Source organism: Mytilus trossulus, chromosome 2, assembly GCF_036588685.1.
Source record: "Mytilus trossulus isolate FHL-02 chromosome 2, PNRI_Mtr1.1.1.hap1, whole genome shotgun sequence".
Taxonomy (NCBI): Eukaryota; Metazoa; Mollusca; class Bivalvia; order Mytilida; family Mytilidae; genus Mytilus; species Mytilus trossulus.
Window position 1 is genome coordinate 47,555,439 of NC_086374.1, and position 116,282 is coordinate 47,671,720.

Below are 116,282 nucleotides of genomic sequence, written 5' to 3' on the forward strand. Positions count from 1 at the left end.
AAGTATCTATTAGGTCAAGGTCTACCTGTCCTGAAATTTACAGCCGAATTGGGTAACTGATTTTTCAGGTATAATGCCCCTGAATTGATGATTTTAAAGAAATTTTCAGTTTTTGGTTATTATCTTAAATATTATTATAGATACAGATAAACTGTTAATAGTAAAAATGTTTACGCAAAGTAAGATCTACAAATAGGTCAATTTGACCAAAATTGTCAATTGACCCCTTAAGGAGTTATTGCCCTTTAAAGACTTGTTTTCACAATTTGTTCATCATGTTGACTTACTTTTAAAAATCTTCTCCTTTGAAACTGATGTATCAATTTCAGCCAAACTTAGGCTAAATGAGTTTCAGAGTATCTAGTATAAATTTTATATTTTATTTCCTTGTATGTCAAGAAACATAGCTCCTATGGCTAAAATAGAACATAGGAGAAATGATTTTTTTTTGCTTTTGAAGAAAATAAGACGATTCAAAGAACATTTAAATAAATTGAAAAGCCAAAATAATCATTGATGAGAGATTTAACCAAAAAAATTAAGGTGTGCGATTCAGGCTCGTGAGAGCCTCTTGTTAATGAGAGTCATTGCAGGATAGGCGATTGCTTATTAAAACAAAACCAATTTACAAACACAATTCATTATCTCCACAGTCATTCACATAAAGCGTCTGCGTTGAAAAACATGTGTAAAGGATTTTGAAACGCAGATAGTATGCACAAAAAATATTGTAAATGGTTAATTTTACATTGTATATACTCAATACTTGTATCTATGTGATGATCCTGGTATATCTTTTTATATTTTAAGGTCAATACCACGACGCTTTTGGTGTGGGCAATCCAATGTATAATGACGAGGTTGAGATGACTATGGTTACAATTGACAGCATTTTAGATTCTAAATACTGGTTTTACCTGTCGTACTACATTTCACAAGGTGTTTGTGGAAATGATGTAAGAATAGTTAAATTTTAGAAGACTGGTACCTGTGATAACTATTTACACGACTGGGTTGATGCCGCTGCAGGTGGACGTTTCGTCCCAGAGAGTATCACAAGCCCAGTAGTCAGCACTTCTGTGTTGACTTGAATATTATTTATATAGTCATTTTTATAATTTCCTGTTTGCAAAAGTATGAATTTTTCGAAAACTGGCATTTTTTCCCCAGGCATAGATTACCTTTGCCGTATTTGTCACATTTTTTTTGGTAATTTTGGGTCTTCATTGCTCTTCAAGTTTGTAAATGTTTGGCTTTATAACTATTTTGATCTGAGCGACGCTGTGTAGACAAAACGCGCGTTTGGCGTATTAAATTATTAGCGTGGGACCTTTTCACAACTATATAGCGTTAGGAGAAACCACATCCTAGCTGACACAAAACGTGTTTTTTTTTAATAAAGTAAAAAATCTAATAAACTGTCTATACCTCGTTTTGGCGATGAAGTTGTTTGTTTAAATTTCTTTCTGATTAACATAGTGTGCAATGTTACCAAATTGTGATTATAAATCTATACTATTAAACGAGAAGACCTCATGTTGGGTGTCGCTTCTCTTCTTTCCACAATAAATTAATCATCATGCATCTGTGTCCTATGGGTACAGTGCATAATCGTATTTGTCATCTATTCATATGATTATTCAGATTGAGTTAAAAACGAAAAACGAGAAATAAGACGTCCGGATATGTTTCCGTCATTGGGCGAAATTTTAAGTCGGATCTGACTTCCGGTTTGCGTTTTTCTGTATACTTTGAACATACATTAATACTACGAATACAGTGTATTTTCTGTTTTATATCCGTCATTGGACGAAATTTGAGTCAGATTAGACCTCCGGTTTGCGTTTTTCTTTTTACTTTGAAACAAATACATAGACTACGAATAAAGTGTATTTTCTGTCTGATATCATTTTCAAGTTTACTATCCACGGCAGGCAGAGGGTTTTTTAATAGAGAGGGTCTGAATAATATATCAATGACCGCTGTAGATCAATTATTAAACTGAGAATTGACTGTAAAAAGAAAATACACTTTCGGGACGTCTGAAATGGGTGTTTTTAAGATCGAAATTTCAGGATTGACCATTTCGGGATCCGGGATTTCTTAATTCCAATTTCGGGATGTCGAGATATTTAATTTGTATAATAAATGCAGAACCTCGGGATTTCATGATTTTAAGCCCGGGATATTGGGATCAGGGCCCGTCCGCAGTGGCGGAAATTTTCATACGCAGGGGCCCGTTGACTGCCGAAGAAGGGTCCGCTCCGGTCATTCTTCAGTGATTCCCTATATAAGCAACCAATTATTTTCCAGAAAAGGGAGGCGGGCCCCCTAAATCCACCTCTGCCCCGACCCCCCTTTAATGAATGTTCATATTATACAGATAAGCGCTAAAATTATTCATGTGTCATTAAAAATAATAGAGAACAAACAAACAAAAAAGGGCTTTTATGTGGGAAAAGGAGGAGCCGGGCTAGAAAAACAATTATCCTGTCCCAAATTACCTATGACTTTTGATACCTTTTCTGAAATTCTCAAGTCACTAAAAGTTTTACAAAACAAAGAAGATGTGGTATGAATGCCAATGAGACAGCTCTCCACATGAGACCAAAATGACACCGAAATTAACATTTAAAGGTCACCTTACGGCCTTCAACAATAAGCAAAAGCCGATACTGCATAGTCTGATATAAAAGGCCCCGAAATTACAATGTAAACAATTCAAACGAGAAAACTAACAGCCTTATTTATGTACAAAAAAAGAACGAAAAACATATATCACTGAACCACTGAATTACAGGCTCCTGACTGGAATGTTCATTATACATGTACACTAAATGTATGTTCATAATGAAATTAATAGAAAACAAAAAATGGGAATTTTGGAAATAAAGGAGGAGGGTTAAAAAAAACATTTTCCTGTCCCCAAGTACCTATGACTTTTGATACTTTTCCTGATATTCTCAAGTCATTAAATCTTTTACAAAATTCTTCCTACAACACTTTACATCCTTTCAAATACGCTCTGAATGCCCGCGATTTCGCGGGTGTGTTCTAGTGTAATTAATAGTAGATAAATCAATATGAACCAACGAATAAAGTTTTTTTAAATAAAGGCAACAGACGGCTTCAAAAGTCTTAAATCGATTGAGAGAAAACAAATCCTGTTTACAAACCAAAACTGTAGGAAACACATCAAATATAAGATGAAAACAAAGGAACAACAGAAACACCGAAGTGCAACAAAAACGAACACCAACACACATGGAAAATAACTAATCTATGATAACTGCCATGTTCCTGACATTGTACAGGACATGTTACGGAAACAATCGTGGGTTGAGTCTGGTTTAATGGTTAGCTGGACCTACTGATTAATGACAATCTTCCAAAAAAATATCGCTAAAATTACAACAATACGTTACAGAAACACACACAAGAACATTCATAACAGAGAAAAGCACCAAAAAAAAATATAATCGTCGATTTTAAAAGTGAGCAAGTATTAGCAAACTATCAAAATTTGTTTTTACTTACAAAAAAGTATTTGTAATTTTGAACAAACTTTTTGTAGGCTACGTCGACGTTGCCAAAATGGCAGGCAAATATGGTCCAAGCTTTGAAATTTTATCCTTACCGTAAAAGTGCAAAGCATCCTGTTGGTATGTATGCTAATATTTGTTTTCGTTATTATATCACTATTTTGTCTCATACGTGATCTTAGTTAGAGATTCGATACTATTTTTTCCTGTCACTGGTGCTCGTCTGTTCCTAGTCAAGTGAGATCTTGAAGTACAAGTTATCTTACTTGATAAAAATATCATTTTATAATCTTAGATTCAGCCATGAAAAGTGGCCTAATGATCTTTTTCTTATTAAGTACGAGATGAACTATGTGGACATAACTAATTACACAATTGACTTATTTTGATAACGATAGTGTTCACCCTTTTAGCGTCTATAAATTTTCCGATATTGTGTTTTATTTTAAGAATGAATTAATGATAAAAAAAAGTTGGCTTCACTACAACTAAAGGAGTTCCCAGTATTGCATATTTCCATGAAACCCTTTGTAATAGATGGCTGTTCTACATATTATGATAACATTGTTGTTCACACATTCAGATAGCAAGTTAGAGATACCTCTTCAGTGGCCAAAAGGAACGTACTCACTTCAAAAACCAACCGCAGGATGTCCGGGAACTTTCAAATGGTCAGAAGGTCGAATCATGGTAAATATGACGGGTGCACAGATGTCAGCAATGAACTCGTTTGAAGGTTTGTATATATTATGTTGTTTGTGCTGTTTTTAGACCCTTCTACAACGAAATTTGTTGACATGCACACGTATAAAAAATGCGGTTTTTATCAAACGCAATCATAGGTTTGAACGTAGTTTTCAATTTAGACTCGTTTTAATATATATATATATATATATGATAAAAATACAATAAGGTTATCAGATAGTTGAACATTTTTTTCTCAACGTATTGACAGTGAAAATGTAAAACAGAATTAATCTTTAAGTGGAGTCATAAAGAAGTATGTTAATTATCGTATCATATAATTCTTTTAAATGTAATTAGTCAGTTAGTCTTTTGTTTTAGGATTGTTGAGTAGATTCATTATTTTAGTGTTATGGATTTTTGCAGATTTTTACTTTAGGAACGTTTGTACAAACGTATGTTGTAAGAAGATTAAAAAATAAAAATATGTTTAGCATAAATGTTTGAATCTAATAATCATTCATTCAGGCGACGTTGAACACTCATCTTTTACGCTGAATTACTGTGCGAAGGAACGAGCTGAATCAAAAGATGAGTTAATTTGGAGTAAGGGAGACTATTGTTTATTTCAGCAAGATTCTGATTGTCCCATTGGTAAGTTAAGATAGGCATTTACCAATAATTAAAAACAGTTCACTACAATACAAAAGATACTTTGAATAATTCACAGTCATACAAACAGCATATACGATTTTTAAAACGGTAATCTGGAACGTTAAACAAGCAGTAAAAGGGACTATAGTGAAGAAATATGTCCATCAAACATGTGATTAAACAACTGGAGGTTATGGAAAACAAAAAAATAACTGAAACGAGGAACAAAAGCCTAATGGTTGTTTTTTTTGCATTGTATGGTGGAGATATCTGATTAGAGGTTTAGGAGGAAAGCAGAATATAAATTTGTACGGTAGCGTAAACATAATTTTCTTATGGCAAACACAACAGGAGGTGCACACCAACTGTATATTAGGAAAAATTAAAATATGGTTTTAATAAAAAAACATTAACGGTACCAATTTTCCTGCACCAGATGCGCATTTCGACAAAACATGTCTCTTCAGTGATGCTCGTGGACAAAATATTTGAAATCCAAAGCTTGTATAAAAGATGAAGAGCTATAATCCAAAAGGTTCAAAAGGTATAGCCAAATCTGTGAAAGGAGTCAGAGCTTTGAATGAGGGAGATACATTCCTTAAATTATATTAATTTCTAACATTTTGTAACAGCAAAGTTTAATAACTCAAAAAAAATCCGTATTTTCATGTCAGTACCGAAGTACAGGCTACTGGGCTGGTGCAGGCATGACATGTCAACCTTAAGAGTCTAAATGGCGATAAACTACTTGTTTGTCATGTCTCTGTCAACATCATAGAAAAGCCTTGCAGCTATTGTTGTATTTATCCAGTGGATAATAAGTAAGCCGGGTAATTTTGATCGCTTTAGTATATAGAGTAGTTAACGAAATTTATTCAATGGTTAGAGGGATTTTGAGCAATCAACATTAATCATAGATCAAAACTTAACCTCGGATTAAGATGTTTGTCAATTGGATAACTTTATCTAAAGTTTGACTATCTCAGTCCAGAACTTTGCAAACGGCTACTTGACCAATAAACAACTTGGTTCTGTTTTTGCTGTGGTGTGTTCTTTTAATTTTGATACATCAGACATCGATTCATTTTAATAGCGTTTTGCATTATACAGACATTAAAATCTCTTCTCAGGTAAAAAAGAAAGCACTTCGCAAAAGTCGCCTAAATATGAAAACAATAAAATCACAAAAATACTGAACTCCGAGGAAAATTTCAAACGGAAAGTCCCTCATCAAATGATAAGGCAAAGGATAAATCACATCAAACGAATGGACAACTGTCATATTCCTGACTTTTAAAGGCATTTTCAAATGAAGAAAATGATGGATTGAATCTGGTATTATAGCGCTGAACTTCTCACTTGTATGACAGTCGCATCAAATGCCTTTATTTTTACAACGATGCGTGAACTGAACAGACATAATAGGTAAATTAGTCAAAATATCTTTACAGCAGTCATCACTGTGTTACAATCTCAAGACAAACAATTATATACAAAAAACACAAAAAGCATCAGAATTCTACATGTATCAAATTAAAAAACACATTCCGTGTTTTGCGTGTTGGGCGTCAGAAAATGCAAACGTAACAAAAAAGAAATTTTGTCGTTCAATGTCTATTCAAAACAATTATAATTTCACATGGAGAATGGGGGTTATGCAGGGTTATAAAATCAAATAGCGTTATTTGTTCCATAAATAAACACACTTATCGGAAAGAATCAAAAATCATCCTAAACAATTGTTCCAGTAGTACTTTGGCTATGTGAACTTTCCCTATATCACGCTAGCGTGTTAGTGGAGCGGCGAATGTTGAAAAAGTCGCTTAGTTAACGTTTTTAAATTACCTAAATACCTCATGGAATTTTAAGGTCTTAAAATGTCTATCGATTATTCAGCTTTAGAAAAATATTTGTCGTCAATATCAAATGTGGTACAAATGACGTTAAAAATAGCCTTTACTGACGTTACCCAACTTGCATCGAATACCCCACTGCCGTTTCGGTAGTCAAATTTCACAACAAACCCGTTCTAAAAAATATTTTTTGAATGAAATTGGTAAATATAGTGTTTCGTGAACTTCATACAATGTAAGGGCATTTCCAAATAGCCCTAAATTTAATGCTTAATGCATCTGAAAATGGTTGAAAATAACGCTGTAAAAATCATCGTTTTTCATCTAGCATTAATTGCACGTGCAGTATATGTGTATTTTAAAGGCAGTGAAGCCGCCGTATAATACTTTAATCGACCCGATTTACTTTTTGAAGTAAATTCCTAATAATATAAATATTTGACTAAATATCTGCTTTTTATCCAGATTTCAGGTCCGAATATTTGTCACAGATTTACCGACATTGTTGTGGTTTCTAGTTATAGTCACACATTCATCGATTTAGCGAAGGTCATTTGTAGTCATTTTTAAGCATATTTCTTGTTCATTTTATAATTTCCAAAGCCTTGTGATTAATTTATGTTGTTTGGTATTGTTGTATACTCGTTTTTGTTGAATTGAACTGGGAAAGTAAATTTGATTTTAGGGTTCGTTTGGTTTTCAGGTGTGTTTGATTTGTTTTTTTATTCAATCACATGGACAATTTAACAATCTCGTTAAAACTGGTCCCGCTAGATGCCCCCAAAAAAGGAAAGTGGAAGTTTGTGTTGACAAATGCATTATCTGCGATTTTGTTGTTGATGAAATATATATAACATCAACAGAATCTGGAAGAAAAAGTCTGATTACTGCTGCAGCAAATAGACGTGATGATTTGTTTAGTTATTTGAACGAATTCTGTAATGAAACAGAATGTAAATTACCGTGTTTAGGTATCATAGGTTATGTTATAAAAGCTACACAAGTAAGCAGAATTTAAAATCTGTATCAGCTGAAAAGGAATCACCAGATATAGGTTCCGATTTATCTATAATGAATTGTTTGGTGCCTGAAAAAAAAAATGATCACAATACATAAAAGTGTATTATTTGCAAAAAAAAATCTCAAAAAAGGGTGAAAACATTACATACAATTTCATCTGCTGAAAGGTTAGTCAATCTTATAGATGCTGCTTTTAGAGCATGCAACGGTGAAATGATTAATCGAATTTAGCAAGATAATTTGCTCAATAATGCAGTGTATCACGCAGCATGTCTGACCACAAACTTGGCATGTAGACCAAAATCCACTGATCAATCTGCGTACGATATGGCATTTAGCATTGTTTTAATTATAGACAGAGATCTTATTCTTGACAAAAAGTCTCTTGTTTTATCATAACTTTTGACAAGGTTTCAGTCATTTTTACCTGATAAAATAAGTAAGACATACTGTAATTCCTCTAAACATAAGGCTAAACTTGAGAGGTACTACAGGGATGCCATTGCCTTTTTTGCTCAACAAGGACAATATAAATCTAGCATTGTATTTGCTAGCGATATTTCCAGTGGAGAAGTTGTTAAGACAGCGAATAACATCAAAGCATAATTTAAAATGGTTGAGATAAAAGCCGACTTAAGTACATGTAGCTCCACCAAAACCAACGAACAAATCGGTATGCAAGTACTTTATGAAGCAGCCTCAATTTTATGACAAAAAATGGAAAAATTTTATATATCTAGGGATTATTATCGTGCAAATAACCAAGTACAAATGCATATCATTGGAAATATCAGAAGAAATGTTGTCAACCTGTTTGATAAGTTTTGTTACTTGTCACTTGAAAAAGTCTTTTGAAACATTTTCTTCAGTATCTATGAATATTTCGCATGACATTCGGAGAAAATGTGCTACTCTCGCAGAGTGCCTGGTGTCAAATTGTAATAACATAATTACTCCATTTAAAGTCTTATTATGCCGGTCGTTCATGCTCTGGGTGGGTGTGACTTCACTTCAAGTTTTTTTTGGAATCGGTTAAAAGTCGGTATTTAACCTCTTTAGGACAAAACCAAACCGTTTCGGTAATCTTGTAGCATTAGGTCACCTTATGGCCTTCAACAATGAGCAAAACCCAAATGGCCATACCGCAGTCAGCTATAAAAGGACCCGATAAGACAGTGTAAAAAAATTCAAATGAAAAGCTTTCGGCATGTGAATTCGTATTTAAGCATCACGTACTACGTACAATGTGGCAAAGCCAAGTTTGGTTGTCGGCAAATCTAGCCAACCGAAGTAATGGCTCCCCATGTGCCTTTGTTGGAAAACTGCTCAACATGACAAGTTAGAGCCAGTTTTCTTTGAGGGACAAATGGTATCGGACTTTCTACAAGATAAAATTAGTTCATGTAAGGGGAAAACATACTAGGCAGCACGTGTTTGCAAGTAGCAGGGTCTTGAATCATGTATATTTTGATTTTATTGATTAAATAACCAGTACATTTAATATTTTGTACATAAAATTTTGCAGCTAAAACGCTGAAAACATTTTTCCGCCCTGAACCCCCTACCAGGGCTCTGCCCCTGACCTACTGGAGGCCTTAAGCGGTCCCAGACCCCCTGCCGATTGGTGCCTACAGTTGACCAATATCCTAGCTACGCCCCTGTCTTCCTTGCACTGATTTATGTTTTTGTCAAAATGTAGGTAGTTGTAATGAAATATCATGAAAATAGTTCTTGTAATATTTGGTAACTTTATTTTAATTTGCTCCATGTTTTCGACGTTTCATTTTGTATGAAAATAAACTCATCATAGATACCATAACGGTCATGTCTCAATTTTAGGAATTTGTTCTACAACACGCTTGCACTAATTGAGTAACATATCAAACTCCAATAACTATATTATATAAAATGGTATCTTGTATTGAGATAGTTTGAATTCATTTTCAGAAAAGTCAGTATCACGTCGAATCCTTGAAAACTGAAACGAATTTTTTCATGGCGGCATATTTGATTTGATTTATTAACTATGCATTTCAGATACTCTTTGAAAACTTTTTAACTATTAAAGTATTCAAGAAATGCTATTTGTCGATGTCAATTATCAATGTTTATATTATTATGTTCCTATTTTCCATTAGACATTAAAATTTGTATGTACCATGGACTACCTTCAAAAAAGTTAAATAAAACGTTTTTCTGACGTCATGTGCAATATGAAAAAGATTTTGTATGAACTAACGTTTTTCTACATAATACTACTCTTATAAGTTATTGAAAAGATTATTAATTTTGAAAAATATCAATGGCATTGTGTCTCTAGATGAAAGTAGGATTTTTTTAAGTGATGACCTTTGACCTTGATTTTCGATATTATTGTACCAGATTTGATATTGACGACACATATTTTCAAAAAGTAAAGGATTTCAGCTTTCCAATGAGCTATTAAAATCCCATGAGGTATTTGGGTAATTTAAATTTCTAAAATTGTCCTCTCCGCCGCTCCACTATGTGTGCATGAACCATTTACAGGTTTAAAAAGAGAAGTAGCGCAACTTCTTTGATCTGCCTGCCCTTCTTCAGAAATCCACAGTGTGTTTCTAGTTTATTATCAGAAATTAACACTTATTTGGTTTAAAGTTAACAAATAAACCTTAAATATTTGAATTTCCCATAAAGCTTCAAACAGACCTATTAATATATGACTATGCACTGTGTATGTGAAAAGTTTTTAGCGTTGGTCTCCAATTTTTTGCCTAAACATCTCTGGTTCGAATATTTTGTGGATTAAAAACAATTTTTGTATTTGAATAGGTTTTACATCATCTTCCATCAGATATCAGGACAGAGTACATCCTATAACAGTTGGTGTTACTCCGCATGTAGAATATAAAACGGGTGCCCAATACAAGTATTGTTGCAGGTATTTATAAGTTTTGTATTTGATAAATGTTTATATAAAAATTTAAAGACATGCTCGAGACCAAAATTTAAAGTATGGGAAGATTTATGTAACAAAATTGTGAGGCATCCAAAGATTAAAAAAAAAGCATGAAATGAACAGGGCAGTTCATGGAAAAGATCAACTCATTTGTTCAAAAAGCAGCATTATACATTTATTTTCGCGGATGTTCCCTTCAAACATTCAACACCATTTTTTTCAACATTGGATTTCAATATTCAGCATTCTAATTTATTCATATGATAAAGAAATAATACTTCAATCAGGTTATTGAAATCTGCAGCTGGCATGTCAGTACCTTTTATTAGCCCTTTATTAATTTATGTATTGTAGTCAATTTGCTTAGTTTCTTTTGTTACCTATTTTGACATTAGACTCGAATTTTTGTTTTACTGAGTTTAAATGTGCGTATTGCTGTTTGTTTGTTTATTCTACATTGGCTAGATGTACAGGGGGAGGATTAATATCTCATTAAATATGATTGACTCCGACGCACGTTTGCTCCTGTTCTACTTCAGGAGCATCTGACCTTTTTAAGGTTTTTTGATTGAGTTAAGCCTTCCAATTGATATTTCATCGTGTGTTGTTCTATATTGTGATGTTATACTATTGTTTTGGAACAAAGGGAGAAGGTTTGGTACCATTTAAACGTTTAATCCCGCTGCAAATGTTTGCACCTGTCCTACGTCAGGAATCTAAAGCACAAAAAATGTCGTTTGTTTATGCAATTTATTAGGGTTTCTCTTTTCTCGTTTTTTTTATATAGATTATTCCATTGGTTTTCCCGTTTGAATGGTTTTACACTAGTAAGCTTGGGGCCCTTTATAGCTTGTTATTCTGTGTGAGCCAAGACTCTGTGTTAAAGGCCGTACCTTGACCTTAATGGTTTATTTTTATATATTGTTATTTGGATGGAGAGTTGTCTCATTGGCACTCATACCACATCTTCCTATATATATTTGTAAATTTTGATTGTTCATTTATATGTTTTAAGTATGTAGTGTGACGTCCATTTTTACTGAACTGGTAAATATTTTTGTTTAGGGTCCCCGCCTTTGGGTGCTGGAAGTTCTTGTTGCGTGTTAGACCCATTGGTGACCTTCGGCTGTTGTTTTCTCTTTAGTAGGGTTGTTGTCTCTTTTACACATTCCCTATTTTCATTCATTTTATTTTTCAAGTTCAACATTATTTTTTTTCTGGGAATATTGTACAGCTTGTACGCAATAAACTTTATGTATGGTAATCATTTTCAGTTTTCGTTTCTTTTCAGATTATAGCTCAAGTTCACCAATTGAAAGTGCACGCCTTATCAGTCTTTACTTAAAATGTTTACAGTACTTGTTTTGATATTTTACAGATCGGACGGTTCCTATTTAGATCGAATTTACTTACCGACATCCAAGCCATTCTATCTTCTGAAATATACACATGGTTGTCAACGTGTAGATGGTATGGAGTTTAAGGAACAACAATTCCTCTACCCAACAAAGCAACATATTTTCATCCATAACTCACCATCACATACTACCATCAGTGGAAAGGGAGTTAATTTAGATTATTGTTACTACACGCCACTCAAAGTAGGCGGGGGTGTAAATATAGGTGTTGGAAAATAAAATAAAATGTGATTCTTATAATTTGTCTATTTTATTATTTCTGAAATCTATTCTAATTTAGATTCAAATTAATACCTAAAAACTGCAATATCTTCTTGCAGATTAACAACAATAGACAACACATAATAAGGAAATCGGATGATCCTTCCAAATAGGTTGAAAATGAGCCGCAACTAATTTTATTGATTATATACCATTCTGTTGTATTTTTTAAATGGCGTTGAATTATCCCTCCTGTATCTTCTTTCTCTATATTTTCAACGAGTCCATAAAAATCCATGCAAAATAAATCTCAACTTTAAAGACAAAAAAGGAGCCTCTGGTCTTTGATAGTCTTGTATTATTTCAATTTTAGTTTCTTGTGTACAATTTGGATATTACTATGGCATTCATTATCACTGAACTAGTATATATTTGTTTAGGGGCCAGCTGTAGGACGCCTCCGGTGCGGGGATTTCTCGTTACATTGAAGACCTGTTGGTGACCTTCTGCTGTTGTTTTTTCTATGGTCGGGTTGTTGTATCTTTGATACATTCCCCATTTCCATTCTCAATTTTAAAAATATGGCTTGCAACGGGTCTGCAGATTTATGTTGATAACACCGAAAGACAAAGCTTCAAGAAACACAATTGTGCGATTTACTTATATAAACTGATAATTTACTTTTAAACTCCACACAACACAATGTCGAACATTTACTTTATGATAAAATATTAGACAATTAAAGTGTAGTTTTAAGTTCCTTCAAAAGTGCATACTCAAATAAAGAATTCGAGTCCTAAATAACCGTGACTTTACTTGCTAAAAACGTTTAATTGCTTGGTCTGCAAAATGCTTTATCGAATCTTAGTTTCGGGTTACAAAAAAAACATGTTATCAATAATCCAAGTATTACTAGGACCATGAATAAAGGCAACAGTAGTATACCGCTGTTCGAATAAATCGATTTAGATAAAAACAAATCCGGGTTAAAAACTGAAAAACATCAAAGAGAAGAGGAGAACAACGACACAACAGATACACTGAAATGCAAGACACACAGAAACGAACTATTAGATAACATAACACTAGCCATTTTCCTGACTTGGTACAGAATATTTCAAGAAAACATGCTGGGTTGAACCTTGTTTAATGGTTAGCCAAACATCCCGCTTTAATGGAAATGTTCAATATAACACTAAATGACATCACATGCCAGGACTACAATACAAATACAGGAAGAATATATAGGACAGAGAAACACCAAATAAACAATACAATAGAACATTGTTTTATTTTGATTTTGTAACACCTCTTTACTTAAGTGTTACTAATTTATAAGTTATCGACAAATTGAAAGAGGTTGAGTTAAACAGAGTCTGAATTATCCTGTTTTAAGACTGGAAAATAATAATTTCCTACATAACAAAAGATCATCAGAAACAAACATCGTGCCTCGTGTCACATTTGAAACGACACCGTGCTTCTATCCTCATCATCGTGCTCTTCTATTTTCTTGAAGATGCTTCCTAAGATATCATTGAGGATAGTATTGTGCATAATTTTCAAGTTTGACTATATAGATATACAAATGTACCTTCAGTGGTAAGTTCACTATAATGAATGTGTGATTGCATCGATAACAAGATGCAATGTGTCACAAGTCTTGGTCATGCTTTACATAAATGAAGGCAACAATAGTATTTTACCGACCGTGCGAGGGCTGAAAAGCCAGTCAAGGTCGTTAAACACTTCCATATATACTGCTGTTCGAAATTCATAAATCGATTGAGAAAAAACAAATCCGGGTTACAGACTAAAACTGATGGAAATACATCAAATATAAGAGAACTGCGACACAACATTTAAATGTAACACGCACAGAAACGAACTATAATATAACAATGACCATTTCCGGACATAACACCTTGATAGAACTTGACAGTAAGTTTCTATTGACAACTTCAATTTTCGATAACGCAAACTTTTAATTTTCGTTTGAACATTTTTTTGTAACAACATTTCAATAACACTTTTATATGATGTTTATATATATTTTATAGACAGAGGTTTATATAAAACGTTTCTTAGACAGAAGATGCCACTGAAATATGTTAATTCTATATAAAATTGGTGCGTCTGAAGTACTTTTTTTTTTAATATGTTCACCAGAAACAATCCCAAATATATATTGATGCCAAAGATGAATAAATTCTTAGGAAAGAGACTTTCAAAGGCAAGATTGGGACTTGAATCCTTCCCAATTAGCTTTTAATTTATTTTACGAGAAGCATTTCACAATCAAGGGTTATTGGTTATTTCATGTTATGATTTGAAAAGTTTATTTTTAGTCTATAACTGTTTATATCTGCCGTTTTGCCTACTCCAAAGTAGCAAGACAGTAATATATGTGTACTCGCTAACAAATGTAGAGATATCAAAGATGTACATACTATCACATAACTTAATGTCTTGAACCACTGAACTATGAACATCATCAAGACCATGTATACGTGTTACTCTATACAATTCGACTGTTAATTACAATAACTCCGATATCTTTGACTTTTCTACTCTTTACACAAGTATTCCACATTCCAAACTAAAAGACAAATTGAAAGAGTTTGTATTGCTTTGCTTCATAAAAAAGAATGGCCAACGTAGATACAAGTATCTTGTCTTAGTGAGGGATACATCCTACTTTGAAAAGGATCACTCTGATTTAAACAAAACATTCTCTGAAACTGATATTATCAAGATGCTTGATTTCATGATTGACAATATATTTGTTACGTTTTGAGGACGTGTTTTTCAACAGACTGTTGGCATTCCAATGGGAAGAAATTGTGTCCCTCTACTTGCCGTCTTGATTCTTTATTATCATGAGGCTAACTTCATGCAGGAACTTCTTAGGAAGAAAGATAAGAAGTTAGTGATAGCCTTTAACTCTACTTTCCGCTATATAGATGATGTTCTTTCAATAAATAATTCAAAACTTGGTGATTATGTGGAACGCATATATCCCATCGAACTAGAGATAAAGAATACTGCAGATTGTTAAGACGGCCTCATATCTTGACTTACATTTAGAAATTCACAATGAGGGTTGGTTGAAAACAAAACTTTACAACAAAAGAGATGATTTCAGCTTTCCATTTCTGAGACTCATCAAAGTGAGAGTGTAAGCGCTTTAAAACCAGGTTTAATTCACCATTTACTACATTTGAAAATGCCTGTACCAAGTCAGGAATATGACAGTTCTTGTCCATTCGTTTTTGACGAGTTTTGTTATTTGATTTTTCCATGTGATTATGGACTTTCCAAATTGATTTTCCTCTAAGTTCAGTATTTTTGTGATTTTACTTTTTTCTAAGTAGCAACATTCCAGCAGCACCTGCATATGGGGTATATATCTCCCAATTGATACGATATTCCCGTGCTTGCATTTTCTATCATGATTTTCATAAATATGTGTGTTTCCTTTAAAAAAAATGAACTTTGATTGTAGTCCAAATCTATACATGGTAATGTTCTTTGAAAACTAAAAGTTGTTAATTCTAAAAAGTATTTATATAAAATAAGCACTTTTTCGACATAAATTTTATAGTTTTACTAACTTTTTATGATAATAAGTTTAAGTAGAAAAACAACAGAGCTAGCAATTTAATTTTCAAAGTATATGAATATAAAAGCAGTCAGACTGACTGAGCAACTGAACTTCAAGACATTTTAAGTTACAAATAAATCAATATAAAATAAATATTTGATAAAATATATAAAAACAAATAACAAATTGAGTTTGAATAAATAAGAAAACAAATGGTCTTGCCAACTGGCAGACTTTCATTTATTGGAAATTTATGAAAAAAGGAATGCTTTCACAATAAAGAAATATAAAATATGTTTGAAATGTATATGGAAATCTTATGTTAACAGCAAGAGCTTTAGAGTTATAGCACAGAAAACTATACTTTTGCTAGTAATACCTGTACATCTGAAAGTTCTAAATCGAATCAATGAAGGAAATGTTCATATTATGACAACCTAAAATCTATTCCTGAAGTGTGAAATGTTGATATTTATAAATAATATCCACACTCAGATTCAGATTTATACATCTACAGTCTTTGAAATATCACAGCTTACATACAATATTTCGCATAATAAAACTGTAAAAACAAAAAGAACTGTCTCACCTGTAAGTAGGTTTTATAATAGTACAATGAATATTTTAAAATCAAAATGACAACACTTTATCATGATGGTCAACTGTTCAAAACTTTCAAATTCATTTAGCCATGATGAATGAGGATGTAAAGCCAAATAATCTTATCTTTTCAGTTCATGATTTCTTACCCTTATTTTAACAGTCTATTTTTATACATATATTTTTAAATTTCAAAATTTATTTTATATTTCTATAAGATCACGAAAACAGTAATAGTCTTCATATACCATAGAGATTCTAAACATCTTTGTATAAAAAAAACAAAATGTCTTTAAATGACTAGAAAATGGTATAAGGAAAGCACACTTAAGTTTTGATTAAAAATATATATAAAAGCTATATGTTTATAACTTACTATGTACAATAATCATTACAATAGCAGGCACAGTGTTTTTTTTATAGATTGTGTTCTTCAATACACTAATATAACACTCATGTTTTGTAAAATTTCAAGAATGTATTTTCATGTCTGAGAGTGGGTAAGTAAAATGTATGTGTTAGGAAAGTAGATAACTCAGGGTCTCCTCTTTTATTATAAAATTAACAAGAAAAAAGATACTTTAAAAGACATAAATATTTCTCCCATGAAAATAGCAGACCTCCATTATTTTTCAAAATAAACATTTAAAATAGTTAAGGCAGTTCCTCTACAATGGTAAAGTATAACCCTTCAGATTTAAAAAAAAAATAAGAATGTCATTTTGGTATTATTATAAAATAAACAGGAAGCATCTTTTCTGAAGTATTACTGAAGTAAAACAATCAATTGTACCCAATGTGAAAATTGTGAAAAAAAATAGTTCCTGAGCATAAACTGTACTAACTAAATCACAGATAATTGCAATAAGTAAAATATCAATATCATAGTTATTTAGAAAAAAACAAGTTTGTTCTTCTCATGATCTTTTCTGTACAATGTTTTTCATCAAAAGCATGAAAAATATATGCTTTCAATAAAGACATATATTGACATTTTAATTTACATCAAGCTTTATTCCTAAATAATATAAGAAATTTAAAAAGCAGCATTTAACTTGTCTGCCACCAGCTTTACAAAATAAGCATGGGCAGCATGTAATGTCATGTTAGCTCTAGCTGTTAACCACGTCACAGCATCTACACTCTCACCAGCCTGAAAATAAAAAAGTTAATAAATTAATGAATGTTCACTAACAATTTTTTTTTTTGGAGACAGAACTTGATGACTAAATAATGAAAAACTTCTATCTTTGTAGAAAAATAATATTTCTATGAAAAGAAAATCATAATAATGCTTAAATCTAAGGCAATTCAAAACATTCATTGCCAAAATTGGGAAAACTTACACCTTACACTACATGTACTAATTCTACTGACTACATGGGCATTTTGCTAACAAGTGTTTCATAGTGCTGCTCTAGTCTCAAATATTTGAAAATTACAAAACCTAATTAAACTTTGAAGAGCTGATATATATATATATATATAACTGCCCAAGATATGAATTTAAGCCTACTAGTTGACAGTTCTCTTACAAATATTCACATGCATTAGAAGTCAGTTACTCCACAACCAAGGAGTTTAAAGTTCCTTGTACAATAATTTGAACGATGAAATGTCATCGATACTCAAGAAAAACATCATACAATAAAAAATTATAGATCTCATTGAATATAAAGGACATAAATTAGTAGATGTGCATGACAGAAGTACAAATAGAGACCATGCTCATACTAACATGTACATTCTACTACTATACAATATTCAATATACAAGAGATTGTAATGAATCTATTTATATGGTTGATATATACACCTTGTAGTATTAATAAGCCTTTTCTTTTTTAACAGCATTAAACATGTCTGCTTATAAATAGCCAAGCATCAAGTGAGCAATTATATGTTCTTTTTTTTTTTTTTTTTTTTTTTTTTAACTTAAATGGATAGAAGAAAAAAAGTTTTTTGGTTGATATTTTATATTGTGGTTTAGCCAAAATTTTCTTAAAATTTTCATAAAAACTGGTATTGAAAATGTATTCTTCATTGAATATGAATTCCTAGTTAATCTATAGCAAAGAATCAATTAAAATTGGTATCCTACAAATAATTGAATCCACAGTAAATGTTATCCTGTTTATGATTAGTGCCTTTTTCCTAATGCTTGCAGATAAAAGACTTTAGTTTGCAAATGTCAATCTTAATTACAATCATTACAATGCTTGGGCAAAAGTTTAAATAAACAAAGAAAGCAAACAAGCTAACCAAAATCTCAAGCTGCGAGCATTAGGAAATATTATTTACAGAAATAAGTAAGACTTTGTTAATAATGGTTTTTATTGAACTAGGCTTCAAGCTACAAGAATATTTTTTTATGTTTTGTTATGACTACAACAATTGTATGTACTTACACGTAATCCTTGATTCTAATAACATATATCATATCAAAATACAATGTCTTAAGAAATACATATCTTAAGCTAACAAGTACAGGCCTTTAAATGATTAGCACAATACAACAAAATTGACATAGCAAGGGCCATTAGAAAATATATCAGTTAAGTAACTTAAAATATTCATCCCTCTTAATTTGGGACAGTAGATCAATGTATTAAATTAAAGAATTAATGTCAACTTGACCAACAAAAAAAAGATATGCGTATAAAAACAAGAGACTGCACAAGCTGAAATGTCACCTTCTTAACTGACCATTGTTTTTATGTTGATGGTCTTTAATATAAACCTTTACAAAATTATCATAGAAACTTAACATGATCCAAGAGAATGAGATCAAGGTAAGATAAACCAGACCCGTCAGAAATGTTCACCTTACCATCATACAATACACTAAATATAGTTGACCTTATAGTTGCTAAGAAACAAACTTATCCATGAACACTTAATATAGACCAATGAACCATGAAAATGAGGTGAAGATCAGATGACACCTGCCAGACATATACACCTTACAATTATTCCATACAAAAAAATATAGCTGACCTATTAGTTATAGTTTAAGGAAAACAGACCAAAATACAAAAACACTGAGCATTAAACTGTGAAAATACGTTCAAGGTCAAATAAAACCTGCCAGACTGACATGTACTTTGTTAAAAATTTCCATACACCAAATATAGTTGACCTATTGCACAAGTTTGACAAAATTCTGAAATCAATTACCTGAATTTGAAATGGATGTAAGACTTCTCCAGTGTTGTCATGGTAATTATACACAAGTGTTTCTAACCAAGCATTATCTGTATTCCTTGGATCATCAGCATAACCTTTAAATATCTAAAATAATAAATTGTATGTGCACTTTATAAGCATGTATATTATTTGTGCAGTAAAAACTGAAATAATAACTGTCATACAAATGAAGAAAGTACTAATTAACTGATAGCATTAAGTGTTGTCAGGAGGCAGACTTGTGCAAAAAAGGCTATAAAAAGATGTGGTATGATTGCCAATGAGACAACTCTCCACAAGAGACCATATGACACAGAAATTAACAACCATAGGTCACTGTACGGCCTTTAACAATGGGCAAAGCCCTTACCACATAGTCGGTTATAAAAGGGATATTACAGCTAAGTTAAGATAAAGCACCTTCATTGCCAAATGTGTTTGTCCCTTTATTGTAGTCAACATTAAAACATTAGTTCTGTTTCTATCATGTCTTAGAATGATTGTCTTTTAGGTGTAGTACCACCAAATCATGGTACGTCACATCTGGTTGTATACGAAAATAGGTCGAAACAAATATTCCCTTGAATTTGACAGTTGAGGTTAATTAATCCTACATTTTATTGCAGTAAAACATTTCTGTTTCATAAACATACTTCTTGGGTATTTCCAATGACTATTATTTTTATTTGGGGTTTCTATAGAATATTTTGTAAACTTAATGTTACATGGTTCCTAAACCTTGTTAACAGGTTAGATAAGGGGAGAAATTTGATTAATTAACTTCCAGTGATTGGTATTTTCTTGTATGCAATGAAATATTATGTGAAACTTTTCTTTAGTACTGGACAGGATAAAACTTTACTCATGCCAAGTTTTTCTTTATTTGAAACAAAGATAACTTCTGAAATTTTTTTGGAAAAGTGCAAAATTAACAAAAACTAATAGAGTAAAATCAATGGTGGTATTACACCTTTTGGTGAGTTGTGGTGTCTTAGAATTTTTTTTATGATACAAGAATAAGGTTAAATTTGCATGTAAAATATTGATGACATTCCCTGATGATATTAATACAGCTTTTTATTGCACATGGGCTATTACAAGATATCTCACTTCAGGTTGAAATTGTTTTACAGCATACAAAGATACTGATAGTTGATGTATTTTGATGTCAACAAAAAACTTAAAATGACATGAAAAAGTAAAAATTATGTTCTGTGTCTTGTTACAATTTGAAGGGAAAATATCCTGTCTTCCAGTGCTATTGTTTAAGCCAAGACCAAGCACCTATTTTAAAAAAAAAATTATTTACCAATTCTCCTTCTTCAAACATGATTTTTAATTGATCTTTAATTTTCTTTTTATGTTCTTCATTGTCCATCAGACCACCAAGAGCCTCTTCTTTAAACTCTGCCTTCAGGCATTCATAAACATTCTGTCCTGGATCTACCATACCCTAATAATAAAGAAAACATATATTGTTGTATGGATATATGCAAGAGGTGCCTGATAATTATCACAATAAAAACACTTTTTTTAGTAAAGTTTTACCCATATATTACAATGTAACAGTAATACTTATAAGGACATTATCTTAAACAGCTTTTTTGGAAAGTAAAAAAAAATACAGTAGACTTGTTACAATTAATCTGGTAATCATAATCAAAATACTTCAACCTTACTACGAAATATTTCTTTAAATGAAAGAGTTTTTACAGAATTTTATCATTCAATACTAATTTGAACATTTTTGTTTACAAACAGCATTAACTTATTCAAGGTAACAATATCCCAACGATATTTACTTTCTTTTCTTTATGATTTTCAAATCAAGAGGACAACAATTTCAATTTATACATTTACCTTTTTCTTTAGTGTCAAATATGAACAAATGAACTTCGAACAAATATGAAACCAACCAGTATGTGTCCATAGTACACAGATGCCCCACTCACCCTATCATTTTCTATGTTCAGTAGAGTGTGAAATTGTGATAAAGCTATAATTTGGCATTAAAATTAGAAAGATCATATCATAGAGAACATGTGTACTTAGTTTTATGTTCATTGGATTTAAACTTCATCAAAAACTACCTTGACCAACAACTTGAACCTGAAGCAGGACAGATGGATGGATGGACTCACAGACTGATTACTATTGTAGGTGGGGCATAAAAAAACATTACTCATTTTGGACATGGCCTACATTTTCTGATACCGACTAACAAAATGACAAACAAAAATTATACTTACTCCAGGTAAACTACACAATTTGTTGTCACTTCGAATTATGGCTATAAATTCAAACACATATTTCCCATTATCTAGTATTTTTTCACCATTGGCATTTCTCTTCCATCTGTAAAAATAATGATAATTCTCGTGAGCTTTCTATTTAATTAAATAGTTTTCAACATAAACGTCTTTTTTTCTTCAAATTTATATCTTACACAAAATATTATTCTAAGTAAATTAATAGTGAAAAAATAGGCAGCATATATCTTAGGAAATAAATCTCTCGAGCATATAAATGACTTCAAACACTTTTCCTGTAATGAATTCCTGTTACATTGTTGTATAAGACAAAATTCAGATGCTAGGTCCTTACGTACTAATTCTATTTATTCATTAAGTGAAAAAATAAAGAAATAAAATAATCCTTTTCTTTAAAGTCATATGAAACAAGTGAGTGCTGAAAAATAATGTTTGTCCAATTCTGGAACCAATGCATTTATATTTCATACACTTAGTCCTCTGTACATGATTTTCTAATTTTTTACGCAAATATATCTTATAATTTTTTTTTTTTTCTCTGTCTGTTATGATTTAACAAATATGGCTTCTCATTAAATGTCACCCTATAGTAAACAAATACCAAAAAGCATGGGTATTGTGCACGTGTTTAACATGTACAATCAGATAATTGCTTATTTAATGACAGATCCATGCATATTGAGATCACCAGATTTTTACGAGGAGGGTTACGCTCAGGTCACAATGAATACGGAAAATATGTTGGCAATTTGCTTCCTGGAAGAAAGCAATTAAAAATAAGTAAACTTTTTCTAAATGTGGACAAATAAAAGAATTTTCCTCAGAAAAAAGTATATGCACATAAGTTGTTTAATGAAAACTATCCATTTAGTTATAAAAAACATATGCATATATTTTTTCAATTTGAGGTTTCTTATGACTTTAAATAATTACCTTGTAACAATAGGATCCCCAGCTTGGTTTGGTCCCCATCTACCAAGCAGACCCCTACCAATCATTCCTGTTCTACCCATTGGGTTTCTGGGTATACCATCTATTATTTGATATTCACCAAGATAACTTGTTCTGTTATATTTACAAGACTCATCATATGCATTGAATTTGATTTTATTCAACCTCTTCTTTGGTGATCTACAATTCATTAATAAATTAATAGAATTTTAATCTTATTATTTTTATTTAAGAATATAACACCTATATTGAGAAAATATCTAATGGGTCTAGTAGTACAAATAAAACAAGACATTAAGTGCCTAAAAAAATACATAAGTTAACCCTTTTTCAACTGATTTTTATAGTTCGCTCTTATTTTGTACTGTTATACCACTGTCCCAGGTTAGGGGAGGGTTGGTATCCCGCTAACATGTTTAACCCCGACACATTATTTATGTATGTGCCTGTCCCAAGTCAGGAGCCTGTAATTCAGTGGTTGTCGTTTGTTTATGTGTTACATATTTGTTTTTCGTTCATTTTTTTACATAAATAAGGCTGTTAGTTTTTTCGTTTGAATTATTTTACATTGCCTTATCAGGGCCTTTTATAGCTGACTATGCGGTATGGGCTTTGCTCATTGTTGAAGGTTGTACAGTGACCTATAGTTGTTAATGATTGTGTCATTTTGGTCTTTTGTGGATAGTTGTCTCAATGGCAATTATACCACATCTTCTTTTTTATATATTTCCATTAATTTCTAATGTATCAGTAGGCAATGTTTAAGTTCCAACTTTCAATTTTCTGCTGTTTTCATAATCTGAACAGGGATTTGAACTCATGCTACTAAGATATCAGGGCACCAAATCGCCTTGCACTATGCCTACATGCTATAGCTGTAGCTAGACCATCTAGGCTGGACAAAAATCAAGCTTTCAGCACTGAATGTTTCATGTTATATATATACATCATAGAATCAGACTTCTACAGGGGTCAGTTAAGCATACATTTACAGAGCAATGAAGTCAAACTTATTTGAAAAAAGTTGAATTGTAAAATGTACTTTGTCTAAGACCTCATAAGGGATAATTTTACTGTATGTATAAGAACTGCCTACTGGTTTCAAATATGTTCAGTAAAATGAACAGCTATTATTTGTATAATTTACAATACGAAAACTTACAGATCTAACAGATCAATATGATCTGCCCAGGTTGGATTGGCTTTAACCTCAGGAGCTTCATAATACACAGGCTTGTACTCTGGCCATGTGATCTACAAGAAAAACCTCATACATTCATGGTGTGTTTGATCAGTTTGTAGCTTGTTATTGGAACATAAAGAAAACATCATTCATTAGTAATATTTCTTAATTGATGAATTATGTTATAAATAATTGTACAGAAGGTTATTCTTATCAGAAGGCACTTGAAATATGTTTTTGGGGTGTTTGTTATGACCCCCAAATTAGACAAAAAGGACATATTAGTTATAATTTTATTCATTGACTGATAAAGTAATAAGTGGCTTTCAAAATGAAAATAAGAAGAGTGGTATGATTGCCAACTCTCCACTAGAGATGCCAATTGTTCAAGGGCTGTATAGCCAGTTAAGGTCGTTAAAAACTGTTTGTCCACTAGAGACCAAATGACATAGAAGTTAACAACTATAGGTCAATGTTCAAAGCTATATTCCTATACATTGCACCTTTTCACAGTATTCATACTGAAAACTGAGAAAGTAATGAAAATCCCAGGTGAACCAATAAGAAATGTTGACAATTGACCGCGGATTTAGATGATGGATGCCAAGTGAGTGCAAAATCTCACAATGGCCTAAATTCCATACAAGTCACATTAAATTTAATTCATCATTTTCTTTCTTAGTCCAGGTCTATTTGCTGTCAATTTAGAGAAATTATTGTATGAGTTTATGAAGGTTGTAAAGGGGTATTGGTAAAGGGTGTCCCTTCATGATGAATAACTGTAAAAATTCTTGCCAAATGACGTTAACAGTAGTTTTTGGTGCATGATGATAATATTAACACTTACTTTAAGACAATAAAATAACTACTGAATTTGACAAATCATGTAAAAAAAATTCAAAAAAAGATAACTGTAACGATAATTATTTGAGACCTCTGACGAAACACTATAAGGATATTCTGACAAATCACGGTAAAAATTTTAAACAATTTGACCCTAACTATAGAAAGCATTCATACCCGCATTTATCTGCAGATTTTTGGAAACCGAGCAAATATGCATGATTAATTTGCGATTTCTGGAAAAACTTCTTACAGATATGTGAATTAGATATCAAAATGAAAGTTCTTGTTATTGCAAAACTCAGCCAATTGCATTAAAAATTTGTGAGGGTCCGCATAACCCAGTGTCACGCCTACTTTTGCTGTTAATTGCAGACTCAACAAAAATGAGGGAAAAAAATAATAAAAAATTCTTCTCAATACTATCTTTTGATTGTAAGAAGCTTCTGTCCATGTTTAAAAAAAATCCAGGATAGTTTATGAATCTAATAAATGTTTTAAAAGCAGACTGTATGTAATGTTAACTGGAAGAAAAACTAAGTCCATTTATAAGTAAAATACAGATAAACGGGTACAAAATTTTAATTATTTAGATACTAGCTTTTGATCATACACAAGCTTCTTTCCAAGTTTGAACAAATCCAGAATAGATTAAGAAAGTTATTAAACATTTTAAAACTTTAACCACAGAGTGAATGTAATGTTTCCTGGCAAATAAACTAAATCCATTTATAAGTTAAATACAGGCAAACAGGATTTTTTTTTTCTACAAAATTTTCTTCTGGATACTATTTTATAATCATAAACAAGCTTCTTTCCAAGATTGGTAGAAATCCAGGCTAGTCTAAGAGAGTTATCAAAATTTCAAAAACTTTAACCACAAAGTGAATATTTGTGGCCTCCCCTGACGCTGCCACCGCTGACGGAATATAGGATTGCTATGTCTTACTTTTTCGACAAAAGTTGAAGGCTCGATAATAAAAAAACCTGCAAAAATTCTGACTTTACAGAATCATGTCAACACTATAAACTTACTTCCCAGGAAGCCATATCTTCAGGTACAGGGAATTTCTTTATACCAGTACCAACATAATTAACACTACGAGACTTAGTCTGAGTTTCTGTTTGCTGGCTAATCATACTCTGTACATACATTGAATCTTGTTCTTTCTGTAGCTTTTCCTTTTTCAACTCTGAAGAATAGATATTATTCAAATTGTGGTCAAATATATCACAAAAGCTGACATAAATCAAATATAAACATATAGCCTGTTAGTAACAAAAATATACAACCTATACCTTATGATAAAATTGAGAATGGAAATGGGGAATGTGTCAAAGAGACAACAACTCGACCAAATAAAAAAACAACAGCAGAAGGTCATCAACAGGTCTTCAATGTAGCAAGAAATTCCCGCACCTGGAAGCGTCCTTCAGCTGGCCCCTAAACAAATATATACTAGTTCAGTGATAATGAACACTATACTAATTTCCAAATTGTACACAAGAAACTAAAATTAAAATAAAACAAGACCAACAAAGGCCAGAGGCTCCTGACTTGGGACAGGCGCACAAATGTGGCGGGTTAAACATGGTTGTGAGATCTCAACCCTCCTCCTATACCTCTAACCAATGTAGAAAAGTAAACCCATAACAATACGTACATTAGAATTTAGTTCAAGAAAAGTCTGAGTCTGATGTCAGAAGATGTAACCAAAGAAAATAAACAAAATGACAATAATACATAAATATGTTGAGAATACCTGTTTGATCTTTAAATCAAAACAGAATGAAGAAAGCTTTCTCTTTCCCACTTAATTACAACGGTTTACTGAACAAATATGTGTTTTGCTCATTGAAGAAGGCTGTATATGGAACTGTAAGTGTTTAAATTTTCATCATTTGATCTCTGGTGGACAGTTTTGTCTCATTGACAATCATATCAAGTCTCCTGATCTTATACTGTCTTCACAAATATCTTGCAAACAACTAAACCTTTAGAAATGATTGTTATGGGGAAAATAGAGGGTGCCTTGGAAGGCACTAAAACAAAAAATTGGGGAGTTGTTTAAATACATGGTTTAAAAGTGTCTATTACATCAGGTCAATTGGCAACATTAAAAAAATCATAAGGTCAAGTATATCAGTCTAATAGAAAAACCAAAATTTAGTACAATGATGAAGTGGTATTCAAATAAATATCTAAAACACTATGATAAATATCAAGCAAACATTTGCTGTGTTACATAAACAATGAATGGTTTCATGTTAACCACAACCAGCAATAAAACCTACTTTCTTTTTCTTTCTTGGCAGGGTCATAGGCCTCCGGAGCAGGACCATCTAGTGATATTTTACTTTTCTTCATGGCATTTACAATCCATTTCAGTGATTCTGCTGAAGTCTGAACCTGGTAAATAATGTAGAAATGAAATTTGTTATCTTTATCTCGACCTTCTAGTTTATATTATTATTAATTAAAGTTTTATTCATTTGCAATATTTGTATTTGTAGTTTTATGACCATTTAAAATATCAAATAAGTGTTTTCCAAATTTAAACGGATTACATATTCAACAAAAACGTCCCTAAGCAGAAGTTCTGGATGCAATATGTTTCAAATTCTATGCAATTAAAAAAAACATGTTTAATATATTTCTTTTGCTCTTGAAGATTAACTGAAATTTTGATATTGGAAATTCATTTTTGTTCTTAAATTTCATTTATCAAAAGAACAAAGATTTTAAGAAGCAATCATGTTGAAATCTTAACTCCACAATATTCGATGGTTATTTATACAATCAATGTCCTAAAATATCAAGGATAACTATCAGATACCTCTCAAATAAGGAAAATTAATCAATGGTGGCATCTGGGAAACAAATATTTTTTGACAACTTAAAATATAGATGAGAAGGCAAACAGAAGCAATAGCTTTCTTATCCACCAATTCCTAAAAATATTGATATTGATAAAAATAAGCTGGTTTACAGTATCAAGTTTGTGGTTTTGCCAAAGATTGCATACAAGCCCATAGAAAAAAAATGTGGTATATCTTACACCCATAAATTCCATGAAAATTGGTATCCCACAAAAAATTATAAATCCACAGTATATTATATGTCAGTGATTTAAAAAAACTAATACCTATTTGGCCTAAACTGACATTAGTCATTTCAAAAGACCATTTTCAAAACAATAAAAACAATAAAAACAGAATAACCTTGATATTTATAGAATCCAAACATTGCTTTAAACCTAATGAAAATTATTATAAATCATAATTGTCAGGTTTTCCCATATTTGAAGTTTCAAAATTCCACAATTATTGTGTACCTGGTCTTCTAAACTTCTGAGTCTTTTATCAAGTTGTTCAGGCATTTTAACAATAGGCTGAATATCAAAGTTTCTAGCTCCTGATACCTGTGATGGTTGACTGGTTTCATGGACCTCGTCCATCCTTACAAGAAGGTGATCTAATCTGAAATTCAAAATTGTTTAAACATAATTGAAACAAGTGTGGACACACAGAAAAGTCTTGTCAACCAACCATCAGACTTTTATGTAAACCTTGCAATGAATTGTTTTATCAGTTATTGATAAATCAACTGTTTCATTTTAATGCAAGTTAATCCAATTAATATAGCTTTCTACGGTAATTTAAATTTGTCTATATTTGACATTTCGTGTCCTCTTATGACTTGGTCTTACTGTACTTATTGTTGAAGGCTGTAGAGTGACATATAGTTGTTAGTTTTTACATTATTTGATCTCAAGTGGAGAGTTGTCTCATGATCTATCCTGGAAAGATAAACTTTTTGAACATATGTTTGTAAACAGAATTTTTTGAGGTTGGTTTACAGTAAATTCGGAAATTAATGCAATGTTTTCATTATTGCTATAAAAATGTGACAGGGTTTTAATTGCAATAATTCAAACTTGTATTTGAAATTTTTTATTTGAATTAAACAAGATTTTTCTCAATATCTGAAAAATTAAATTCACATTTTAGTCCGAAATGACAAAATCGCAATAATAAATGCACACAATAATTTCTGATTTTACAGTTTATGCTAAATCTGTACCATAAATCTCAATATCTTTCTTTAAAGGTTTACAAATTGTCATTAATATTTAATTTAAAATGAACGGATACAAGTGTACAAGCTAAAGACTTAGCCCCTGACACCCACCATGTAAGATACATAATAGCTACCTTTCGTGTGTTAACTGCATTTTTATTTCCAGTCTTTCTAAATCCATCATTTCAAGTTTGTGAAGATAAGCATCTGCGATCACATTTTCCCACTGTATCAACTGTCGTTCATTTGGAAATCTCTTTACTGTAAAATAAAGATTGAGTGTGAAAAATAAGGAATTGATTATTGTAAATTTTTGTAAAATGCTTATGTTATAGAATTTTAAAAACAGTTACTAAATTGGAAAAGCTATTTTTCCAAATTGTCAATATATAATCAATTCTAATTGTGTAAATTTAGATGTAGAAGTCACCTATTATCTATTGAGATTGGAAGGTGACGGAAAGGTGGAATAACGTATCAAGAAATGATCGTTGGGATTCAAGAGACGAAGGTGATGAATATCATTATATTATGTCATGAAATGCTTTACATCAAGAAAGAACAAGGTTGTTACCACACTACTGTACTCTTTGTCTATAAATATCAACAATTGATGAGCTCTAAAAACTATATTGTTCTTGAAAAACTATGTACATTTGTAAAATTATAAATGTGAGGGTCATTCCTCCTGGTTAGTTTGTAATTTAATGGTTATGTTTATATTGTTCACATGTGCTTTAATATTTAATGTAATTGTTTATATATATATATATATTCTATGTAACTATGTAACTTGTAGTTAATGAGAAAAAAAATTCATTCATTCACATCTGTAGAGATTGTTGATTATAATTTTTTATAAATACAATTTATAAGTTATATATCTTATATCAAAATCAAGTATTAAACAACTCCTGTGCAAATTATCAAGATATTTTGCTGATTTTGTAGTCTACTATACGTCTATAGGTCTAGTATAGCCAAATATTTGCTATGGTAAATCTAAAACATTATTTGGATAACAAATCAAAGAGGTAAACAATGTTATGAGATAACAATGTGATGAGATGACTTTGAAAGCATATATCTAATTAGGGTGAGTTGTGGACAATAAGTGGACTTACAGACAAACACACAAACAGACAATCACCCCAATTTGTATAGAAAATAAAATGAATATAATTTTTAGGAAACACAAAATTAACAGAGAAACTTACTGAGGTCTGATTGATTAGTTGATAAGCATCTATTACAACATGTTCTTGCACACCAACGGATGAACAGAAATACATGGCTTATCAATATAAGTGGTGAAGGCAAAGGTGGCTTGGAGTAGTATTCATAAATTAAAATATAACGTTGGAAATTCCAGTGCTGGTCAGTTCTGTCTTGTATCCTCTGTATGGAGAAACTGAAATAAGAATAAATATTGTATTAGGTTTCTTCATTTAAGAATTGAATGCTTCTTTTTGTAAATTCATTGGGGTGTAAAAGCGTTGACCAAGGTACATTTTGTATGAAGCGCTTCATTCTAAAAATGTGTGCACGTCAACGCTTTTACAACCCTATGAAGTTACAAAAAGAAGCATTCAATACTTATAATTACATTTTTTAGCTATGATCATGAAAACACAAATTTTATAATTTTTTTTATCTTATTCACCTGTACACTTTATTGTGGGACCACGTGTTATCATGAATGAAAAGTTTTATTGAGTGATGCAATTGCTTACGGAATAACACGTGATGTGCAGTTAGCCAATCAGAATAAAGTATTATAATGAAACATACATCTAATGTAATTATTAAAGAGTGAAAACGTTTATGTGAAATGACTCAATATTCATCTCTGCTGTTGAAACTATGTAAATAGGAGTTTTATACAGCCACATTATTGTGAAATAGCGCTCTTTTCATTGTTTCCCATGGAAATAGTTCTCAACAATTACTGTAAATCATCTTAATTTCGCTAGCAATTAATTTTCAAGGCTTTCATGAGTAGAAAAAATAACATGAAATTAAATAGTTGCAAGTATGTCAAAGTTAAGTTTAACAAACCATTTTCTTTGGAGTATGATTGTACCAAGTCATAATTATGACAGTTGTTGTCTGTTTGTTCCATTGATTGATTAAATCTAAAGTTAGGGTTTTTTTTTTACCTTGAAGGCCTTCCCCTTAAATTTCAAAAGTTTTGTTCATAATTTTGTTTGTGGATTTTCTCTAACAATATACAATAATAGTTAAAGAAAATCATCCACATAAATTACTGCAAAAACAGCTGAAAAGTTCTAACTTGAAAAAAAAGTATCTTCATTAAGTTGGTTAACAGTTAATTTTTGGTTAAAATCACTGAATAAATATAGTGTTCTCTGGTATTCTAAATTTTTGTTGTTCATAAAACGATCAATAAAATCAAAGTATCGATTTGACTTATAATAAGTATAAGAGTGTAAATATCAGGTTGAAAGGGATGAGATTTTTTAATTTATATTTTTTTTTTATATAATTATATATGTTACATATGTCATTTGTATTTAAGGTGACATGTTTACATTTAAATAAGGCTGTTAGTTTTCTCGTTTGAATTGTTTTACATTGTCTTATCGTGGCCTTTTATAGCTGACTATGCAGTATGGACTTTGCTCATTGTTGAAGGCTGTAAAGTGACCTATAGATGTTAATGTCTGAGTCATTTTGGTCTTTTGTGGATAGTTGTCTCATTGGCAATCATACCACATCTTCTTTTTTATATTAAGTTAAAATTGTATAAATCTCATATTAACCTGAACATAGCAATAAGAAGATTGAGCAATAGTACATTGACAAATAGGACATATATTCCCATTAATATTGGTGTGGCATATCTTCCTACTTCTGTTGGACATCTTGGCAATGTTCCAGCATTGAATATTGCGGGATCAAAACTACAGTTAGGTTCCTCTACTACAAATAAAAAACAAATATTTTGAACTTCATCATCATTCCTTGAGTTGGTGATGGCATGCTCTTGTCATAAATGAGTGTAGTAATGCCCTTTACCTTTATTCGTCATGATGGTACCCCCATTACCGTCCTCATATAAGGTAAATATAAAATAGAACTCAAACATGCATTTAACCCTTGTTTTTAAAGGCATTTTTCTTGTATGTTTAGAATGTTCTCTCAATGAAAGGAGTTGGTTAACAAAGGGTTTATTTTTCAATAACCCTGAAAATCAATAAAATCACAAACTTGTATTATTTTGACAGGATTTTTTTTAAACGAATCAAATTGAAACATCAGTTTAGATAGTTTTAAGCTAATATAGTGATTAAGGCATCACAAATATGTACTCAGTAATGTAATTTGAGATCAATTTCGGATTATTCAGCCTTTTTATGATACACTGGCTTTCAGGTTTGACCAAAATGATTTTTGTGATGAAATACATCTTGAAAGATTAAATTAAATCATACCATTTTAAAACATATGAAAAATATTCAACAATGTTCTAAAAATATTAATAAATACTAATATTGTATAATTGTAGTTTTATGAATTAGCTGTAAGTTCTAACAATTAATTGAGACATTCATTTTCTGAGAATGCCGAATGATATCCCAAAAAGTAATTTTGTTTTCCAAACGGGTAAAGCAACAAAATGGCAAGGAATACATTCTTGGAATATGATGCAAGTAATTTCTACATGTCATTTTGTACAGTTTCATTAAAGTTAAACTTGAACAAGTGAAACAAATCTTAGAAGCAGCTACTTATAGTAGCCTACTATGTATATAAACATTCATAGCTTTGTCCATGGAGCATTTGGGTCCATAAACGCTAAATTTCGTGTTTTGCTTGCCATAAAAAAAAATCATTTTGTAATCAAATGCATACAAAAATGAAAGTAAATAGATTTAACAAGTATAGAAATACAAATCAAATTTCAATTTTGAAAACAAAAGACTTTACTTACATTCAATATCCTCTATAAATAGTTCCCCGTACATGTTCCAGTAACTCATTCTCAACACCTTCAGTACTATATCCCAAGACCAACTTATGTTTGGATACAAAATGGAATATGAAGCAACAGCATAAGACGTCACAAATACCATCAATATCACCATAAAATACGACAAATCTTTCACCTGAAATTTCAAATAGGGTAAAACATGTAAAATCAGAAACTTGTCTATTTCTGTGTTATTTTGGTATCTTGTGAAGAGTTGTTTCTTAGGCAATCATACATCTTCTTTTTTGTGTTTTCAATTCAATTGTTTTACATTTGTCATTTTATTGCTGACTTTAAGGTATGGCTTGTACTCATTGTTGGAGACCTATGGTGACCTATAGTTGTTTATTTCCAAATCATTTGATCTCTTGTCAAGAGTTTTCTCATTAGCAAGGACATCTTTTTATAAAAATTAATAATTGACCTTAACAATCAGTTCATGATTTGAATAGAAACTAAATATTTGCATGAAAAATGACCTGACTCATAAACTTATTTGATATCAAAGTAAAAACATAAAATAACAGGAATATTTCATGGAAGTTCTTCAACAACAAATCTTTTTTTAACATTCATATTTCAAATATATCATTGGTTATGACAAAAAGTTTTACTTACCATATTTCCTATCATAACAAGCTTTGGTCCTAATTCTCTGTGGACGGAAAAAATATGCAGGATACGGAAGAAAAATATTACAAAATTGATTGCATAAACTACCCTAGCAGCTTCAAATGTATTATCATACGGTAGAAATCGTAATAATAAAGCTAATAAAAATAGAGTGATTGTCAGTACGTCTACCAAATTCCAACTGTCTGATAAATAACTTTTTAACTTTGCATTTATAGTCGCTGAGGAACCAGTAACAAGCTGTAAAGAAAAAATAAGAAAATAAATTTAAAATTTTTTTTTTTGTAAATATATGAATTATTTCCGTGTATTTAAACTATTACGTGTCATTTTTACTTCAGAGAGTGATTTTTTTTATGAAAATTTTTAATATATGAGTATGCTAATACGTATTGCAGACTATCTTTCAATTAAAAAGATGAAATAACAATAGTTTGTACTTATGAGTTAAAAATCATCTGCATATGAATAAATGAAGATATTGGTTAAAGGTAAAAAAGACAGCTACCCAACAACACAAAGATAAAACACATAAGACAATAGATGTCAATTTACAGTTTTCAAAAATCAACAAGTGTGAGTGCTATCCGTGCAGTTTCAATTTTTTTCCACACACAAAAAAAAACCAAATTAAAACATTTACATACTGAGAATGATTTTTTTAAATGATTTTAGACATCTATGCTTTTAAATTAAGTGGATAACTAGTTATAACTTGATGAAAATAAAATGTAAACCATCTTTTTTAAAATGAAAACAAGGCAAAAGATAAAAGGAAAAAAACAGTAACAAGGCATCTCCAATTTGATACAGTTTTAAAATGATATTTCAAACTCCATTATTACTGTGTTATCATTTGGATCTATTTCTTTTCTGCAACGAGGCATATCATTATGCCATTATTGTTTCAAAATTTTATGATAAGTATGTATTAAGGCCTAAGAATTGTATTATAGGATATCATTTAAATCCTAGTTCCAAAACTTTAAAGAAGGTATGGAGTGTGGGTCAACAAGTCCACTTTTTCCATCATTTTGGCTCTTAAAATAACAAAAAGCTCATAAAAAAATTGCAGATGATCTCGTCCTTCTGTCATCTGCCCAATAATGCTGATTGAAGAAGTTGGACAAGATTTTTATACCAAAAACATAAAACTCGGATTGAAAAAACAAAACAAATGCCTTTTTATTAATTTCATAAAACTACACATATTTCAACTAAAAAAAATGCAAAAAAAATAACAATGTAAATAAGGTATAGATTAGGTAGTATATGCAATATTTGCTATGACATTGAACAGATCTATTAAAAAGATTATAGAATAACTATACATATATTAAACAATGTTGATACAATAATAAATAAAGAAAAGAAAAGAAAATTTGAAGAGGATGACAAGTATTAGACTGTAGTCAAGACTTTTCTGCACAATTTGGGTTACTTCCCCTGAGTTTTTTTTTTTTTTAATGAAAAAGAAGGCTACATGGCTATAATATTCATAATGCTCACAGATTATGTATTAACAAAAATCTGTAAGTTTTTCCTACACATAACATCATAGTTTAATGTTTATATTTTCAAAATAAACTTTCATCAACAAAAGATAATTTCATAGATATAGGAAGATGTAGTATGAATTCCAACAAGACAACTCTCCATCCAAATAACAATTTATAAATGTATAAATAGTTATTTCGAAGAATGTAATATAACTGTTTTATAATTTTATAATTATTTACCTTCCTAATGTCCATTGGGCTGGGTGTATTAATATTCATATATTATATGTTTATAATCTGTACATATTTACACATGTCACTTTAATAAATAATGTACTTACTTATATACATACTTGCATGACCATTCATTTATTATGAATTTTGTAATTTGCACCAGAGTATATCTGTGTGTTCATTCCTTCATTACACTTTTTAAAGGAGTAGGTCCGGTAAGGACCGATTTTGGCCTCAAATTTCAGGTTCATCTGAGGAAAGATTTTGACCACTTTTTAAACACTTAAGTGTCTATTTCATTGGATTCAATAGACAACTTTCGAGTTCGATGCATTTCCGTCAAAAACTTTGGTTTTAGTGAACGTCACTCGTGTGTTTAGGTGCGTCATGACTTCCGTTTCAATGTTGAGTGAGTGGTTGAATAACTATAAAGTTATATTGCACTAATAATTCAGCAAATCCAACTCGCATAATTGACAATATGCACTGCTGTCATTAGGGAATTGTGATTAGTTACCTATGGAACAAATATTATTTCTAGTTTACAATGCACAATGACGATCACTTAGAAGCTTGATGAACATCTACAGTGCAGGGATACAGGCGAGCCCCTCTATCTGGTAAATGACGTCACAAAGGCGCATATAATTGACGAGTTTTCTCCAGTGACGGATGAACTCGAATTGGTCTATTAACTAATGTGAAAGATTTTAAATGATTTTGTCATTAAAATTGATCCGATTCAAGCTCAAATATGAAAAATCTACCAAATATGCAAAAAATTTCACTTTTAAGATGGATTTTGTCCAAAAAGAAAGTGGACGCATCGGTGTTCATCCTCAACCTTTATATATGTAAACTTGCATTTCAATATCAAGGATGAACACGAATGCGGCCACTTCCGTTTTACACGGAAACCGTCTAAAATTTAACTAAAATGCTAGAATTGTAAAGATTTCAGTAATTTAGTAGTACACGATAAATGTGCATTGTATTGACAAAAACGGCACACATTTATGTAGCAGAAGCATTCTACTGTCCAATAAATAACTAAAAATTTACATTTTAACAATTTTGTAAAACTGCTATATTTTGGGGCCAAAAAGGGGTCTTACTGGACCTTCTCCTTTGCAGACTCCTTTAGTTTTGTTTTTAAACCTTTTCGAACATTGTGATCATTAATTTGTGATAACAAAACTTAATACAACAAAATAAACCGTAAATATAAGCAAAAAACTGCTGCCCTGCGTGATTGAACATGAAAAAAAGAGATATCAAGACAATTTCAAATTAAAAACAAACAACTATGATTTCTTCTCGATATGAAAAATAAATAATTTATTCTATTAACTATAAATTCTAAGCCAGTCATATTAAAGCAAAATAATAAAATTATAATCCACTCTAATAATTACTAAAACTTTATTTACATAACTAGTGTCTTTTGAGTAAGTTGTTCCTTCCTGGCTTGTAGTTTTCATCCGTAGAGCAAAGTGTGGATTCAAAAACTAGATTTTTTCAATAGAAAACGTAATTACTTATTTATTGTACTGTTTCTATAGCAAAAACAAATGTGACATTTTGGGTTTAAATGTCTGAAACAGATTAAGTACATGTGATGCATTACAAAGATATCTTTGGTATGAATTATTCTTGATCCCTTTAGAGTTTCCTTGGAAACCATACTGGTTAGATGCATCGAAGAGCAAACGGTAGAAGCAACATACTACTTTCTATATATACCTTAACTTTTTAAAATGTTAATAAAAATTCTAAACTTACTTGTTATAAAGACGTAAAAAAAATTCTTCATGCAGTAAAAACAATTCATTAGGAAAAAGAGTATCTGCTTTTCAACAAGTTTTGCATTCAGTGTTCTCTTCTATTAAATCATAATTTAAGGTGGTACCTAACACTACAGGGAGAAAACTCTGAGATGCTGAGAAATGAGCTAAACGTTTTAATCACATTGTATTGTTAAGGAAATATTAACCATCTCAATGATCAAAATTAGTGTTTGTGAAACTGCTAAAACAAGTTTCCAAACTTTAAAAAAAACAAAAAAATGAATTTAATATCCAGAGAATTTTTTTCTAGAAAGTGTATAGTTCAAGTTTTTGAAATTTTTATATTTTTGTCAAAGGATTAAAGCAAACATTTTGTAATAATTTGATGAAAATCAAACTAGCCAAATTAATTTTAGTTACCACCTTAAGATAAAGCAACCTTTATCAGAAATAGCTAACAATTCAATATCAAAAAAGACTTGATGACTTTCAAGCTGAAAATTTCACATGTACAAAATATAAAGAACAAACCAGTGAGGCAGGAATGTTATATCTGAAAAAATGTTAAAAAAAAACTTTTTAGAGTTTCCAGTTTTTTAGTGGGACATCAACAAGGAAGCATCCCATACAGTTTCATGTTAAATCGCCATTTTTATAATTTTGAAAGATGCTGTAGTTCTGGATGAGTTATACCAGAAATCACCAAGTAAAAGATAGGTCGCTGTGCTTGCTTACAAGAAAAGTGAGGCTGAAATTGCAGGATTTTGCACCTTACTAAAAAGAGTTGAACAAAACTTAAAAAAATTTGGGGTAATTCATTCAAACCATGCTTAAAAATTTGTTATGATTTAATGTATCAAAATGTAAGAATCAAATGCACTTATCTTAAAGGGGCACTAGCTACAAGATGCATAAAAAAATAATGTATGATTTTTTTTGTTCAATCAATAATAAAAGTGAAATAGTGAAATAATAATTCACTTTTAGCAGCCAAAATGGTTCAATTTTGTCAAATTAAGTTAAATAATATTGATAATGACTGTTTCACTTGCAAGTGAAACAGTCGACCTCATTAAATCCGTATTCATGTGAACCTCAATTTAACCATTTAACTTGAGATGGACAACGCATGTTTTGTACGTGTGCTGTTTATTTAAAGGAAAGGAATTTCAACATTGAAAGTGAAACTAAGGTAAATTATTTGATGACTGATTCATCCAATAAAAATCTTTCTTTTACATGTAAAAACGACGAGAAACATATATATTTTAATTTATAAAATAAAATTAAACAGACCTATAAAAATTCAAATGCACGTGTTGGCTTAATCTATTTATATCTAATCATTAGTATATTTATGTTTACATAGCTTATATGGTCATCTGAGGTCAACTCGATATTTAATTAGATGGAGTCTAGACTAAATTACACACGGAACGAAACTACATATTATTGACGTTATGCTCTGTAAACTGTTTATTTCACACTTTTGATAGTTTGGATAAATGTTTTACATTGTTATAAATAAAATATGAATATTTGAGTCAAATCGGTGACCATGAATTTGACAGCTAGTGCCCCTTTAAAGGCATAGAATAAAATTGAGAATGGAAATAGGGAATGTATCAAAGAGACAACAACCCGAACAAAGTTGATGCGTGAAAGAATATTTGTTAGAGCATCAAATATTTAAATACCATTCAATCGGCATGTTTTTCTAACAGACAGTTACACACATGACATCAAAGTAAAAGTGGCATTTTGCAGGAATTTGAAGGCTTTAACTTCATACCAATATTTAACTCCCTTGAAACTGTATCGGATGCCCTTAATCAACAAGTTAAAATGTGAAATAATTCAGTTGAAAGTCAGATCTGCTATTCATCTGTTCAAGCTTGCTTAAACTAAGAGGCTAATTGTTTAGTTAAAACATTTCCATGAATAAAATTTTAAAATCTGGCAAAATCATGTGACATCTGAAACCCCTAAAGAGTTCATGAAAGTTGCATAACTGAAAAAAAAAAAAAAAATTCAATATAGAATTGTATGAAGTAATTTATTCTAAAAATCATATATATTTCCAGAGCAGATCTGACATTTGACAACGTCTGAACATAGTACGTGTATATGTTACACATAATTAGAGGAAGAAAAGGGACCATCAATCAGAAAGACAGTTAATAAGAATGACTTTACAAATATCTTACAGAATTTCTTCTTGGCTAAGTTAGAATTATAAATACATAATTTATTGGCTGAGGCATTCCAGAAGTTAAATTCTATATCCATATAAAATGCAACATGCATGAATGCACATGCTATTTTGGACAACATTAAAAAAAAATGCATTGAAAAACAAACTAAAGACCTGATTTAACTAGATATACTATGGATTTCTTATTGCACCATTAATTTTGTTATTATATGCATTCATTGTTTCTTTTGTAATTTAATAAGGTTGTAAAATTGTTGAAAGTGCACACAATTGTTTCAGTCAACACTTCAACACCTTCATAAAATTACAAAAAGAAGCAATCAATTAAATATAGAGGTCCATATCGATCATATATTTTTCATATACATATATATTTTCCCACCTTATAAAGCTAAATTTTCATGAAACAGCATATGTGCAATATTTTACAATTTATTGTGTTACATATAAAACACTTATTCAAGTTTTAACCAAAAAGGCCAGTAGTGATCTATACATGTAATTATTCATGACTACATTGTTCTAGGAAAGTGACAATTAACAAAAAAACATTAAAGATTGATTGTTGAAAAAAAATACATTTCCTAGGTGAAAATTTGACTCTAACAGGTGGTAATAGCTCAAGAATATCACTCACTAATGAAAGACTTCGGGTTTTTAACTAATAAGAGAGATTCAAAATTAAGTAAAATACTTATACATGTATTTATAAAACAAATGGTTTCAAACTGAAATATCTCACCTGCTTGCAAAATTATTTGGATATACCCAAACAATAGATTATTTGAAAAGTAAGTTAGCCATATAATACTCAGACGTCAGATTGTACATCTTTTCAAAATGAATATTTTAAACTTAAACCCATACATAGTTTGGTTTACCATGGTAAAAATAAGAGGGGTTTGGGGTGTTTAACTTGTGTGATTTTAGGTAATGGCGACCACAATTGCATATAAGTGTAAATACATCTTTTGGAACTTGATAGAAAATTCCAATCTTTAAATTGAAGCTGCACTTAAATCTGTATTTTCAATGCAAAGAGTTTTATAGTATTATACCAATCATAAGTGTTTTGTCCATGTTTGCACTGTTTTAATTGTTCATGCTGGTATTCAGATATTTTAACATAATTACCTGTCTCACTTCCTCTGCAAATATACTGAATACCCAGATAATGAGGATAATCTCAATCACAGATACTTTGGTGGAGAGGTCTATCAATAACATAATACTGAACAATGCTAAAAATACTAGGTACGATAACTGAAAATAAAAACATTGTTGTTAGTGTGTTTATGTAACAGATCTTTACAAAATCTTTTTTAATTTGATAGACTAAGAGATAATAATTGTTCATTTTTACGTTTGAATTGTTTTACATTTGTCACTTTGACGCCTTTCATAGCTGACTATGTGATATGCACTATGTTCATTGTTGAAGGCTGTACAGTGACATATACCGGTAGTTGTTAATTTCTGTGTCATTTTGTCTCATTGGCAAACATACTACATCTTCTTCTTTTAACATCTAACTAGAAATTTCTATTTTGCAATAATGTTTACTTTCTCAACAGCATCATTATTTACTATCAAGTAAAGTCTGTATGACAACTGAGGGGGAGACTTTGTGTGAAGTCATTATAAGTAAATTATATTGCCTGTTTATTCACTCACAAAAACCATCAAGAGTTAATAGATATACTTTATTTTATCAATTTATGGTTATAAATTGAACATAAAAAATACTGATCAAAGTCAAAGAAAAGTTTACTTATTTCTATTGACAGTAATTAAAAAGCCAGAAAATTAAGCAATGATACTGACCACATTGTGACAAAATATTATGACAGGTGCTGTGTAGAAACAATATAACTTCTGTAACATTGAAAGACTGGTTGGCTGTTCTCTTTCCTCTGGTCTACAATGTAAGAAAAAAAAAAAAATCTTTATAATATTGGTTGCAATGAATTACATAGATTTCCCAGTTAAATAAAAACGGATAATTTCACATGTAAAATAAACATGGTTATTTCACTCTCTGATGTCATACAACAATATGGACTTGTCAAGACATCGATAACAGCGAATCAAAACAAATTGCGAATGTGTAGAAAAAAGATATAGCTCTTACATGTTTTACATTAATTTACTTAAAAAAGCCATTTGCCAATGTAATAAAAAGAATAACTAATTAAAGAATTCAAAAATTCAAAAATATTCTTCAACTAGTGAACTAATGTGTTGTAAGGTCACTCATTGAATATTTTTCTCTATTTGAATTCTTCGGTTAGTTATTCTATAATTATTAAATAATATGATTAAAACAGCCCTAATACTACCAAAACGGCATATGTAATACTGGTGACGTTATCCTGGTCATATAAATCATGTGATCTATATTGCTTTTTGGCCTGGTTCAATTTACAATACAGACTGGCAATGAATCCTGAATTACATGTAAACACATATTGTGCATGTAATTCAGGATTCATTGCCAGTCCGTATTGGAAATATTGGCCCTATATTCACATCATTGCCAGTCCGTATTGGAAATATTGGCCCTATATTCACATCATTGCCAGTCCATTTTGGAAATATTGTCCCTATATTCACATCATTGCCAGTCCATATTAGAAATATTGGCCTTATATTCACATCATTGCCAGTCCGTATTGGAAATATTTGCCCTATATCCACATCATTGCCAGTCCGTATTGGAAATATTGGCCCTATATTCACATCATTGCCAGTCCGTATTGGAAATATTGTCCCTATATTCACATCATTGCCAGTCCATATTAGAAATATTGGCCTTATATTCACAATTGATGTATGTAAAACAGCATTCAGAACAAGTCTGAATTGAAAAAATGGATTTTTTTGATAAGAGTGTTATGACCTGGCTGTTTCTGTATTGGCACTGGTATAGATTGTCGGTCAGCTGTATTAACCCTTAACCCTACAAGTCTCGAGGCCAATATAGCAAACTTTGAATCTATACCAGTGCCAATACAGAAACAGCCAGTTTATAACACTATATTATTTTACATTATCATTGTATGTGTAAACAGTTACGATATGTTTGATCATCATGTTTGAGATCTATTTGCATAAATGGAATTGAAAGAAGAAGTTATTTTAGAACAATTATTATCTAATCCATTGTTGCTTGATTCATCACTACTATCTAGTAAGAATCTATTAATAGACTTATTTGTACCACATGTTTTATTTGGTTAGTAAATTAACAAAATCAACCATTTACCCCACGAAATGGCAGCTCAGGGAGATAACTCAAATAACATCATACTTAAACTATCTGTTTCTATAAAACACAATGAATATGTACATATGAGAACACTGTTCAACGTTATCTATTTTGAAATCTATTTTTAAGAAAACTATGACCTTCATTTCTGATTTGTTTTACAATTGCATGCACTGTTTAAACATTATGCCAAACTGATGATTTTGTTGCATTAGCCAGTTGTTCACATAACACACCCCACTTAATCTGCCACAGGTTTAATCACAATGTATTTCTATTTGTACTCACTGATAGTTTGTCTGAAATGACATCTGTGTCTGTTGTCTAATCATACCAGGTTTGTTTCCGTCTTCCTGTTTAATATACAATTACAATTAAAAGACTAATTCTTAAACATTCAAAAATATCTTAGTATAAAAAAAAATGACTTATCCCAGATGATGGGTCCAACTGATGATAATGTTATTGAAGTCAGGAGTCAAACTACTGTCTGATTAAAAATATACAACTTTTAAGCCCTTTTTAGAGAATAAATTGTATTTTTATAGATAATTGTTTTTTTTGTTATGCGCCAAAGTTTGTTTATAAATCTTATAGAAAACGTATTCTCCCTTGAACAATTGAATTTGTGGTGTATCTTTATCCATGAAATCCATGACAATCGGTAATCAAGAATTAATAATAAATGTTTTGTAATACCAACATGAAATTATTTTTTGTCCTAAAAATAATGTAATGGAAGTTGAACATGGTAAGATTCATACTAGCAGCACAGCAATATTTAGCATTAGTCACATAAAATAATAGGATTGATAGAAGCCAATGATTTAGCAAGCTAAACACAATCCAGGTTTGGTACAATTTTTTTTTATCTTAACATACATGAGACATGCATCTATATTTTTAAAATTGATTATGTACAAAAACACATCTCACAAGAAAGTTTCCATTTATTTATTATTATTTGTCATTTTTACATTATCTGTTGGTTTTGATTATTAATAAGAAGTTTCAGTTTTAAACTTGAGGCTCTAAGGAGCCTGTCTCGCTCACCAAGGTCTATGTGCATCTTCAACAATAGACACTCGCAAACACTGTAGACTAGAATTTAATTCACAACTAAAGTCTCTATTTTGTTTATCTTGTACTGCTGAAATTTTTAAAGTTAAGTTTCTCTTTATATTCTATAGTTCTTTCCCAAAAAAAGAGTAAAATTGCCATGTACGGGTAATAACTCCTATAAGCTTAAGAGGACAATAGACAAAAACACACAAAAACAAAATAATTCCAATAAGTAGTTGTTTGATGATTTATGCCATAATGACTTATGTCGTAAATGTTGGGCAAGAGACTTTAGAACATAATTAATGTAAATTTTTCAAAGACTTTGACTCACACTTTTGTACTGTAAAGTATAAATGCTATTGGTGCGTATCTAGACTTAAAAGTCATAAAGCATCTTAACTAGCAAAATTAATGTTCTTTCACAAGAATATTTTAAAAGCTAATAACCCTCAAGATAACTTATTTGTTGGTCTTATCTGTTGACTAAAGTTTCTTTCTCACTATTAATATATTTTTCAATAATGCAAAATTGTAAAAAGTAGGTAAAATAAAATTGAAATTAATCACATAGATTGACAAAGATTGCAAACCTTTATTGACAAATTCATCTGAGTTTTGGAATTTTATGATTTTTAACAACTTGACAAAACGTAACAATGACAAGCTAAATGACCTTAAAAATCTGTTTTGTCGATGAATTATTACCACAAAAAGACACATTATTAAAATAAAAACATAAAAATATTTTTTAATATTTAAATAAAAAAAGTCCAAATTAAACCAACCAGTACCAAAATGCAAGAATGACTTCTATGAATGAATAGGTTATATAAAATGAATAGTATGAGGTTAGTGTAGCATTTACTAATCAAGCATCTCATTTCAATTCTTACTTTTCTTTGCAAGGTCTGAAAGCAAAACAGTCTTACTACAATTGTTAATTTTGGTAAACAAAGACTAAACAATTCAGTTTATTTAAGGTGGTATGTATCATTACAGGGAGATAACTCTACAAAAACTAGCTGAACATTTGTAACACATTCTACTGTAAAGGGAATATTAAGCTTCTCTATGATAAAAGTTAGTGTTTTTCAAACTGTTATACAGTATATCAAATGATTTTTTATGATAAAATGTGTGGTTCAAGTTTTTGGAAATTATTCAAAGGGTTAACGTAACTGTTTTGCCAAAATTTGATGAAAATCAAATGAGCCAAATTAATTTTTGTCAAGTTGTTAGGTACCATGTACCTTAATCCAATTACAAAAAAAGATATGCATTCTCAGGTAAAAGAATGTTATCCTGATCTCATGGGTTTACGTGCTACATGTATTAAGAATGCATTCTGTCATGACAATTGTCATTGAAAAAGCATGCATTATATGAATTCTTACTTGTTAAAAAAAATATGAATTGACCATAATTAGTAGCTTTTAGAAAATACTAACCTTTCCAACCCTAGGTTTGTCATCACTGACATTATCTATCTGTCCAGCATCTATATCTTCTGCTTGGTATTTTATTAAAGTGAACATAAAGAAAGGACACAAAGCACATGCCAATAACTGAAATGAAAGTAGAGATTATATGGAATGATTATATAGAAAGTATGTAGCAACATTAGCATATCATAGAAATACATGTTCATCAACAATAACTGTTTTGTGTCTTTGAATATCAGCTGTATTTGAACAAGGCTAAGAAAAATGTATAACAAGATCTTCAGCAAGCTATTACTCCTGTTTCTAGATGAGTAAAAATGCATCTGATATATGTTTAGGCACTTAAAAGTTATATTCTTTATCCTGCAATTAATTTTGTACATTTTTTTCATCCCAATTGTTGAATTTGGTTTTGAAAGAAATTGACATGACTTAAATGCGGATCCCAATGAGGACCCCAAATTGAACTCTTACGTAAACAGTAACTTGACACAACTGTTCCCTTGCAACAAAAGCAAGATACCAGGTGACTATTTACATTTAGTACATGTATATATATATATTGCTAAGTGTTATCTGTACACCTGTATTAATATAGTAGAAAGGCTGATATACAAATAATTAATCTATTTGGTAAAGTAAATTTCAAGTCATCAAAGAACTACCAAAATATGAAAATTTAAGCTAGGGTGAGGGCTGAGCACTCATAGATGTGTTTAACCATGCTACATTCTTTTAGTGTCTGGAGCCTGTAGCACAGTAGTAAAGTGGTTGTTGTATTTTAAGTTTGTCTGTAATATTTAATTTTCTTCAATTTTTGGTGGTAAATAAGACTGTTATCTTTTATTTGTTTTAAAAAGTTCAGATTTCTATTGTCAGGGCCTTTTATAAAAGACTATTAGGTACAAGTTTTTTCTCATTACTGAAGGTTGAATGATAACTACCACTTCATTTTAGCTCTGGTGGATAGTTTGTAATCATGCCACATCTCATTTGTATATAATAGTGATAAATTTCTTTAAAAATTACAGGTCTGAATAAAAATGGGTATATTTTCACTGGAAAATATAATTATATATCTGTCTTGCATTACCATACCAACACATGTATAAAAATAACCTACTCTGAAAGCTCCATTTTCAGGTGATAAACGTCCCATCCACACCCTGTTCAAAAGAGATTGGCATGCTGTTTGTGATATAAAATGTTTATTCTGAGTTTCTACAGCAATAAGAACACACGTGGCTCCACCCCAATTGTCTAATTGACGAATGAGTAAATTTTGTGCTTTTCTTTCATCAGTTTCATGACATTCATTCAAAACTTGAATAGCTAAATCTGAAAAATCTCTGAAAAAAATAAATCAACAACAGCCTAGATAGATTTAGTTAACACAGTTGCTAAGAAATACATATATCTTTAATGTTCTAACATCTTAATTACAGAAACCAGAAGAAGAATAGTTCCATTAAATTATATTACTGTAATACTGTGCAAAACGTTGGGGTTTTCTAATTTAATAATCAAAACCTATCTATTTTAATTCATTTTTTATTTTATTTTAATTGCATATCTTACACCAAAAGTACTTTTATATTCAGTATTATATGATGGTAGGTCACTTTGATCTTTAAATTGATCTTATGAGTTAAAAGGTTAAAAAGTTTAATCATAAATGTTTTTTTTTTTTTTTAAATTAATCAAAGTCAGTAAAGTGTGTTGTAGCTGAATTGTAATCTTCATTTCCATGCATGCATTTGAACACAAACTTATTCAGTTTGACTTTTTAGTCACAAATAAAACTCTTACATAGCATTCCTGTCAAGAGATTTCTGTAATTCTGTGTCCTCAGTTTTCTTTGCTAATTTTTTCAGCAATCCATAAGCAACCAGTGCACCAGCAATAGCATCCTATAATGCAATAGACAATCAAGGTCAATTCAAATATTTCAAATCTATATTTATACATAGTATAGCGACTACATAGATATAGGAAGATGTGTTGTTGAAACACACAGGGTCCTGTTTACAAAGGATCTTTTTGCAAAGGGTTTGAAGGGGGAAAGTCAAACTCCAATTTATTGGCTTAATGTACAAATATACTTGCTTACCCACGTCAGGTTTATTAAGGTTTGACTGTTGCTATATAGAGTAGATTTAACTCTGTATTTGCTCTTATGCCCCCTCGTGCTCATAATGTGCTGATTTATTTGATAATGTATCAATGTATAATCTTCTTTTATTCATATTGCCTTAAAAAAATCAAAAACTATATCAACATATAAGAATGAATCCATGGCTGGTAAAAAATAATTGTAGGGCAACTTCAAAATACTTCTATAATTAATAACAAATGTTGTGATATACATTTTTTTTTGTCTGTAGTGCATGTAAACATACCTTTCCCTGCTTCCAGAAAATTTTAGCTAATTCTTGTCTGTTCATCAAGACTGACCAGAAAAATAATTCTTGAACAGCATTAAAACTGCCAGGACCTAAAATAATGAAAAAAGGAAATACAATGCGTTTTCTATAATGGCAAACATTGTGTCCACTCATTATTAATTATTGTCAACTACACTAAATAACCTCCCTTGAAATTTAATGTGTTATTGAATAAAAAATAAAGTCATAATAACTGATGACACAGAGATATCTCTCCCTTTTATGTTATTTTGATAGATTAATGCAAATATTGAAATTAGGATTGCAATATGGGTATATATTTAATTTAGTCCGGGTATCTATAATGAGTTTTTTTTAACATGTTAACTATGAAATACCTTCAAAATCCTTGTATGATGACTGAATGGGGAGGGCCAAACAGTCTATGTGGAAATTTGAAATTCAAATGGTTATACAACTGCATACTAAGTACCATTGACTTATCATAACTGGTTCTCTTTACACTGATCAAAACAAATCTGAAATCTGTCTTAAACTATAGTGGAAAGTATACCTTTATGAGAACTACTACTAGCATTAGCATTGGTAAACATTCCTACTCCCATTGACACATCAGTCTCATGTAAATGATGTGAGGCATAGAAATCTCCTATCAAATCTTGTATCAGATGTCCTACGTCACTCATTGTCACATCCTGAAATAATAATCACTCCTTATTATATAGTGGGTCTCATTTGGGGGTTCGGATCCCGGATCCCCCTTACTGTTGTGTCAGATTCCCGTATCCTGTTTACACTATGTAAGTTAGCAATTCTCATTTTTTTGTAATTTCCCATGTCCCGTTACACTTTATTTCCCTTTTTCACAGCACAATAATTTGACTTTTAAGTGTCACGCTTACAAATAATCAACAATACTGTGTCCCACTTAGACCCTAATGAGACCTACTATATAAAATTGTAACCGATTAAGTTTAAGATGTCATAAAGAGTGTGAGAAAATAATGACCTTGTACAATGCTGAAATAAAAGTACATGTGGTATGATTGCCACTGAGGTAACCGATAATCCAAAAAAGTTCAAATGAAGTGGATGTAAGCAATTATATGCAACTGTATGGGCATCAACAATAAGATAAAAGATATGATGTTCTTTCAATTAAAATATAATTATACAGTACATTCCGGTTATTTGCATAGCCTATTTGTCAGACGAAATTATGCAATAAAGCGGAGTATGCTTATATCCGAAATGACAAATTACGGAGTCAAATGACATCGATAGTGCAGATCAGCAAAGAAGAAAGATGTACGTCCATAGTCCACTTACAACATAATGAATGCTTATTTATTCTAATAAAAGTTATTTGTCTACTGTCATACATTTTATTTCATTGTGTATTCTTTCAATAAAGTTTATAAACACATTTTGTTTTTGTTTATTTATGTACCGACTTTTCCTTTACCTGAGATACGATAATAAAATTGTTCTAAAAATAGATTTGTTTCTATGACCCGGATGTACAAATTAAATTGTTACGCTTTGTTTAAAACAAACTGTTTAACAATACTACACAGTTTATAATCATTGTAAACAATAATTGTGTAATGAACTGCCTTTGATATTCAGTATTTACCAATTACACAGTCATGTGACACTGTTACTTTAACACCGCTAGTTTCGTTTATGCAAAGCAGTTAACAGGTAATGGGGCCATGCACGGGTTATTTGCTGGCCACGAGTGTTGAAAGTGAGAAAATATAATAATCAGAAGTTAATTTTCTTTTAGAAAAATATTAAAAAGGAAAGATTGATGTATAAAATTCTTCAACCATATATAAATGCCCTGTAATATTTAACATAAATGTAGATCACCCAAGCTGAATTACGAAATTACACATTGGATAATGATCGATAATTAGCAGGCGTTAATGTTTTAAAAATTCACCCAAAATATAATCTATGAACAATGTTTGAAATCCAATCAATAATTAACACCTTTTGAAATAGAAGATCATAGAATGGTTGTGTTTTTACAACAATCAGCTGATTGACATTTTTATGACCTCGAGGCTTAAAATAGAATATGGGAAACTTTACCTGTGTACACATCGAGGCCTTTTCTATAATCATATAAACACGAAAGATACTGTTTTAAAACTTTATTTGAATAACACACAAGTAAATGTGAAATAATAATGAAAATTATGATGCATTCAAGAAAAAACTTTCCAAATTGCCGTTTCCGGTCAAAAATCTCGTCAGTTTTAACTGAGCATATCTAGCTAGCGATTATTTTCTATGCAATAAACCGAAATGCCACTTGTAAGGCTATGCATATAACCGGACAATTTAACATTAGGTGAATGGGAAATGGTTTTGTGCAGGAGAAAAGTATGCAATTACCCGAATTATGCTATTAAGCGGTATGCAATTAAGTGGAATCGACTGTACTAATAAATTGGTAACAAATGGAATTAAATTCCCAAGGTTGAAAAAAAAAATGGTAATTATAATTTTTTTAAGTTCTTCTTAAATCAAATTTATAATCATGACAAAGTATTAAAAAAGGGAGTCTAATATATCGACTTATAAAATAAAATATTGATATGAACAAAATGTGATGGAATGAATAAGGAAATAAAACACTTATCCAAAATTCAGATGGAACTATTGGAAAGTTTTACTTTAATAACAGAAAATCAAATAAGAAAATTAAGATTACTTGCATACAGAATTTTTGCCGTTTTCCAAGCCATGTTAGTATCAGTTTCTGATAACTGTGAAGAAAAGGAAATATTTTTAATGGGATTAAATAAAAATGTAGACTACTTACAGAATTGTATAGTTTTGTTCTTCTAAGCAACAAACTTAACTGACATTTGGGTGGAATCTGTAATAAAAAAGTTCAATAATTCATAAACTGAAAATCAAGTAATATATAAAGAAAGGAAACCAGAATGTGCAGAAATGTATATTCTACATCTATAACTCATGGTATGATATAGATAACCATTATATGTTTACAAAGCTTTAACTGTAACACAACTAATAATGACGGATGCGTCATGTGAAGCAGGATCTGCTCACCCTTCCAGAGCACCTGAGATCACCCATAATTTTTGGTGGGGTTTGCATTGCTTTAGTCTTTATTTTTTTATGCTCTGTCATGTGTACTATTATTTGTCTGTTTGTCTTTTTAAATTTTTAGCCATGGCGTTGTCAGTTTATTTTTCATCTATTACTGTCCCACTGGTATCTTTCACCCATCTTTAATTAGATCCTTATTTTTTAAATGAGTATACATTATATAAAAAAGAAGATGTGGTATATGACTGCCAATGAGTCCACAACTCTCCTCAAGAGACCAAATGACACAGAAATTAACAACTTTAGGTCACTGTATGGCCTTCAATAATGAGATAAGCCCATACCTCATAGTAAGCTATAGATGAGGCTCCTTATTGACATTATTTCTGTTACCTGGTTATATAACTGTCTCAGTCTGTTTACAGTTAGGAAATCTTTCAGACTAACACTATGGTCAAGAAACAATTCAATAAAGTCTTTCCTATTAAGCATTATAGCTGATTGCAGAATATCATCCAAGCTACCAGGCTGTAAAGATATAAGTAAAAAATATAATCCAAGTTATAAGGCTGTAAAGATATAAGTAAAAAATATAATCCAAGTTATAAGGCTGTAAAGATATAAGTAAAAAATATAATCCAAGTTATAAGGCTGTAAAGATATAAGTAAAAAATATAATCCAAGTTATAAGGCTGTAAAGATATAAGAAAACAAGAATTTGTCCCAAGTACACAAATGCCCCATCCACACTACCAATTTCTAAGTTCAGTGGACCATGAAAATGGGATAAAATTTCTAATTTGGCATTAAAATTAAAAAGATTATATCATAGGGAACATGTTTACTAAATTTGAAGTTGATTGGACTTCAACTTCATCAAACAGACGAACAGATGGATGAACAGTACGACAGACGAACAGACGCACATACCAGACCATAATTGGGGCATAAAAATATTATCCAAGTTATCAGGCAGTACAGATACAAGTAAATAATAAACTGTTAACACAGACATATTTCCCGCCTTATTGTTATATAGATAGTACATGTAAAATTTTGATCTACCACTAGCAGTTCCCTATAAACTGACCTAATCACAAACTAATAAATGTAAACTATGCAAAAGTTTCAAAGTCATTAGAGAATGACTGTGTGGGCAAATAATCACCATGGAAATGAGATGTGCCAAATAATCACCATGAAAATGAGATGTGCCAAATAATCACCATTAAAATGAGATGTGCCAAATAATCACCATGGAAATGAGATGTGCCAAATAATCACCATGGAAATGTGATGTGCCAAATAATCACCATGGAAATGCGATGTGCCAAATAATCACCATGGAAATGAGATGTGCCAAATAATCACCATGGAAATGAGATGTGCCAAATAATCACCATGGAAATGTGATGTGCCAAATAATCACCATGAAAATGAGATGTGCAAATGCTTATGTAACTGCATATAAAATATGACTACCACTAGAGTTATCTCATGGAACTGACCCTAATCACAAACTTATACATTGTTGATGCTGCCACAGCCACCACCCCTGCAAGAAATAGCATACCTATGTCTCACATTTGACTCTTGTCAAGACAAGACAAAAATATCATCCATGAAATTGAGAATGGAAATAGGGAATGTATTAAAGAGGCAAAAACTCCACCAAAGAGCAGAAAACAGCTCAAGGCCACCAATGAGTCTTCAACACAGTGAGAAATCCTAGCAACCAGAGATGGGCTTCAGCTAGCCTCCAAAACAAAAAAGTGTACTAGTTCAGTGAAAAAGGATGTGCAATAACTCCAAAACATATAAATAAGCTACCGGGCTGTAAAGATTTTGACAAAAATGTCTTCCAACAACTTATCAATATTCGCACTGTAATATAGTACAAAATTGTAAAACCCTTAATCGTCCAATAAAGAACAGTTCAAACTTACCTCCCATGTTCTATCATCAACAAAGATTTCACTTTTGGCAATATCAATCCTGTTCCAGGCTAAAGCCAACTTCAGTTGGTCATAAACTTGGTCTTTATTGGCTAAAAGAAGGAAAACATGAAATTATTATACATCAGAGTGGTTTAAAAAACATTACTTCAAAGACTTTAAGTTAACTGTAAATCAGTAGTTATGTTTTGTAAAAATATAATGTTTTTCCCATAGTGCATCACTTTTCATTTGATTTCAATACATCATGAGAAATGAGACCACTAGTCAAGTAACATATCTAAGCTTATAACTTTTTCAAAATAAGGATTATGCTGCTTATCTATAAGTTTTATGGTGTAAAAGGTTTATGAACTATTGTTTATATTTTTGTCTATTACATTGCCTTCTCTCAGACCTCTAACGTGTGTGTAAACAACTGTTTGGAGTATGCACTTAAAGTCATAAGAAACCTCAATTAAAAAAAAAATAATGCATATGTTTTTATAACTCAATGGATAGTTTTCATTATAAAACTTATGTACATATACTTTATTCTGAAGAAAATTCTTTAATTTATTCATATTTAGAAGAAGTTTACTTATTTGAATTGCTTCCTTCCAGCAAGCAATTCCCCTGACATATTTTTCGTATGCAAGGTGACCTCAATGTGACCCATCTCGTAAAAATCCAGTGACCACAATACGCATGGATGTCCTTAAAATAAACTATTATCTGAATTTACATGTTAAACACGTGCTCAATTTCCATGCTTTTTGGTTTATTTTTCGTCAATTGTTGACAAACAGGTGACAATCGTTAAACTTCGGCTTCAAAACACGAACTTTAATTACCTGCCATATTTTCACAACAACACTGACCGATTGAAAAAAAAATTGACGATTAAACAAAATTTACACGAAAAAAATGATAAATTCGAGCACAGAAGACTAAGTTTATGATGTTTGTATGCATTGGTTCAAGAATTGGAAGAAAATTATTTTTCATCGGTCACTCGTTTCTTATGACTTTAATCAACTTTTTGAAATATTAATCTTTATGCAATTATTTTATCCTGATGATTTATCATTCTTTTCATCTTAACCCTTTCAAAGCTACACAAAAAAATTAGAAAACAGCTGCTAAGCTGCATTTTTTTTTGTGTTCATTCATTACAACAGTATATTCCTTTTCAGACTGCTGTATCTTTTTTATTATAAGAGATACAGAGACAGTTATTGCATGAAAAATGCTCAGGAGAGCATGACCTGTAATATTAGGCAATTATTTCAGTAAATTTTTATCAGGTTACCTGCATTTTCAGGTAATTAGCAGGTAAAAGGTGTACTTTATTACATTTCTGTTGAATTTTGAATAAAAACAACTGTTAGTCTTCATTTATTTTGTTGTTTTATCTGCCATATAATACAGAAGACACCAGTTGCTTGATTCAGTAGCATATTGCACTATACATTTACTATACACAATGTATTATATAATCGTGGCACAAATAAAAGGCTCCGTCCTGAAAATTTTCAGTTAACCTCCTTTTCCCCCCTTTTTCTATGTCTCGTAATGATTGATCAAATCATATTTCTCACACGAATTAAATGTAATAAACGCATTGAGATAACAAGAAACCTTTTAACTAATCCTCGTTGTCAGTTTCCCCATAGAAATGCTGAAATATTTCCATATTTACAGGTTCGTTTCAAATTTCCGCCATTTGCATTTGTCAAAATATTTGTTTTTATTTTCCTTCTACTGCATGATTTTACTATAAAAATTGCCGGGATTTCAAGCGAAAATGAGACTTTGTATATCCTGGATTCATACGAGGAAAAATTAGAGAGGACCCGAATGAAAACAGAATGATTTAAGAGTCCTGATGAAAAATCCATTGTCATCACGGCATATGCCGGATAGCAGTGGCGGATGACGTACGTCATAGCGGCATATGCGGTGTATAGCAATGAAAGGGTTAAGAGGCGAGACAAAAATATACATAACCATATAGCTATATCAAACACATGAAGCAGTTATCAATTCTGATTGAATATTTTCAAAATAGGTCACCTTTGAGCAATGCCTTTAATATCGCATAGTCTATATCCTTAGATGATTGGTTTGAAGTTGAAGCACTTAAGTTGAATACTGTTACCAAGTCCCTATTCACCAGACTTTCTTTTACCATCTGCCATTTTTTCGCTAAGTCTTTGTCACCAAAGACATCCTTTATCATGTCTATTATTTTAGCTTCTTGTGTACTGTCAAACTCTGTCTCTGATCTATAAACAAGAAAAGATACACATACATCAAATATCTATATGACAGTAAAATCATCTTCAAGTATATCTGCTATCTTTTTCTTTCGTTTTATTCTCAATGTTTTTTTAGATGAAAAAAGACTGCTTAAAGATAATACTAGTAAAATATTCCCTAAACTTGCTACAATTTTCTTTCTTTAAATTCTTTCTAGTTAATTTATATATTTACTGATAACTGCCAGTACACTGATTGTCCTTTCTCTGCCGATGTCTGTATACTGATAATCTCCTAGTTATAGCAATAAAATTGTTAAAGAATCAAAATTGAAAAAAAAAATAAGGGAGGGACATGTAGCAAGTCTAAATAATCCCCTTAAAGTGCTGGTAGGCAAACATCTTGAATTTAAAGCTTTCTGGTAGATTTTTATCTTATAGATGTCATTACTGTGACTATGAAGAATAGCTATAAAATAACCTTACTTTTGTTTTCTAGTTGTGTGTGTGGTGATTTTCTACCCTGAATTAATACAGAAAAACAAACATATGAGCACCAAAGTGGTGAGAATGGATTAGATGTTTTAAATATTGTCTCTTGTCCCCTCATGTTCTTTCACTTTTTTTAAATGAGATTTAATGCCTTTTACCTCCATGTTTGCTTGCCATTTTTATCAACATATTCTTTTTCACTTTCTTTTGAAAACTCATAAGCTGCAGCTAATATGTCAGCAGCCCTTCCAGAACCCTGAAAAAGACGAGAATCATTTTAATTCCTAAGTCTTGTAAAAATACCATAGATAAAAGATCTACAATGTATCTAAATTCAATGCTTAATCTGTATTGCATTTATACTGAATATATAGATCTGCAAAGGTATATAAATTTAGCATTGGCCATTTTGAATTCTTTGAGAAATTTACTGGAAAATAACAACAAAGAAGTTGCATAACCTCTAAACTTGATAAGAAAATTGCCAGGAGTGATTTCCAAAAATAAAAAACTTAGTATTCTAGATTGCTAGAATATCAATAATGGATTTTTATTTCAATCATACTGCAAAACTCTGTCAATATAAATATGAATTTGAATAGTTTTTCAGATTCTTATCCTTAAGACTTTTTTGTTTTTGTTTTGGTTGAACGTGTGTTTCGTGTGTGTTTCCTTGTTAATCCAACAGCACCTTCTAAGTGGTAATATTGAACTGTGTTTTGTCAGTACTGTGGATACTTTTATTTTCTTTGGTACCAATTTTCAAGAATTTTCTCAAGACATTTGATTTATGTTGTTTGGTCAAATTTTGCATACAAGCTAAGCTTATAGAAAATTTGGTTCGTCTTTTCAAAAGAAATCCAAAATAATTCTTATTTCATAAATAATAATGAGTAAACAGAATTAATTGTAAACCATTGTTAATAATCAATTTTATTGACTTTTTTTTTACCTCAAAAGTCATATGCTAATACAAATGCATGCCTTATAACAATGGCTAAACTTGCAGGAAAAAGTTTGTCTAAGTCTGACCTTTTCAAGCATGCAAAACAAAAAACCTTTTCAATTTTTTAGCAAAAATAAATTTAAAATTTAGCAAAATAAGGTTTGATATAGAAATAAGTACTAGTAGGTTTACCTGGACTATTATAATAGGAATATTGTTAAGAACGGACTGATGAACAGTTTCTAAAGTCCCTGGACCTCCTTCAGCAACCAAACAACAAACTGGGACCTTTACAGCATCTGAAAAGAAACAAATTAAAGTTTGCTGTCATCAGTTTTAAATCTACTGCATTGAAAATTGTTGATAATTATATAAAGTTATATAATTTATTATTACAAGGTTTTTATTAAAGGGAATAATGCAACATGGTAATATTAGGTGAATACTTTTATTGCAATGAAAAAAACTTGCAATCTAACATAGAATATATATATACATTGTCAGAAAGAGGATTTTCCAGAAATTGCAATAATCAATCTTGCATGTATGTCCATTCTTTAAAAGTTACATTCATAAATGCATGTTATTATTTCTGAATTCACAGTAAATGATTTTCAATGGTAAATACTGTGTCTTATCCACAATCACTCCCTTTTTTGTACCAATGTTGTAATTGCTGCTTTTATTTTTATTGTAAACTATATTTCCATATCCTTTTCTTGTCAATGCATTATTGCTCACAAAAAAATCTTTTGCCTATGCCAAATTAAAATTTATAAGTATTTATTTTAAAGGAGAACTGTTGAGAAATAGAATATTTTTTAACTCAATGAAAAATACAATCAAATTTTTTAAAGAGCAACTTGACCTAATTTTTAAAATTTCCCTTAATCTGACCTTTGCCAGTGTCTGTTTTCATGTTGGCCACAGCATTCTCAAGCTTAGCTCGGAAAGGAATTTCTACAGCAAATGAATGTTCCGTTCCATTATCTACCAGAATAAAGTGGGTGTGGTTAGGATCAAGGTATGCCTCCTTCCTGACTTTGATCTTCTCTGTCCCTATTCTGTATTGTGCTGGGTACTGGCCATTACCCTGTAATTAATGTAAACAAGATAACAAGAGGAAGTGCATATCCAACTTTATCCCAAAGTTTACTATGAAGTTGGTTAAATGTTCATGGTCTCCTCTTTTGGCTATGGTATTTTCTTACAACTTAGTTTTTGATCACTGCCTTGATGAGTTCTAATAAAATAGGCACAAACATTGATGTTTCAAATATCCACAAAAATGCATTTTGCCTAAATCTATAAAAATTGGTACATATAAAAATAAATCATCCACAGTGTTTTAACAATATATGTATCCATTTTTACTAAACAAGTACACATTTTTATTTAAAGGCCAGCTGAAGTCAGCCTCTGGGTGCAGAATTGTCTTGCTGTGTTGAAGACCCGTTGGAGGTCATTATCTGTTTTTTACTCTCTGGTCTGGTTGTTGTTTCCTTGACACATTCTCCATTTTCATTCTCTATTTTATCATCAAAAATCAACAAATATACGATTCAAAGTTAATTTTCTAAAGTAAATTTTATAAGACCAGTTGAAATCATAACCTGATTGGTCTGATGTCACTATAACATGCTAAAAGAAACTTATATGAAAGCTTACATCTTGGCTTATCAAATCTTTCTTTTTATGTATACATCCCCAAGTGGCAACACCTATAGCAACAACTGGTGCCCCTGTGGTAGACGTGAGACCATAATCTCTAACAGCCTCTCCTACATGTTTCATCACACCCGTATTGGTTCCTCCTGTCACAATCCATGCACCTTAAGATATGCAAGAAAATATAGATATTAGTAAAAGAAAAACATTTGTTAGTTCATCATTTATAGAGTATTTTATTTTTGATTTCTTTCCATTATGACTCTTACTTCAAACCTTAATCTAAAAATAGAAATTCTTTTTAATGTAAAGTTTTTTAGATAACAAATTCACACAAAAATTTAATTTACCACCCTAGCTTGATTTTGGTATTACAAAGTCAATTGGAAAAAATGGCAAAATTACTCTTTATCACACAAAATTGGGTTTTCCATGCATGAGCTATACAAAATCAGACAATTTTGCACAACCTATAACGTGGAAAAGACCCAGGGGACCTATACTTTTAATCATATATTTTGAAAACTAGATGCTCTCAAGAGCCTGTGTCGCTCATCTATATTTACTGATGCTTTTGAAATCATGTAAATAAGGTTAAAATCATAATTAATAGTATTAGATATTAGATGATAACAAAAAACTGCAAAATTTCTGTAAAATTACAAACTCAGTGGCATCAACCCAACAACAGGTTGGCGGATTCGTCTGAAAATATAGGGCAGATAAATTTAAATCTGATGGACATTTTGTCAGATTTGCTATAATTGCTTTAGTTTCAGAGATATAAGCTAAAAACTGTATTTTACCCCTATGTTCTATTCTTAGCCATGTTGTCCATATTGATTGGCAGGCAGGGTCATCCAACACATTTTTTATACTGAATATCCTAGTGATGATTGTTTCCAAGTTTCGTAAAATTTGGGAAGTAATTTTCAGAGAAGATGATTTTTGTAAAAGTTGACAGACCACAACGACAGACGACTAAGGATGCTAAGTGATGAGGTCGGGTGAGCTACAAACATGATATTCAGTACATTTTGAAAGAAATTATGAATTCTAATTTAGATCTACCTTAAGGATGTTAAATTAAAAAAATCTAGAACTTGATTTTGAATTCAGAAAGAGTATTAAATAAGCTAAAAATATTGATAGGTTATCAGAGCTCCTTTTTGAGATATTTGAGTGTTTAAAAATGGGGGGAAAAGACTAAATCGGACTTTTTTCTTACAGTTGCAATGGTATAAACCTCAGACAGAAAATTTATGTCAGTTTTCTAAATTCCTCATCTAGATAGAAACTGATAACATTAAAATATTTGGTTTTCTCTACCTGTACTTCTGGCTGCTTTCATTAGACCAAATCTGAAAGCCTGTTTCAGTTTAGTTTTCATATTGAAGAAGTTAGCTCCTCCCGTTACAGATATGAGAAGGTTTGGTTTCTGTAGACCCCATACTTTCATCATCAGTTGTTCCATCTTCTCCATGCTTGTATTCACATCAACTCTGACAAACTGAAATTATATAAGGTGCTTAAGAATCAACAGGTACAAGTCAATAGAACTTGCATAATTCTTTTAAAAAATTTGTAAAAAAATCGTTTTTGTTGAAGTTTAATGTGTTATTTTGATCTCAATTAGCTGAAAAATAATATTTTATAATAAATCTTATGACCCTTATCCCAAAATTAACTGATTGTACCCTAGGTAGTTTTAAATAACAATTTATTAAAAATTTCTGCAGATGTTTAATAGAAATATTCAGTTGTATCAGGACTGCAGCTGTTTGTAAATGTATTTGAGGTTATGCCCTCAATAAAACTATTACCCAAATGAATAAACTTGTTCTATAAACATACAATAATGTTAAATTCAACAAGAATGTGTTGTGTCTGTAATACACATGATATCTCTGCACTCACATTTTTTAAAATTAAAGAAATCACCTAAGAAGTTCAACAATTTGCTTCAATAATTATTTGAAACATGCATGTATTCTTTATTCAAACGGACAAAATCAATTTTAATGAAGGCAATATCATGCAGGAAATAAATGATGTATTAATAGCTCACTGTTACATTCTTATTTTAGATTTTCAAATACCTTTCTTTCATTGTCTCCATGACCTATGAACTCTATTTCTCCAAATGTATTGGTTGGTGCAGGTGAAGTATTCTTATCTACACTCCACTTATTATCGTGGCTGAATTTTAAGGGTAATATATGATCTGTCTTCTTGTAGCCACATTCACATAGGCATTCATCAGTGAGGGATCTGTAAAATACCATTCATTTCTTCATTGTCACCTAACTCTCACTATATAAACTTTTTTAACATCAAATTAAATGGTTTATGTATTTTTCACAGAAACAGTTGAAAACCTTAAAAGCTTTTAGCATGTCTATTCATATTCCATACGAATCTGACATTCCTTCATGTCCTTATTAAGAAGTATCATCATTTCTTTTCATATTTGTTGACATTCTACAACATCATTGAATCGTCTTTCAAATATTTTTTTATTGACAGAATATTTTGGGTGTGAAATCAAGCTATACTTAATAACTTTTTGTGTCTGACTTTTTTATTTACAAAATATCTGTTTCAGTTAAAGTTTGAATTGTTATTAAAGTCACAATGGACACAGTTTTCTTTCAAATCAAAATATCAAAATATATATTTGTAATTTTAAAAATAAATAGTTCTTTAACTAATACAATATAACAGTATAATATGGAACTGTCCCAACTCCCTTTAGTGAACAAAAAACAGAATACAATGCAAGAGTTCATTCTCATTCTTCATTTCCATAGAAAATCTCCTCCTTGAATTTATGTTTTTAATTGATACGAAACAAATATCTTAAACATGTTAAAGATAATCATGTTTGAAGTTTTTACAGAACATATTTATCAACAGCTTTTTTTAATATAATTTGCCAATGAAAAAGTTCCTTGTTTGATTTTATACCTGGAATTAAGAATTGGTTTGTGGAATGCTTGACCTTGAAGATGTAGTAACCTAGAGTAACCCATCATGCTTCACCTTGAAGATGTATTAACCTAGAGTAACCCATCAACTAAAATTTAGCTCTAATGTAGTCTGTATTTTGTTCAATTCACAAATGGAAGATATAACTGTCTTTATTTGATCCTTTGTTAAAATTGTTATATTTACCATGTCATTCAAAAGTTTTAAATATCTATACATACAATTGCATGCCTAATTGCAAATTAGGAACATTATCAAAAGCAGAAAGAAATAAAAATACCTATTTTAGTTAAAATTGGATGAGCATTTACCATAAAATATAGACCATCACCTTTGGGTTTTTTTTCACCCATCTTTAGTAACAATGCATCAAGGATATATAAAAACTTGCATGCACAATCTACAGTATTATACATATAGAATAACCATACATTGTCTCGAAATATCATTTTTATTTGTACAAGGCTTAGAAACAGGTAGAAAGCGAGGCTGTGTGAATATATGGTCACAGCTGCAGTATATATGCATTTAATGCATCTGGTTACATAATGAATTTTAGCAATTGCTACTTACCATATATTCTGATTAAATAGAAAATGGTCTAATTCATTTATTGTAGCAATTACTTCTAAGGAATACTATAAAGATGTTAAAAAAAATTAATAATAACACTGAAGATATTGTAAGCCAAATCATTTTTGCAGAAATTTTAGCATTTAGTACTAAAGGAGATAACTTTGAAAAACATCAGCTGGTCATTTTCATCACATTCTATTCTTTAGGGAAATATTAAGCTTCTCAGTGTTCAAAATAAGTGTTTGTCAAACTGCTGTATAATCTGATGAAATTTTTCCAATAAAGTTTGTGGTTCAAGTTCTTCGAAATTGTTAATAGCCTATTATAGGTAAATATATTGTCAAATTTTAATGAAAATATAACAAGCCAAATTAATTTCAGTCAAGGTGTTTGGTACCTGCTTTATTTTTCTAGCAGACTATGTGGAAATAAATGTTTGCTATTTTCTAATTTGCCTAATTTATTTATGCAAGGTCAGATAAAGTTTTACATATTCATGATAAAAAAAAAAAAAATCTTCTAGCAATAGTCATGAAAACAAAGCACTCACAAAAAAATTGATGATTTACAATAATCAAATGAACTAAATTGGGTTTTTTTCACAAATGAAAGAGTAATGTATGTTTTTTAATTTACATGTTAAACCATTCCAAAAACTGAATTAATGACACTGAAAGACAAAAACATATCTGTGACCTCTTTGATGCAAATAGCCTGAAGAATGACATGTTTAACCTTTACTGAAACATGAGCTAGTGCACTAGTGCTACCAATAAGCCTGGTATTGATGCATATTGCAACGCAATAGTTACATATTTTCTAATTCCAACCCTATGTATAGACGTGGGTCCTTTGACAAAGAGGTACAATAAGATTCTCGTCTAAAAGTAAATTAAAAACACAAGAGAAATAACATCACGAATAAGTTGAACATGGCTCGCCTAATCTATACAAGTTTGCAATATTATCTCAGTTTTCCTTCAAGTAAACCAAATCAATCTTTAGCTAACAAGATGTAGATTAAAGCATATTTTATACACGAAGTATGCAACAATAATCAAAGCATTACAGTGACACAGTTTTAATGGTAGACATTAAAGAATATAGATATACTAGCCACATTCAAGCATTTTCATTTCTATAATTCTGGTAAAAAGTGCTGAACAATCAGATTGGGTATTTAATTTTTTATAAATCACTGCATTAAAGAATATTTTTTTTACTGTTTTTTTAGCATACAATTGCTTAACTAAAATATCATAGATGCTTTGTTAAGTGTAAAGAATGCGTTTTAAATGACAATATAGGATTTATCCAGTTTTCCTCCATATAAATGTTTTTGAAATTGTATAATATGGATAGCTTCAGATTTTCTTACAGTAATATCATTATTTTAAAAAGCAGTTTGAGAATTTAAGAAAAAAGACTTCATTTAACTATTTTCCTCAATCACAAATGTATAACTTTTTTATATGAATACATCTCATATTGCAATTTTTTTGTGAATCCTTTTAAACAAAAAAAATGAGGAAGACTTCCTTTTGGACCCCCTCTGTTGACGGAAGAAGCGTAGACAAACATGAACATAAGGTGGGCTCAAAAGGAAGTATATCTAAAATGTTAATAGGTTTTTATTTTTATAAGTGGATAGTTATCTCTCCAATAAAAGCCTCTCGTGTGGTTGCAAAAATCTTACCTCCCATCAATTTGTCTCCCCTGAGGTTTTACTGGAGGAAGTGTCCTTTATAAATCAATTTATTAAACATTAAATAAATGTCTCTATCGTAGGGTTTGTTGTTTTACAGTTAAAATATCAACAATAACAACAACAAAAATGACTGTTTCAAGACTTGCTTTAAATAAGTATACACATAAAAAAAAAATAGGTGAAAAATACAACAACAAAAAAGAAGCTTAAAATAAAAGTCAAATTTATGTTAGAAATCACATGGTTTCTATACCATATCATGTTTATAATGCACATGCTGAAATTATCTCGCCCTTGTCAATGTTTGTAATTCACATTTGAAATTAGGATGAAAGTGTTAAAGAAAATGATATACTGCAAGTATCATTATATGAAACCTAAATAATCATTGATTTATGTAAATGAGTCGATGGTACAATGTACACCCATACACCAAATTGTTAACCTTTTGCTTAGAGTATCTGAGAAACAGACCATAATAACGTACCATAATCTATATATTCCTAGGTGCTTTATGACAATGTTATAAACATGCAATGCAGCTTATTATTATTTTATTCTTATGGTACCTGGTCTTTTTATTTCCATGTTAGTGATGATCATAGTGATCTTATATAATTAGTGTCTGACCATTTAGATCTTTTAAAATTTATAAGTAATGATTGTGTGCTGTATATATGTAGCTTTTATATTGTCATATTTGCTCTTCAGCTAGTTTAAATGAATGTTATAAAACAGACAAAATAGTCTTTTTACTTACGATTCTGGATCTTTTTTAACAAAGCAACGACAATTTCTCATTTTTATATTGCTTTTGATCCACCTGGCTTCTGGACTTATATCATCCTGGAAATAAAAGTCTATAGTTAAAATACCTCACTTTGAAGGCAATTAAATTTTCAGAACATATATATGACAATGTGTAATTTTTTTTATTGTTTTTGTATGCTCCAAAGTATCAATAATCAGGATTATATCTTCTTTCCTTGGTCATGTGGGTGATATTTTTCTGCATAAAGAAGCCTGTCTTTATTGAAACGGGCCATCTTGGAAATTCAAATCAAGTGGTACAATATTCAAACCTCTCTTATAAGATTTTAATTCTTTTTTTTAAAGTTGTTTTTGGCGTAGAAAAAAAAGGCGAAAGATATCAAAGGTACATTAAAACTCATTCAAAAAATGAAAATTAAACTGACAACCTATTGTGAAAAAGGAAAAAGACAAACAGGACAAACAATAGTATACAATCATAACATAGAAAACTGAAGATTGAGCAACATGAATTGCACCAAATATTGGGGTAATCAGGGGTCCTCTAGAAGGGTAAGCAGATCCTGCTCCACATGTGGCACCTGATTTGTTGTTCAAAATCAACATCTGTTGTATAAAAGCAATTTTAAAAGGATTCATGACAATAAAGAGTCATTACATTGTGGCCAGCTGAAGGACGCCTCCATGTGCGGGAATTTCTCGCTACATTGAAGACCTGTTGGTGACCTTCTGCTGTTGTTTTTTTATTTGGACAGGTTGTTGTCTCTTTGACACATTCCCCATTTCCATTCTCAATCTTATCATTATATTGTTGATGTGTTATAAAAATGATGCTCCAATCATTTTGCCGGATTTTTGTCCTGCTATTCCTAATATGCCATTTTCTCTTTTATTCCGACAAAACAAGTCATGTGGTTGCAGTATGAGTTTTGTAACCAGTACAATTAAATCTTCTGTATTAATATATACAATGTATATATGATTATAATAATTGGTATTTTAATGACTTCTCAAAACAAGTCTACAAATGTTTAACTGGTAAATGATCAAAGAATCACAATCTATGGCTCAGTTATATCAATGATTTTCTACAAATATCAGTTTTTCTATAATTACAGTTTAATAGATACATGTATTGATTTTGAAAAGGTAACAATACATTATGCACTTACTTAACCACAAAGGTAAATATGTCATATTTAATATTTCTGAACAACAGAAACTGAGTAGACAGTTCATTTAACCATTTTTTATAAATATGCTCAATTATTTTCTGGTATTTACGTGGGAAATCAAACATTTTTTTTTTCTCAATACATTCTCAAAGGTGCATATCTGTTATCAATATAAATAAAAGTTTTTGTTGGATCTAGTCAATTAAACAGCAGTTAAATGACACACATCTCAACAATAATCTTAACATTAATATTTGAAAGTCATTATCCAAATGATATATTTTATCACAGGTATATCTAAATATCTATTTTTATACTGATCCTGGTATCATAATTCAAGTAGCTCATGCATACTTATAACTATTAATTCAGAAATCCTTTTCAATTTTAATTAATAACAGATTCAACATTATTATTCTTGCAAGAGGATATTTCTGCAATCTTTGCATTTAATTGAAATTCTAAATTTTACAGGTTGGGTACACCTCTCGTTTTATGTAAGAAAATTTCACTTTCTGTTGGAGCCAAATAATGTTTCACATTTGATGCAGTATTATAATCTATATTTATCACTTACTTGTGGCACAGCAGATCCTACATCCTCTGCCACCGCGGCTACCTCTGCATAGTGTAGACTTGCCACACTCCCAGGGCCAGGGTGCTCTATCAGATCATCGGGAGGTTCATCCATTGGACGCACTTTAATTATACTCATCTTACTCCTTGTCATTGACTACTTCATTTTGGTTTTGTCATGAAAACATAGCCTCAAATTTATTATCAATACTGAAATAAAAAAATTGATTAAAAAAATCAATGATACAAAATCATACCACATTAAGAGTATTTTACTGATAAGCCTGTTAATTTTATGTTTTTATTATCTTGTTTTTATAGAGTTTTACCCTTATCTGTAAAGATGTTAGTATGACGACTGTCATGACTGTTAACTTTTTTTTTGGTTGCTGTTTATATGGCGCAAACTTCATATCTGACATGTGTATTGTGCATTCCTTTATTTGTTTCCATCAATCTTAAACCTATGTGCTGCATCATTGGCTGTCATGCTGCAAGTACAAACATTTATAGACATATTTCCTATTTATCGCTATTTAAGAAATTTTCCTTTGATCTTGCAGACTGATAATTTCCTTTCTCAGTGGAGTCAAGTGATATGGAAAAATATCACTAGAAACTAAGGGGGCACGTGGCATTGTTTTTGAAAATTACATGAAATTGACATTGTCAAAGGTAAAATAGTGATAAACAGATTATCATTTCTCAACTTGATTTTTCTCAATATCGCTGTACCCTCTGTAAGTAACAAATTGGCCATACCTTCAAGCTCATTAATATGGAACAACATTTCTCCTTTGAATTTTATCCAATGCTTTTGATATGATCAATCATTTCACACTGACATGCCTTTAATTTTTACAAACATTTTTATGAATATATATTAGCTAATCAACTATGTAATATCATTGGCTCTCATATTGCTGAAAACAGATGTAATTAAAATCTATATTTTCTAATATACCCTTCTTGCTAATGTATTTTTGATTACAAGTTCAAATATTTATTTTTCAATCATGCATTATTAATTCAAAGAAAATATGTACATGTATCTATTATGCCTGCAACAACAATTTAGTATTGAACATGTTGAATTGATCATTAGTTTAAAAATACTTTGTAGAAAAGGTTACAGTTTTATGCACAATAAATCAATTCAATATTTCTTAGTGAATCTTGCATGATTTATTGATCTTAAAATGTTATTGCTTATATAATGTATACTTTTAAAAATCTTTAAAACACTGGCTTAAGAAATTCATATGAATACATCTTATGTGAATAAGATGACAAAAACTACTCGAGTTTAATAGGGAAACACTTTTTAACTTTTATACACCATAAAATACCGTATAGCGGGTTATTTTCGCGGGTGTAAAATTTCGCGATTTTCATTGAATAAGGTATACGAAATATTTTTCACTTATTATTTTGGCGGTTTCGAAACTTTTATCAATACCTTTGCATGTACACTTTTAAATTGGCAGAATTTATTTTGGCGATTTTGTTCTATCCGCGAAAATAAGCCAAAATTTACACCCCGCGAAAATAACCCGCTATACTGTATGTAAAAGGGGCAATCAACGACTTAAAAGTTATAAAATGTTGCATTTCAATCTATTTCAATGTCATAATACAACAAAATGCCTTGTCATGTCATTAATGACCTTAAATTTTGAACAGAAAGAGTTTGTTGACAATGGCAGTAATTCCAAAAATAGTGAACAAGCATAAAAAAGCACAAACTAAATATATCACTATACCATATATAGACTGATACTGGTGCATTTTTTTTTTATAGTTTTATCCTTACATCATATCTGTCATTTTGTCATTCATTCCCTCATTTGAAGAGATATACAGACTTTTCACTAAAAGACTTCACATATTGAAAAGAGTTTAAGTATGTACATGATGTAAGTTGTAAGTTACAGATCTAATATATGTTTGGTTCAGCTCTGGCAATTTTTGTCGCAATTAGGAACTTGAGAGGTTGAAAATTTTGCAAAATAAAACCAATTATATATACATGTTATATACTATTGCAAGACAGACATGTGCAATGTGCGTCCACCTTGTATAATCCTAGGCCTAGTCTATATGTACATGTATTATATATATGTTATTGATAAATGCAAGCAATATTTTCAAGCATAAAAAAATACTGGAATTGAAGTACAATTTCCATTAATTTCAAGGGCAACATTTCTATATGAGAGTTATAATAAAATAAATTCTCAAAATAATAATAATAATGATGATGATGACGGTGACCTTAAGCTAAGTTTATATACCTAATATTAAAGTGGCCTTATATGTATAATTAAAGCATTCATATCATATAAATATAGATTCTACCACTGCATCTAGTGTGTTACGATATTTATTCACTTGAGACAGTTAAATTTTCAAATTTAGAAAGTGAGGCTTGGCCGAGCGTTTTAAATATTAAAAATTTAACTGTCGAGAGTGAATAAATATCGTATTACACGAGATTTGGTGGTAGAATCTGTTTCTCTAATGATTTTCAAACAATACGCAGGTAAACTTATTCCGTCTTTGCAACTGATCTGCAAAAAGATTTGTTCTTTCTATGTGACGTCATCAGGCATGGTCGCATTTTTTCATGCCGTCACAATAGGAAATTCAGAGGAAAGCAAGAAAATTCGACGTCATAATTGAATATTAACCAATGAAGAACTGAGATCAAACGAACCACACAATGGGTGCAGAAATGGATAAATAGACTAAGAATTAGAGAAAACCATGTCCATATTTAAACATGTACCATCATCAAGCATGATCGACAAACAAGTGCAAACCTAAATATTTGACTAGAGTACAATGTATGAAACATGTTCTTGTTTGTACTTTTCCTATCCATGAGTAAGAACCTAAGAAAATCCTTCAAAAATGTTCTTGTTTGGCTTTTCCTTAGATCCATGAGTAAGAACAGTGCTAAAAGACGTCTAAGTCCATTTGATTCTACAGAATACATAAATAAGCAGCATGTCTATTTTCAGATCCAGAAACTTTTTGTAAAAGGGGCCCACTCCAGTCAGGCTTCAGAGATTCCCTATAATGATGAACCAAATTTTTCCCACAAAAAGAGGGGCCCCACCTTGGATCCGCCTATGATGTCTGGTTGGAATGCAGACAGGGAAGGTTTAATCCAATGGCTGGTACACTACTTGTAAGATGTAATTCTTTCTACATGTAAATAAGACCTGGCAATACCTCTCTGAGTGGAAATATACATAAGCAACCTTTTACAAATGAAATTTCAGCACATTTTCAATATACCCCTTTCAGGTGGTAGCAGTCAAAGTTTTCCACTTACTGGTTAAAAAGTACTTTGCAGAAAACTAATAAATTTAATTTGCAGAAGAAAATGCCATAAGACATTTAACAAAAAAATTAAACATTATTACAAAAAGTAGCAATAAAATGAATGTACTTTAAATATAATGCATTTTCACAATTTAATATATACATGTGTAAACATTGTTCATGTTGTTAAAAACACTTTTACAGAATAATAAATTGTACTATTACCTTAATTTATATTTAAAATCTGTCTTTAATAATCCTTGCAAAATGGCATTATGCTATAACTAATAAGATTATTTTTATAGTAAATGATCTTTTATCCCACGGCCAAGGTGTCATTTACAACATTACTGAATTATTATTATATATATCATGATATGTTTACATTAACCTTATTTATCATACAAAGAAAAACAGAGAAAAAGTGTAGGAAAGTAAACTAGGGTTGTCAAAAGATGGAAAATTTAATACTCGGGTACTCTGTCATAATACTTGCGAGTACTTGAGTACTCTGATAAATCTTTAACTTCCAATGAAAAGTTAATATTTTTGTTGGGATGTGGTATTTTTGTTATTACCTTTCATAAACTAAATTATTATATGATGACATCGCTTGACATTTCAACAAAAAACATACATGTACTGTTAATTGTTGCAGAACTCAAACTGTATGACTATAAAATATATCTTGATCCTTGGTTATGTGTATCCCTAATCCTTTTTTTGTGTCAATAGAACAATGAATAACCCACCATCGTTTCTAAAAAGTTACATATCATAATACCAATTGTTGTTTGTGTGTTTACAAACCAAATCAGAAACATGCCAATAAAACCATCAATATGTTCATCATGTTCATAAATTCCGACTTTTAAAAAATTAAAACCTAAACAAAAATAGAAAAACAGCCAAAAAAGACACTCAAAGCAATTATACTTGTAAAATAAAAAAAAAAAAACAGAAAATATTCCAACCAAAAATTACTAGAGACAAAAGAGACACCATCTTCAAGCCAACATGACCTTAAAATTTAAAGTGAAATTGACAGTGATGTAATTTATCGGTTGACACATGTCTATATACATCCTAAAACCCTCCTAGAATGATCAATCAAAATATTTATCTTGTATAAAATGAGCAATCTTGCATGTTTTTCAAAGTTAGAATAGGTAATTGCAATGCCTGGGACAAAAAGCAGAACTCAGCCCATGGCCACCAATGGGTCTTCAAAGAAGGGAGAAAATCCAATCTAATTAAAATTAAATCGTTTAATTGTTCCTGTTCTGATCAGATGAAAATCAACCACTATACCTCTGAAAGTTAGGTGTTTCATAAATTGAACAAGAACATATTAACCGGTATCAAGCCAGGATGTGGCTTCAGTATACATGTAAGTGTGTTTATTTTGGATGCAACGACCATATACATGTATGAGGGATTCAATAACAACGAATAATGAGACTTTTCTTCCTTCCTAAGCCAGGTAAAAGACACCTACATGTACAGCACATTATCTTCGTACTGAAATTTTGTAAAATTTAATTTTTGACTGATTTTCTGGCATCAATTAAAAAATAAATGGACAAAGTTTGATTTTTGTGTCCCTTCACACCCTATTTTTATGCAGATGTTGGTTGAATTACATTTTATTAGATGTTTTTTTAGATGTTTGTACATGTATCAAAATATTTATATTGACTGATTTTCTGGCATCAAGTAAAAAATAAATGATCAGATTCCCTGTGCTTTTAAATTTATAAACCCCAATCTAATCAGTTTAAACACATTTGCACTCAATGCTTTCTCACCCCAAAAGTTTGATTTCTGTGTCACTTCGCACCCTATTTTCATACAGATGTCAGTTGACTTACATTTATTAGATGTTTTTTTTTAGATGTTTGTACATGTATCAAAATATTTATTTTTTGAAGAAAAAAGTCATGAAAGTGTGAATTCATAAATGAATTTTTTTTTTTGTGTATAGATGATAAATAATCATTTTATTCAAGATCACCATTAATTGGTATTTACAAATGAATTTGGTAACCGTATTATTGTTATATAAATAAATTTGGTGTTTTTACTGTGTTCTGATTGGTTAAAATTATTAGTTTTATTTTCAATGTTGTCAATTTTTATGGCGACACGCCCACTTTGACGTTGTGTATTCATACGCCAACATGTGTGTACGTTGTTTTTGTTAATATAAATAATATAAAAAGATCTTTGAGCCTTATTTTTGATAGAAATTTATTTATAATGAATGGCAATAATTTATTTTGATTTTATTGAACCATAAAACTAATTTTTGACTCTTCACATTTTACATAATCCGCGAAGTGTTTGTGTAAAGTAAAATATAAGTCGCTAGCTTGGTAGAAAAAAATAATAAAGATTCTAAAATTAAACAAGAGTGCACAGGCTGAAATTTCTAGCCTTCTTTACTAACCATTGATATTATGTTGATAGTCCTAAATAGAAAGCTTTACTGAACTATTATATAAACTAAACAAGATCCAAGAAAATGAGATAAAGGTCATATAAACCAAACCAGAAATACAGGACAGCACCGCACCTTACAATCTTTCAATACACTAAACATAGTTGACCTATTGCCTATATTGCCTAAGAAACACACTTAACCCAGAAAACTAAATATTATCCAATGAACCATACACCATGAAAATGAGGTCAAGCTCATATGAACCATGCCAGACAGACATGTTCATCTTACCATCCTTCCATACAACAAATATAGTTACTGAGAAAAGAAACCTGAAAATGAGGTCAAGGTCAAATAAAACCTGCAAGACAGACATGTACATCATAAAATAGTTCCATACACCAAATATAGTTGACCTATTGCATATTTATACATGTGGTATTAGAAAAAAGGCCAAAACTCAAAAATTAAACTTATGGGTTGAACCATGAAAAAGAGTTAAAGGTCAGATGACACCTGCTAGTTGGACATGTACAACTTACAATCATACTTTATACCAAATATAGTAGACATATTGCATACAGTATAAGGCAAACAGACCAAAACACAAAAACTAACTAAAACCATTGAACCATTAAGTTGAGGTTAAGGTCAGATGACACCTGCCAGTTAAATACTTTCTAAAAATTGTGTACAACTTAGGTTTACATACATGTGTGATACTTAAAATTTTGATGAACTGAAAATGTCAAATTATAAAACTTGCTTTAAAGTGTTGTTATTACGTAGCTTATTAGGAACTATTGTCTTTTGTGATATTTTTGACAATTTGCAGTCCCCAAATTACATTTTATAAAAGAAAAAACAATCATAACGACCATAATTTGCATAAAAACTATGTCCTTTTTATAAATTATGTTTTATTGTTGATATCAATTCCTTCTTGTATTCTGTTTATGTATCTTTAGCGTCAAACATTATAAGGGCCTTTTTCAAAAAATGTGGATTTTCTTGTACAATCAATATTTCTAAAAAAGTGTAAATATTTTTATCCAATTTTTAGATACACAATTTAGTTTTTGATGTGTGTAACAAGTTCCAGCAAATTCAATAAGATATTAAGCTTCAGAAATTGCTTCCAGTAGGTTTCAAAGGGTCCAAAAACACTAAAATTGCTTGTACGAAATTGAAAAACTAGTCTTTTTTAAATGCTGGTCTTAATACCCAGCGGAAATTATTATTTTTCTTTTGTTATTATAAATATAAAGGTATCACTGCAGGTATGTATACACAAATACAGGGAATTATTAGATTTTATAAGCATTTTTTTTACTTTTCATTTCCTACTTGAAAAAATGTCAACTACATACATGTGACATAACACAAATGAAATAATGTTGCCAATAAACAACTGATTATATCCCTTCTAACTAAGGAAGTGCTCTCTACTTACTCTTTATCCTCTGATGACGTGCTTAAAGTTACAGGATGACATCATGGATTAGTTTCATTATAGATTAGTTTTGGTGAGTACAAATACTCCGTAATTTTATTTTATGTCAACTTTGTAACGGCAAAAACATTGATAAATTTTGGCATAAATATTTTGTTTACATAAATCATTCAAAGTCTATAATACTGACTCTAATTCAATAAAAACCATTTTAATGGTACATGTAGTATTAGGGTCAAGAAAAACATTCAAAAACCACAAATAGGTCAACTACCTAACGGTCAACTACAATGTATACATAACGCAGTGAATCGTTTTGTAGTTGACAAAAAGCCTTATGTAGTTGACAATGCTGAATTAAATTCACTTTAAAATATGTTTCTAAAAAGTGTTATGACTGTTATTTAAACTGTTTTGAAAAAGTGTGATAATTTTTATGGAAATATATATCAAGCAATTTAATGTAAATATTATTAAAAAAAAATAGGGAAAGACACTAAATCCGTTATGAAGTTGACATTTGTCCCCTGCTTGTTTCTATGTTATTTTTTGTAATATTTTTGTAGCAGCATTTAAGATTGCATATTTTTATTTCAGGTTGTATTGTTGTTTAACCAAGGACGTATATAAGGTCCTTGGTTTAACTCACAGGCACTTGTTTCTATCCATTGGAAGAACCACTATCAACGTATATTTGTAAATATACAAATATACGTTGATAGTGGTTACGTTGATAGTGGTTCTTCCAATGGATAGAAACAATCTATAGAAACAAGTGCCTGTGGTTTAACTATTCAATTTCATGTATTAAAGTTGAAAATTGAATATTTTTTTGTATTGTTATTTCACAACTGAAATATCCACATTTTTTTAAAATGACCCATAACACAGTCTTACCTACTGCTAATTATAATCCTTCACTTTTTTCATTCCATTAATTGCCTCCAAATTAACGAAGGTTTATCAAATATGTGTTTGAAACTCAATTATTTCCCCCTATATCTTAAACATTTTAAAGACAAGTTCTACACGCGAACCGGAAGTAAAAACATGACCTAGCAACACAGTAAACAGACAGGTGCCCTTTCGTATTTTTCCTGAGACACGAACAATAAAATGTTAATGTATATGTGTCTGTTTTTTTTTCGTATGAGCGTACTACAAAGTGATTTAAAAATCTAATAGTGTAGGAAACAAAAATAACCAGGGTTATTGAATATTAATAATGACAACTCGCCCCGTTGATATGTCGGCAAGTCTTCAACTCGCCCCAACATTATAAACACTCGCCCACTTTCAACTCATCAAGCCTTTTTCAGCAAACTCGCACCACTGGAGATCACTGGAGAAAAGAAGGCAAAAATAATAACGATTATTGTTAATTAATTATGTGTGCGAAGTTTTTTCTTGTTTTTTGGTTCCTGCCCTTATGAAACTGAATTGTTTGCCGCAAACTTGCAGCAGACTTGCTGCAAGCTTGCGGCAAACAAAAGGTTTGCAGGAACACAGAAAAAATTGTTTGCAGATGTTTGCCGCTAGCTGCAAACTTCCGGCAAACATTGCTGCAAGCTTGCGGCAAGTTTGCAGAAACATCAATGTTTGCCATAAGATTGCCAGAAAGTTTAAAATAAGAAAGAATGTTTGCCGCAAGATTGCAGAAAACTTTGATCATTCAATATGTTGGCCGCAAGATTGCAGAAAACTTTGACCATTCTATATGTTTGCCAGAACATTGCAGGAATTACACAATATTGACTGGGCATGCCTAGTTGGCACTTCCTGGATGCTAACAATTTGAAATTGTGGCTAGGTCATGTTGGTTGTGTTTGGAAATGCATTTTACATATAAGAGATTAAGAAGGCATTTTGGTTCAATAATATGGGATAATCAGTATATGTAACTGTGTAAGTACAAATGATTCATGGAACTGCATGTTTTGATAAAATAATCAATTATATCATCATACATAATTAAGTAAGCAACTATATATACATGTATGTGTGATTGAAAAACTTACGTTAAGCTATTATATGTTTGAATTTGTTACTGATGTACTGCACCATCATGATTATGTTTATTAAGATTAAGTTAAATTCTGTATTGCAGTTATACCTAGCTTTATACTCAATACATCTTGAGATTTTACCTTTTTCAGTTTTTAATAAAGGTATATTATGTCATTTGAGAATGACTCCTGTCCCTTTTTCAAAACTCAAATGCATGTATGTATTTCCTCACATCTCATGAGTTTGCAAGAATTCTTTCAATGATTTTAAAAAGACAGGAATTGACTTTTTTAAAATGTTACTGTGTAATTTGAAAGAGAATAAATTGAATGTGTCTACACACATGACATTGGTATATGTGTAGTTCCTGCAAGTTTGCCGCAAGTTTGCCACAAAAATTTGCCGCAAGCTTGCAGCAAACAATTGCCGCAAGCTTGCGGCAAATCTAATTTGCATAATTGTGTTTGCCGCAAGCTTGCCGCAAACTTCATTTGCATGGTAAAATGGTTGCGGCAAGTTTGCAGCAAACGTTTGCTGCAAGCTTGCGGCAATGTTTGCTGCAAACTTGCGGCAAATGTTTGCCGCAGGGCTTATTTTTCGGTAAGGGTGGTTAATCTATTGTCAAAGTTAAGATTTTCATCATTCACTCAACAAAAATCATATGAATATGTCACATAGCTATAATGGCAAAATAGGCTATAAATGCACAATGAATGTATTTAAACTGGAAAAGAAGTAAAACACTTGAACACAGTTACATCAAGAAATTTTCTCTTAATATATATGACATTGTTTAAACGATTTTAAATAAATAAAAAACAGTGTGACTCTTTGTACTGACTGCTTTCATGGTTGTGTTATAGAAATTTTGTGACTCGAATTTATGTTCTCATTTTCAACACATTTCATCAAATGGTTACGGCATGAAATACAAACAATAGAACTGTTAATTGTTGTTAAGAATACCAGTGGCTTTCATAAGAATTAAGAAGAATAAACACTGAATAAGTGTAAGGTGTATTTTTGAGAGAAAAAAAATTAGTCAGTTGACGACGGGTTCGAGTGACACTTATTATTTCAAAATTTTAAAAAAGTTTTCTAATTCTAGATTTTTTATAAAAGTTTCAAAATTCCAAATTGCTCTTCATTCGGTACAACTACATGTATATAGAATAACATTCACGGTACCAATTTTTCTGCACCAAATGCGCATTTCAACAATAAATCATCTCTACTGAGTGAAGATCGAGCCCGAAATTTTGAAAATTCTAAAATTAAGTGTTTATTACCAAAAAGAAGGTTTAGGTTTTAGCGCATCTCTCTTGAATTCCTTACTGATTTGACCTTCGACTTGAAATGTTTTGTTCCCTTAAATTGCGATTCTCGCTTTCTTATTAATAATAGCTTGGTATCGTTGATGAGGTTTTTGTCAGATAGAATGTTTATCATGCAAAGATTAGTTTAGAAATGGTCAAGAACAGAGCTTCTCGGAATGCCTGTAATAGGTACATCACAATATGTATTCAAAAAGCATAAAAGAGGGACGAAAGATACAAAAGGGACAGTCAAACTCGTAAATCTAAATCAAACTGGCAACGCCATGGCTAAAAATGAAAAAGACAAACAGAAAAACAATAGTACACATAACACAACATAGAAAACTAAACTGAGAATAAACAACACGAACCCCACCAAAAACTAGGGGTGATCTCAGGTGCTCCGGAAGGCACGATAAGCAGATCCTGCTCCACATGCGGCACCCGTCGTGTTGCTTATGTGATTACAAATCCGGTAAATAGTATAATTCGGTAGGTCAAATTCATGAAAGGGAAGGGATTGTAGTTACGACGTAAGGAACATATCATAACACATTAAATTGGTTACTACTACATGTATAAAAGCGAAAAAAAAGAAGAGTCAACACAGATCGATAGACTAGACTTATCAGAAAGTATAAGATCATGCAGATCTAAGAACTACAGTCTTGGGACAGGCTCATAAGGAATGTGGTAGGGTTACATATGTTTGAAGGCGTCAACACTCCTCTAACATGGGACGGTGCATGGTGTAACAGTTAAACATAACAAAAAACAATGACAATCAGTTGAAAAGAGCTAATCTCATCAGATCGATACAAAGAGGAAAAACTTCAAACAAGATCACATACCGGACGTGGCAGTGTATTTATGTATCCCTAACAACAAAAAGACACTAGAGAATACATGCAGATCTGAGAGTACTCGCAGTTATTGACAGCAAACTCAAAGTCAATATGAATAATCGGGACAGGCATGCAGCTGATAAGTTTGTTTTTTCCAACTTCAGATACTTTTTGTTTACTACTAGCAGTCGATAAGTTTGTTTGTTCTCCAACTTTATGTACTATAGTTCTTTATTTCATTACTAGCAACTGATAATCTTGGGAACGTAATAAAAAAATCTTAACTTCATGAGTAATCACTAATGGATACATATTATAAAACTTTATTTCAAATTTAAAGATGACGAGTCATCTATGTCAATGTGAATACAACAACATGTTTGTTACTGTAAGTAACGAACATTCTACGGCTACCATGATGAGATGATATCACTCGAGGATAAGTGAGATCATGTTGTTTTCCCAAAATAACTTCCCTCTGGTGACCGTCTGCTGACACGTGTAAAACATTGTGTGAATCCCGTCCAACGACGAAGACCGTTCCATCTCTGTTTAGGGTTATGCCCAAAGGATACTTCATTTTGTTATACTTCAGCCTGAATATCTCCTCACCAGTCATGCCAATGCAGTGCACGGATTTTCGGTACCAGTCAGTGTAATAAATTCTCCCTGGTCCAACACAGACGTACTCAACAAAGGTCACATCAATCGGTAACGCAGTATCAACTTGACCCTCCTCGTCTAAGATGAGCATACCAGACCCTCTACATACTACGACCGTTCTGCCTCCATAGCTCGATAAACCATAAATGCGACCTTTCACATTTGTTTCTTGTGTCACACGCATGGTCTTTATGTCGAAGAATTGTACCATTCTGTCACTGGGTAATGTAAGCGCTGCTTTATTCAAACCGACTTCTGTGACGTCCCATGGTTTACCATTAAGTTTCACCTCTACGAAGACTGTTCCATTTTCATTGTAAATAAGTAAACGCTTATTGTTGTTGTCAGCGAGAACGATTCTTCCATCAGAAAGAAAGACTCCACCAGTAATCGCAGCATTCCTATCTGAACGTGGTACAATAAAATCATGTTTTATCTCGGTTCGTGTTTCGTGTAGTATCCCTTTAACATATAGAGGAGCGTGTTTAACTCTTTCCGTCGTTGTAAAAACATAACACGGAGAAATCTTCGTTTGTATAAAACCCAACGGTTTTGCAAGAGTTGGAATTTCAACAGCATTCTGGTTAAACTCTAGATTGATGTCAACACGACTTAGTCTGTCACTGATCGTTTCCAGATACTCTTCTTGTGATAACTGAAGGTTTTCAAGCTCTCGTATAGCAAGAAGCAGGTGGACATTTGTGGCTTGGCTTTTAATCTTTTTAGAAGATTGCTGATATTCTTTTATAGTATGCATACGATTATCTAGCTCTTGCGCTTGCAACTGAAGGTCTTCGACATGTTTTTGATGCATTTCTGTAACATCTGTATTAAGTTCTTTTTCCAACATATCAAGATGTCTAGTAATATTCTCTCGAAATCGTTTAATTTCAAGGAGCATGTGGGTTTTCTGTTTGTCCAAAACTTGTATGTTGAGGACGCGGTCTTGCTTTAATTTTTGCAATAAGTTAACCACATAATACATTCTGTCCTCAAGGTCGGCAAGCGCTGGTGAAAACTTAGCATTTTCTGCAGCCTTTTCAATTGTAATAATTGCATCGCAATTCTTATGTTCATTTGCAACACATATTGCACACATAGGCTCTTCATGTAAAGTACAATAGAATTCGTTTCTTTTAAGAGCATGACGCTCACAAAAGGCTTTGATTTTAAATAATGAAGTAGGATTTTGATCATTTTCTACTACTGGAATTAGCCTGTGATCTCTGCTAACTTTGAATGTTTGATGATATGCTTCACATTCTTTACACAATGCTTCTTGACACTCTGTACACCAGACACGTGCAAGTTTTATAGAACTTCTCTGATTGCATGGGTCACAGTATCTGTTACCACTTGTCATTTTACTGGTTAAGATATTGAGTCATATAAATCTCCCCTCTTGGTTCAACTCTACAAATAAAATGTTTTAGGTATTAATAAATTAGTGAATTCTTATACTAGTATAAAAGATGAGTGTCAAGAATGGTAAATATACAATTGAGAATGGAAATGGGAATGTGTCAAAGAGACAACAGCCCGACCAAAGAGCAGAAAACAGTCCAAATTAAACCACCAAATAGGTCTTCAACACAGCGACAAAATCCCGCACATGGAGACAGTCTCATATTTAATATTCCAATGTTTTACGGTCCTACATCCTTTCGATGCCTTTTAATTTTGTGATTGCTAAAAAACGTTTTAAGCCTGTTGATGACATCTTTGCATCATTATATACTTTGCAAATACATTGGAGATATTTTGATTTGCATTATTCCTTTCTAAGTTTTATTTGGTTTTGAACTTGGCTTTCAGTAAGGCTACGAGTTCTCTCAGATTTGCACCTTGTTTAAATGTTTATGTGCTTTGTGTTGATATAATGATCATAGGCTTTTAAAGTGCATAACTTTAAAAGTTGGGTTTATGTTGTGCTGTTGCACCACTGTCCCAGATTAGGAAAACATTTGAGCTCTTGCGATCATTTTATCCCCACCACACACAGACTCTTATAAAATTAACGTATGGAAGAAATCAAAATTCAGAAACAAGTGCCTGTTCCACCACATTCTGTGTTGGCCTATCCAAAGTCGCCGGTAACACACCTTGATAGATCGACGATTGCTTTACGCCGCATCAGTTTTAAAAGGCTATACCGCGGGTTCAGAACTATTTCCAAAATTAAACAAACAAAAAAGGGACAGTTTAGAAAGCAGACAAAAACCAAACTTAAGGTGGTGTTTATATAAATATGATAACCATTTTTACATCTGCGAATTACATATAAAAATAGGAACTTATTTACAGACAGAAAAGCACAAATTATGTGGTCATTTCTAATTGAAATTAACACACAAAAACCTGGTAAAACTGTTACATTATTTACACTCAGTTGATTTTTCAACCAAATAGAAAGAATTTGTAAAAGATCAGTGAACCTAGATATTGTTAAATGAAGTTTAACATTAAGAAGTAACTAATACACATGTTACCAATTTCTAGCTATTTTAAACAAATGAAAAGAAACATGACACTCACCATTGAATGAACATTTTTACAAGACAGGACAATAACATGTATATTTGAAATGTAATTTAATTTCAATTGTTTAATAGAAATATCAATTTCCATCTATTTCATACTGGAGTAGAGGGGTTATCATAATAAAACACACAAAACCCAAACTATATGTACAGACCGTACCCAAGCACACAAAAAAACAAACGCTTTCAACTATAAAATATTTTGATCTTTGAAGGAAGACGAGTTCTGACGCAGCTGTTTACCAAAAGTATGAAAAGTACAAGGAAACAGATGCATTTTAGTTTGATAAAGAAAAAAGAGATACCAAAAATACAAAAATGTGACTTCGAGGAAAAACGAATCCTCCTTTAATTTATCCAATGACACTTCTATCCAATCTTTATTCAGCATGACAATGCCACGGGATGGATGTGTATCCGCTTACACAAAGATACACGAAACAAATAGAAATAAAAAACCCGCTTCAAACATGTTGATCCTAATATATCTGTCTTCAACTATCGCAGAGAATAGTACGTTTAGCGCCGAGTATGGCGGCTATCTTAAAATTTAAGTAGTATTTGAAAGGAAAAAAATATTTATATTTTATATCTTTTCAACTTACCACTAATTTGATATCCAACATTTCAACTTTCATATTTTAGAAAGAATTGAAACTTAATCAATTCTTATGTGGTTCGTTAATGGTATACAAAGGGTTGAAATATGACCTGTAGATATATGTCAGATAATAAATCAAAACCAATATAGAATATTAATTTTGTTGTAACAATATTATGCATTCTGGACCCACAATTAAGGTTTAGGGGACATTACAGTGTGGCTATCTGTAACGTTTATATCTGTTTTAAAATTTAGTTTAAAGGTGAAGAAAATCGTTGGCTGATTATATTTTCATATTTTGTATAAACTAAAGTTAATTATCGTATGTACTACTCTTTATATTTTTATTGTAAATACTAATTACAAAATCGTAAATATGAGTTAGAATTCTAAAAACTAAAGTTAGAATTTTGGTAATTGGATATAACAATCTTCGATTTTCTATACAAATCTTGTTTTCGAACAAAAAAGTCAAACACTGAGTCTTAAGAAAAATAAAAATGTCGGCGCTCAACATGCTCAAGTAGTTATCCAAATTGCAGGATGACTTGTAGGATGAGAATTGCTGGATAGCTTAATTGGGCCATTCCAGTTAATGTCTGATAAAGGGGGATGGATGGTGACTGGTCCTTTTTGAGGGGTGTAACATGTATACATCTTAGGGGTGCATAATTTGTTTTTTTCCATCTGACACTTTCAATTATACGCAAAAACTTCTAAGGGTCTTGCAGCAGTAATAGTTTGCAAGGTAAAAATAATTACATCTTAGAGGTTACAAAAATGCCTATGTCAGATCTTTGGTATCTAGACAGTTTCGTATAATACACTATCTGGTATCATATTTATGACTGAATTGACACAATACAGTGACTGGATTTTGTGACAAAATTCAGATGGGTACAACCCTTGTGGAAAAAAATCCACCAAATAAGTTAATTTTAAGAATGAAAAATAAGATCTGATAGGTAGTTTTCATCAGAGACATATAAGAGGGGGGCAAGGGGTTTAGCTGTTATGCTGTTATGGGTCATTTTAATTCTTTGTTATCTGTTATTCTGAAAATATATTTGCTGTTAGCTGTTATTGTCTTATTCTTTGTTAGCTGTTATTGGGCTTTTAGTTTTTTTGTTATCTGTTATTGTGATAATGTATTTGCTGTTAACTGTTATTGAAAATTGGAATGTTAGCATTTTTTTACAGCCAAATTTTCGGTAGAAATTGAAGATCATTCATTGGACATTGGGGTCTACCACTACTAATATGTTGGTCCCGTATTCCGAGAAGGATTCCATTAACAAATGCCCATCACAGAAGTGAGGTCCAGGACAATTCCAGTATATCTTATGATTATCCTTTGTAATACAATCCATTTTTTTTAAACATTTATTTAGAAGTATCTTATTTTTTTGTATGATGATACTGTTCCTTGTTTCCCGTACGAACATACTTAATTAGAACAATTTTTAATATGACAATAAGGAAAACATATGGCTAGGAATATCTGACAAGGATTCCAATTAAGGACTAGGTCCCGTTACAACCAGTTAACCTTATATTATATGGTTCATAGACTCAGCTCTTTTCAAAGCAGATCCAAATACATTGTACAATGAAAGTTCCCACCATGTACTGGGTTCCGAAGCTGCACATAACTCATTACAAACAAAGATTTATTTCGTCGCCAAGCCATTGTCCTCCTACTAAACTAAGTATACTACTAACAAGTAGACTTGGTACAAAAAAAAATGTTCAAATCAGGCCTTTGAAAATAGTGGAATAAAGCACTTTTGGAGTATCAAAATTGGTTCGAGGTAGTCTTGATAAATTGTTTGCTTGACATGCTTATAATTGGTGCTTTTGATTTTTCTACCCTATATTCAACTTGCCTCATAGTCTTATTCAAAAAATTCACACACCTCATTAAATGGACATCTAAAAAAGTCAGAATGCGAATATATATATTCAAACTCTTTCAGGTCATATTTCAGTACCAACAAACACAAGAACTATGTCAACTGGACCAACAAAATGTACTTTGATACCATAGCTGCCCTTACTCGATATCATTTTTGTCTCTTTGACATATTCCTCATTTCCATTTTATTACACAATATTTAAATTACTAGTATGTGTGAGTTTCTATAACTGTACAAAAATAAATGCTGAAAAAAGTATTATGTAACAAATAAACAGTTACGCCATGAGCGCATGATACGCCTGTCGCCTTTTTGGAATATTTGATAACTTCTCAATGTCATATCAGGTATTTAAAAAAAAATGAAAGAGAGCTTCAGTCAATATATATCATGTATACAAACAATACATTAAAGTATCATGATAACTGCTGAAAACATTTTTGAGTTATTGTCCGAAAACTGGAAAATACCATATTTTTTTAATGAATAAAACCCTTAACTGAATAACACAAAATCGAAAATTAATAAAAATCGAAAGGGCAATTACAACAATAGATATAAATAATTCAGCAAAGTTTCATGAGCACTGCTGAAAAAGCTTTTGTATTAATGTTCGAAAACTAGAAAATCCCCCCTTTTTAATTAATAAAACCCCTTAACTCAGAAACGTAAAATCTTAAATTTATAAAAATTGAAAAAGAGGTCATGTCAATAGTTTGAAACAATTCACCAAAAATTCCTTGAAAATTTGCGAAAAAGATTTTCGAGATATTATAAGAAAAGTGAAGAAAAAAACACAATTTGTATTGAATAAACCCCATTACTCAGAAACTTAAAAAACTAAAATTTATAAAAAGCGATAGGGTGCTCACGTCAATAAACATATCAATTTCCTAAAGTTTTATGCAAATTGGTTAAAGAGTGTTTGAGTTAATAATGTCCGACATGTTGATGACGAACACACAAGAATATACCAAATACATATCTAGATACATAATTCTGAAAACCATGTTCATAGAAAATGGAATTCATTACAAAGAGTTATACCCGGTTATAAGAAATACTGATTTGTCAAGAACCCGACTTATTTTAATATTTCATTCACTGTTATCTGTTTTTGTCCATTTAAATTCCTTGTTATCTTTTATAAGCCAAATCAATTTAATGTTTTGCTGTTATTGGGACCCCCCTTGCCCCCCCCCTCATATAATACAATTATATGTCTCTGTTTTCATAAGTTTTTTTTTATACCTATAAAAAAAATCTCCCCATCCATCGTTGTTGGTTTTCTAAAAATCTAACAATTTTGCTTGTGATGTAACCAATGTCAATGCACAACAATACAGATATAACAACAACAATAATTATTTACAATACATACAATACAAGTGAGAGAGGATGAAAAAGTCTGGCCGAAACGACTGTGGCCGAACTGGGAATATGGCCGAAATGTCCTTCAGCGATGTACTTCCTGTCAAAGTGAAAGTATAATGTCAAATGAAATGAAAGTAGAAATCACAAAAAGACAAAACATGTTTAAAAGTTTAAACAGAAACTTGAATACTGTATAAGAAAAAAATCCTCTTTATGGTTGAGATTATAGTTTTAGCAAAGGATTTGAACAACCCGGATTATTAATTTATAATGTTCTAAATGTCGACCTACCGGTTACACAATAATTTCTAGATACAATACCTGTGGCTGTAGAGTATAGTAGTATAGCCCGTAGAGTAGCAATATACGGACTCATTGTTTTTCAAGCTTTCTTTGAAAAACTGTGAAAGCTAAGGTATTTTAGTTTGTTTATATGTTAAAATGTTATATGTACTTAGGGACTAGATTAGCAGATAGATAGAATATACATCGTGGGTCTCATTGGGGTCTAAGCGTGACACAGGATTGCCGATTTTTTGTAAGCATGACACAGGATTGCGGATTTTTTGTAAGCGTGACACGTGAAAGTCAAATTCCCTAATCCCGCTTACACTATTATACGTAAGCAATTCTCACTTTTTTGTCATTTCCCCGGGTCCTGCAAGACCTCCTTTCCCGTTTTCACGACACAAGAATCTGACAAAACAGTTAGCGGGATACAGGATTGGAACCCCCCAAAGAGACCCCCTACATCTTTTTTTTACCTGGGAGAGGGCTGGTCATTTGGAAATCAAACATTGCAAAATTTCTTGACCCCCTTTTCCTAATTTTTTTTTCTAATTTCCTATATGCACTATTAAAGAAAACTTGATACTACATAACTCTAAAAAAATATACATTGAAAAGTGAAATTTTTCAAACAGTAATTTAACACATTATTTACTAAAAAAGATCTATTATATATATGTCCCTCTCTTAAACAATGTTAAACGCTGCTTAAACTTAAGTTTTAAGGCCTTATTGAAACCTCAATAGACAACTTTCCAGTTCGATGCATTTCCGTCAAAAAACTCTGGTTTAAGTGAACATCATTTTATGATTAGGGGCTTCGTCAATTCCGTTCCAATGTTGAGTGAGTGGCCAGGAATTCTATATTTATATTAATATATTGAACGAATTATTTTGCAAATTAAATTCCAAAAATTGACAAGCAGCACTGCTGGCATTAGGGAATTGTAATTAAGTACTTACTAAACAAACAATATTTCTAGTGTATCCTGCACAATGACGATCACTAAGACGCTTGATGTTTAAACATTTTAAAACTGCAGGAATACAGGTGATCCCCTCTATTATGTCTATCTGGTAAATGACGTCATAAAGTCGTGCATAATTGACAAGTTTTTGAGTGACGTATGAACTCAAAAGTGGTCTATTGAGTTGCTGAATTTTTATATGGATAGTTCATGCTTTCAGCTTAAGCAATTTAATTACTCATTTATTGTCACATTTCATTCTTAAATGTGTGATAGTAACCTCAACATTTTGATTTATTAGCCTAAAAAGTACAAATTTTGGGGGAGTTAGAGGTATAGACACATGATAAATGGACTCAAAAAGATCTTGTAATGAAAACACAAAGATACAATAGACAATATTTATTAGCACAAACACATTTACAAGTAATGGTTATGGCATACAAATTTAAGACAATAAATTGACAAAAATTAAATTGATTATAATTATGTTAGAGTGACAGTGGTATTCACAGCGAAGAAGAAAAAGATTACAAATATCAACAGTTTAAAACACATAATTAATGTTCATGAACAATTAAAAAAAGAACACAAACAAAAATTAGGTCATTAAGGTTGCATATTAAAAGAAATACAAGTTATACAGATGTTCTCAATAAAAAACAATCTTTAATATACTTTGATAGATATAGGAAGATGTGGTGTGAGTGCCAATGAGACAACTCTCCATCCAAATATCAATTTAAGGTGATTTTTATAATGACTGGTAGACTATTTAACAGCTATTTAACAGTGCAGTCAAATGCTTTTGTGTTATAGCAGACTGCAATTTAATAAAATACATTAAAGTTGTTCATTATCTCAGAATCATTTTTGTATCAATATTCAGCAGTTTGTATGCAGATTAGTTGAATATTTAATCATTTATTGAAGAATTTATTGCTTTACACTATATTCTTTCATGGTGCTGCATGATTTGTATTTTTGGACAACATTTTGCAGAAATTGCTGTAGATTTCGTTTTAATTTATACTTTTAATTTCTCGCAAGCTTTTAAGTTGATTATAATTAAACTTGGCAGAAATGCATGTTAATTTAGTGATCAAAGATAGATCGAGAATGAAATATAATGACTGAATAATTCAAATCAGGAAGCATTTACATTGACCTATGCAGCTTCCTACACTACCAAAGTCTTGCGATGTCTTTCCAAATTGTAAGGTGTATATGAATGGTGATATGTTTTGATTTGACTATTGTAAATATTATTCTTGACATGTTGTCTTTTGAATTATTTGAACTACTTATTTCAATGTGCAAAAATATTGATACCAGGGCCCACTTTGAATTTATAAAAAAAATTTGAACTCCCATTTTCCACATACAGAATAAACTTGACCCCCCCCCCCTGTATTTTGACAAGGCCCCCCCCCCTTGATAAAAAATGATAAGTCCCTTACTGTCATGACTGTGTAAACAAATCTTTTAGCAAGCAAACAAATGTTTCTACATTGTCTCATTGAGACTCAGACACCATTGTTGTTTTACACTTGTTTGTATCTGGTGGTGTTTCTTTGTACCTTTTCAACTTGTAGTTGGAAGTTTTAGTGGCTGTGTCCAAAGCAATGAAAGTTAGAGGCTTTCTGCCTATATTGATCAGATGCAGATTCAGGATTTTGACAGGTTGCTGGGTCTTAAACTTGGCAATGTTTGGAGTGGGATAGATAAAATGTTTATATAGCATTAACCATTAATGTACATATAGTAATAATGCATTAAAAGCGGTGTTTCTCTGGTTAGTTACTTGTATTTGATTAGGACACAAGTAGCTCAATTATAGCAGTTAAAAGTTTCTTTACCATTTTTAGTTTACCAGTACTGGAAGAAATAAGTTGAGAATGAAGATTATGTATTTTGGATTTAAACTATTCCTAAATATATTAAAGATGTCCATGTATACAGGTATATGAATATTCTTTAAATTATTTTTTATTTTTTAGATAAATGGCAGAAGCAGTAAGTGATCCTTTGCCTGATGAGTTTACAAATCCAATTGTTTTAAAGAATGGTTGTTACGAGAACCCATGGAAAGGATTTAAATTTCCAGGCTTAGGAGGATTATTGAAGTTCCTTTTCATCAGCAAAGACAACTCTAATATTCCAAAAAGTCAAGTAAATATATATCAGCTTTCTACATGATCATATTTTTAATCATTAAATTCTGATCAAAATATAAACAAAAAATAAATATTGATTTAAAAAGTCAATACGACAGCAATCAATTAATAGCACAAGATACAAATGTACCAACAATAATCATGTACATATAACCATGTAATAATAATAGAGCTCTCTCACACTCACTCATAATAACGTCTTGACAGATTGACAAGTGGTGAGAGATATTTATGAGAGAAACTTACATTAACATCAAATTCTACTAAATACTATGCTTTCAATTATTTCAATAGGTCACTCATTTTTTTCAGGAATTAGACAAGACACTTCCAGTAGAAAAACCTGACTTTGATAGATTGAACAATCCACCTCCAAATGACATTCAGGTCACATGGATAGGACATGCTAGTGTACTAGTTCAGTTTGACGGTCTAACGATTCTCACAGATCCAATTTTTAGCCAGAGAGCCTCTATGTCACAATGGTTTGGACCCAAGCGTTTTAGACCAATACCATGTGAAGTTAAAGAATTACCAAACGTCAACATTGTAGTTATAAGTCATACTCATTATGACCATTTAGATCATGGGTCTGTCCAGCAATTGAATGAGAGATTTGGAAAAGATTTGGCTTGGTATGTACCTAAAGGGACTAAACAATGGATGACAAATGTTGGATGTGAAGATGTCACAGAACTCACTTGGTGGGAAGAGACTGTATTTCCTAAAAAGACAGATTTTAAGTTAGTTTGTACCCCATGTCAACATTGGTGTAAGAGGAATCTGATTGATACTAATAAGGTACATTGTAAATGTCTGTTTATCCTCATGTTGTATTTTATAAATGTGTCTTGATTATATTACAACTGTCTTAATGTATTCAGTCAGGGAACAACCATTTAACTTAAAGGTTGTGGGGAGTGGGGTATGTTTTTTTTCCTTAAAACAAATTATTTTGATCCTGGCATTAAATTGCAATATGATGAAAAAAAATAATCTGGTCAAGCAGTTGACAAAAAAAAACCAAAAACAACCTGAATGCAGAATTCCCCCATACCTGATAGTGTTAAATTTTGAAGAAAAAAATAATTTGATTGATAGTGTAAAAAAAAATAAAAAATCTGACTCTGAAAAAAACCCATTACCTCACCCTCTTGAAGTTAAATGGTTGCTCCCTAAGGCTCTTTTTTTATTAATAGGAATGTTATGGAGGGGGCAAAAAGTGTAACAATACACTCACAAATATATATATCTGTATGTATGTTCTCAAATTAGTTTCTGTTTAATTTACCTTTACTAATTGTTATGAAACTTTTACACAATACTTATTACCAGAAAAAACAGATTGAGATTGAATATATGTGGCATAACTTTAACTGTTCTAAAGTTTTAAAAGCCTCCTTATAATGTTATGTGCAAGTGGTAGCATGACCTATGTTCCCTGGACACATTCTCCATTTATTTGTTTATAGGGACCTAATTCAAGGGCCCTTTTTTGTTCAAGAAATTAATATTGTCAAAGATGTTTTTGTCTAAATTTATAGACTTGCTACATTTGGAGCAGGATTCGCTTCCCTTTGGTGGCACCTGACACAATGCCTGATATCACCCTTTGTTTTTGATGGGATTCATGTTTTTTAGTGTTTGAAAGTGACCAATACTTGTCACAGCACTAGATGGTTTAAGCTGTAAATAATCTGTAATTTTATGACAGGCATTATGGGGCAGTTGGCTTGTAAAAGGACCTAAACATAGTTTTTACTTTGCTGGGGATACGGCATACTGTGAAGGATTTGAGCAGATTGGTAGAAAGTATGGTCCTATTTCCTTTGCAGCTATACCTATAGGTGCATATGAACCAAGGTAAGATTCAGTTAATCTGTTGAATAGTCACTAGAATTGAAACATCAAAACACAAATTGATGTGTTAAAAAAAGGACATTCCAATTCTGAGATTTATTTCTTGGAACAATAGCCTGACTCTACATGCACATAAATTTGACTACAGGCAAGTAACTAGCATTCTTTTGCTTACATTTATTCTAGGTCAGATGTCACAACAGTCTGTATACATAAAATAGTTTTGAGAAATACTTGCTTTTGTGATTATATAAAGAATTTTCAGGTACAATATAGTCTCTGTGATAAAGAAAAGAAGAACATAACAATATAAAATAAAAAAATCATTCATATTTGTTGACTTTGAAATTTTGTATACAATATCTCATGCATATTTAAAATTTTAAAAAGTTGAGAAAGTTGTCTATTCCTGAAAAGTAATGGGAGTTGGCATAACAGGCATCTGCTCCGTTTACTGGTCTTTCTATATAATAGGAATTTATCTCATTCTAGGGAAACATCTTTATTTTAATCTTATTTATACATCAATTCAAAAATATTTTGTCATCTTTTTTATAATTTGCTTTCCCAACAGATTATTGCTTATAAGTTAACAGTCATTACAGTAAAATTTCGAGTTAGTTGTAATAGAATAATTGCTTTAGTTCAACAACATATTAAATTCATCATATAAAAAACTGAATGTACAAGACACATTTCATTTGCTTCAATGGAGGTCCAATTTCTTTTTATTTCAGAAACTTTATGAAGAATCAGCATGTCAACCCAGAAGAAGCTGTTCAAATTCATGAAGATATTAAAGCAGAAAATTCTCTAGGAATTCACTGGGGAACATTTAAATTAACAACTGAGGTAAATAAAGGAAACAGTAGTATACTGCTTTTTGAAATTCACAAATCGATTGAGAAAAAAAACCAAATCCAGATTACAAACTAAAACTGACGGAAACATATTAAATATAAGAGGAGAAGTACGACGCAAAATCATTTTTAGAGGATGTATATAAAGTTCAACTAACTATAGATGTTTAATAATGTTCTATTTAATAATTATCAAAAGAAGTTCAAATAAAAGCAGTGATAATCTTTTATCAACTAGTGAAATTTTTCTTCATTTGAAGTCTGTTGGATAGTTGTCTCATTGACAACCATACCACATGTCCTATTTTTATAGGGTTATTTTTTTCACAGATCTCACCACACCCTACATATCTTTAAATTGACAATAAATTACAAAATAATGTAAAACAGTATTATACATCCTTTATCAGTACTAGAGAAATTATTATACTATTTAATGGAGGTATATTATTCTATATATAGAATATATATATAAAAGATATGTAGGGTATCACCTATGAAACAACATAAAAATAGGAAGACATTTAGACATACATTCAAACTGATATATATATGTCGTGTACAAGTTGCGATTTTGTACAGGTTATAACATGTACAAAAATATTGTACATATTATAACTTGTATAATGCAAAAATACAAGTTATAACATGTACAAAAGTACCTCGTACATGTTATAACCTGTACAAAATATTGCTTAAAAATGGTTTTAACTTGTACAAAATCGAAAAATAAGGATATGCTCCTATTATCACAACAGATGTTATTGACCTCAATAAAATTTTCATATTTTTTTTATTATTCCTTCATGTTAGTGTGTTTTGTCCTTTTTTGATACAGTTAATGTCCAGGGGTCAGTATTACAAAGCATTCCTAAGACTTGTCATAAGATATATCTTAGGACATGTATTATGCTCCTCTTATGACTATCTATAGACATATCTTTATTTGATGAATTATAATTGTGAGTGTTCACTTTGAAGGCAATAGTAAAATACTTTCATTCTAGTTGACACTAAAAGACATAAGAGGATAGCCAGGACAGATGTGTCTATAAATAAAATTGGGAATGGAAATAGGGTATGTGTCTAAAAGACAACAACCAGCCCATGGAGCCGACAACATGCAAAGGACACAAATACATGCTTTCAAAGTAGACAATATATATTCAAAACATCAAAATGACATTCGCCTCATGCAATGATCTTATAGTTTATAACAACAAATTGAGTTATAAATTTACATAAGTCATGCTGAAGGCCAATAATGTTGAAGAGTAGATCCTAAGATATTGATAATGAAGCGTGGTCCAATGAAAACTATGTCAGCTCTCTCTTGCTTTTACAGAGTAAGCATATAAGACATTGTTTTAGTCTTTGCATGCTCTAAAACGAGAGGGAGGAGTATTACCAAAAATTATTAGGCATCGTTCTTAAAATTTTTGGAAGAATTTAGTAACTAGTAAATAATGTAATTGTAATTGAGGAAATGCAAGCTTTTTGGTAAATAGTTCGTGTCACACTTAGTCTTAGAGGCATGATTTTTTATTAGTTGTTAGTGGCTTTGAACTAGCTGTCAGATAACTTCGAGTACTCTCAGATCTGTTTATTGTGTCTTTTTGTGTCGGGATGTATAAGTACCCGGCCACGCCCACTTGTAAATTTTGTCTATCTGATGAGTTAAGCCTTTTTCAACTGATATTTATAGTTTGTTCTTATGTTGTACTGTTATACCACTGTCCCAGGTTAGGCGGAGGGTTGGGATCCCGCTAACATGTTTAACCCCGCCACATTATTTATGTATGTGCCTGTCCCAAGTCAGTAGCCTGTAAATCAGTGGTTGTCGTTTCAACGGTTTATGTGTTACATATTTGTTTTTCGTTCATTTTTTTTTACATAAATAAGGCCGTTAGTTTTCTCGTTTGAATTGTTTTACATTGTCTTATCTGGGCCTTTTATAGCCGACTATGCGGTATGGGCTTTGCTCATTGTTGAAGGCCGTACGGTGACCTATAGTTGTTAATATTTGTGTCATTTAGGTATTTTGTGGATAATTGTCTCATTGGCAATCATTCCACATATATATGCATCTTCTTTTTTATATACTTTTTAAGCCATGATGGACTACACTAAACATACAATTACATGAACACACATTTTGTCAAAATAATTTATGAAACATTTATTTCTGAAACTATGTGATCCTTGTCCTCTACAGAAAAAGACACATTCTGGCCTATTTATTGTTGTTCTTTATGCATTGGTGAATTTAAATGTATGTTTTACTTCATTCAGATTTATATTAAATTTTGTACAAGTTAAAACCATTTTTAAGCAATATTTTGTACAGGTTATAACATGTATGAGGTACTTTTGTACATGTTATAACTTGTATTTTAGCATTATACAAGTTATAACATGTACAATATTTTTGTACGTGTTATAACCTGTACAAAATTGCAACTTGTACACGACATATATATTAAAAGATTGATTTATTAAATTTCAATTGCTTTACTGATTCAGGAGGAGATAGAGAGCAATCAAAAAGATTAAATTGTGGTTTATGTTTTATTGAGATGTTCTTTTCTTTTCATCATGCAACATGAGAATTTAAAAGAAAATGTTTTTGATAAGCAAAATTTTAATATAAAAGATATTTGTTTTGTTAATATCAGGATGCAATGCAGTCATTTTATTTCTTAAAATAGGCAAGAATAATTTTATATAATAAATTGTTTTATATATGTCTAGATAAACTCATCAAAGACATGATAGATACCAGGATTCAAATTAAATATTAAATTTCTACATTCTTTGTTTCAGCATTACTTAGAACCAAGAAGTAAGCTTACAGAAGAGCTGAAGAACAAGAACATTCCTCTTTCATCATTTTTCACATTACCTCATGGGAGAGTTCATGTTATTGGCAAAGATGAGCTTAGTGGCGATGAATGATTAAACATTCAAATGTGACAGTTTTAAAACATAAAATTGGAAATTGAAAAGGACATGACGATCCTTGAAGGCTTGGAACTAACAATTCTAGTCACACTGTTTTCTATTACTACCAATCAAAATAACTTCACAAATGGTACTACACAGCTAAACAATGATGGCTTGTAAAGTGTAAACATTTTTGGAATCTAGCAGACACATACTCCCAAGTATATACAAGATTGGATTTTTTTTTTGGAATTCCAGACTATAACAGCAGTTTGTAAAGATAACATGTAATTCCACTGTGACTTCCATAGACTTGAAACATAAAAAGACATTTTGTGACTGCATAATTTCAAAGTATGTTGTGTAAACTATTTATAAGTCATGAACAATTCAGTATTTTTGACAATCAATTTTGTCATGAACAATTCACTATTTCTGACAATCAATTTTGACTTGAATTTAAAATGTCTTTAGTAAATAGAACTCAGGGATAAGGAAAGCAAACCTCCTTCATGCATTTAAATGGAGATAAAGGTATCTCAATTATTTCATGGACATATACAATGTATATAAGTCATCTATTTGTGATTTGTCTTTGCTTAGATCTGGATAAAAATGCATAACTTAAAAATTATATTAGTTTTTTACGTATTGTTTTGTAGAATTGTTTTATTTTCACTGTCTTTCATTTAATTTCCATGACGTTGTTATTTTCTTAATGACTTGTTTGTTTTGAATTTCATTTGATATATTTTGTCTTTTTGATAAAGCCTGACCAAAAGAGCAATGTAAACTTTGACGTCTGTCATTTCTTCTGATACCACTTGATCAGTTTCAATCAAACTACAACTAATGATCCATAAGGTATCTAATATAAAGTTAGTAGTTTTTTTTTGTGTCAGCTTATCAAGCAGCATGGATAATAAATATCAAATAAGGAGAAAATATATTTGTTATCTTATATCTTGAAAACCTTAATTGATAGAGTAAATTTTACTGTAAAAAGTAAAATAACAAAAATACCGAACTCAGAGGAAAATCGAAAGTCCATAATCACATGGCAAAATCAAAAAACAAAACGCATCAAAAACGAATGGACAAGAACTGTCATATTCCTGACTTGGTACAGGCATTTTCAAATTTAGAAAATGGTGGATTAAACCTGGTTCTATAGCGCTAACCCTCATATTCTCAGATGTTAAGATCTATGTCCTTACTATTTCTACCAATGATCATATGAATACTTTTAAGCGTTATTGTCCTGGTTTTTTCAAGTTTTTGCCTCTACACCTAATCGCTATTTATTTCATTCCGGATAAGTTCTAAAATTACACAACTTTTTCATCCAGTTGAAGCTATCTGGGACCCTGTTTAATCAATTCACCATGCATGATACTTTTTAGAAGAAATTGACCTTAAAAGATGATTGTGTTTTACTAATAATTTTGTTTATTATTTCTTAAATGATATCAGATAGGTTCAGAAACAGAAAAAAAGCAACAGTGATTAGCAATACAAGATTTTCAGAAATCACAATGTGGATAAATCAACTAGATGATACAGTATATGTGGTATTGCTTCAAATTTAAGAATTTTACTTATCTTTAGTTTTGCCTCTCAATTCAATTTTTACAAGAGAGTATTTTAAGCACTTGTTGTTCATTCGTTTGATGGGTTTTATTATTTGATTTTGCCATATGACATTCCGTTTTGAATTTTCCTCAGAGTTCAGTATTTTTGTGATTTTACTCTTTTGGTGTCATTTGGTTGGTTTTTTTTCAATGTAAGGTATTGTCTAATATTAAATGCATTAAGGAAAGTAAAAATATATTATACATTTGTACTACATATTGAAGTATTTTCATATTTTTGAGTTTTATTTTTAAAATAAGTTATTTCACCTATTTATATTGTTTAAGATTGTAAGATGTATGTGAATACGATATTTTGAGGGCTTATGGATGCACAGTCACTTGCTATTAAGGTATAACAAGTATTATGAATAGATGACAGATTCGAAAATGAAATGTTTCTATTATACATTAAGTAATTTACTGTCTATTAAGCCAAAATACCACCATGTTTAACATTGAAGCAAGTGCCCTATTCACTCTCTGTGTTCTTTTCACATTTGTATGATAAATATGTGTTAAAATATATATGAAAACAATGCAGTTACATGTATTAACGTAAAATTGCTGTTAGATGTTTTTCAAGTATTACCTAGTTATTAGAACTAACACCATGACTTATTTGTATTCCATGACGCTCATGCAGAGAAAGAGTAATTAGCTCAAAGAAATATTTGTTACATCCTATTTTACTGGTTATTGTTTGCAAGGTCAACATAAATTTATAGAATAATCAGAAAAGTATATGAAGAAAATCAAAATGTATTCAACTGTGTTCAGTTCTCAGTTATAGTGTTATCTATCCCAATTCGTACTGAAAAGATGCATTTTGTGGATCAGAAAAGTGCCTACAAATGTGTGTCAATTTGACATTCTGTCATACAGTTAACCTGCATTAACTTTGGTTATGTAAATAATCTTCAATAATACAAGCTAGATGATTTTATGTATCTATAAGCTAGGATAGCATGCACCATGACGTATAAATTTGTGATCTAATGACCTTTGTGAATTTTTATATATCTTAAGTTTATACTGATTTTTGTATAATATTCACTTAAGTTGTAAATATTTATGCAGATTCATTTTCTTTTTTCTGACAGTCATGATTTCAATCATGCAGAAAGTAGCGTCTGGGGCAAATACAAAATTTCCATCCTGGTATCTATGATGGATTATTTAGTAAACAACTATAGGAAATATTGGGAACTTTTGTAATTCTTCAAAACTATGTTAAGTATTCAGAAAATCAGTGTATTATTTGTAAGTTATTGACATGTACTATTCCTTTCTTTATTTATAAATGTGCAAACTATAAACGGCCCATAAATGATTAGTGTAAAAACAATTCAAACCGGAACACCAACGGTTTAATCAATATAAAAAACGAGAAACGCCAACACCAACAAACAACAGCCACCGAACAACAAGCTTCTATTTGTTTTGATGCTATATAAAACAGAAATAAAATGGAGATTATTGTAACAGTTGTTTTAAAAACATTATTTATATGAATACACCTTTAGAGTTGTTTGTTATACTCTAAAGACCGCTAAAAAATCAAGAATCAATACATTCTGATGAATAGAAGCGGTAAAGTTATGATTTTTTATCAATTTTTATTGATATTTCTGCCTTTTTTGCAAGAGTTATCTCCCTTTTCAATGCAAATCCCCACAGGAATTTTAAATGGTGATTTTTATGCCCCACCTACGATAGTAGAGGGGCATTATGTTTTCTGGTCTGTGCGTCCGTTCGTCCGTCTGTTCGTTCGTCCGTCCGTCTGTCCGTCCGTCTATCCCGCTTCAAGTTAAAGTTTTTGGTCGAGGTAGTTTTGGATGGAAGTTGAAGTCCAATCAACTTGAAACTTAGTATACATGTGCCCTATGATATGATCTTTCTAATTTAAATGCCAAATTAAAGTTTTGACCACAATTTTACGGTTCACTGAACATAGAAAATGATAGTGCAAATTTCAGGTTAAAGTTTTTGGTCAAGGTAGTTTTTGATAAAGTAGAAGTCCAATCAGCTTGAAACTTAGTATACATGTTTCCTTTAGTAAGATCATTCTAATTTTTATGCCAAATTAGAGATTTTATTCCAATTTCACGAGATTTTATTGGACTTTTTTCTGTGTATATTTGGGGTATAATGCTTAAGATTAAAACTTTAAAATCTTCTGTTACAATAACTTTCGGGTTAGGGCCAAATTTATATGCTAAATTGACTAGACTATATCCTTTAACTTCATTTCTGCTATAATCCTGATACCTTTAATAACTATATGCAGATGACGTTCGCTCACTAGATAATTCAAAATTTGGGGATTATATTGAACGTATCTATCCCATTGATCTTGAGATAAGCATACAACAAATACAGTTACCATATCTGGACTGAACATCTAGAAATCATAATACGACGAATTGATATTTTAATGTATTCGCAACTGTTAGTTTGATATCGCTGTTTTGATGATAGATAGCATGATAGTATTCCAATAAAAGTATTTAAACAGTAATTGAATGCGTAAAACAGTTTTTCTTAAGAATTTTGTAACTACGTTTATATTGTATCTGTTTTCCTTTAATCATGCATTAAGAGTTCTTTGGAGTTTGAACCCATTTGGAAATAGCGTCTGCAATGTGTTTATTTACCCTGCTTTACCTAGTACTAAAAATACCTAATTCATAAATCTTTTACAAGCTGCAGTGCGAATTAATTTCTTTCATCAGTTACTCTTTTTTGTGCTTGAATTTTTTAATAAGATCCATGTTTATTCCGTATTTTAATATTCTGTGCCGCGCACAACACTTAAATATCTATTACAAAGGGAAAAAAACTTACAATTTAATAGAATATACTGTGCGGCGCACAAGACTATCTATACAAAGTAAATTGTATGGAGTGTGTAATGCGCCACTTAAAACATTAAAATATTGAATATACATGGAATTTATTGTTGTCTCTTTGACACATTCCCCATTTCCATTCTCAATTTTAATTTAAAAAAAAAAAATTCAAGCACATAAAATTATACAAATTCCATCATTTAAAATAATTCCAAGTTGAAAGAATAGCCTTTCACATGTAAATTTGTAGAAGTGCATGTTCAATCTTGATAAAAGACAATTGCCTTTAAATAACTGGTTTGTTTTATAGATAAATTTCCATCGTTAAGTACGAATGAAATTTTGATCAACAAACTGCTAACATTAGAATGTCAAAGTAGGGCAAATGAAGCAGCTGAAACCTTGAAGCACAATTTCAAGATAAGCATTTTGTAATCTCAATTGTTGATCACACCTTCAATATCTAGAAAAAAAAACATTAAAGCTACCAGGCTTATAAAACAATGTACGTCATACGCACGTGTCGTGTACAAAATTGACGCTCGAATAAAAAAGTTGAAAGAACAAATAAAGTACGAACTTTAAGAGCATTTAGGATCAAATATGTCTGGTAAGAAAAAAAGTATTGAAACATATGCATTATGAATTCTACCTTTTTCAACGGTATTTTCCGAAATTTGGTGGACGATATTGTAAATTTTAAAGTTGATGAATTTTGAAATGACATCTCATATTCTGAGCAGTTATCCCTAGAGATTCACAAAATAGCTTATAGACATGGCATCAAAATCTACCACAAAACGATTGCACATACACAGTTCTATTATGATGCCCACCAATACATTCGTGGTGAAGTGTCAAGTACCTACCCCGCTATTCGAAAGAAAAGAAAAAAAATTTGCTGAAGGAGAGATTTAATGTACACAAATGATACTGCATGAAGGTTCTGTTGGGGTTTGTTTTTTTGAATGTCGGAGCCCCGTTTATGACTGTCTCTCGAATGACCAAATAATAGAAATCTGTACAGTCAATTCCTGCACTGTGTAACATTTGTCTAAACTTAGTTTGCAATCTTTATTACTGTTTTGATTTCTAAATAATTGGGCTCCATTTTCCAAATAATTTAGTCGTCAATGTACTGAATTAAGTTATGTGCTTATTGTTTTTATAATTTTGGTTGACAAATTTGTCTATTATATAATACTGATCTGATCCTTTTCACACTACCACTTTTAGTGAAAATCGACAAAGCATATGTATCCGGAAGGAACACTGTAGATTGACAATTACAGGATTATGTTTTGCTTTACTAGTTAAGTGTTCCGCTTGAAACGATAGTCGCAGAATGTAAGAGAGTGCATGACCCTTATCTAGTGGCGACGACGTAGGCAATTACTTTTTTCATAAAGCTTTATATTTCAGCAGGGGGAAGACATATAAGCTTCATACCTTTTATATAGCAAATGGTGTGTGCTTGTAAGCCATGAAAAATTATAAGACTTGGTATATTTGATGAGATTTCGATGACAATGTTGGTGGACATGTCATCCCCGGAGATATTATTAGCCCAGTAGTCAGCACTTTTGTGTTGACATGAAATATAATTGATCTCTTAATTTTACTGTAAATGTACTGTTTTAAAATGTTGAATTATTCAAAAGTAAAATCACAAAAATACTGAACTCCGAGGAAAATTCTTAACGGAAAGTCCCTAATCAAATGGCAAAATCAAATGCCCAAAAACATCAAGCAAATGAATGACAGCTGTAATATTTCTGACTTGATAAAGGCATTTTCTAATGTAGAGAAAGGTGGATTAAACCTGGTTTTGTAACTAGCTTAAATTCCCACTTCTATGACAATCTCATCAAATTTACAACAATGTGTTTACGGAACACACAGACATTATCTGTAAAAATGTTAGAAATAAGGATTCAGCAGTCACCATTGTATCTTAATCTTAATCACTTTAAAAATACAAATATGTAACAAAGGAGCACAAATAGGCATACAGACAAAACACATTTTCAAAAATGAAAGACAAGGAAACAAACATTCACAAAAACACAATATCACATGCACAATGACGGGATGTATAAGTACATGTGTATCAAAGAAAAACACATAAGGGCATATAGACAAATCACGTTAGCAAAAATGAAAGACAAGAGTACAAAAAAATATCATAGAACAATAACACAATGACGGAATATATAAGTATAGAGCCATGCACGTCATATGTAATAAAGAAACACAAAAAGACACATATAGACAAAGCACATTAACAAAAATATAAGAAAGACAAAATATAAAAATTAAAGAACAATAACACAATGACTGAATAAATATTAAGTACAGAGTCGCGTCAAATGGATGTCACCAAAAACCGACAAAACAACCGACAAATAAAATAATACTATACTACCTTATCTAATTTTAAGATGATGCACAACGTCAACTTATACTTCAAGATCATGGTGTATTATTTGTGAAGTTGATACGGAATGTGTATCATCGTGGTCTTGGTACCTTCCGATGTTATTGAATGTGTTTCAGAAAGAGGGCGAGCTGTTTTTGACATACCCCTGGTTTATCAACATTTTGTCAAAACACTAGTGACGTTTTACAAAATCTGAGTAGGAGCTGCAGCTCTGCATACCGAATAAGTTGGGAAATGTATATCCCATATGTACGTGAAGTTGATATATTAATGTAGTATATATTCCAAACATTACTTTCCCAACATATAGATTGTCACTAATGAGTCTTATGAAGACGAAACATGCTAGACGCGTACAAAACTATCAGCCTTGTATTTTTGTTGATTTTTAACAAACATGGGGTCGATACGATTGCTGATGGACGTTTTCTTTTCCAAGGGTATCGCCAGCTTGGTTTTTGAGGTCTGATTTCTTCGATGAAGCTTTACATATGCCTGATATTACGGGGCGCCGAATGGGACTCTTGTGGTTTTGTACAAAATTCAATTCTGTCATAACAAAATAATTTTTGTCTTAATACTATGTGCTACAGACTTGTTTTATGAAAACTTCAATTTTGTAATGACAAAAATTATTTGTGTAGACAAAATTCATTTTTGTAGACAAAATTCATAATTGTCATGACAAAAGCAAATTTTGTCTAAAAGGTATGCAAATATAAACAATATAAACATATATGCATACAAAATTGACTTTTGTTACCTAATATGGAAGTTAAATCACAAAAGTCAATTGTGTGAGAAAAGATTCAATTTTGTGAGACAAAATTAACCTTAGTGAGACAAAATTGACTTTTGTGAGACAAAATTGACTTTTGTGAGACAAAATTAACTTTTTGAGACAAAATTAACTTTTTGAGACAAAATTAACTTTTGTGAGACAAAATTCAATTTTGTGAGACCAAGTTCAATTTTGTGAGACAAAATTCAATTTTGTCAATTTTGTTGAGACAAAAGTCAATTTTGGTAATTTTGTTGAGACAAAAGTCAAATTTGTCAATTTTGTTGAGACAAAAATCAAATTTGTCAATTTTGTTGAGACAAAAATCAATTTTGTCAATTTTGTTGGGACAAAAGTCAATTTTGTGACGACAAAAGTCAATTTTGTGACGACAAAATTCATTTTTGTGACGACAAAATTCATTTTTGTGACGACAAAATTCAATTTTGTAACAACAAAATTAACTTTTATGAGACAAAATTGCCTTTCGTGAGACAAAATTGACTTTCGTGAGACAAAATTGACTTTCGTGAGACAAAAATCAATTTTGTCAATTTTGTTAAGACAAAATTCAATTTTGTCAATTTTGTTGAGACAAAAGTCATTTTTGTCTCACATTGGTCAATTTTGTCTCACAAAAGTTAATTTTGTCTCACAAAAGTCAATTTTGTCTCACAAAAGTCAATTTTGTCTCACAAAAGTCAATTTTGTCTCACAAAAGTCAATTTTGTCTCACAAAAGTCAATTTTGTCCCACAAAAGTCAATTTTGTCCCACAAAAGTCAATTTTGTGTAACAAAAGTCGATTTTGTATGCAAATTAGTTTACAGAATCCAAACTAAACTAATTTGAATACAAAATTGACTTTTTTCGCCCAATTTTCAAATTAGGTAACAAAAGTCAAGTCTGTGTAACAAAAATGAATTTTGCCATGACAAAAGTGACTTTTGTCCGCTGATAGATAATTTTGTATGACAAAATTTTAAATTTGTAGTATGATACAAATTTTGTTAAAATGAAATCATTTTTGTTGAACAAAAGTCACTTTTGTCCGTACAAAATTGAATTTCGAGTACAAAACCACAAGAGTCTCATTCGGCGCTCCGTAGATATTACAACATTTTCTGTATGTCAAAGACCACATTCTGAACTGAAACAAATTGAAAAAGAGTTGGTATTGCTTTGTTTCATAAAAACAAATGGCTAACGTAGATACAAGTATCTTGTCTTAGGGAGGGATAAATCCTACTTTGTAAAGGATCACCTTGATTCAAACAAAAAGCTCTCTGAAAGTGACATTATCAAGATGCATTATTTCGTGATTGACAACATATTTTTTGCGTTCGGATGACGTGTTTTTCAACAGATTGTCGGCATTCCAATGGGAACAAATTGTGTCCCTCTTCTTGCTCACACTGTTCTTTATTATTATGAGGCTGGCTTCATACAGGAACGTCTTAGGAAGAAAGATAAGAAGTTAGCAATATCCTTTAACCCTACTTTACGCTATATAGATGATGTTCTTTCACTAAATAATTTAAAATTTGATGACTTTGTTGAACGCATCTATCTCATCCAACTAGAGATAAAAGATACTACAGATACAGTTAAGTCGGCCTCATATCTTGACCTGCATCTAGAAATTGACAATAAGGGTCGATTGAAAACAAAACTTTACGACAAAAGAGATGATTTCAGCTTTCCAATTGTGAACTTTCCATTTCTAAGTAGCAAAATTCCAGCAGCACCTGCATACGGGATAAATATCTACCAATTGATACGATATTCCCGTGCTTGCATTTCCTATCATACTTTTCTTGATAGAGGGTTGCTGCTCACAAGGAAGCTATTTAACCAAGAGTTCCAAATAGTGAAGTTGAAATCATCCCTTCGTAAACTTTACGGACGCCATCACGAGTTGGTTGACCGTTATGGAATAACCGTTTCACAAATGATATCGGATATGTTCCTTTTGTCGTAACTACAATCCCCTTCCCTTTCATGAAATTCAATGTGACCTGTCGGATTTGTTATCACATAAGCAACACGATGGGTGCCACATGTGCAACAGGATCTGCTTACCCTTCCGGATCACCTGAGAACACCACTATATTTTGGTGGGGTTCGTGTTGCTTATTCTTTAATTTTCTATGTTGTGTCATGTGCACTATTGTTTGTCTGTTTGTCTTTTTCATTTTTAGCCAGGGTGTTGTCAGTTTATTTTTGATTTATGAGTTTGACTGTCCTTGTATTTTTGTCCCTCCTTTAAGGTTTTAGCAACTGCTATAAAAATCTATAGTTTTGTCCTGTTCATTTCTCTCTAAAATTACGATACTTAGTAACTTAATCTGGAATATAGACTCCTTGAACTGACCACATACAAGTCAGAGAGGGTTCATCTGACATTGGCTTTATTATTTTATTTATCAGCAATCAAACTAGGGTTTCGTTCCCATGTCTGTTTCTCGGACACTTTCAGCAATGGATCAATAATAATTAGTGTATGGAGTGATAGTATGTCTGGAGTAAAGATCCGTCTGGCAGGTTTTATCTTACCTTTTCCTCATATTCATGGTTAATTAGTCAATGTTTTGATTTTTTGGTTTGGAATCCTTTTCAAATACTTTAAGCAACATGTCAACTTTATTTGATGTATGAAATGATTACAGAATGAACATGTTTTCTGCTTCATCTGACCTTACCACATTTATGTGATTCATTGGTGAATGTCAAGTTTTCTTGATTTTGTCTGTTTTTCATATGTTTTATTATATACATGTAAAAGCAAAAGGTATACTTGTTGAATGAAATGTTGATAGTGTATACGCGTGTCTGGCAGCGTCAATTTTATCTCGACCTCATTTTCATGGTTCATTAGTCAATGTTTACTTTTCGTGGTTAGGTCTGTTTTTTAGATACTGTAAGTACTAATAGGTTGGCTATGAATAAATTGTAAATTGTATATATACGTCTGACAGGGTTAATCTAACCTTGTCGTTCATTTCACACGGGTACTGTTAATATTAATTAAACTTTTCATTTTTGCTAGTCAAGGGTTACGATCAAGTCCCCTCCCTTGGGGCAGATTAAGGTAGAATTTTGAATCCACGTGGTAAAGATTTCCATTAGTCGCAGTGGTAACTGGCTGCATCCAATCAAAAAGCGCTTTTAAGGTAATAGTTATGAAAGGTACCAGAATTATAATTTAGTAGGCCAGATGCGCGTTTCGTCTACATAAACAATTGTAAATAAAATAGAAAAGTAAATAAACAATTGCCACGTGTTAATAATGCAACAAGTATTTACCCCCAATACGTATGACGATATAAAGGGACAATTTTAAAGTTCAAAATCAACAAGTTCCTGTGTAAGTTTTACGAGCAAATGCTGAAATATCTGATCCAACGTTGAATTTTTGGTTCCTGCTTCGTGAAATAAAATTAAACACTGGACACAACGATTGCACACCTCAACACTGAAGAGAATTCAAGTGCTGTCATTGGCCGAGAATGATGTTGTCAAGAAGACCGTTTCTTTTATCTAGCGGCAGATGGGGTGCATTGTAATCACAATTGTTAACTCGATCTGCCAACGTTGGAGAGGAGGATTCCAGATCGGAACTCTCAACTTACGAAGATGCAAACCATTAGGTTAAACAATTTGACCTAATCAAATCATAATCAGTAAAGAAGACGAACATTCAGCGAATAAACTTGAAACGTGTTACCGTGTCTAACTTTTATCATCCCCTACGTAAGAGAGCAGCTTATTGATTTATTCATATTGCAATTTTTGTTTAGAAAAAAGGCTTCTGACAACATATTAATTGAATATAAAGTATAAAATGGTGGCCCAATTGCCGGCAATGCTATTTTTATCAAATATCTCCTTAAAATGCGTTTTTGATAAACTAATTATTGAAAAACTGCTGTTTGGAGATCGATATCTATTTGTGATTTTACAGCACTTTTCCTGGTGAATTTTAGTGTTTTTTACGATACCTTACGATTTCGCAGAAAATTTCACTGATTTTGATCAAATTAAAAATACCATTTCTAGCCCTTCACCATATACATTTAAGGAAAAATTTGTGCTTGCATGAAACTTTATTTGTAATGAAATATATCAATGATATAACAAACAATCACATATAGCCATCTATTTTTATCTCTATGTCATGCTCCCTTCGTAAAATGGCAACGCCCATGTAATTTTATTTGGTGCATTGTAACCTATTTGACCTTAGTGAGTGTTACATTCTAGTGTTATGTCGTTGTTTTCCTCTTGTATTTAATGCGTTTCCCTCTGTTTTGGTTTGTTACCCCGATTTTGTTTTTTGTCCATGGATTTATGAGTTTTGAACAGCGGTATACTACTGTTGCCTTTATTAAACATGTCAAAGGAATATTAGAGGGTTACTGCTCACAAGAAGGCTATTAAACCAAGAGTTCCAAATGGTGAAGTTGAAATCATCCCTTCGTAAATTTTACGGACGCCATCACGAGTTGGTTGACCATTATGGAATAACCGTTTCACAAATGATATCGGATATGTTCCTTACGTCGTAACTACAATCCCCTTCGCTCTCATAAATTTGACCTACCAAATTAGACTATTTACCGGATTTGTAATCACATAAGCAACACGACGGGTGCCGCATGTGGAGCAGGATCTGCTTACCCTTCCGGAGCACCTGAGATCACCACTAGTTTTTGGTGGGGTCCGTGTTGTTTATTCTTTAGTTTTCTATGGTTTGTCATGTGTACTATTGTTTTTCTGTTTGTCTTTTTCATTTTTAGCCATGGCGTTGGCAGTTTGTTTTAGATTTACGAGTTTGACTGTCCCTTTGGTATCTTTCGTCCCTCTTTTAGAATACTGTTTCTTTTCCTTTGGACGTTTTTTGGTCTCTTTTACACATTCACATTTTAATATTGAAGTAAAGATTTAATCCTTTGTTACGAAAAGCTATTTACATAAACATGATAAACCAAAACACAAATAACTCGTAGTACAAAACACTATGGTCGCAAAGGAAATTTCAAAAAGGTGAAAGATAGCATTGGACATTTAAACCAATAAGTCAAACATAACCGATAACGTTACGCCATGGCTAAAAATGAAAAAAAGACCATGAGACACAACATAGAAAACTAAAGAACGAGAAAGCAACACAAACCCCACCAAAAACTTTGGGTGGTCCAAGATGCTCCGAAAGGGTAGGCAGATCTTGCTCAACATGTTGCGCCCGTCGTGTTGATCATTTTAGTACAAACCTATATTGAGTATAACTTAGTTAAACTTTTAATGTCAGGTTGTGAAATTGAAACAATCATGGTCACCTTATCAGCAATACCGATAAACTAATTGTGTTATGTAAATTTTCAAATGTTTCTGTTCTTATATATATTCTTGGCATTCAAATTTTCGGCTGACGAAATTAATGACATACATTTATCATACTGACAACTCTGTTTATTTCCCTTTAATATATATTGGAACTTATTTGGTAATTTTTTTTAATCACCTTACAAATAACCCATGGTGATTTTTTTCAGATTACATTATGATTATTAAACAACATTTAGGACACATTACTTCATTAATTTGAAAGTCGATATATCCTATTAATACACATGTTTAAGCTTTCAGGTGTTCTTTATAACAGAGAGCAAAGCAGTTGCGGATACTGAAGTTGGACGAAAGATCAAACAACCTTTAATAGGAAATCTCAATCACTATATCGCCAATAAGGTATGAAGAGTTGAACATTATATTTAGTGTAAAGAATGATTTTTGTGTGTGTATCGTGACATGTTGGTCGGAGGTTTCTGTCCATCGACAAGGTAAAACTGTTCATAAAGCCAAACAATGTTAATATAACATAATGTACTGACTTTGAATTTATAAAATATTGCTTGTAAACATTTTTGAGGTTGATCCTGAGTACTTAAAAGTCTTTGAGTTTTACTCGATTACCACTACATCGTTGGAAAGACGAGTCCATGTTGACATCAATTATAGTCCTATATTGGTGATTCTGAAAATAAACAATACACAAAACTCATTACCATTTTGTTTTCTATAAATCAATCCTTTCTAAATACAAATCAATGATAATGTTGTATATTATTTGATTTCCACTATTTTAAACATGATTGTTGGAAGAGAGTAACAAAAATGCAAGCGCGGATAATAAATCTTTTGTTGCAAAATAATTGAGCAAATGTACATCTACATATATGCTAATGACCAGACAGTTTTTAAGATAACATATCCATTTAAAAACAAGCTGCTTTATGTGTTCTTCACTTAACAATCATAGCACCACAAATGCATGGGTACTTTTAATCTTGACGAAGCTTTTGTTCTTCTTAAGTAAACCTTAAAAAGAGTACAAATGCAAAAGATTTGAAATAAAGTATGACAATTAGAATGGAAAAAGTCACAAACATTGTAAAACCTCAAATGTGTCAAGTATTTTTTTTCATTAAATGAGAATTCATAGATTTAACAACTTACGTTACCTACCGGTATTATTCATTCCCTTTTCTTTTTTCTCCAAAATATAAACAATGCTATCATGGCCATTCTTCTCGGCATACATAAGAGCTGTCCATCCATATATATCATATTTGCTCACATCACAATCATTATTAAGAAGAAATCTCACAAATCGCTCTCGTTCATTTTCAACTATACTCCCTGTCCTCTTAGACGTCCTATGGCTCCGACATGTTTCTATCAATGGTGTATTACCAAAGTAATTTATACAGTTGACTCCTGCACCCTTTGAAATCAGATCTGTCGCCAGTTGAAACTTTTCTCGTCGTATTGCCTGAAATAACGCACCAATTCTGTCATTTTCATTATTTTTAGAACATCCTGCTCCCATTTTTCTATGCCGATCAGACAAAAAATATGCAACATCAAAGAACTGCACTTCTCCTAAATCAGCTTGTGATATTTCTTTTTAACTTATGGTTCCTCATTTAATATGCGATATGTCTTTGAACTTGAAGATTAGATAATGACAAGTCTTTTGTGGACGAAGCGCGTGTCTGACATTCACAATCTATGAAAAGCTTTTATACATGATTTTGTAAAAGGTCATCCTCACCACCTGCAATTCAAATGAGATCAAGTGATATTCATATGACATCAATATATAATTGTCTAAAAGCAAACTGTTATTATATTGACGAAATATATTCAGGAACAAGAGAAAAAGAAAGCATAAATGAAAATTGAAAAATCAATATCAAAGACATAGATAGTTATAGACGCCATCACGAGTTTGTTGACCTTATGGACTATCTATATCACAGATAAAGCATACAGAATCTACGAATTCGAGTGTAACTTTAAAAATTTGCGGATAAGCATACGTCGGTGAAAGAAAAGGAAAGAAGATGAATCTTACATCTCGGATATTGACTTTTCAAACCAGTTCGCATTGAAAAACATGAACTGATCAAAACTTTAATTCCTAAGTTGCCAACAAAGGTATCTGTGTCATCATGTCGGTCCGAAATCCTTCATCATAAATCAGCTCATTCGAACATATGTTTCTATATTTACTCTACTTATCATTTTTTATACCTAAATCAAAACAATCGCAATTGAAATTTTCAATTAAAATATACGTGTCGAAGGATTTCAATATTGACGACTTCAAAGCTTAACCTACTGTTTGTACCTGTGCTATTTTCCCGCGCATTTCTAATCAGGGTGGCCACGATATTATTGGTGACCTAAACATTGTAAATAACACTTCTTTATAAAACTTGTTATTTTACGGCCCGAAATATTGTAAGCCCAAATCCATCAAAGGGAAGCACTTTAAAATACTGATGAATTCAGTCAAAGATCTTGTCAGGAAATGGGTTTTACACTAGAAAGATGACGTAGATAATGTGTCCGAATTGATAAAGTTGTGAAGTCGTGGATACAAATCAGAATTTAAAAACGTCGTAGGTACTAGTATATGAATAGCCATGCAACACCAATGTTTATAACGAGCCAAATGTTACAAAACACATGTCCTACCTCTATGATAAATATGTTGTTGTCCCATCATATGACATTAATCATTTAATGATTTATAAATGAAGTTCTAGTACTAGGAAGTGACAATTTAATTGGAAACTCAACTTTACCCCAAAAACACTTACCAAGAAGTAAATAATGGAAAATCAAAGGTTTATTCTATGTTCCTTTGGAATTTCACCCAAAGATTAAGAAGTGGATCTTCTGTTCTATATTGGATACCTAAACTACATAAATGTCCTTACAAACAACGTTATATTGCGTGGTCTTCAAAGTGATAAACGAACCTTCTTTCTAAACTATTAATATCAATATTCTCAGCAATCAAAACCGGGCAACATAGTTATTTTGAAACTACCTATTCTTAAGGTATTGTGGATCAGATGCGGTATTAAAAGAACAAAGATGTTTAGATAAATACAATCTAAAACTTTTTCATCTTGCAATAGTATTAAGTATTTGACCTGTCCACACTTAACACGATTCCAAACAAAAGACCATTTGAAATTGAAAGAGTTGATCCTGCTTTGTTTCATATAAGAGAACCAACAACATAGATAAAAGTATCTTGTCTTAGGGAATAATAAATAGTATTTTGCACCAAAAAAAAACCGCTCTGATTCAAACAAAATAACCTCTGAAAATGGCATTATCACGGTGCTTGATTTCCGGCTTGACAACAAATTTGTTGAGTTTGGAGGGCATGTATTCAACAAAAAAATCAGCATGTCAATGGGAACTTGATAACTGTTCTCATCTACTTGCCGACCTGTTCCTTTATTTGTATGATTCTGATTTCATATGGGAACTCGATAGAAAGAAAGATAAGACATTAGCAATAACCCCGCTATATAGATGATGTTCTCTCACTGAAAAATCAAAAAAATGGTGACTTTGTAGAACGCATCTATAACATCAAACAAGAGATAAAGGAAACAACAGATTCAGTTAAGTCGGCCTCATATCTTGACTTACATCTAGAAATTGACAATGAGCGTCGATTGAAAACACAACTTAACGAGAAAAGAGATGTTTCAGCTTCCCAATTGTGAAATTTCCATTTCTATGCAGCAACATTCCAACAGCACCTGCATACGGAGTATATATCTACTGATTAATACGATATTCCTGGGCTTGTATTTCCTATCATGATTTCTTTGATAGAGGGCTGCTGCTCGCAAGGATGATATCAAACTAAGAGTTACTAATGGTGAAGTTGAGATAATCCCTTCGTAAATTTTACGGACGAAAACCCATGTTGGAATAACTGTTTCACATATGATATCGGATATATTCCTTTTGCGTAACTTCAATCCTCTCCCCTTTTCACGAATGTTTCCTACCGAATGAGACTATTTACCGGGTTTGTGATAACATGAGCAACACGACGGATTCTACGTGTGGATCAGATTCTGCTCACCTTTGACATGAATCATCATTGATATGGTAACAATAAATATAAATTAACTGTTTGAAAAATTTAACATTTTTCTAGAAACAAAGGGTTGTGTACGTGATATTGTGAAATAATTATTCGCTTTTAACTGTAAATTTTGTTAAGTTTTGTAAAATTAAGATTTGAATTGAATACGAATGCTCATGACCTTTGATTTAATCTCTTAAGTCATTCATGATTTTTACAGTGATCCCTTACAGGATCATTCCTGATTAAAAAAATCCAAACGTCAGTACTGTGTGAGCGCCGCATAAGGTGGAGATCGGTTACGCATGTGTTCAGCTATTTAAAGGAAACAATGTCGACATTAAACGAATGCATCATTTAGTCGACTGATTCGATCAACCAAAAAATCATTCAAATACGAGTAAACATGATGATAAACATACTTCTTAACCTACAATATAAAACCAAAAAGACCTACACATATTTAATTGGACGCTGTCGCTATTTATTATATTCATGGGCACAGGACGTTTGCGCTTTTTTACCTGTAAAACGATAGGACATTTGCGCTTCAAACACTATGGACATTTGCGCTTTAAATTTTGTTACACCTGTATTAATTTGACTGGACATTTGCGCTTTTTACCTTTAGTAGTCGTCTGTAATTTGTATGAGTTGTAATCATTACGTAAAATAATCAATTTATATTTAAAAATATATGTCGCTCCTGGGTTAGTTAACTTTGACACAGTCTGAAGGTTTACTATATAAAAATTATATTGACCCCTACATAAACTGTAGCCAGTTCAGTATGGAATTTTCAAACTGCAATAGTATCAAAATAACAAGGACAATGAATTATAGAGATGGACCGTTATATGGATATCTATATCAGGTTATATGACTGTCGTCAGTATTCGGAGGTCATCTTAATTGATAATTAGATTACGTCTAGACAAAAATACAAACAAAATATTGATACATGTTATTGAGGTCATGCAATTTATATTTTTAATCTGTTTGTTATTTGGATATACAATTTAGTATGTTATAAATGAAATATGATAACTCCAGCCAAATCGGTGAAAAAGACCTTAACATATAATGGCCCTGTAATGCATCCTTTCCAACTATATTTTTTTCATCAATACGTCAAAATGTCTAAAACACAAGTATCTATCTATCTATCTATCTATAATACTAAAATTACGATGTCCAATTTGTCAGCCGTCATCACGTAAAAACGACGAATCAAAGAATTCAACTTTTTATATAACTGATATATTACAAAGGTGTATATTAAAAATTACACCCCTCCAGGCCCTTTTGTTTTCCACGTAATTAATATTGCCAATAATTAAGAAGTTCCGGGTCGAGTCCGAGACCGATAGCAATAGTATTTTCACCTGTTACAGTTACCTATTACCTTATCTGTACGTTCCGCATCTGACTGGCGCACCACTAAATGGTGTATTCAGGATTAATATGCTATATACACGGGTCATATTCACAGGGTTGACACTACTAAATTATCAAATTGTTACCTATTGTCGTATTTCAATCAGTAAGACTTTCTAAGATAACAATACGAATCCTAAAAATCTGGACTAAAAATAAGACGTATAGGTACAGTTTTCAGTTTGTTAGCGGACATGACGTAAAACAGCTAATCAAAGAATTCAACTTTATCAATAACTAATGTAGGACAGTGCTGTTGATAAAAAATACTCCATTCCAGGACCTTTTGTTTTCCAAATAATTAATATTACCAATAATTGATAAGTTCCAGTTCGACGGGTTCAAACAAAGATTTGAAAGCAGAGAAAACTGTGTATCTTATAATCGGCATGACTTTATCAGATGACAATACTTATACTAAGTATTATATGCTTTAATTCAGTCACGGACCCGCGATATCACGGGTGTGCTCTAGTGTGGTCTAAGAATTAAAAAAAAATGAATTGGACATTTACCTATTATGGTCCAATATCCAAAATCTAAATACATGGTGGGATTCAGCATATCAAAGAACCCCGAGTAATTGATTTTTTTTATGAAATCAAACAAAAAGTTTAATTTTGGACCCTTTTGACCTCAATGTGGAACAATTTGATAATGGGCGCAAAAATCTAAATACATGGTTATTCAGCATATCAAAGAACCCCATTATGCTATACATTCAATTTTAGTTGATATCAAACAAAGTTTAATTTTGGACCCTTTGGACCTTAATGTAGACCAATTTGAAAATGGGACCAAAAACATAAATCTAAATACACAGTTAGATTCTGCATGTTAAAAAATCCTATAAGAATTCAAGAATAAAACCTAATTGAAATTGGTCAAGAAATAAGCAATATAGAAAGTATTGTTTTTGGCCCCTTATTCCTTATAACAGTGAGGGCCATGACCCCCAAAATCTACCTGAACCTTTCTTATATGGTATTAATATTACCAATAATTGATAAGTTCCAGTTCGACGGGTTCAAACAAAGATTTGAAAGCAGAGAAAACTGTGTATCTTATAATCGGCATGACTTTATCAGATGACAATACTTATACTAAGTATTATATGCTTTAATTCAGTCACGGACCCGCGATATCACGGGTGTGCTCTAGTCATATATTAATTTCCAACCCGGATGTTATATAAATTTTGTGAAATAATGTTAAGTATGTTTCTGAAAACAATTCATACCTTTGTTATGTGTTATAATGCATCGATTACCTTTGTTAGGTGTTAATAATGCATCGATAATGTGTATATGTAACTTTACGTGGGTCCAAGACTACTATAATAGTAGACTCAAAGTAGGTCGATCGTTTATTGACCACTTAAAATGTTACTGTAACTCAGCGGGAGTGATACATTGGTTAAATTACTGAATGGAAATGCGCTATTTGTTTCTCTCTCCTCGAAACCGTGATAAACGGTGTTTAATTATACTGAAAGCATTTTAACCGAATTTTCGACGAAAATATCGATTATTGATTTGGGGATGTGTGGCGGTCTACACGGTGGCAGCCAAGTGTTGGTCATGCCTTTACTCGTGATACGTTCAACCAAAGCTTTTAAAATTTTAATATGATGTTACTAACAACAAAATGGAAGTCATCTTCGAAATTACGGTTTTTACTATTACTGTTCAGGAGTTATGGTCCTTGAAAGATTGAAAAATGGCATTTTCCGTCGTGTCTGTGCATTAACCCATGTAACGTCCAACCAAAGCTATCGAAATTTAAATATGATGTTACTGGCAACAAATAGAGGTCAAGTTCAATAATGACGATTTTGATTGTTACCGTTCAGGAGTTATGGTTCTTGAAAGATAGAGAAATGACGTTTGCAGTCGAGTCTGTGTGCTTACTCATGAACCGTTCAACCAAAGCTTTTAAAATTTAAATATTTTGAGACTAGATCTTCAAGTAAGTCATTATGGCTGAAATCATTAGTCGACTCATTATTGGAGGTATTTCCCTTTAAAATATATATGTCTGTACTTTTCTGGTGTTTTTGACTATTGTCTTGAAAAGTGTAGATGAAACGAATGTAAAAAGGAAACTTTAGCCGAAAAGCTAAACATTATCAAAAGGACAAGATCTTCAAATGCGTCAACGTAACGCGACTAAAATAGTCAGTTCTTTATAGAGATGTTGTCCTTTAATTTTCATGATGATTTTGACCAAAAGCGGCTATTGCTGAAGATGCAGATGAGCGACACAGGCTCTTTTGTTCTACTCCAAAAATAATGTAAGAACTTAATGCTATATAGTACTGACAGTAAATTATCTTTAATTTGTTTTTAAAATTTGTTTGTTACACGAGTACCAAGTATTGTAACGTTGTATGCGATCCATCATCCTAGATGGACGCTAGCGTGGGACTCCGATAAACATAGGACCCTATGGAAAATACATTCAAAATGCTGCGTTGAAGTCCCATTGGTGACTTCGGCTGTTTTCTACTCTTTGACATATTCCCAATTTTCATTCTCAATTTTGAATGTCTTCTTTTAGAGAACAACTAAATGGAACGAAATAAATCATGGCATAAATATATGTTCCTTGTAAGGGTGCTAAACAGTTATCAAAGGTACCAGGATTATAAACAAGTGTTGTAACTTTGTAGGCGATGAATGGCATCCAAGATACCAGTCAGCGGGAACTTTGTAGTTTTACATAGGATCATATCGGAAATACATACACAGGTCTTCTTTTAAAGCACCACTGAAAATAATGATGCCAAAAATGACAGGAATGTTCCTTATAAGGTGCTGACCAAGTTTTATAACAAAGTAGTAAATACATTGACCAAGATGGCTTTCAACGGGAGACTTAGCTTAACAAAGGCCACTATAGGAAATATATACATATGTTTTCTTCTACAAAATTGCTTAATGGATTGAAACCAAAAATGGTATGAATGTTTCTTTTAAGGTGCTTACCAACTGTTATTACTTTGTAGCTGATTTGTCATCCAAGACGGCTGCCAGAAGGAGGAGTAAGCTTAACATAAGACCAAATGTAAAATACATACGAATGAATGAAACCAAATAGGCATGAATATTCCTGAGGTGCTGACTAATTGTGAGTACTTTGGAGCATAACTTTAACATAAGACCATATGGAAACCACATACAAATGCTTCCTCTGCAGGTGACCTGGATTAAACGAAACCAAACATGGCATAAATATTCCTTATAAGGTGCCAATGAAGTGACTGTGTTGCTAATTTGTAATGTTGCTGATTTACTGTTTAAGATGGCCACCAGGATTTTTTGATTTTTTTATGATTTCCAAAACTGAAGTAGAATCAGGTGAGCAACACATGATCTTTGGAGCCTCTAGTTATTGTTCTAATAGTATATTTTATTGTTTTATCTTTACCATATCCACATCACCACCTATGATATGTTCGATTTTTATTCTGTTTGTTTTGCTGTTGCAGAAATTCCAAATTTCTGTGATTTTATTTTTTTCTCTCTTTTTTTCAAATATATACAGATCATTCTATATTGTATTATTAAAATATATTATAATTTTAAAAAAAGAAAAAAATTCAGAAATAAGTAAACAAATAAGAACTAACAAAATTATTGTATACTACTAATCATAATTCTAATATGACGTTCTTCTTTAGCTTTGGGTACAAAGCCATGTTTTATTTCGAATTGAACATGGGCTGCACATGATTGACGTCACAATCAAAATGTCAACGTCAGATGAATTTTGAACAACACCAGAAATCTAAGTAAAAACATTCTGAAAGTAAGTTTAAATGTTTCTGTTCTTCTTTTATTGATAAACTGTTGATTTTTCTAAATTACGTTTTTGTTAATCAAATAAAAATGGCGACATTTTGGTTTGAAGTACAAAAGTTCAAAATATTCCTAATAATTAAGAAATAATTCCTTCATGTCATGCTCTATGGTCATTTTAACATGTGTAGGCATTATATTTGTCGATATTTTACACTGAGCGTAAGCGAGGTGTAAAATGTGGTCAAATATAATGCCTACCCATGTTAAAATGAGCATAAAACATGACATGAAGGAATTATTTCGATTCTAATGGGACAAATGCAGTATATTTATAGGTCGAAGCGTAAGAAAATACCGTAAAGACGTTTGGCTTTTCCCGTTTCATCCCAAGGAGTCTGTGCATTACAATTCATATTTGATAAGTTTAAAAACCACGAGCAGGGTAAATATATTTTGTTTTATAAAATATTTAATAAAAGTTTTTGCTAGCTACTTTAATGTATACATTTTAAAGGATAACGATGGAAAT

At 31.2% G+C, this 116,282-nt stretch overlaps 5 protein-coding genes across 12 annotated transcripts in view; 2 read left to right on the plus strand and 3 right to left on the minus strand.

Annotated features, from left to right (window-relative positions):
* LOC134707430 (uncharacterized) overlaps positions 1 to 12,349 on the plus strand; it is a 22,108-nt gene extending 9,759 nt beyond the window's left edge. Inside the window, exons 8-13 of the mRNA XM_063567158.1 lie at positions 811 to 956; positions 3,575 to 3,662; positions 4,126 to 4,278; positions 4,755 to 4,880; positions 10,565 to 10,673; positions 12,070 to 12,349. Of these exons, the coding sequence (XP_063423228.1) occupies positions 811 to 956; positions 3,575 to 3,662; positions 4,126 to 4,278; positions 4,755 to 4,880; positions 10,565 to 10,673; positions 12,070 to 12,328 (881 nt within the window). The 3' untranslated portion in view covers positions 12,329 to 12,349. The remainder of the gene's footprint in view (positions 1 to 810; positions 957 to 3,574; positions 3,663 to 4,125; positions 4,279 to 4,754; positions 4,881 to 10,564; positions 10,674 to 12,069) is intronic.
* Positions 12,350 to 15,955: 3,606 nt separating this feature from the next.
* Positions 15,956 to 74,049, minus strand: LOC134707431 (transient receptor potential cation channel subfamily M member-like 2). 7 transcript variants are annotated; one of them, XM_063567159.1, is made up of 38 exons: positions 73,878 to 74,049; positions 65,756 to 65,964; positions 63,993 to 64,078; positions 63,221 to 63,265; positions 60,060 to 60,231; positions 59,290 to 59,470; positions 57,961 to 58,124; positions 57,190 to 57,385; positions 56,485 to 56,591; positions 55,505 to 55,602; positions 54,670 to 54,881; positions 52,606 to 52,706; positions 51,053 to 51,187; positions 50,406 to 50,462; positions 48,123 to 48,264; positions 47,564 to 47,658; positions 46,974 to 47,074; positions 46,288 to 46,513; positions 45,171 to 45,287; positions 42,946 to 43,010; positions 41,214 to 41,307; positions 40,524 to 40,652; positions 36,818 to 36,895; positions 33,640 to 33,894; positions 32,983 to 33,157; positions 31,811 to 31,970; positions 30,245 to 30,438; positions 29,162 to 29,288; positions 28,282 to 28,426; positions 27,242 to 27,356; positions 25,982 to 26,139; positions 24,083 to 24,174; positions 22,903 to 23,100; positions 21,949 to 22,054; positions 21,009 to 21,152; positions 19,691 to 19,804; positions 18,922 to 18,936; positions 15,956 to 17,667 (listed from the first exon to the last, which is right to left on the minus strand). In XM_063567159.1, the coding sequence occupies exons 2-38, from the start codon at positions 65,906 to 65,908 to the stop codon at positions 17,551 to 17,553; spliced, it is 4,869 nt and encodes a 1,622-aa protein (XP_063423229.1). In that variant the 5' UTR covers positions 65,909 to 65,964; positions 73,878 to 74,049; the 3' UTR covers positions 15,956 to 17,550. The 7 variants fall into 7 exon arrangements, with proteins under 7 accessions (XP_063423229.1, XP_063423233.1, XP_063423230.1 ...); XM_063567163.1 differs by lacking the exon at positions 36,818 to 36,895 and adding an exon at positions 39,382 to 39,396; XM_063567160.1 differs by having other exon boundaries at positions 73,882 to 74,023.
* Positions 72,920 to 93,554, plus strand: LOC134707432 (N-acyl-phosphatidylethanolamine-hydrolyzing phospholipase D-like). Of its 2 annotated transcripts, none has more exons than XM_063567166.1 (6): positions 72,920 to 73,053; positions 87,502 to 87,673; positions 87,991 to 88,479; positions 89,393 to 89,541; positions 90,276 to 90,390; positions 93,222 to 93,554. In XM_063567166.1, exons 2-6 carry the CDS (start codon positions 87,506 to 87,508, stop codon positions 93,351 to 93,353), a joined length of 1,053 nt encoding a protein of 350 aa, XP_063423236.1. In that variant the 5' UTR covers positions 72,920 to 73,053; positions 87,502 to 87,505; the 3' UTR covers positions 93,354 to 93,554. The 2 variants fall into 2 exon arrangements, with proteins under 2 accessions (XP_063423236.1, XP_063423237.1); XM_063567167.1 differs by lacking the exon at positions 72,920 to 73,053 and adding an exon at positions 84,558 to 84,660.
* LOC134705812 (E3 ubiquitin-protein ligase TRIM71-like) lies at positions 77,501 to 80,999 on the minus strand. The gene is made up of 2 exons (XM_063564529.1): positions 80,957 to 80,999; positions 77,501 to 79,224 (listed from the first exon to the last, which is right to left on the minus strand). The coding sequence occupies exon 2, from the start codon at positions 79,172 to 79,174 to the stop codon at positions 77,501 to 77,503; it is 1,674 nt and encodes a 557-aa protein (XP_063420599.1). The 5' UTR covers positions 79,175 to 79,224; positions 80,957 to 80,999.
* Positions 93,555 to 106,279: 12,725 nt separating the features above from the next.
* On the minus strand, positions 106,280 to 108,284 carry LOC134705186 (ankyrin repeat domain-containing protein 34B-like). The gene is made up of 2 exons (XM_063563944.1): positions 107,573 to 108,284; positions 106,280 to 107,081 (listed from the first exon to the last, which is right to left on the minus strand). The coding sequence occupies exons 1-2, from the start codon at positions 107,934 to 107,936 to the stop codon at positions 107,068 to 107,070; spliced, it is 378 nt and encodes a 125-aa protein (XP_063420014.1). The 5' UTR covers positions 107,937 to 108,284; the 3' UTR covers positions 106,280 to 107,067.
* Between the last annotated feature and the right edge of the window lie 7,998 nt (positions 108,285 to 116,282).

What these genes read in the sequence shown, in the direction of transcription:
- LOC134705186 (XM_063563944.1), bottom strand. Translation starts at nt 107,936, where the DNA reads ATGGGAGCAGGATGTTCTAAAAATAATGAAAATGACAGAATTGGTGCG.
- LOC134705812 (XM_063564529.1), bottom strand. Translation starts at nt 79,174, where the DNA reads ATGACAAGTGGTAACAGATACTGTGACCCATGCAATCAGAGAAGTTCT.
- LOC134707431 (XM_063567159.1), bottom strand. Translation starts at nt 65,908, where the DNA reads ATGACAAGGAGTAAGATGAGTATAATTAAAGTGCGTCCAATGGATGAA. An exon ending in TTGATGATAGAACATGGGAG is followed by an intron (nt 51,188 to 52,605) that starts GTAAGTTTGAAC and finishes ATATCTTTACAG; the next exon opens with CCTGGTAGCTTGGATGATAT. An exon ending in TTGCAGAGGAAGTGAGACAG is followed by an intron (nt 36,896 to 40,523) that starts GTAATTATGTTA and finishes GAAAAAATCTAG; the next exon opens with TTTTTGAATCCACACTTTGC.
- LOC134707432 (XM_063567166.1), top strand. Translation starts at nt 87,506, where the DNA reads ATGGCAGAAGCAGTAAGTGATCCTTTGCCTGATGAGTTTACAAATCCA. An exon ending in ATAGGTGCATATGAACCAAG is followed by an intron (nt 89,542 to 90,275) that starts GTAAGATTCAGT and finishes TTTTTATTTCAG; the next exon opens with AAACTTTATGAAGAATCAGC. An exon ending in CATTTAAATTAACAACTGAG is followed by an intron (nt 90,391 to 93,221) that starts GTAAATAAAGGA and finishes TCTTTGTTTCAG; the next exon opens with CATTACTTAGAACCAAGAAG.